Source organism: Podarcis vaucheri (genome assembly GCF_965113315.1).
Source record: "Podarcis vaucheri genome assembly, chromosome: 2".
NCBI lineage: Eukaryota > Metazoa > Chordata > Lepidosauria > Squamata > Lacertidae > Podarcis > Podarcis vaucheri.
In genome coordinates, this window is record NC_138760.1 from 8,017,129 (window position 1) to 8,161,012 (window position 143,884).

Genomic DNA, 143,884 nt, shown 5'->3' on the forward strand with positions numbered 1-143,884 from the left:
CAAATGGTATATCTTAACGAGCTTGACTGGGGTCATGTACCACCTGTATACCATTTTCATAATGTTTTCTTTCAAGGCATTACATGCCGTAAATTTCATACCGGTGGTCCATAACCTTTCCCACAAGGTCACTTTATGAAGGAGGAAAGTTTCCAGGCTGGTGTATAAGGGTGTGGGCAGAAGCTGAGTGTTGCCTGGGGCATCAGTATTCATAAGACCTCTTTCTATGCCCAAATCCAAAGCCTCCGGTCCACCTATAGTCTCATGCTGCCCTTTCCCCACAAGAAAACAACAAATGGAAAAGCAAAATGGGAACAACCACATTCTGGAGATATTCGCTCGGCACGCTGCGTATTAATTTTCTGCTTTTATCCTGGAATTAGAAAGAAAAGGGGGGGTCTGTTTCTTGAGGACTTGCACCACCTAGTGGTGATGAGAGGCCTTGCACAATGGGATCCTGATCTACAATAACAAAGGTTTTCCTTGAAAAACTGGACCTGATTATTGAAAAGCCAAGAGGGACACTTTTTGTGGCTTTGTGGAAAATGGAAAGGAAGGAAATGTTGCAGGAAATAAAGAGAGAATATAAAGGGTATACTAACTCTATTGCAAAATGTTCCCTAAAACCTCTGACTGACCAGGACACAAGGCCAGTGTGCTGACTTCAGCGAAGTAGATCACTTGCTACAGCCCTAGACAAGATAGTGCCCTGGCTGACGTGGATTCCAGATTATATCCTTGAGCTGACATGTCAAGTCTTTGCAACAGAGCCTGACAAGCCAATTTGGTTTCTGTGCCCAATCGGTAGCCAAGGAGGAAGTTCTGGAGGAGCTTAAAAGAATAACTCAAATGTCAATGTTTTGTGCCGCGGCTGAGTTGCAACACAAAAGTCAAACTCTGTTCTACTCCAGAAGGAAACGGATCTTCCGTGACTGGTCTTTAAATATTGAGAAACCATTGTGTACCTGTGCGTTTCAACAGTTGGCAAGAAAGACTTTGCCATTAGCCGTGACGTTTACATGGCCTTTGGAACCTTAGCTGCAATAAATGTATGTAGGCAAATTATGACACTGACATGGGAGAAAGTTCTCATTCCACATTACTGAAATATCCTTTGCAAACAGGCACAGGAGCCAGGCATATCCTCCTGTGCTTCTAGGATTGCCAACTTTTCCAACCAGGCACTGCAGCTATGCCGTAATAGTAGCTTACTTACCCCTGTGCCATGAGAAGCTTTACCTGCCAGTTTCTGCAGACCTGGGGAAGTGAACATTTGGCTCTCTACTGAACTACAACTCCCATCATCCCTGGTTATTGGCCATGCTTGCTGGGGCTGCTGAGAGTTGTAGATTGAGGTTGAATCCTGACAAGACAGAAGTACTGTTTTTGGGGGACAGGGGGCAGGCAGGTGTGGGGGATTCCCTGGTCCTGAATGGGGTAACTGTGCCCCTGAAGGACCAGGTGCGCAGCCTGGGAGTCACAGCTGTCCATGGAGGTGCAGGTTAATTCTGTGTCCAGGGCAGCTGTCTACCAACTCCACCTGGTACACAGGCTAAGACCCTACCTGCCTGCGGACTGTCTCACCAGAGTGGTGCATGCTCTAGTTATCTCTTGCTTGGACTACTGCAATGCGTTCTACGTGGGGCTACCTTTGAAGGTGACCCGGAAACTACAACTAATCCAGAATGCGGCAGCTAGACTGGTGACTGGGAGCAGCCGCTGAGACCATATAACACTGGTCTTGAAAGACCTGCATTGGCTCCCAGTACGTTTCTGAGCACAATTCAAAGTGTTGGTGCTGACCTTTAAAGCCCTAAACGGCCTCTGTCCTGTATACCTGCAGGAGCGTCTCCACTCCCATTGTTCAGCCCGGACACTGAGATCCAGCGCCAAGGGCCTTCTGGCGGTTCCCTCATTGCGAGAAGTGAGGTTACAGGGAACCAGACAGAGGGCCTTCTCGGTAGTGGCGCCCGCCCTGTGGAACACCCTCCCTTCAGATGTGAAGGAAATAAGCAGCTATCCTATCTTTAAAAGACATCTGAAGGCAGCCCTGTTTAGGGAAGTTTTTAATATTTAACACTGTACTGTTTTTAACACTTCATTGGGAGCCGCCCAGAGTGGCTGGGGAAACTCAGCCAGATGGGTGGGGTATAAATAATAAATTATTATTATTATTATTATAGTTCAGCAACATCTGCAGAGCCAAAAGTTCCCCACCCCTGCTGCAGACCATGAAATGCACAGCAGCACATGTAAGGAGGTGATTCATTTACCGGTAGTTGTGGGGAGGGGAGAGACCGTTCTGATTCACATCACAAACTGCAGTTCAATCCTCCACATGTCTACTCAGAAGTAATTCTCACTGGGTTTGGTGTGTGCAGAGAGGCACAGTTGCAATCACATTTGTTGTTGTTGTTTAGTCATTTAGTCGTGTCCGACTCTTTGTGACCCCCTGGACCAGAGCACGCCAGACACTCCCGTCTTCCACTCCCTCCCACAGTTTGGTCAAACTCATGCTGGTAGCTTCGAGAACACTGTCCCACCATCTCGTCCTCCGTCGTCCCCTTCCCCTTGTGCCCTCCATCTTTCCCAACATGAGGGTCTTTTCCAGGGAGTCTTCTCTTCTCATGAGGTGGCCAAAGTACTGGAGCCTCAGCTTCAGGATCTGTCCTTCCAGTGAGCACTCAGGGCTGATTTCCTTCAGAATGGAGAGGTTTGATTTTCTTGCAGTCCATGGGACTCTCAAGTGTCTCCTCCAGGACCATAATTCAAAAGCATCAATTCTTTGGCGATCAGCCTTCTTTATGGTCTAGCTCTCACTTCCATACATCACTACTGGGAAAACCATAGCTTTAACTATATGGACCTTTGCTGGCAAGGCAATGTCTCTGCTTTTTAAGATGCTGTCTAGGTTTGTCATGGCTTTTCTCCCAAGAAACAGGCGTCTTTTAATTTCATGACTGCTGTCACCATCTGCAGTCATCATGGAGCCCAAGAAAGTAAAATCTCTCACTGCCTCCATTTCTTCCCCTTCTATTTGCCAGGAGCATAGATAAACACAAAAGCAGTTTGGATTATGAATTGTGGGCAGACAGATAAAATCTTTAAAAATGTGTTGTGAAATATAGAATGTACTTCAATGAAATGAGCTATTAACCTACAGGAGAATGAAAATGTCAAGAATCAGCCACATACTGCTTTATAGGTCCTGTTTTGACAGGGCCCTTGAACACATCAGACTGAGAAGGCTTTCTCAATACTAGTGCCCAAATCATGGGATGCCCTCCCTCCTCAGGTTCAACGACTCCCAACCCTGATGAGTTTCCAGCGCCAGTTAATATTGTCCTTATTCACCCAGGCTTTAGCTTAATTGGTGGGAGGTCAACATGTCTGCCCACTCTAGACTTAACTTGTTTTTTCGTTTGCTGTTTTAAAGTTATATTGTTTTGAATTTGTATCAAGTTTGTTATGATGTACCATGCTCTGTGATTATATTTAATTAAGAGCAAGTTATAAATGTCTTAAGTAAATAAATAGGCGGCCACCAAGGCCCCTTTTCAGCTCAAAACTCTTATGATAGATATTCGCTAAAACAGAATTACGTTTCACTATAAAGTTGTAGAAAAACGAAATTCACAAAATAACACATTGCATTTTCTCCTGCCCCAAAGGCTAGGACCCAAACCAATCGATTGAAGTTACGAGAAAGGAGATTGCGACTAAACATCAGGAAGAACTTTGTGGCAGCGAGTGCTGTTAGTGGACCAGAGAGATGGTGGACTGTACTTCATTGGAGGTTTTTTGAGCAGGGATTGGATGGCCATCTATCATGTATGATCTAGTTGAGGTACCTGCATGACCCTTCCAACTCGACAACTCTTTGATTCTATTATTCCCTCATGCTGTAGTTATAAATCCCTGGGCACATCTGAAGCATTGTCATTAAATATTTTTATAACATTCTAAACCAGCCATCCCCAAACTTGGCCCTCCAGATGTTTTGGGACTACAACTCCCATCATCCCTAGCTAACAGGACCAGTGGTCAGGGATGATGGGAATTGTAGTCCCAAAACATCTGGAGGGCTGAGTTTGGGGGTGCCTGTTCTAAATTGAGCAACCATCATTACTCCCTGCTTAGGATGCAGTGGGAAACTATGGTTAGTTGAACTATGGTTTCATCGCAATTCACAGAGAAGAGAAATGGGAAGGCGATGCACACAGAGGTGAAAGGCTGATGCATATCTCAGCTTATTGAGCCAAGATGGGATCACCCAAACTGACTCATTGAGTAATCATGAGAGCACCACCTTCAGAAGGGCAACTCAGCAATTCATCAAGCCAACTAAAAATAGGATTCTGAGTCACCCTTTGTTCATGTTTGTGGCTCAGCAACCTCACACTGGCAAAGGCAATGTTTGTTGCAATTTCACATGCTAAATGGGAATGCACCTCCACCTTCCAGCATTCGTTTCCTGTATATTCCAAATTTTGAGTATAGTCCCAGCCAAGAAGACAGCTAATTAAAGAACAACTGGAACCGGGAGAGAGAGAAATAGACAAAAAAGGAGAAACCACGTTGAGCCTAGCTGCCAAATGCTTTGAGAATAAGAGCCAGAATGCCTCCTAAGAAAAGTATGTGATGATGGGACATCAATCCCAGGGTCATTCCTGGGAGAAAAGATGGTGGCTGCCTTCTCCACCACCGCCACCTGGAATGCTCCTGGTAAGAATCCATCGCCATCACGTAGTACCATTGCATGGGTCATTCTAGCTCTTGTTTTCTTTTCTATTTTTTTAAAAAGATGTTATTCACAATTTCAACATAACAAATTATCAAAACATATCATATTCATTATTTTCCGCTCCCCCCCCCTCAAACCCTCCCTCTCCCCACCCCCCAGACTTCCCTCAAGTTCTCTCTCTGATTTCTCAGCACATATTATTTTCTGCATGTTATAAAAGTATACACATCCTTACATTATCTATCTACCATATTATCAACTAATAAATTTGTGTGTGTTTATTTAAAACCTGCCAAGGAGTCCAATTCATTTTGTTGTCTTTTTAGATAAATTGTAAAAAGCTCACAGTTGTCCTTGTCCCACAATTTGTATGTCAATTTAGCCAGCTGTGCGTAGCTCATCAATTTTTCTTGCCACTGTTCTTTCGTTGGGATTTCCTCGTTCTTCCATCCTTGTGCTATCAAGACTCTTGCCGCTGTTGTAGCATACATAAATACCATGTTTTTTGCTCTATAAGACGCACTAAACCATAAGACGCACCTAGTTTTTGGAGGAGGAAAACAAGAAAAAAAATATTCTGAATCCCAGAAGCCAGAACAGCAAGAGGGATCTCTACACAGTGAAAGCAGCAATCCCTCTTGCTGTTCTGGCTTCTGGGATAGCTGCACAGCCTGTGTTCACTCCATAAGATGCACACACATTTCCTCTTACTTTTTAGGAGGGGAAAAGTGCGTCTTATAGAGCAAAAAATACGGTAAGTTCTTTGTTTTTCTTGGCAGGTCTTGTCCTACAATCCCTAACAGAAATGTTTCTGGGGGTTTTTACAAATGTCATTTTAAACATTTTTTTCAGTTCATTATATATAATTTCCCCAAAAAAATTAACTTCTCTACATTCCTACCACATACGATAAAAAATCCCTTCTTTTTCTTTACATTTCCAACATGTATTTGACCCAGTTTTGTACATTTTTGCTATCTGTACTAGCTCTTAGTCCTTAGCCTCCCCCCCCCACCCCAAAGTACTGTGATTTTTGCAAGCCAGCAAAGATTTTAGTGTCTTTGGAGTTAGTTGCCCCTCTAACCTGTAACTGTGCCATAAATTCGCCCCAGTTCCATCCAATGGCCTCTGCAAGTAGTGTTGGGAGCAGGGGCAGATTTAGGTTTGATGAGGCCCTAAGCTACTGAAGGCCATGGGGCCCTTTATATGTCCAGCTGTCCTTTTCAACAACAAATTGCCGCAGTTTTTTTGTATTGAATATATGCTATATGGTTAATTTATGGACCTAATAGGTATCGAAAGCCATTTGCACATAACAAAATATGTATTTTCTCAAAGTAATTGTTGAACTGAAATACAATTAAGAAGAAGTATATTAATAGTGAAATAATTATTAAGCACTTACTTAAAATGTAGGCACCCTATATATAAGGTAAAGGTAAAGGGGCCCCTGACCATTAGGTCCAGTCGTGACTGACTCTGGTGTTGCAGCACTGATCTCGCTTTATTGGCCGAGGGAGCCGGCGTACAGCTTCCGGGTCATGTGGCCAGCATGACTAAGCTGCTTCTGGCGAACCAGAGCAGCGCACGATAATGCCGTTTACCTTCCCGCCGGAGTGGTACCTAATTATCTACTTGCACTTTGACGTGCTTTCGAACTGCTAGGTTGGCAGGAGGAGGACCGAGCAACGGGAGCTCACCCCATCACGGGGATTCGAACCGCCGACCTTCTGATCGGCAAGCCCTAGGCTCTGTGGTTTAACCCACAGCGCCACCCACGTCCCTTACCCTATATATAGAAATGAAATGAGCAAACCAGTGATATTCTAGGGAGCAGGCTAGCAGGCAAGGCCCATTACTTACATCATAGGAGCCTACACAACACAAAACACTGTTGCTGTATGTAGGCTTTATTTTATTTGTTTTTTATCTTATATTTTGGAAATGTAGATCCAGTTTTTTTTCTTTAATTTTGTTAAGGCCCCCCAAGAGAGTGGGGCCCTAAGCTATAGCTTGTTTAGCTTATACATAAATCCAGCACTGGCTGGGACCATCTTGTGTCTGAAGCCCTGGAGAGCCACTGCTAATCGGTATCACGCAGAACCAGAAGGACCTGATGGTGTAACTGGGCGCCTTCCTGTTCTGCTGGCATAATAATAATAATAATTTATTATTTGTACCCCGCCCATCTGGCTGGATTTCCCCAGCCACTCTGGGCGGCTTCCATAGAAACCAAAAATACATTAAAATATCACAGATTAAAAACTTCCCTGAACAGGGCTGCCTTAAGATGTCTTCTGAATGTCAGGTAGTTATTTATCACTTTGACATCTGATGGGAGGGCGTTTCACAGGGCGGGCACCACTGCCGAGAAGGCCCTCTGCCTGGTTCCCTGTAGCTTTGCTTCTCGCAATGAGGGAACCGCCATAGAGTTAAAGGGATGGGGAAAGCTTCGCCAGTCTCATTTCCGATGGCAGCCCAAGCACTAGGGCAGCGCGGTGACAAAGCTCAGCATGGACACGACTGTGGGAGTTTCCACTGAGGTGCATAATGTAGCAAAGGTGCCCTTCCATTCTAAGCGCTTTGCAGAGTATTGGACACTGGTTGCTCACTTGCTGCACAGTCCACCAGGCATCCTTCAAAGCCACCACGTTCATTGCAGAGAGCCTTTTGCTCAGCGCAGCGGAGCTACTGAGAGAGCCAGTGTGGTGTAGTGGTTAAGAGCGGTGGACTCGTAATCTGGGGAACCGGGTTCGCGTCTCCGCTCCTCCACATGCAGCTGCTGGGTGACCTTGGACCAGTCACACTTCTCTGAAGTCTCTCAGCCCCACTCACCTCACAGAGTGTTTGTTGTGGGGGAGGAAGGGAAAGGAGAATGTTAGCCGCTTTGAGACTCCTTAAAGGGAGTGAAAGGCGGGATATCAAATCCAAAGAATTGGCAATGTTTCCACTTGGTTTGACTAAACATTCTGGAGTGTCTGCTTCCCTTTGTCCATGGAGATTTGCTTATTGAAAGATATCCACGCCTATCTGTGCTTAAACAGTCATTTCTATTACTCGATGAAAGGCTGTGTTGCCAATGGCATCGGCAAATTTGGCTTGCATGCCAAGTCCTCACGTTACCCAAGCCACCAGCACTAGTCCAGAAAAAAGACAGGTGAAATATACTCGGAGTTGAGTGTTGATTTCAAACAGTGAGTGAGTGCTTTCCCCCAAAACCTCTGGCTATACATGCAGTGGACACTGAGGTTGAGAACGTGATCCATGCGGGATGCATGTTCGCAGCCCGCAGCGTTCGCAACCCACAGCGGCGCGTCTGCTTGCGCGCGGGTTGGAATTCAGTGTTTCTGCACATGCGCAAAGTGCGATTTAGCGCTTCTGCACATGCGCGACCACCAAAACCTGGAAGTAACCTGTTCCGGTGCTTCTGGGATTCGGCAGTCCGTAACCCAAAAAAAAGCAACCTGAAGCGTCTGTAATCCAACGTATGACTGTACATTATTTACACAATGGGTCCCATGTGACTGGCTGATTCAACTCCCATCCTGGAGCCTGATTGGACTGTTTCTGCAGGCCAATCAGGTTGCTGATTCACTTCCTCCTGGAGCCTGATTGAGCTGCTCCTGCAGGCCAATCAGGTTGCTGATTCACTTCCTCCTGGAGTCTGATTGGACTATTCCTACAGGCCAATCAGGTTGCTGATTCACTTCCTCCTGGAGCCAGATTGGGTGGCTCCTGCAGACCAATCAGGTTGCTGCCTTCTAGGTTCCTACCTGCCTATTGTTCTAGGATCCAAATTCAGTACATAACAACAGGCACGGCTTTCTCCTTTGCAGGAATGCCTTCCTTAAAGTGGGCAGGTGTGCAACAGGTTCCTTCAACTGGCATAACTTGCATGGCCACAGCCTACCCCTGCTGCTCTGTTACTATTAAAGGGCCAGGAGTCACTTCCACTTCCCGCCCCCGGCCATCCCAGCACTACTATGTGGCAGTGTGTCAATATCAGCCCCACGGGCATCTGATGGGGGAAAGGATTAGGGAGTAGCAAGGTGTTAGAGTTATATGTCCCAGGTGCCCTGTCCAGTAGAAGAAGAAGAAGAGTTTGGATTTGATATCCCGCCTTTCACTCCCCTTCAGGAGTCTCAAAGCGGCTAACAATCTCCTTTCCCTTCCTCCCCCACAACAAACACTCTGTGAGGTGAGTGGGGCTGAGAGACTTCACAGAAGTGTGACTGGCCCAAGGTCACCCAGCAGCTGCATGTGGAGGAGCGGAGACACGAACCCGGTTTCCCAGATTACGTGACTACCGCTCTTAACCACTACACCACACTGGCTCTAAAAAGCCACCTGCTGCCCTTAAACATAGTGGATGCTGTCCATCCGCAGAGTTGAAAGACAAGTCCAGTGCCAGTTCAGTCACCTTCTGTGCATGGATTGGGGAGTGGCATAGCTTATCCTTCGTCTTAGCAAAAACTTCTCCTTCATGTCAGACAGCAAGATGGCTTGAGCTGGCCTTTGCACCTCTGCCTTTAACAGAAGCCTGAGACACAGAAAATGGTGGGTGAGCAGGGGGGGTAAGCATAAACACTGCTTGTGACTGCAGGCTGAGGGCACTTCTAGACGGCCTATTTTGCGCGGGTGAGAATCAGTCACTTACCAGCACGTTCAGGTTGCAGAACTATAATTGATTGGGAAGTCTTGTGCAACAAACCTGCTTCCCTCACAGATCAGACTTTTTGCACTAAGGAAATGGGGGGGTTGCAGTGGAAAGTGTGGAATAACACTTGCTTTGGCACAACATCATCCAACCCCCACTACAACTTGGAATATATGCTCATGAAGCAGCCATCATCACCTAATCTCCCTGAAAACCAGTCAGGATACTTTAAGAACAGGTCACCTGGAAGGGCCTGGAGCTGTTGTTAAAGGCACAACAACAGGAGACAGCACCCGTGAATAAAGGGTTCGCAACTGTAGCCAACAGTAATTAGAATTTTGCAACCTAGGAACCGCAGAAACTAAAGGAATGTAGCAGGAATGTGTTTGTTTTTTAAACTTCCTTTTAAAGAAGACTTTTGGTTTGCATATGGTTGGGTTTTTTGTATCGGTTTTAATCTGCTGATTTAGAATAATGTTTCCTCTTGCTGGTGGTTTATTTTGGGGGGGTTTGTTTGTTTGTTTGTTTGTTTGTTTGTTTGTTTGTTTTTGTTTCAATGTTTCTCTAACTAGTGCATGGGTAGGCAAACTGGGGCTGAATCCAGCCCAATTGCCTTCTCAATCCGGCCCGCGGACAGTCCGGGAATCAGCATGTTTTTACATGAGTAGAATGTGTCCTTTTATTTAAAATGCATCTCTGGGGTATTTGTGGGGCCTGCCTGGTGTTTTTACATGAGTAGAATTGTGCTTTTATTTAAAATGCATCTCTGGGGTATTTGTGGGGCATAGGAATTTATTTTTCCCAAAAAAAAATATAGTCCGGCCCCCCACAAGGTCTGAGGGACAGTGGACCGGCCCCCTGCTGAAAAAGTTTGCTGACCCCTGAACTAGTGCTTTAAAACTATTAAACTATGTTGTTTGCTGCCTTGAGGTTCTTTTTTTTTCAATAAGGAAAGGGGGGGATGTTGGTATGTGTGGCGATCACACACAGGGCCCCCGGACGTTTGACGGTCTATTGACCCTGTGCCGCCACTGCGATTGCTTTTTCCGCTGCCACCACCCCGTATCTCACGGGGACACACGGAGTCCAGTCAGTTGTTAACATAAACAAAGAATCGAGTTTATTTTTAAATGCAGGAACAAGCTTATGGTTTCAGTTAGTTTTTCTTGACACTTAATCTTAGTTCCTAACAACTTCAAACTGATTATTCCCAACTATCTGTCTGACTCCACCTCACATTTCCTCTCACTCTCTCACAATACAACTCTACCAACCCACACCTAAACCTCCCTCTTCCTTCTTCAACTCCCAAACCTCAACTCTCTACTCAACTCAACTCTCTACTCAACTCAACTTACCGTATTTTTCGCTCTATAACACGCACCAGACCATAACACGCACGTAGTTTTTAGAGGAGGAAAACAAGAAAAAAAAATTCTAAACGAAATAGTGGATATATGATTTTTGTGGTTCATGCTGTGGCCACAGACATGTGATCTGACAGTGAGTTTGGAGTAGCCCAATGCAAAAATCCTGAGGATCCATGTGGATCCATGCTTTGTAACCACGGAGGAGGGAAGGAAGGGGAACCATGGATCCTCTGCTCACGACTGCAGCAGATCCCCCCCGCCACCCGCAGGCATTCGCTCCATAACACGCACAGACTTTTCCCCTTACTTTCTAGGAGGAAAAAAGTGAGTGTTATGGTGCAAAAAATATGGTACTTTCAAAACCTCCCACTCTAATTTTTACTCCCCCCTTGCATTCTCACTGGCCAATCACATCGCACCTATTTTAACCCTTTCCTTATGACCCATCCTAGGAGGCAAACGCCACAGTCTGCAAATGCAAAGAAACACCGCTTCTTATACTAGGTTCGTGCAGAAGCTTCCTGAGATCCTAACAAACACACCGGGCATCACCCAACTCCAGTATCCCAGCTTCCCAATTGTCTTGCTCACCCCATTTAGGTTATACTTCCTTGGGAGCAGTGCTCCCATGCCAGCCACATCCTGCCTCTGAGTTTGTCCTGTTCCAGTTGCTCTGCCAAGTGAGGGGGGCGATGGGACTGGTTGGGTAGAAGGCAGAGCGGTCAACAGTAGGTGGAGCCAGAGTCAATGACAGTCTGAGCTAACTAATTCCAGCTTTCTCCTTGTCATCCTCCCTGCTGAGTTCTGCCAGGGCAACACTGACACTGAGGAGGAAGAAGCTGACAGCCGGGGCCACACCTTGGATTGATTGAATGTAAGAAAGGAGGCAGGCAGGTAGGGGCTGGCTGAGGTTGGTGGTCCATTTGCCCAAACGGATCGGTTCCCGCAGCCTGCTCCCTGGCAAAACAGCTCTGCTGGTGAAGTTTTCTGCTGGGACCTTTGTCGTGATGGTAGCATGTCTGGTGTTCCTTCTTCTTCTTCTTCTTCTTTTTGATACAATTTATTAATTTTATGATAACCAAAAACAAACAACAACAACAACAACAAAACCCTACAATCAAATGTTTAAACCATAAGTCTTAATTGACTTCCCTTCACTCCCCACCCCCTCCTGGTTCCATTATTTTATACTTGTTTATGCACGGCCATATGATCTTATACTCTTAATAATCCAATTTTAAAACCTTGTTCCTATTGTTACAAAGACTTCTAGAAGTTCGACTAATGTAGAAACCTGTACACAAAGCTTACATAATATGCATTCAACATTTCTCCTTTAAAAAATAAATAAATCCATATCCTTTTTCTTTCTTGGATTTCAAATTATTTAATATGTCCTGCATAGTTCAGTATTTTGTTTTGCCAATCTTCTTCTTCTTCTTTGCTGATGACTTCTTCGTTCTGGAGAGGTGGGCTGGTTTTGGCCTGGCATCCATTCTCAAATACAGGAGCCAAGTCTTTCACTCTATAGGGCCATCAAATCCTGTACCTCTCAATATCATAACTTCAATTTTTTTAAACAACAATCATTTTCCACATTCTCTTCAGGTCTTTATATGTCTTTTCCCAGGCCTTTTTTAATAATTTTACATTGCCACCACATATAATAACCTCTAATACTTTTTGCCCTCCCTGTTTCTTCTCTAACACAGTCAGAGCCTCCCAAATCATTTCACATGAGGTAACCTTTTTATCTGTCAAAGCCTCCCAAATCATTTCACATAAGATTCCGTTTTTGTCTTGGATCACTCTTACTTTAATTCCATCAAAGGATCATGCCTTAAATGTCTACAGCTCCCATCGAGCAGTAGATACAGTTGCAGTGTGGATTCACCGAAGGACCCAGTAAAATTAGCAAAGTTCCTTCAACAACAGGTGCCTGAAATCTGTTGCACCTGCAATCCAAAACACACTTCTTCTTCAAATAAACTGAAATGGGTCACCCATCGTCGGTGGAAGAAGATTGGAAGAAATTTAGAGACTATCTACAGAAATATTGTAAAATTAATGAATGTTAGAATGATGTTGGATAGAAATTAAGTGGTTTTCAGCTGTAATACTATAAGGGAATATGAAAAATGGATTATTAATAGGCAAAAATTTAACATTACAATATTTTAAGATTAAAGACTAGGATAAACAAAGAGGGTAAGGATTTGCTGAACCAACAAACTGAACTGGAATACAAAAAAGGGAGGCGTGAGGAGGTCTGGGAAATAAGCTAATGAAAAATAAGTAATGGAAAGAATGAGTTGTTTTTAACCATTTTTATTTTGTATTTTTGTATTTTTACTTTGTAATATTTTGAAAATCTTAATAAATATCTTATAAAAAGAAAAAAGAAATGGGTCACCCATCAGTGCTACCCCCGATCTGATGTTGATAAATAAGGAGACAGGCATGGGTAGAGCTTGGTAGACGCCCTCAGGAACCAGCTTCCCTTCTATGTGTGTAGTGCCATTTTAAAAAATGCTGAGATTTGTCTATTTTTGACTACACAAGTACCTACACACAAACACACACACCAGAGCAAGGGCCTGTTCAGTGGTATGAATGGCCTCAAGACTCTAAAAGGTCTCTCAAAATATTTATATTGCCGATCAGAAGGTCGGCAGGTCGAATCCCCATGACGGGGTGAGCTCCCGTTGCTCAGTCCCAGCTCCTGCCAACCTAGCAGTTCATCAAAGTGCAAGTAGATAAATAGGTACCGCTCCGGCAGGAAGGTAAACAACGTTTCTGTGCACTGCTCTGTTTCGCCAGAAGCGGCTTAGTCATGCTGGCCACATGACCCGGAAGCTGACTGCGGACAAACACCGGCTCCTTTGGCCTATAGAGTGAGTCGCCCGTGACTGGACTTAACGGTCCGGGTCCCTTTACCTTTACTGCTTATTTTCAAGGGGTTGCAGTTGTAGGTTTCAAATCCTTGGTTCCACGTGCTCCATTTCTGCATTAAACTAATAATAATAATAATAATAATAATAATAATAATTTATTTATATCCCGCCCTCCCCATCCAAAGCAGGGCTCAGAGCGGCTAACAACAATAAAAGTAACACAGCATTCTAAAACCAACTCATTCTAAAATTAATTCAGAAACAAATTAATGGCAACCATTGGGCTAGAGTTCTATGAGGATTACCAAAGGAGGAGGTCAGACTGTGCCTTGGCCACACCTCAAGAGGTGGGATATACGGGTAAATATTTTAGTCAGTAAACAAAAAGGATATCTTTACTGAAAACTCATGATGTGAAAACCAAAATTAAGATCGAGCCAAGCCACATAACGCAGCAGAACCCAGCCCAGAGGGAGGAAATGGGTGGAGAATCTCTCACAAACTCTGATCCTCTTCAAAGATTGTGGGCTGGGAGATTTGCCATGACAGCTGTGTCACCAGTCTAGACGGGGAACCAGTCACAAAGACGTAGAAGGAACTGGATGGTGATGGTGGAAAATGTTCTCCTTGCTTGTCTTCTCCTGCTCTGGAAGGTAGGGCTCAAACCAGTGGCTTAACACTTGGAAAAACTTTCTGACAGCAAGAGCTGTTTGGCAGTGGAATAAGAGGTGGTGGATTCTCCTTCCTTGGTTTTTTTTTATTATTATTATCTTTTATTTCCAAAACCGAAAAAAGAAAAATTACAAACATCAAATTCAACATCCATATTCATTTTCTAACTTAAAGCTATTACATAATTAACTAAATTATAATATACCTAATTAATCTAAATTTCTCTTTGCTGTATACAAATACAACACAGTTAGAAATTTTATATTAAAGCTTTTATATTATAAATAATATTTCAGATTCCCCTAAACACCCCGTTCCCCTTCACCCATGTGTGATCTTATTTTATTTTTACTTCTTCCGTCTTGTTGTGTTATTATAATTTAATCATTGTTCAGCTGATTCTTTTATTATTTCATTGCTTACCCCTGCACGTTTTACACATTATCTATTAATATTCCAGTTCCAGAACCATGTTTTTTCATATACTGTATTCCTTCACTCCCTCCCACTCTTTAATTATTCTCTGATTTGAATGGCCTCTAATAGTTGCTCTCATTTTTGCCATTTCCACAAACTCACAGAGTTTACTTTGCCATTCTAATAATGATGTATTTTCTCCTCCTTGGGGGCTTTTAAGCAGAGGTTGGATGGACATCTGTCATGGATGCTTTAGCTGAGATTCCTGCATTGCTGGCAGTTGGACTAGATGACCCTTGGGTCCCTTCCAGCTCTATGATGCTGTTACTCTAAGCTTGCAGAAGGCGCTCTATATTTTCACACTTTCCCTTCACTCCAGTAACAGCTGCTTCTTGTCTACAAACATCCACACCAGGTCCAGTACTTTTGCTGTTGTTTAGTCGTTTAGTCATGTCCGACTCTTCGTGACCCCATGGACCAGAGCACACCAGGCACTCCTGTCTTCTACTGCCTCCCGCAGTTTGGTCAAACTCATGCTGGTAGCTTCAAGAACACTATCCAACCATCTCGTCCTCTGTCGTCCCCTTCTCCTTGTGCCCTCCATCTTTCCCAACATCAGGGTCTTTTCCAGGGAGTCTTCTCTTCTCATGAGGTGGCCAAAGTATTGGAGCCTCAGCTTCAGGATCTATCCTTCCAGTGAGTACTCAGGGCTGATTTCCTTCAGAACAGATAGGTTTGACCTTCTTGCAGCCCATGGGACTCTCAAGTGTCTCCTCCAGCACCAGAATTCAAAAGCATCCATTCTTCGGCGATCAGCCTTCTTTATGGTCCAGCTCTCACTTCCATACATCTCTACTGGGAAAACCATAGCTTTTACTATACGGACCTTTGATGTCTCTACTTTTAAAGATGCTGTCCAGTACTTAAAAGGTCTCTAATGCCGTTCACATTTGCACAGAAGGGGAATCTGCCATTTCAGGGCCAGGCCCATATGACTGATATATGCAAAGCTGGTTTCCCCCAACGCTTACGATTCCATATCTGATTCACAGTCAGCCCGGCCTCTGCAGAGCTTTTTACAGCAACCCAACGAATTATTCTTAGACACTGAGAAGCAATAATGAGTGGCTAGGCAACCTTTTCTGTTTGGCTGCCACGGGGCTGGTGATCATCCATTCACCCTTTTCCAAAGCCAGTTTGAGCTGCCTAAGGATAGGTAGCAAGATACAGAGTTGGCGTTTGTTCTGTCGTTTCCTGGTCTCACCATTTAGTGGTTCAACACAGCGCCTCACAACGTTGTGTCTGCAGCTATGCAAATCTGCGCAGACACTTCTTGAAAACTCAAAATGGGTTTTTTTATAAAAAATGGTTTTGATCTGACGTTTTCAGCAGTGTACAGTTCTGAAAAGGTTGTGGTGAAGTCTAACTGGCGGCAAGCATGCTTCTCCTTTATCTCCACTGTCTCCTTTATTGGTTTTGGTTCCTTTCCCGTCTCACTGCATCACGTGGAGTGCTCACAATTTGAATCATGTGTCTGGGTAAGCTGTATTAGATCATTGCAGGAACCACAAACCCTCTTGTTGGAGTTTTGAAACAAAGCAGCTTTTTTTTGGGGGGGGGAGACTGTAAGCTTTCATGGATTAGGGCCCATTTCATCAGGTGTGTTATCTATCATTTGACCACGAGGACTATCTAGTCCAGCCCCCTGGAATGCAGGAATCTTTTGCCCAACACGGGGCTTGAACTCTGAGTCTCATGCTCTACGAGATCCCAACTAAAGAAGAATGGCAACTTAAAGAAGGTGGAATATGCACAGCTTGCAGACCTAACATACAGAACAAGAGAACAAGAAGAACATACATTTAAAGAAGACTGGAAAATGTTCATTGACTATATGGGGGTGGGAATTGTGTGCACATGAAAACGTAGGCAGCATTAAGAAAAATTCAACAGTGCAAACAAGTTTTGTAGGACGTAATAATGGAACACTGAATGGTTTCCTTTATGTAAAATATGCACAGATTTATGATATGCAAAATGAACCATGGAAAGAGAAGAAGGGAAGTCATTGACATTTTTTTAAAAAATCATTTTTATTGATTTTCCAATAAAAACAGCCAATCAACATATCCACATCATAATCCAATCAAAAACAAGAAATTAAAATTTAAAAAGACCAAATTGTAATCCAAATTGTATTTATTAATTTTTTGGGGCTCCCTATAGTCTGGACCTCTGAAGCGTATCTCCAAATCTTCTAAAGTGTGAAACAAAAAATTATATACATATACACAGTGCTTTTTCCGGGGGAACACAGGGGTACGCACACCCCTAAACATTTTGTGAATCTAAGTTTGGCCTCATTGAGGGGCAGTATTTCAATAGGAGGAGGAAAATGAGAGTGCCCCTAAATATTTTTTTATATAAAGAGTCTCATGCTCTACCGATGATGGAGCCTGCTTCTTCTCAACCTCACTCAGCAATGAAGCGGGACCGAAGTGTGCCCAATGCCTGCTGCTTCCTGCCTTGCCCGGGGTTGGACTAGATGACCCCTGCGGCTCCCTCCCAACTTGGCGCTTCCGGGCGCTAGGACCCAACGTGCGAGGCGCCCGGCTGGGGGCGCGCCGGCCCTAGGACCCAGCGGCAGCGCCGCTCCGAGATACACCTGTGCCTGGGGCGGCGGAGTTTCCCGCTGGCTCGCCCGGGGTCGGCGGCAGGTGAGAAGTCCGGCGGGCGGGACCCGCCTCCTCCGGGCTCCACCTGCGCCAGAGCGGAGGCTGCCCCGCAGTCGCGGCCAGAGAGCGCGCCGACCTCCGCGCCGAGGTGGTCCCGGGCGAGGTGAGTCTCGCAGCCTCTCCGCCTTTGTGCTTCGGACTCCGGGAATCGGGGCGCGGACCCACTTTTTCTGGGACTGGGGAGCCGCTGGGCTGGGCTCCTTCCTTGGCCAGGTGGGGGCAGGCGCGCGTCCGTCCCCCCCATCCTTGGTGGCTTTCCCGTTTGAGGAGGAAGCGCATTTGGGGACAGGGTCCCGTGGGGTGGATGCTGAAGGCGTGGGGGGCTTCCCCCTGGAGTTGGGGTGAATTCGTGGCTATCCCCCCCAAAAAAGATTAATTTTTTTGCTTCAACCTGTGATATAAATATACATTAGAAGGCTTTAATATTTTCCCTCTTTTTGCAAATCTCGTTTTAACCCCTGGCGATCCAAATACAGAGGAGGGGGCTTTATTTTTGTGTTTGTTAGTCCCGCTAAACTATTGCCTTGGGAAAGTTGGGGGGGGCGGGTCTGGTTGGGTTGCGTTGGAGGCGAGTTGAGAGATGGGACCAGGCTGCTTCAGATGTCCTCTTTCTGCGGCTTCTTCCTCCTGCCTGTCTTCTCCCTCCCATCCCTCCCTCCTCAAACTATCCTGAACAAATGGAAAGCGGGTTTTGCCACTGGGAGTAAATCACCTTACGATCCATTCACTTGTCAGTTCCTTCCAGCTCTTTCCACTGAAGGTCATGTGGGGTCGAATATTGCGCGCGGACTGACTTGAAGGAGGGGTGGCTTCTTATGGTGACACAGTCATCGCACTCGGGTCTCTGGTTCACAGGTCCGACAGGTTTTGAACCAATACCGAAACCTGCAAAACTTGCTTGATCGGGGCAGAGAGCGGGGATTGCTCCTGCGGATGTGGGTGTGAGTGTGCGCCACAGGAAGCGGCACTTTTTTCAAATCTCCTTCGACTCTGCCTAAAAGCAGACTCTGGTCTGCGTCTCTGTGATTTTGAAATGCTGCGGCTATCCTGCATTAACATCATTCACAAGTGCACCCAAATAACCCCCTGTGAGGTTCAAATGCTCATTTAGCATTGAAAATTTAGGCATGACAGCTTTTTGGAGTGTGTCAGCTTTGGGAAGGCTTGCAAGGTGCCCTTTATGTTGCAATGATGATCCCCATTCCATTGCATGCAACTTTATAGACCAGGAGTAGCCAAAGTCGTTCATTTCCACTGTTGTTGTTGTTGTTTAGTCGTGTCTGACTCTTTGTGACCCCATGGACCAGAGCATGCCAGGCACTCCTGTCTTCCACTGCCTTCCGTAGTTTGGTCAAACGCATGCTGGTAGCTTCGACAACACTGTCCAACCATCTCGTCCTCTGTCATCCCCTTCTCCTTGTGCCCTCCATCTTCCCCAACATCAGGGTCTTTTCCAGGGAGTCTTCTCTTCTCATGAGGTGGCCAGAGTCTTGGAGCCTCAGCTTCAGGATCTGTCCTTCCAGTGAGCGCTCAGGGCTGATTTCCTTCAGAATGGAGAGGTTTGATCTTCTTGCAGTCCATGGGACTCTCAAGAGTCTCCTCCAGCACCATAATTCAAAAGCATCAATTCTTCAGCGATCAGCCTTCTTTATGGTTCTTGGACTCCAACTCCCATCATCCTTGGCTATTGGCCCTGCTGGCTGCTGCAGCTGATTGGAATTGGAGATGCAGCAATGCTCTAAGCTCCACCCGCAGTTGTTGTTGTAGTTACTCCTATTACTAAAGAGAGACAGGGAAAAGCAAATCTCGGAATGGACTTTCTCCAGAGGTGGTGGACTCTCCTTCCTTGGAGGTTTTCAAGCAGAGGTTTTTAAGAACATCTGTTTTGGGTGCTTTAGTTGAGACTTCTGCATTGCAGAGAGTTGGTCTGGTTTACTCTTGTGGTCCCTTCCAATTCTGTGGTTCTAACGGTAGTGAAAAGAGTATGTTCAACAATGTATATAGTAAGGGAGGTTGTATTATCCATATTGCAAGGGGGGGTGAGAGATGTTTGTTGGAGACTACCTAGTCCATGAGTAGGCAAACTGGGGCTGGATCCGGCCCAATTGCCTTCTAAATCCAGCCCACGGACGGTCCAGGAATCAGTGTGTTTTTACATGAGTAGACTGTGTCCTTTTATTTAAAATGCATCTCTGGGTTATTTGTGGGGTCTGCCTGCTGTTTTTACATGAGTAGAATGTGTGCTTTTATTAAAATGCATCTCTGGGTTATTTGTGGGGCATAGGATTATTTTTTTTCAAAATATAGTCCAGCCCCCCACAACGTCTGAGGGACAGTGGACCGGCCCATGGCTGAAAAAGTTTGCTGACCCCTGAGAGTGGGTTGATAATGTAGGCAACAGTTTAATCAGGGACATCTGTGTCCACAGCTTAGACTTTCAGTACAGTTTAGTTGCTTTGGACAATTTAGCACAAATGTCTAGGGAACTTATTGTATCCATTTGAAAGATTGGATTGGCAGACACCACAATCCCACCACCACCAAACAACAAAAATAAAACTACAATTAGGGAAAGATTAGTTGCTGCAGTCATGCCACTGATGTTTCTCTTTTGAGATGCGACTTGCCCAGTCAACCCAAACCCCTGTCACAAGTTGGGACCATTTGCAATCCCACTCCCCCCCCCCCCCGTGAAAAGTATGCCCATGTCAAGAGAATGATTCAACATGTGCTCAGATCGTGGGTCATTTTTTGTCTGCAACACAGGGCAGCACTCACAAGATGGCAAAAGTGACAGTGATTACACTCATCTTCTGATGAGGAAAAAAATCTCGGTTGTCCAGTTTCTCTGCAGACAACTTGACATGCAAAGTCGGCACCTATGCATGTATGCACTAAGTCTGCAATCAGATTATACCACTACATTACTGACCTTCCCCAACCTAGTGCCCTTTAGATGTTCTGCACTACAACTCCCATCAGCTTCAGCCACTGTGGACCAAAGATTAAAGATGATGGGAGCTGTAGTCCCATGACCTGTGGAGGGCCACAGGCTATACTTGACTTTCTTTTTTTAAAAAAATGCAAACAAAAATTGCTTAGGGGGACAATGGCACCACAATATGTCTTCAGTAAGTAGTGCATTGCAAAGCTGCATTCGTTTTCATTTCCTCCCCCTTCCCCCTCCCCAACGTTGCCTAAAGGTAGGTGAGCTGCTGCCACTCAGCTGAGCAGTTGTCCCTTCCAGCCAGCCTCATCTCAAGCATTTTTTCTGGAAACACTGAGTATCATTACCTCCATCGCACTGTAAGAACCAATGGACTTCCATCGTTCTAGCAGATTTATTTACGTGTACGCAGATGTTGGGACACGGGTGGTGCTGTGGGTTAAGCCACAGAGCCTAGGGCTTGCCGATCAGAAGGTCGGCGGTTCGAATCCCCGCTACGGGGTGAGCTCGGTCCCTGCTCCTGCCAACCTAGCAGTTCGAAACCATGTCAAAGTGCAAGTAGATAAATAGGTACCGCTCCAGCGGGAAGGTAAACGGCGCTTTCGTGCACTGCTCTGGTTTGCCAGAAGTGGCTTAGTCATGCTGGCCACATGACCCGGAAGCTGTACGCCAGCTCCCTCGGCCAGTAAAGCGAGATGAGTGCCACAACCCCAGAGTCGGTCACGACTTTACCTTTATGCAGATGTTACAGGTGGATGAGAAGTCTGTGGGTAATATGATGTGCAGCTACCGCAAATGAAAAGCAGTAGATCAAAACTCATTGTTACACTTTTGTCTGGAGGTCAACATAAGGTTGTGGGGCAAGACTTCAGTCATCCAGAGCCCCACTCAGTAGTATGAGCAAGAGGGCTCCAAATGTTGGAGGATTATCACAATTTGAAGTAATGCACATTGCCATCTAAGGTGTTCACCCAGCCACCCATCAACACCATTCAGTCCAGAGTCTAAAATAGCAAAACTGAATAGCAAAATTGCATGTGTTACAGAGGCTTTGTGGGGGGGGGGGGTGTCAAACTTACATTTCCAGAAATGCTGCAATTCCTCAATGAGCAAATGAAACTCCAGAATTCTACACTGTACTTGGGGGAAAGATCCATTGAGTTCAATGGGACTTGCTTCTGAGTAAATGTGCATAGGATCAGGCTCCACACTGGTTTCTTTTAATGCAGCAGTGATCTTGTTGAAGGCCAGTGCACACCTTTTATACAGGTGGTGCCGTTGTTGTGAGAGTAAACCATTTTTATTTTATTTTTTTAAAGGATTACCTCGTGCTCTTTTCCCTCAGATGGAGGGAAAGTGGGGGATTTAAAGTACAATCCTGTGCCCATCTGCTCTGTGGTAAATCCTGTCAGATGGAGTTTATTCTCAGGAAAGCGCCTATAAAGATTGCATCTTTAAAGTCTAGTTCAAATGAAGGGTTAATTTCTGTGCCAGCTAGACAGCCCTGCATGGAAAGGTTAGCAGCTGCTTGAAAGATAACAGCCTTTCTTGCCACAGAGTTAACTGATGCAAGACTAAACTTGCTAGATCGCTTACCTTTTCTTAAAAAAAAAAAAAAAATTGGCTGATAGTTAGCAGTAACTCAAGGGGACAGCAGTGTGAACAGCAAGAAACATTTGAAAGCATCATCACCTGTGGGCTTTGATCAAAACCGTGGTTTTCATCTTAAATAGAAATATGTGTGATTTCAAGTGGGGACTATTAGTGGGGGGGGGGGGTTCCAGAATCCCCACGACTGGGTGAGCTCCCATTGCTTTGTCCCAGCTCCTGCCCACCTAGCAGTTTGAAAGCACATCAAGTGCAAGTAGATAAATAGGTACCACTCAAGCGGGAAGGTAAACGGCGTTTCCGTGCCCTGCTCTGGTTCGCCAGAGGCGGCTTAGTCATGCTGGCCACATGACCTGGAAGCTGTACACCGGCTCCCTCGGCCAATAAAGCGAGATGAGCGCCGCAACCCCAGAGTCATCCGTGACTGAACCTAACAGTCAGGGATCCCTTTACCTTTACTCTTTTTTAAAGCAAAGTAAAGGGGTTGAGGAGGATTAACAGCGCAGATGCACAGAAGATCCCTCTCCAGGTGCCCCTTTTATTGCACATTCCTGAAGATTTGTGCTCATGACGGTGTCAGGGCAGTTTCACCCAATCCCACCCATTTGCAATACTGTACTATTTGCACCTGCAAAAGTTTTGAGGGCAATCTTGCTGCCTCATTTCCAATCAGTGAATGTCTGGTAACTTCCTGCTCCAGCTCCGTAAACTTTTCATACCACAAGCGTTCCAGGGTGATGGTGGAAGTGCCCTGCTTTTGTGGCACTGTAGCCTCTCCGGAAAACAATAATGTACCGGCTCTGGGGAAGCATTTCAGAACAACTTATAAGCCAGAATAAAGGTAAAGGGACCCCTGACCATTAGGTCCAGTCACGAACGACTCTGGGGTTGCAGCGCTCATCTTGCTTTATTGGCCAAGGGAGCCGGCGTACAGCTTCCGGGTCATGTGGCCAGCATGACTAAGCCGCTTCCGGCGAACCAGAGCAGCGCACAGAAACGCCATTTACCTTCCCGCCAGAACGGTACCTATTTATCTACTTGCACTTTGACGTGCTTTCAAACTGCTAGGTGGGCAGGAGCAGGGACCGAGCAAAGGGAGCTTACCCCGTCGCAGGGATTTGAACTGCCGACCTTCTGATCGGCAAGCCCTAGGCTCTGTGGTTTAACCCACAGCGCCACCCGTGTCCCTTATATGGAATAAAGCAGAATAAAGCCCCATTAACACACATACCAAGAATACATTGCAGAGAATGGCAGACAAGGAAATTTCTTTATCCTCTTCCCTTGTCATAGTAACTCTGAGGGCTGAACTGAGTTGTGGGTGGTAGTATTATATTGCTGCTCCAGATGCTCTGTTTACTGAGCACTCATCCTGATTTGCTTTCGGAAAGCTTACACAGAGATTATATCTGAACTTCATTGAGCATTCACTTTCATTCATTTGCTGGGCAATTATATGGCAACGATCATTAATCTTGATTTACTTTGTATTGTGTTTACACATTGTACCCTGACAGTTCGCTCCACACTTTTAAAAATGCATTTTCCCATTGCTTTCCTAATCCCAGCCACAAAAAGTCTGTTTCTTCCCCACCCCCCAAGTGGATTAGTTGCCCTATGCTGACAGTGTGCTTTAATTCACTTTAATGGTGCAAACCTAAATTTCCCAGAATGTGCTTGAATTCCTCCCACAAAATACTGACAGTCTGGATGGAGGCGGAACCTGCCCCTCACCTCATCCCCTCCCACTGGAGTCAAATGGATGAATTGCCTCTTCTAGCATTCCATCAAAAAGGCTTCTTTGTCTGAGACACGGGCTGTTAATGTGCTCTGTCATATTTTGCAAGGCCTATTTCACAAGTAGCAAACCTAAGCCTACAATTATATCATCTGTTAATGATGGAGTGCTTTGAAGTGAAAGTAGCTTGCAGCCAAGTGTTTCGGCCCCAGGAACAATTTTCTCCTGGCATCCTGAATGCGTTTCAAAGAGGAGCGCCTGATTACTTTATAGATTTCAGATTCCTGAAAGGCATGATTCTTGTGAGCCAGTGTGATGTAACTGGCAGTGGTTATCCAGATTTCCTATGGTCAAGGAAACTTGTTTATGTCAATTTGACCGCTGTGTTGCTGCATTTTGTAGAAGATTCTGGGATGTTCTCTGTTCTGACCAGTGGTGGAGGAACCTTCTCCGGCACCTGGGGCGGGGTAGCCCATACGGACTGTGCATGTGCAGCAGCCCATATGGACTGCACATGTGTGGCAACCATACAGGATGCCGCACATGCGCACTCTGTATGGACTGCTGCTTGTGCGTGGCAGCCATATGGGCTGCCGTTTGCACGGCGTCCATACGGACTGCGCATGTGTGGCATTCCATACAGACTGTGTGCGCCCTCGGCCGCTCTACAGCTGGGGGGAGGCAGGGGCCATCTTGTTACCCTCCCCCTAGAGTGGCACCCAGGGCGGCCCGCCCCCTCCACCCCCCACTTCGTACGCCACTGATTCTGACTGTGTCTCACTGTCAACCCAAATGCAATGAGAGAGTGCCTTAGAACGTATCAGGCATGTCACTGCAGCTGGCAATGCTTGTCTACAGTTATGGATCTTATAAGTCACAGGGTTCCTATGAATGCAGTCCTATAACAATTTGTATAGGAGTAGAGGCATACCCTGCAAGTCTCCCTGGAAAAAAAGGACATCCCATTTTTTTATCATGCGAGAACAGCAGCCATTTTTGTTGCTCTGATATCGCGTGAATTCACAGCACGACCCCCCACACCCGAAAAGATCTTGCCCAGTGCCCAGCAATGCGAAATCATGCAAGATCATGGCAACCAAAATGGCTGCCATGCTCTCGCGATAAAAACAGGCGGTGTCATCCCAGATTTTGACTTCAAAGTGTTGGCAGGTCTGTGGAGAGTTTGTGCATGTTTGCTCAGAAGTAAGACCCAGTATGTTCAATGGGAATCGTTCCAGGTAAGCATGCATATTTAGGATTGCAGGTTGAGGCAAAAGTGGGAGGAAGAAAGCCTGGAACAATTGTGATATGAAAAATTACTGGATTTTACCAGGAAGCTAGAGGCCATGCGCCTATTGCATATATCTGCCCCAAAACATTTGTAGGAGCAAATGGTAGTGAAAGCAGGAACACATATAACTGCCCTGATAGTATCATGAGCACAAATCATGATGAATGCTTAATAGAAAGGGCAACTGGAGGAGGCTGTGCTTTTTTCCATCCTTTTCTCTTTCTGCCACGAGCCACAGTTTGCAGCATGCGTTCTCCTCCCAGAACCCAGTTCCCCCCGAAGAGTTGGCACATCTAGAGGGAAAGGCATCTGTAGTGCTTGCAGCCAAAGGATTACAAGTGCACCTTGATTTCTCAAAACGATACCCTGGGTGTGCTATACTTGGAGACCTTATCTCAAAGCTGCTATCTGCCGTGCCATTGCAGAAGCATAGCGGCAGCCTCAGGTCATGGCTGGCTATGCAGCAGGTGGATTTCTTGGTTTTTACACTGAGTTAAAATCCAGAATGCAATTGGACAGTGTTGGCTTCTGAAATTCTCAGATTTCATCTTTTAGGCAAATAAGCCCTTTTGCCTTCACGCTCGAAAGGAACTTGACAGATGTGGCTACAATTGTGCCTCTCTTCACTCCATATACACACATGGAAGCCAGTCCCCAGGGCCTTTATTATTATTTTTACTCCCAGTGTTTTCTTGGTGACAGAAAGATGCTCTTAAATACCAGAGAAGGCTCATTGGAGCAGTTAATAAGGGTGTAAGTAGAGGCACAGGTGATCTGTGATCAGGAGCTCCTCCCTGTTTTTTTGTGACTGATTAGGAGCGAGTTATTAACCTACCCTCCCCACAACCATTATAATATAATATAAATCTCACACCCTAACTCTAACTGTTCTTTGCCCCATGGCAGACATCCCTAAACTCGGCCCTCCAGCTGTTTTGGGACTACATCCCATCATCCCTAGCTAACAGGACCAGTGGTCCAGGACGATAGGAATTGTAGTCCCTAAACAGCTGGAGGGCCGAGTTTGGGGGTGCCTGCCCCATGGCAAGAAGGCTGATGGAAGCCAGCTGAGGAACCTTCAGTGCTCATTCCAGAGCATGTTGATGGCATTCCAGCTTTGGAAAGGGCTTCCCATCTTTCTCATTGTATGGAAATTTTGTGGACTTTCCTTCCTATCAATTGCTCATCCAGGAGATGCCAGCGGCTATGATTGCAAGATTAGGGCGGGAATAGAGGCAGCTTCTAGGCAGGATTCTAGGTACAGTAGTACCTCGGGTTACAGACGCTTCAGGTTACAGACTCCACTAACCCAGAAATAGTACCTCGGGTTAAGAACTTTGCTTCAGGATGAGAACAGAAATTGCGCGGCAGCAGTACGGCAGCAGCAGGAGGCTCTATTAGCTAAAGTGGTACCTCAGGTTAAGAACAGTTTCAGGTTAAGAACGGACCTCCAGTACGTATTAAGTTCTTAACCCGAGGTACCACTGTACCACTGTACTAAGGTGTGTGTTTTCTCTAGGACTGTTAGTGAAAGTGTGTTGAAACAGCATTGAGGTGCTAGACTATAGGAGTGCCTTTGATCCCTAATTAAGTCTCCTGCCCTCAGGCGCACTGTCTCGGGATGAGTGCTGAGGTAAGGGTCCATGGGGTCACGAAGAGTCGGATACGACTAAATGACTAAACAACAACAACAACAACCACCACTGTACAGTGGTGCCCCACAAGACGAATGCCTCGCAAGACGGAAAACTCGCTAGACGAAAGAGTTTTCCGTTTTGGAGGTGCTTCGCAAAACGAATTTCCTATGGGCTTGCTTTGCAAGACGACAATGTCTTGCGAGTTCCTGCTGGTTTTTTTTCCTCCCCCCCCCTTTTTTTCTAAGCCGCTAAGCCGCTTATCAGCTGATCCGATAAGCCGATAAGCCGCTAAAAGCCGCTAATAGCGCTAATCCGCTAATCCGCCAATGGGCTTGCTTCGCAAGACGAAAAAACCGCTAGACGAAAAGAATCACAGAACGGATTCTTTTCATCTTGCGAGGCACCACTGTATTGTAATCCAGGCCATAATCCAGATTCCTATGGTTATCTCAGGTGTGGGGGAGCTGGACTCTAACTCCTATCAGCCTCAGCAAGCATCACCAAGGGCCAGGGATGGTGCAAATTTTAGTTCAGCAACACCTGGGTTATCTCTTCGTTACTGGTGGGATATCTGAAGCCGGGTGCTATCCCTGCATACAAATTTGCTTTGGTGGTGATGTTCTTTTCCATACAACATGTTTGGCATAAAAATGCCAGCCAGACCCCCTCCCCGACTCGCTGGATTAGTCCTTTCCAGGGACAATCCGATAAATACATATTTTTTAACAAAACCTGTTGCTGATTTCCTGTCTGCAAATTAAGCCTCCTCCTGGAAGCACCTTGAGAGAGAAGCAACTTGCCTGAGATCAGATTGTGGCTGAGCGACATTTGAACTTCCTGCTTCAGTTAAAAGCAAGCAGTTTAGTGGGTTTAATCTGTTGTGTGGCTTGGTCCCAACTTGTTTAAGCAACTGCTGCTTCCACCATCTACTTCAGTAGTATATTATGAGTGGTCACATGGTGGTGTTGCCTTGAGACTCCTCAAGTCTGTGAATCACTTTCTGTTTCCTAGAGCCTTTTGGCACCTGCAGACATGGCTGGTGCTGAATGTGAGGGAGGTGGCTGCTCTTGCACATTTTTCTGTTTCTCAAGTAGCGGCTGCCATGATTTATAGGCTCCACTTTAAATTATCTGTTTGCTGTAGCAACCAGTACTGTTTTACAAGTACTACGCCTGGCTTGCTTTGTATTATTTATTTCTTTGTCACTTTAGTCATAAAAATGACTCAAAGTGACTTACAAACACAGTACAGTGGTACCTCGGGTTACATACGCTTCAGGTTACAGACTCCGCTAACCCAGAAATAGTGCTTCAGGTTAAGAACTTTGCTCCAGGATGAGAACAGAAACCGTGCAGCAGCAGCGGTGCAGCGGCAGCGGGAGGCCCCATTAGCTAAAGTGGTGCTTCAGGTTAAGAACAGTTTCAGGTTAAGTACGAACCTCCGGAACGAATTAAGTACTTAACCCGAGGTACCACTGTAAAGGGAAAGGGACCCCTGACCGTTAGGACAAGTCGCGGATGACTCTGGGGTTGCGGTGCTCTTCTCGCTTTATTGGCCGAGGGAGCCAGCGTACAGCTTCTGGGTCATGTGGCCAGCATGACTAAGCCGCTTCTGGTGAACCAGAGCAGCGCATGGAAACGCCGTTTACCTTCCCGCCAGAGCAGTACCTATTTATCTACTTGCACTTCGACATGCTTTTGAACTGCTAGGTGGGCAGGAGCAGGAACCGAGCAACGGGAGCTCACTGTGTTGCGGGGATTCGAACCACTGACCTTCTGATCAGTAAGCCCTGGGCTCTGTGGTTTTACCCACTGTGCCACCTGCGTCCCACAAACACAGTAGAAATACTAAAAACCAATATAGCAGAAATATTAAAATACTGTTTCAAATATTTCAAAATGTATTGCTCATTGATACACAGAGAGAGAGGGGGGGGAAGGATGGAGGGAGAATGAGATGCACAAATCGCCAAGACCAGAGACAGAGCATCAGAATCGATGCATACAAAGTTCGCTGTCATAACTGGCTAGTTATAAACACCCCCTCTCAAAATCTGTACACCATACATTAACATGGATTGTCTTCAGCCTATTTGACAAATTGGGCAGTCTTTTATGATGTGTAATAATCCATGCCAGCCAATAAAAATGAAGTTAGGTTTAGTTATTACTGATTCCCATCATTAGGAGCTCAAGAAATTGAGCTTCGGGGCTTATTTTATTGGATAAGAAGTGTGTGTGTACACGCAGTTGATCTTCATCTGTGATGCTGCCCCTGGCTTGCCCCTGAATGGAGAGACTGGGAGGAGGAGGAGGAGAAGTGGAGTGTAGCAATCTCTAATTTTTGCATGGCTGGAATGTAGCCAACTGCACAATGGTAAGAGTCATATCCGTTGCTGGGCACATTTCTGCCTCTGGCCATCCCATCACCAGCATGCAGCACCCAGAACATTGCCTGCCAGGGAATATAGCCCTTGGGCTGAAAACTCTTCTCCGCCCCTGGTTACAAATGCAACACCTCTCTAAACAGGTGCAGCCCTTAATGCTATCAGTGTGTATATGTGAGCCAAGGTGTTTTCCTTTTTCTCTTTGTTCACCTTTGTATGAAATAAAAGCAAACACACACGGAAAACCTGGAGTGGCTCCTTTCTGCTTATCCTCATATGACTTGCTTCCTCTGCTCCACTGCGGCCAGCTTCGCCAGCCTTTACTTGAAATGATGATTCAAGGCAATACCCTATTCTTTCTTCTCTAAAGTGTAATCCTTGGATGGTCTGATAATTGGAAATATGACCTATTACTGGAAATATGACCTGATAACTGGAAATATGGCTATTTTTGGAACCTGAACGTCCGACGAGGATTCCACGGCTTCCGATTGGCTGCAGGAACTTCCCGCAGCCAATCAGAAGCAGTGCTTTGGTTTCTGAACGTTTTGGAAGTTGAACAGACTTCCGGAATGGATTCCGTTCGACTTCCGAGGTACGCCTGTGCCTAAGAAGCACAGTTTGGGACTCTGCTTGGCTTGTTTTCTAAGTGGACATGTGGTCTTCACATGCAAGCAGGTTGAGAGTAATTAAAAGTAGTGAAGAGGGAACTCTCCCCCACTTGATTTGTGGGAAGGGTACCTGGTTTGGAAGAGGAGGGCTTGTTTTGCATGCAGAACACCCCAGGCTTAGTTCCTTGCATCTCAGGGGAACTAGGCAGTGTGAAAGACCTCTTTCTGCTTGGGATCTTGGAGAGCTGCTGCCATTCAAACCATGGACATTTCTGGATGAAACGGACAGATGGTCTGAGGGAGTACAGCCTAGCTCCCTACGCAGCGCTGTGTGTATGAGCTTTGTCAGCAAGCATCAAGATCAGCCCAAAGCATTTGGCTGCCTGAGGCACCGTGGTGAAGCTGCATGGTCCGGTACTGGGGGGGGGAGAGCAGGTGGGGGCATGGATGGCATGCATCCCGGGTGGCGTGCCATGCATCCCGGGGGCGCAGCACACCGCCTGCAGAGCCATGACGCCCAGCACAGTGGGGATTGCACAGCACGTATCCAGGGCAGTGGCCGCGATGGTACCCCCTCCCTGTGTCGGGATTCAAGCCTGCCTTCAGGAGAAACTGGCCACTCTCCAGGCACCCAGCTTGAATCACCAGTTGACCTCCCTGTCTGCATTCCCGGCAAGATCCAGGCAAGGTCGCGATCGGCGATCCTCCCCAACATGAGGAGAACACACCACTCTTTCCTGCCCCCCCCCCGGGGCAGGGGAAAGAGATAGACAGAAACGTATTTACATGCCTTTATTTCTGTCTTTGCAGCGTTACAGAGAAACACGTCTGCTCTCTTCAAACTCCAACTGCAGAGAGACAAACTCCACCTACTGTACTTCCTGTACAGCTCATATTACACTGTGAGCTAATTCCGGTGCTTTGCACTGTGAAAAGACTGTCCCTTTGTTTCCCACGGAACAGTACCCAACGTTCCCATTATGTTTTGCTTCCAAGCTAGCAGCAGCTCGCGGCCGCATTGCTTCTATATCGTAACACCCCGATGGTACTGGGGGTGGTGCGCTCTCCCTGCCCCTCCCTTCCTCCGCCAGTGCTGAGACAAAGGACAAGGAAGTGCCCCCTCCCCTGCCTCCCCTCCCCTCCCCTCCCACAGATACCTGCTAGCGAGGGACAGTATCCTCCATGTCACCTGAGGGCAGCAGGCAAGCTTAAGGGAGGTATGGCAAGATATATGGCGCACACACTCAGTTCTGCCATTAACTAACTAACTAACTAACTAACTACTTAATTATAGTGGTGCCTTGGTTCTCGAACTCAATCCGTTCTGGAAGTCCATTTGACTTCCAAAACATTCACAAGCCAAGGCTTCTGATTGACTGACTGGCCCCCGAAACAATGCCGACAGCCGAAACAGACGTTCGGCTTCCAAAAAACGTTCACAAACCGGAACACTTACTTCCGGGTTTGCGGTGTTCAAAAGCCAATTTCTTCGTCAAGTAAGCCGTTCAGGAACCAAGGTACCACTGTAATTAATTGTATATACAACTTAATACAGTGGTACCTCAGATTACAAACTTAATCCGTTACGGGGGTCCGTTCTTAACCTGAAACCGTCCTTAACCTGAGGTACCGCTTTAGCTAATGGGGCTTCCCACTGCTGCCACCGCAACATTTCTGTTCTCATCCTGAGGTAAAGTTTTTAACCCGAGGTACTACTTCCAGGTTAGCAGAGTCTATAGCCCGAAGTGTTTGTAACCTGAGGTGTTTGTAACTGTACACTGTAGTAATAAGCAGTTGTAAGTGGTTCACGTGAAAATAAAAATGTCCGTTAAAAACAGAATTACAGAAGCCACCCTGGGTTCTGATGGGATCCCAGAAAGTCCCATTTTTTGGTCCGGTGCTCTGGCACAAATCAGTGGGCTTGTGCCAGATCGTCAGGTAAAAAGACACTTGCTTTTGGTCTCATGCTCTTGTGTGAATCAGCTGGCTCACACCAGAGCACAAAAGACACTTGGTGTGGGGTTGTTTTGTTTTCTTTTTGGTTTTGTGCTCTTGCACCACTCAGCTGGCTCACTCCAGAGCTCAGGGCCAAAAAATGAGCATCCTGAATGTGATCCTTGGGATATTGGGTATGCTGCTGTAATGGGTATGAGTTACTCGTGCGTAAACTGCCGCCTCTCTAGGCTTAATTGCCTTGGTTAAACCGTCCTGACTGCACAGTCCATCTCAGCGTGGCTGCCTCAGTCGCTGGCAGAATCTGTCTGTGGGCGTTTCTTAAACCTCTTCTAGCATAGAAGCTGTCTGACTCCCAGTCGCCGCCTCCTCTCACTGCGCGGGAGTCTTCTGCACAGGGAGGGCGTGGGTAGAGGAGGACCTGTGCTCTCCTCACTGATGTCCAGAGAAGAATCCCGGAGCTCTCCCTCTGCCTCCCCCATATCCCGGGTGTTGCGCTGATTTCCTTCCCCCTCTACCGAGCTGTTTCTCCCCCTGGTGCTGGGTCCTTCGCCCGCAGAATCTGGGAGCCTTCCCTTCGCCTCTCGCTCTGATATCAGTTCCCTGACAGCTGCTCTTGTTCCTTTGTACTCCCTCCTGTTGCTTCCACTCTCCCTGGGACCCCGAGGTGCAGAGTGGGTGGCAGTGGGCTCCTACTGAATGCAGGCCTCAGCAGGTTTGTGGCGGTGATCCTCTTAAAATAAGGTTTATGTAGTGATGTAGAGCACATCTGAGATGTGATTCATCCAGGGCTTTTTCTCAGGGGAAACTCACAGGAACTCAGTTCCAGTGGCATAGCGTGGGGGGTGCTGGGGGGGCCGGCCGCACCGGGCGCAACATCTGGGGGGGCGCGCTTGCACTCGCAGCTCTCTGCCCCTACCTGGCTCACTCACTCTCTCTCACTGCAGTGCTGGCTGTGCGAATCCGATCCAAGCCGCTGGGTCGCCGCCCACTGTGGAGGGGGTGGGTGCCAGGCGTGCGGTGCGGAGAGAGAGTGGGGGACTATCTGGGGGAGGGACAGTGCAGCGGCCGCCCAGCGCAGCGCTGAGCGCGGGAGAGAACCACACCAGACCAGACCAGGCAGCAGCAAGAAGAAGCTGGCAGCAGCGGCAGGTTAGGGGTTAGGGGGCGCAAATTACTTGCCTTGCCCCGGGTGCTGACAACCCACGCTACGCCACTGCTCAGTTCCAGCACCTCTCAGGTGGGTGCCACTGCTATTCTAAGAGAACAAAGGAGATGTTCATGGTGAGTTCCGAAACCAATTTTTCTAGAAAGACATCACTGGAATCATCCATATGACATGTGCGTCCGGGCATCAAGGCATGGAAAGGGTGTGTGTGGTTTTTTTTAGAGGTTGTGCCACTGAATATACTACCTGTATGCTTAACTGGGCACTCAAGTTAGCTTAGGATAATGGACATTTAAAACTATCGCCCACAACAAAGGCCTAAATAAAAAGAGACGAGCAGCTTAAAAGCTGAAACAACTTTGAAACCACTGAGCAGATGCCTCGTAGCAGCACAGCCCTGACTTGGCTTCCTCCTGATTTCTCTGATCACCTCCTTATCTCAAAGGAGCTGTGCGGTTGTCTGCTACAGGTTCGTGTGTTCGCACTTGTCCGATTTCCATGCTAGGAGCCATGGCAGCAGGAAGACAGTCTCCAGGCCAAACCAACTTAAAAGGTGGCCCTTCCTTTTGTGAGGCTTTGGGGCTATTGTATTACAACCGCCTGCCCTGGCCACAGTGCTGCTCCTGCCAATTCATGTGGTCCAGGAGCAAGTGGAATGGAAAAATACGCCTTTGCTTGCTTCAGTGAGCCTGCCCAAGGTTGAAGAGCAGCATTGGAAGCCCTGTTCTTTTGTCTACTGGTAAGACCTGTTAGATTGCTGGATGCCAAAGGCAGGGTCTTTTTGACGTGGCCCCACATCTTTCGAATCCCATCCCTGGAGAAATACGTATGGCTCTGTCATTACTCTGAGTGTGTGTGTGTGTTTAAAAAGAACTCCAAAGACTTAAAAAAACCAAAAAATCTATGTTTTGGTTGATCTGCGTTTGGGGAGATATTTTAACCCGGAGCTTTCCAGACTTTTCATGGTGGTGACACACTTTTTAGATGGGCACCATTTCGCGGCACAGTAAATCAGTTTTTCTAGCAAACCAGAGGTTAAACTAGCCCCTTTCCATCCCCAGGAAGAGTGTGGGGAGCTTTCACATGACACACCTACACACTGCAGCCGACACACTAACCTGTCGCAACACACAGTTTGGAAAGCTCTGTTTTAACTGTTGCAGTTTGTGAATTGAGGGATGTGATGTTTTTATGATTTGTGTGTTTAAATATTTGCAAGGGCAATGTGACCTGAAAGTTGGGTTGAAATGTTTTTCAGCACATAGATGTGTAATTTGCAGGTATGGAATGTTGCTCTGTGTGAATCAGCCTGCTGTCTATTCACCATAGCACTGCCACATATGAAGAAAGCCATGCGGAATAGAGGAGGGGGAGAATTTCAATTCAGTTTGCATTTAAAGGCAAACTTACCAAATTAGAACTCTCCAAAGAAAAAGAAGAAGAAAACCCGCACATGGCTGGCCTTCAAAATTCACACTTTTCTGAATTCTTCAGTGTGGCTTTTCAGCCAAGTAAGGTGTACACAAATGCAAATAATGAGATAAAGTTTGCATAAATGTGCATTTGTTAGTGAAATGAACATTCAAAGTACATTCTATTAGGGAACATTGCATTGTAAAAATGTGTATACTTGTATATTTGATCACATAGATCCTCTGATAAGAGGACATTAGGTGGTTCCCCACACCCCAGAGGTTCAGTTGGTCTTCCCTACGGATGAAACCTTTAGTACGGCAGCCCCTTATTTGTGGAATCCCCAGCCTGTCATTGTTCAAATGTCTCTTTAAAAATGCACTTTTTAAATAGTCTTTTACAGCATGATTACTCTTCTCTTTAACCAACTAGTAATCTATTGCTCTTTTATTGATGTTTCTAATCATGTATTACAGATATTGATTGATTGATTTTGATTGATTGATGGTATCTGAAGAAGTGTGCGTGCACATGAAAGCTTATACCCAGAATAAATTTAGTTGGTCTCTAAGGTGCTACTGGACAATTTTATTTATTTATTTATTTATATTACACTTGTGTTAGTCATCACCTTGGTGTATGGAATTGCAGGTTGTAAATATGAGGCAAAACTACATACAAACATAGGAGCGTTAAAATGCTGGTGAATTTTCACGGGGACTTTTTAAAAATAATTAAAGAAAATGCAAACTGGTGTGGAGAATGGAACTGAAGATGGGGAAAAGGAGAAACAGGGAGAAACCAAAATGGATAGATGTGTTCATCCCTCGTCTTGAAAGCTCCTAAAAATCAGAGCCGTGAACACTGTCAGGCTGTCCTAACCTGGGCTGCTCTGTGTATCAAACTGCTTCTCAGACTGAGTCTCATTATTGTGCCTGCAACTTCTCTCAACAAGAGAGCAGGCTGAAAGGCAGTGTGCCATGTCAAAAGGTTCCTGCAGACAAGGGGTTGCTTGGTTAAACAAATTAGGTTGGCCCCAGCGAGAGAACTGAGCTCCGCACACATTGTACAGGCAGAAAGCCAGGGGCAGGAAAACGGACGGTGCCTTTGCTCCTTAACCTTGAACAGCTTTAATAAGGGTGGCCAGACTTCTTGGGGCACAATATAGCCATTCTTCTGCACAAGCCCCACCAAATTGAATGGGAACATCGTTCTTTCTGGTGCCTTTGTCCTTGCAATTCCGTGTGCATGGGAATTTGCAGGAACGTTTTCCAGCCTTCACACATGTGGACGAACAGCACAGAAAAACCCTTGTCATGCCAAGAGGTTTTTCTGTTCCCCTCTCCCATTAGGGCAGGCACCCCCCCAACTCAGCCCTCCAGATGTTTTGGGACTACAACTCCCATCATCCCTAGCTAAAAGGACCAGTGGTCAGGGATGATGGGAGTTGTAGTCCCAAAACATCTGGAGGGCCGAGTTTGGGGATGCCTGCATTAGAGTCATTTGCCCACCAGGCCTATGGGGGAATTCCATTCTCCTCCTCAGCTGTGCCCTGAAGGTGTACCAAAAGATTAAATATGTGCTGGAACCTGCCTTGGGCTAACCAGGTCCACAAAGACCACAGTCCTGGGTCATCTTTAACATGCATTCTGCATGTGCCCACATCCCCTTCTGCACAGAAGCAGGACCAGGGTCTGTTGTTTGCTGAACGGAAACAGAGAATGTCCTTCATTCTTGAAAGTCCTTGGCAGAAAGAAAGAAAGAAAGAAAGAAAGAAAGAAAGAAAGAAATCACTTGAGTCCCAGACACACCTTGAGACTGCGGGGGTTAAGTAACCAGTCATCTTGTGGCTGAGTGCTCTTTTACCTTCATCAAACAGGAAATATTTCGCTCTCTCTTTCCTACGCAGGACAATGGAGAGGGCCCAGGCAGGCCCAAGATATTTCGCTGCCTGAAGGGGAACGGCAAATGTCATCCCTTCCCAATTTGAGAAGCACAGTATCCAAGGTTGGCCAAGTTATTTTGGCCTCTCAGACACAGAGGGAAGTGCCCCTCAATATAATAGTAAATTAATAGCTATAATAGTAAACTTAGACTGTAGGGTTTACTGTGCTTTCACAACATCCAGAACTCAGCTGGCTTGCTCCACCTGAGGGGTTGCCAACCTTTTTAGGACCCCTGGAACTTTTGCAAATCAGAGAAAGCGTCTCAACTGATTCTCTCTGCTACAAAAGAACTTGACCTTGAGAGATCTACAAAAAGAAAATTATTTGTGGTGGGACACCTTCGTAAGTGGGGAAATTAGTTTATGATGCTGCTTTTTAAATTATAGGAAACTGGTCCAGACAGCCGGTCAACCAGAGGGTTGTTCTCTGTAAAACAGGACACGTCGTCACTTTACCAAAATATGCAAAGTGCTGTAATTTTTGCACAACTGTGCAAATATGCTTGTAGGGAGGGAAAGACTTCCTGGCCACAATGCAGAAGCGGTATTTGCTTTTTGTCGGTGGTGTTCCTGATTCTGCTGAAAATAAAAGTAAACTTGCAGGGTGAACACGGTGGTGATTGCTGCCTCCCAGAGTCTTAGCCAATAGTTTCAAGTACAGTGGTACCTCAGGTTACATACGCTTTGGGTTACATACGCTTCAGGTTACACTCTGCTAACCCAGAAATAGTGCTTCAGGTTAAGAACTTTACCTCAGGATGAGAACAGAAATCGTGCTCTGGCGGCACAGCAGCAGCAGGAGTCCCCATTAGCTAAAGTGGTGCTTCAGGTTAAGGACAGTTTCAGGTTAAGTACGGACCTCCAGAACGAATTAAGTACTTAACCCGAGGTACCACTGTACTGGTGGCATTTGAAGGGTGAAGACAGAGCCCTTTGTCACCCGAGTAAATTTTCTTAATTTAGAAGAACCACATGCTTGCCTGAAATATCATGCCTTTGTAATAATTTCCCAGGCTTCTGGATTTAAGAATGCTCTGGCGACATGGGTCAGTATCAGATGTTACATTTATATATTGCACACAGACACACATATGCTGGTACAACGCTATTTATTTCAAAGGGTTTAGGAAGTGCTGAACAAGGAAATGGCACGAATCAATTCCAGGCTGTAAAATCTGCCTCCTCTTACCCAGTGGCGTAGCGTGGGTTGTCAGCACCCGGGGCAAGGCAAGTAATTTGCACACCCTAACCCGTGGATTTGCGCCCCCTAACCCTAACCCCCAGATGTTGCGCCCGGTGCGGCCGCCCCCCCTGCACCCCCCACGCTACGCCACTGCTCTTACCTCTTTGCCTTCAGGATGAAATCAATGACTCGAGTCTGAAAAGTGTAAGTGATGTAATTCTGTTTCAATCGGGATGGGAAAAGTCGGCAGCCCTCTCCACAGCAGGGGCTTTTATTTTTAAAATGCAACTTACAAACCCGTGCGAGGATCATTCTTTACAGTGTCTTTCCTACCCGCCCCCCACCCCAAACCAAGAAGAGAAAAGGACATCCTGTTTGCAGTAGGTGTGGTAGGTAATTCCAGCTTAACCCAATGTTAATGCTTGGATAAAGAGAGATTTGGTGTTGCTTAGATAAAGAGAGTTGTGTGCCAAGGAAAAAGGAAGACGGATTCCGGGTCCTCTCCCCTCTTCCCCATTTTTTGTACCTTGCTGCAACATGCAGATTCTGGGATGTAGTCCTCCATTGTGCTCATTCAACAGCAAACAATGTTATCTGGTCTGGGAAGCATTTCCCTATAATTCTTCTGGGCTTCTCTTAACGCTCCATCCTCCACAACAACAAAGGGATCGGTGGTGGAGGGGAATGTTCCAGATCTCATATCGCATACCCTCCAACATGGCACAGAGCAGGGTTGCCATACGTCCAGGAAAACCTGGACATGTCCTCTTTTGGGGGGTAACAGAATCATCCTGGCGGATTTTTACACTTTAAATAAAATGTCTGGGTTTTGTGGAGCTCAGGCTGCTTTGCATGCCATTGCCGCTGCCAGCCTGAGTTGGGGAAAGAGGGGCATGGGCGTGGTGGCAGTGGCCCTGCATGCTCGGGCTGGCAGCGGCTCGGGCTGTCCTCTTTTTTGCTCTTCAAGATATGGCAACCCTAGCAGAGGAGGCAACTTCCAGGGGCTCGCCCGGCAAAATATTTGAGGGGGCTGGGCCTCCCCAAAGTTGGTGGGCATTGCCATTCTAATGGTGAGCATGCACTGTGTCTTGTGATTGATTATCTGGGGCTGGGGTTACCTGGCCTCCCCTAATATTTTATTCAAGTTGGCACCCCTGGCACAGAGGATAATTGGTACTAGCTTCTTCATTTCTGATCCTTTACATCCTTTCTTCTAATTTAACTCTGTACAGATAATCAGGAACCAAACAAACCAAAAGTTTACACAGGAGTGGGAATGTTACAGAGGGTATTAAAAAAAACGCCGTTCCCAACTAAAATCTTTAGTATGCCTGGATTAATTTTCGCTAAGTACTTGATGGATAATTAAGGTATTGAATATAGTATAGATGGTGGTTAAGGCAATAAAGGACACAGGAAAAAGGAAAAAGAGAGAAAGGAAAAAGGAAAAAGGAAAGGGAGAACCGCAGTGAGGTAGACGGAAAATCCTGAAGACATATGGTATTGAAACTTTATGGGTTTATTCATGATCTCTTTTTTTCACGTCTTTTGTGTATCTTGTGTTGTTTGGAAGATGAATAGAATACTTGTAATTAATGGGGGGGGGGAGACTCTGTACACATCCGAGTGGGAAACTTTCTCCTTTTCTTGTCTTTCTAAATTCCTGAAAGAGGAGATTCTCAAAATCCAAGCATTTCCTAGGGAATCATGCAAATCTGTTTCAAAGGTCTCACCTCTGTGATGCCAGTCCTGTTGTTGGCTTTCTTGCCTGAGGGTTTCGCCTCTTTGATTCCAGAAAGGATTCATAGTTCTAGCATAACAATCAGGGGTTAGAAACTCATTTTTCTTAGAACTGTGCCTTTCTTTTTTTATATAAAAAAATATATTCACCACCCACCCATCTGGCACTGCTATGGTTTGCTGAATGTTTAAAGAATATCATGAGACTTCCTTATTTACTGTAGCTTTGTGAGTTTGTTCTTCTTGTCTATAATCTGCACGTTGGTGGATAGGGGCTAGTTCAGACCTAGTTCTGAACTTGCAGGGCTCAGTGCTAGAACAGGCTGCAACTCCCATCACCCCTGACGTTTGGCTATGTTGGAGGGCACACATCGGCTGTCCTGAGCTTAAGCAGTGAAGCTGGTGCCTCTGAGCATGTTGAGAGGGCATTGAGAATGCTTGGGTTCTTGGCAAGCTTGAATCCCGCCACCTCTCTTGAAAAACTAAGCAGTTGATCCTGGGCTAAGGGGCTGCATTAGAATCATAGAATCATAGAGTTGGAAGAGACCACAAAGGCCATCGAGTCCAACCCCAGCGACTCACACTTCCATGGGTAGGAACATTTTTTGGGGAAACTGCACATTCCCCATCTGAATTCAGTATGAATGGCCTTCAAACCCAGTTTCTGAGAGTGACAAGGGCCCCAGTATCCCCAGAGGACCCACTGGAGTGCCATAGCATGGGGGGCACAGAGGCAGTTGCCTGGGGCACAAAATTTCAACACCCTCAATACAGCTGTGTGCTTCCATCATGCTTCCTGTGAACCAGGAAGTGACTTCTCCAGACAACAGAATGCCTCTTCTTTTCTTACCTCTGTGACTGCAATCTCCTGAGTGATGTGGACATAATTAGCCAGTTGAATGTGCATACGTATCCCATCCGTTTCCTTCCCACCCTGCCCTCCACACAGCCCCGGGCACTGGAAACCCATGCTACACCACTGGCCCACCATCTACATATCTGCCACTATCACTGAGAATTCTCACTCTGCATGTCCTGTCTCAGTGCCTTGCCCAGTGGGGTACTCCCTCCCCAAATCTTAGATCCAACAGCAATGCTTGTTGAAACTAAATACAGTCATACCTCGGGTTGAAGTAGCTTCGGGTTGAGCGTTTTTGGGTTGCGCTCCGCAGCAACCCAGAAGTAACAGAATGTGTTACTTCCGGGTTTCGCTGCTCACGCATGCGCAGATGCTCAAAATGATGTCACCCCCCATGCGCAGAAGCAGTGAATCATGACCCGCGCATGCACAGACGCTGGTTGCGTTCGCTTCAGGATGCGAATGGGGCTCCGGAACGGATCCCATTTGCATCCAGAGGTACCACTGTAATGTGCTTTGTACAGAGGTCGCCCGCTAGTCTGTAGGGCCTGTTGGCTGGTGGCGGCTTTTCCCAGCCCTCCAACCCAAGCTCTTTTCCATGAGAGGTTCAGGGGTCAAACCTGGAGCTGTGCAGAGCATGTACCCCATCACTGAGCTGCAGACTTGGAAGTGGGCATGTGTAGGCTGGTTAAGTTCCCAGGTGCCATATGCCCTGTTTTAAGTGGCTCTGAGATTTAGAAAGAAATAATGGGATATCATTCAAGCTCTACTGGCTTGGTGCAAAGTAAGTGCAGGCCTGGTGTCACCATGTGATAGTTATTTCTTAGTAAACCTTGGTTACTGGTAACTATGATGTTGATCCTCTCCGGCTCTGGTGGGCATCCTAGGTGGTGGAACATGAAAGGCTGAACTCCTGTAAATTAAACACCAGCATTTCCAGCAGGCTGCTCCATCAGCCCTTCATCATCTGCATGTAAATGAAAAACAGTGAATTCTGAGCTTGGAGGGAAGCATGTTCTGGTTGCCTCTCCTCTGCCTCTTTTCACCCAGATCTATCCTCCTCCTGCAGCCTAATCCTGTGTCCGTGTTTACGCAGGAGGAGGCCTACTAGATGGAACAGGACTTTGCCCCCAATAAAGTGTGTGCAGGACTGCAGAATCAGGAAATGAAAGTTGTAAGTGGAAACCCCAGGAGCGGTGAAGTCTGCCAGATACAGTGTTGTGATGCCGAAAAGTCACACCTATAGAAACACACTGTTGCTATACAGCTACGTAGAAATCCTAGATTCTTTCAGGGACATTTAAAAGTCACAAGCACAAAGACAGTGTTTCCATGGCTTTGCTACAAGAAATAGGCACATTGATTTATCTGTCTGCAGGTTAACTGTCTGAAGGCATCAGTAATAGGGCTCCCTCCCCCTACGTTTTTGTTTTCGAAACGAAAACGTGTCAGGAGCCAAAACGTTTGACTCCCAAGGCATTCAGGAGCACAGGTATGACTGTAGACAGTAATCAAAAAAGTTTCTATTAGAGGAAAATGGAAAGGGATGCTATGAACAAAATACTGTAAATTTGTTGGTGATCAGTAAATGCAAAAGCTATGATGTTTAGGTAGCTTTCCACAGGAGTTCCAAACTAGAGCTAAGCTCCCATAAATGTCCCCGGCTTGCAAGCAATATCAACATATTCTACGACTCTGGGGCAACACTAGGTTTTACCTGCAATAGAGTGTGCTTGTGTGTACAGATAGAGCACTGTCACACAGGGGCTGGTGATACTGTTCCTGAACGCTAGTGCTTTCATCTACTTAAGTACCAGGCACAGGAATGGTTTGCCATGCATGTTCATCCCTGACTTTGGCCCAAAGCTCTGGATGATCTTTCCAGCTTCTTGGGACTTGGCTACATTAATAAAAAAAAAGCACTTTGAACGTGTTATAAACATGCAACACTAGATGGTTCTGGAGAGCAAAAAAAAATTATCTGTGATTTTACATAGCAAATTTTCCCCTTTTGTTATAACTGTTCAATTTATGACTCATTTATAGCGTTTTTTTCCAGTGTGTAGATCCGCCCCTGATCTGCAGCCTCCTCTCCCCTGCTGTGGGTTATGTCTTTGTCAATGCAAGTCTTCTGCTAGTATTAGGTGCTTGTGGGTCTGGCTCATCTTGACCCCAGGAGCCTGCTGGGTAGATAGTGGCCTTCCGCCCTCCAGCCTTTCCCCTTCCCTCTTCCCTTTTTCTTTTATTTGATTTACTATTTTGAACTGTGTGGGTCAGTGGCTGTGCATGGCACAGTGAAGAGGCTGATGCCAGGGAACAATGTGGTGCAAAATATATAATGAAACTTCTCATGGGTTGCCAACATGGTGCCTGCGGGCACACATACGCCCCCCCAGGACCTTCCCTTGTGCCCAGAGGGTCCCCTTTCTCCTTCCTCTGCTGAAAGAAGCCTTACTTAACCATTAGCAGACTTTTTCTAGCCTAATTCCATGAGGGGGGTGATTACCAAGGGTGGGTAGTGGGAAGTTGCAGTGCACATCTGGTGCCCCCAACAGTTTCTCTGGTTTGCACATGTGTCCACAAATCCAACACATGTGGTGCCCCCTGCAATATCTCCTCTTCTTTTTCTCCCCTTTGTTTAGGTGGGGTCTGGGGGGTGGGACACAGAGCCATTGGCCCGAGGTTGATGGGCATCCTTGTGTGTTTCTCAGGTTTGCAAGAAGATGGTGAGACTCCACAGGTCAGCCAGAGCCTGGGAGAGCTTGTGCCTTTGACGGAGGAGAGACCGCTCTCTGCGCCATGGCCCACCTGACGCGGCTGCTCCGGCGGCACTACGGCCCACTGAAGCTGGCTTTGGTGGGCGCCGTCTTTGTCATCTTCCTCTTCATCATGCAGAGAGATGTGAGCAGCGGGGATCAAAGGGAGGAGCCCTGGCTGAAGAACATTGTGGACAGGAAGGATCAGATGATTGACATCATGATGGGGGCGGTCAACAATATCCGGGACTCCATGCCCAAGCTGCAGATCCGGGCTCCGGTTCAGCAGGAGGCCCTTGAGCAAGACAGCAAGTCCTGCCTGCCCGGCTACTACACGCCCGCAGAGCTGAAGCCCTTCATGGAGCGCCCTCCGCAGGACCCCAACAGCCCGGGGGCCGATGGCAAAGCTTTCAAGAAGGACCAGTGGACGCAAGAAGAGACGAAGGAGAAAGAGCGGGGCTACGAGAAGCACTGCTTCAACGCCTACGCCAGTGACCGGATTTCTCTCCAGAGGGCTCTGGGACCAGACACTAGGCCTCCTGAGTAAGAACTTCATCTTTGTCCACTCAGTATAGAACTGGCATAGGCAAACTCTGGCCCTCCAGATGTTTTGGGACTACAATTCCCATCATCCCTAACCACTAGTCCTGTTAGCTAGGGATGATGGGAATTGTAGTTCCAAAAACATCTGGAGGGCCAGAGTTTGCCTATGCCTGATATAGAATAATAATAGTAATAATTTATTATTTATACCCCATCCGTCTGGCTGGGTTTCCCCAGCCACTTTGGGCGGCTCCCAACAGAATATTAAAAACACGATAAAACATCAAATATTAAAATTTCCCTAAACAGGGCTGCCTTCAGATGTCTTCTAAAAGTCAGATAGTTGCTTATTTCCTTGACATCTGAAGGGAGGGCGTTCCACAAGGCGGGCTCCACTACCGAGAAGGCCCTCTGCCTGGTTCCCTGTAACTTGGCTTCTCGCAGTGAGGGAACGGCCAGAAGGCCCTCGGCGCTGGACCTCAGTGTCCAGGCTGAACGATGGGGGTGGAGACGCTCCTTCAAGTATATGGGACCGAGGCCATTTAGAGCTTTAAAGGTCAGCACCAACACTTTGAATTGCGCTCAGAAAAGTACTGGGAGCCAATGTAGGCCTTTCAAAACCAGTGTTATATGGTCTCGGCGGCCACTCCCAGTCACCAGTCTAGCTGCCACATTCTGGATTAGTTGTAGTTTCTGGGTCACCTTCAAAGGTAGCCTCACGTAGAGCACATTGCTGTAGTCCAAGCGGAAGATAACTAGGGCATGCACCACTCTGGTGAGACAGTCTGTGGGCAGGTAGGGTTGAGTGGATACCGGCAACCCTTAACTAAGTGGGTAACTGAGCATTATGGACATACAGTCTCATGGAGAGCCAGCCGTATTCAGTGGGGGAGGGAAGCCTTTGTCAGCCTCAGGGCCACTTTCCCTTCTATGCAACCTTCCGAGGGCCACATGCCAAGGAAGAGCAAAAGTGGGAGGAGCAATGTTTTACCTGTGTGCAATAGGCTAGTTCCTACACAAACTCTCTACTCTCCATCCAGGCAAGTAAGAGGAATTATTAGTGTTCGCAATCCGGTCAGGCAAAAACACTTGAGGCTGCAAAGCGAGCCCAGTGCAGTGTGTAGCTTGGGGAGAGTTAAAAGTCCAGCAGACTTTGCATCTCTGGAAGTTGCTTGGGCTGAACGATGTTGTCTTGAAGTTGCCTGGAATTATTTGGGGACTCAAATATTAGTCCCCTGTGTCCAAATTTATCCTCTGGCCTCTTGCAGGCCATCCAACTTGGCATAGTCTTGATAAATGTCATCTAACAGAAGTTGTCTCATCCTCATAAATGTGTACCCTGCTACAGAATTTACCCTGGCAGAACCTGAAGAGTGTTAAATTGGTCTTGGGGCAATTGTGAGGAGTGTTAGGAAATCATTTCAAGATTTGATATAACAGTTGTTACAAGACTTCATTTCTGAGCTGGCATGCAGCGGCATCTAGCATGTGATTGTGATGGCATAATTGATAAGCAGTGGTACATTTTAAAAAAAATAATAAGGTATTTATAGGCTATCTTTTAGGGCAAGGACTCCAACAAGGCCAATAAAATGCAGTAGGAAGAATCAAAATGGCAAACGCCATAAACACATAACATCAATATATCTTTAAAACAATAAAATATATAGCCACTAGCATGACCATGGCAGCAAAGATGACATTTGTTGTTTAGTCGTGTCCGACTCTTCATGACCCCATGTACCAGAGCACGCCAGGCATTCCTGTCTTCCACTGCCTCCCGCAGTTTGGTCAAACTCATGCTGGTAGCTTCGAGAACACTGTCCAGCCATCTTGTCCTCTGTCGTCCCCTTATCCTTGTACCCTCCATCTTTCCCAACATCAGGGTCTTTTCCAGGGAGTCTTCTCTTCTCATGAGGTGGCCAAAGTCTTGGAGCCTCAGCTTCAGGATCTGCCCTTCCAGTGAGCACTCAGGGCTGATTTCCTTCAGAATGGAGAGGTTGGATCTTCTTGCAGTCCATGGGACTCTCAAGAGTCTCCTCCAGCACCATAATTCAAAAGCATCAATTCTTCAGCGATCAGCCTTCTTTATGGTCCAGCTCTCACTTCCATAAGCCAAAAGATGACATTAGACGCAGGTGGCGCTGTGGGTAAAAGCCTCAGCGCCTAGGGCTTGCCGATCGAAAGGTCGGCGGTTCGAATCCCCGCGGCGGGGTGCGCTCCCGCTGCTCGGTCCCAGCGCCTGCCAACCTAGCAGTTCGAAAGCACCCCCGGGTGCAAGTAGATAAATAGGTACCGCTTACCAGCGGGAAGGTAAACGGCGTTCCGTGTGCGGCTCTGGCTCGCCAGAGCAGCGTTGTCACGCTGGCCACGTGACCTGGAAGTGTCTGCGGACAGCGCTGGCCCCCGGCCTATAGATGTGAGATGGGCGCACAAACCCCAGAGTCTGTCAAGACTGGCCCGTTCGGGCAGGGGTACCTTTACCTTTACCTTTAATACCATTAAAACCAGCTGGACATGTAGCTTACTTACTTCAGGGAGCACTTTCCACATTGTCTTCTTTGCCAAAGAATTCTTACGTGCACCCTATGCAACCTTTGCAAATTTGCCGTGTATGCATACCATGTTGTTTTGGTTTATCTCCACCCACTGTGAGCGTATAATGTGCTCTGTAACACACCCAATGTTGCCCTTTATCTATATGTCGCAGAGAAAGATCCATTGTGATAGGGAAAGTATATTCCAGGAAGATTGTCTCCTGTTGATGATCTTTCCATTGAGAAACTCCAAGGATCCAGGGTTCCTGAGCACAGCCTTTGACAGCCAGGTGCCCTCTGCCTGTCGTGGACTACAACTCCCATCATCCTTGACCATTGGCCATGCTGGCTGAGGATGATGGGAGCTGAAGTCTAAAGTGCGTATCAGGTTGGCAAAGGTTGCCTTGAAGATCGTTCATTAGCATATTTTGAAGACAGTGGGGAGAATTCAACGCCAAGCTATTATGATAATTTCTGCTTGCCTGACAGGGTGGTCTTCCCTCTGCTCTCTCTGTGTGCTGTTCTGGGGTTCCTCCTGACACCCCCCTCCCCAAACCTATTAGGAAGGGAGGAGAGCGTAGAAACCCCCATTGCACTAGATGGAGTCCTTGCGCTGGCTCCCACTAGCACAACCATTTTGTGGAATTTGGATCAATATGTAATTAATTAGTATAAAAGCATCAGTACAGTAGAATGGCTAGAACAATGAACATCTACCAGTGGTAGATGTGGTTTTAAACCCCCACTCAGCCATAAAGTTCGCTGGGTGACCTTGAGCCAGTCACACACTTTCTTAGGGTGGAAGGGGCTACAACTAAGAACATTGCTTCCAGCTCCTTGGAATACAAGTTGTTTGCATTATTATTATTATTATTATTATTATTATTATTATTATGGTTTCGTATTTGTAGCATATCAAAACAACTAAGAGATTCCAACATGTCTGAAGCTTTCCAGTTGTGAGGATATTATTTTTTAACATCTCATTGAAATTGTGAATGTGGAGTTCAAAATTCTCATTTAGGAGTTGCTTGGTTGGTGTTTGGGTTTCGTTTTTGTTTGTTTGTGCTGAGCTTTAAGTATTTTGCAAATGTTCATTTTGGCTCTAATTGAAAGACCATTCAAAATTTGTGAACTGGTGACCACCTGCCAATACTGACTGAACTGTTCTGGTGAAAATAACTCCATAGCTGCTACTTTGGGCCAATTGGAGGTCTGTGATGGGGGGGTTGCTATCAAGAAGGTCTCCCCATATCCAGCTGCCTGCACAGATTCCTGGGCACTGTCTACTGAAGAAGTGGCAATCGGCAGGGAGCTGGGGGCAGGAGGTGCATTTCCTTCTGCCAAAATCCCCTCTGCTAAGAGCTGAAATCTCGCTGGTTCTCATCCGTGGTGAAGAGAAAGGCCCGAGGTGCGTTTCTCCCTTTTTAATTATCCACGGCTACCCCTTCTTCCCCTGCTTTCCCCTACCTTCTACGCCCCACTAGCGTCCCATTTATCAAGCAGCAAGCGTTTACAATTGCAACCCTCTCTTCTCCCCCCCCCCATCAACCCAAGTTCAAAAACTTTTTTATTCCATCTGTTGCCCGCCCTTGGTTTTGTTCCGTTCCTTCCCACTTCTAACAGTTTCGGCGCCCCTTTCCATTTCTCCTTCTTCACTTTGCTTGCCAAGTGGAACAGACACGGCTTACAGTACAGCAGGGGGGCGAGGAAGGAGTCAAACGTGACCCCTTCTTCCCCCGCCTCCCCTGTGGTCTGAGGCCACTGCTGCTTCTCATAGAGGGGAGATAAGTCAGTCAAGGCCTTGCAGTGGGTGGGAAGAAGTGAGCTAACAAAGGCAACCCGAATAATGGCTCCAAAAAAAAACAAACCCCTAGGCTGAAGGGGGAGCGATTGCAGACAGTCTCTCTTCTCTCCTCTCCTTACCTCCCGCCCTCCCAGCGACCGATTATTTCTGCCTAGCAGGTGTAGATGTCACAATGGCAGAATACCCTCTTCTAGGCAGGGAGTTGCAAGAATGTTATTCAGTCAACCAAAGAGGCATAAACCAATTTAAATTAAAGTGCAAAGCCCTCCCAGAACCAAAACCATAAATCGGGAGAGCTGGGGAAATTGGCTCAGATGGAGGGAGCCCATGAATGAAACTTTTATTGTTGAGCACTTTGGGGGGGGGGGCAGGGGGAGAGGCAGAAGAAAAACCTGATCTACCATGTGGAACGTATTCCCCCTTTTGATGTGGACCAGAGGTATGCGGCATGCAAGGGACTCGTCTGCCTTCCTGCTGGAAAATTCAGAGAGAAGGGTATGGGCATTGAAATCAAAAGAGATTGATGGGAAGGGGAGCAAGTTGTAGAAATTGTTTAAAGCCTTGGACTCTCTTTTCCCACCCACCCCCCTCGTGTTTTCACCAAGAAATGCTTCATGTTGCATGTCCTGGAAATGTTACATATAGAATCAGAGAATCGTAGAATTGGGAGGTACTCCAAGGGTCATCTAGTCGAATCCCCTGCAATGCAAGAATATCAACTAAACCATCCATGATCTATGGCCATCCAACTTCTGCTTAGAAACCTCCAAGGAAGCAGAGTCCTCAACCTCCCTTGGGAGACTGTTCTACTGTCTCTCTTCAAATATCTCAAGAGCTGTCACATGGAAGCGGAGACAAGCTTTTCTCCTCCTGCTCCGGTTTCAAGTTACAGTGGTACCTCAGGTTACATACGCTTCAGGTTACAGACTCCGCTAACCCAGAAATAGTGCTTCAAGTTAAGAACTTTGCTTCAGGATGAGAACAGAAATCAGGCTCTGGTGGCACGGCAGCAGCAGGAGGCCCCATTAGCTAAAGTGGTGCTTCAGGTTAAGAACAGTTTCAGGTTAAGTACGGACCTCCGGAACGAATTAAGTACTTAACCTGAGGTACCACTGTACAAGGAAGAAGATTCCAACGAAACATCAGAAAACACCTTCTGACAGTAAGAGTTGATAGACAGTAGAATGGTCTCCCTCAGGTGGTTGTGGGCTTTCCTTTCCTTGGAGGTTTTTTATGATTCTGTGATCAAAAGTTCTACCTGATTAAAACTCCCATAAATAGTTATGGTCATGGCAGGGTTGGCCCAAGACATTTTGCTGCCTGAGGCAAAAGACAAGATGTGTCTCCCCAACACCATCACGTCATGTGCAGAAGCTGAGAAGACTGCCAACTGAATCCTCCTTCAAGACTGGCAGTGAGATAGCAGCATTCACACATACAGTGGTACCTCTGGTTATGTACTTAATTTGTTCCGGAGGTCCATTCTTAACCTGAAACTGTTCTTAACCTGAATCACCACATTAGTTAATGGGGCCTCCTGCTGCTGCTGCCGCCATGAGATTTCTGTTCTCATCCTGAAGCAAAGTTCTTAACCCGAGGTTCTATTTCTGGGTTAGCAGAGTCTGTAACCTGAAGCGTATGTAACCTGAAGTATATGTAACCCTAGGTACCACTGTATAAGCAGAGCTCAGGGTCATGGCAGGGTTGGCCCAAGACATTTTGCTGCCTGAGGCAAAAGACAAGATGTGTCTCCCCAACACCATCACGTCATGTGCAGAAGCTGAGAAGACTGCCAACTGAATCCTCCTTCAAGACTGGCAGTGAGGTAGCAGCATTCACACATACAGTGGTACCTCTGGTTATGTACTTAATTTGTTCCGGAGGTCCATTCTTAACCTGAAACTGTTCTTAACTTGAATCACCATGTTAGTTAATGGGGCCTCCCACTGCTGCTGCCGCCGCACGATTTCTGTTCTCATCCTGAAGCAAAGTTCTTAACCCGAGGTTCTATTTCTGGGTTAGCAGAGTCTGTAACCTGAAGCGTATGTAACCTGAAGCGTATGTAACCCGAGGTACCACTGTATAAGCCAAGCTCAGGGTGATCCCTCTAGCATTTGGGAGGGTGATACTCAGTGGCAGTACACATTACTCTGGTCTATTCTGTGGGGGAGGGGGTGTAGCCGAATGGTTGGTTGCTGATGCCCCCCTCCCAATATCTGCTACCTGAGGCCATTGCTTCACTCTGCCTCATGGTAGAGCCGACCCTGGTTTTTAGCAGCATAGAGACCAATCTCTATCTGCTTTAAAGAGAAGCTTTTAAGATTCACTATAGGAATGGGGAAGATGTAGCTCTTTGAGTGATTCCCAAACAATCATTCTTGACTGTTGGACCTACTGGCTGAGGCTGATGGGAGTTGTAGTCCAGCCATAACTGGAGGGCCACATGTTGCCTCATCTCTGCTCTAGTAACTAGAGGGGGAACAGAACAAGCCTTCCTTCATCTCATGCACACCACGGATGTTCCTTTTGTAGGTGCATCGACCAAAAGTTCAAACGCTGCCCGCCCCTCCCGACCACCTCCGTTGTCATCGTCTTCCATAACGAGGCCTGGTCAACCTTGCTTCGCACTGTGTTCAGCGTCCTGTACTCCTCCCCAGCTATATTGCTAAAGGAAATCATTCTTGTGGATGATGCCAGTACAGATGGTAAGTACGGTCTCTTGGGAGCTGGAGGCAGGTGGCCTTCATCCTGAAAGGCAGAACACACCTCTTACTTTTGCATAAGGGCTCTAGGGATGAGGGAGACATTTGATTTGATTTGATTTGATTTGATTTGATTTGATTTGATTTGAAGGTGAACCTACCTAAGTCACACTTTCTGGAACAATATGCAAACTGAAACACAGCCCTCCTCCAAAATTCACGCTTCCCTGAATTTTGCAATGCAGTCATCCCACCAAGTAACACCCACAAAAATGCATTCTATTAGGGCAAAGTATGCATATATAGGGACGCGGGTGGCGCTGTGGGTAAAACCACAGAGCCCAGGACTTGCTGATCAGAAGGTTGGCGGTTCGAATCCCTGCAACGGGGTGAGCTCCTGTTGCTCGGTCCCTGCTCCTGTCAACCTAGCAGTTCGAAAGCACGTCAAAGTGCACGTAGATAAATAGGTACCGCTCCAGCGGGAAGGTAAACGGCATTTCCCTGCGCTGCTCTGGTTTGCCAGAAGCGGCTTAGTCGTGCTGGCCACATGACCCAGAAGCTGTACGCCGGCTCCCTCGGCCAATAAAGCGAGATGAGCGCCGCAACCCCAGAGTCATCCGTGACTGGACCTAATGGTCAGGGGTCCCTTTACCTTTATGCATATATAAATGCATATATTAATGAAAATAACATGCAAACGTACAGTATGGGGAAATTGCTTTGCAAAAAGGTATGAGGAGAAATTCCGAATAAAATGCTGACAAATTTTCATTAGGGCTTTTTGGGTTTTAAAAAAAATCGCAAATGGCTGTGGGAATGTGGAGAGCTGAATATTTACCCAATTGTTCTTTATTTTGAAATATTTATCCATTGCGACTATTGGTGCTGTTTCTATTCTTCTTTAAGGAAACCCCCTTCCAGTTTTGTGCCAGCAGAGGTGAGATTCAGAGCTCAACCTAACTAGTAGTCCTGAAAGAGAACTTGCCAGAGAGGAAATATACAAGTAAATCTGGTAGTGGTCAGATCCTGGTGTAGTTGGGTTTCCCCAGGAAGTGAATAACTTTTAGGCTCTGCCTTTTGTAGCTATCCCTTCCTGGTGCATTCCTGTTAGAATGCACCCTTCAACTTGATTCACATTGTGGCAGGTCGTTGATGGTTTTGCTTTTGTTCTGTTTATATTGGGGGGGGGTTAATCCTGCTACAGTCGTACCTTGGATCTCAAACACCTTGGTTCCCGAACAAATCGGCTCCTGCACGATCGAAACCTAGAAGTGAGTGTTCCGGTTTTTGAACAATTTTCAGAAACCGAACGTCCGGCTTGGCTTCCGAGGCTTCCAATTGGCTGCTGGAGTTTCCTGCAGCCAATCAGAAGCCGGGCTTTGGTTTCCAAATGTTTTGGAAGTCGAACGGACTTCTGGAATGGGTTCCATTCAACTTTCAAAGTACGACTGTACTATTTATGCCATTTGACTGGAGACACATTTCCCCATGATCTGTAGATGTGACAGGCCATATTTAGCTCCCTTCTGGGAATAAATTGCTCACTTGGGCAACTTTAGTAACCACAAGCTGCCATTTAGTAATCTAAATTGGTTGTGCCCGAGGTTAGGATAATGACACAGTTCAACATCAGGACTTCCCAGGGGTGGAGCAGGGAGATGAAAAGTATCTGCCTCTCCTGAATCTCAGCTACTCAGGTTCTCAGAAGGTTGTTGAATTCATCAAGGAGGGTTTGTGATTTCTTTTTAACATATCAGCTAGTCTAATGTAGATAGTTATTTAATCCCTACTCACTCTAAGCTCTTCCAGACAACTTGTTTGTTAAGCATTCACCCTGTTTTGCTTGCACAAAGCTTACACGGGGGTTAGATTCTTTCCAAACTTTATTGAACATTTGTTCTGATTTGTTTGCAGAGCAGTCATACATCAAGTAATATTTGTTTTGTGTTCACACTGATTTGCTTGTGGGGTGTTTGATATGTTTTACCATTCATCTGTTCATCCCACACTTCTCCATGCATTCCCCATTACTTTCCTAACTGCAAAAGTCCCCTTTTGTACTGGATTTGTTGCACTGGGGTAATGACAGAGCCCTTTAATCCACTTTAGCTGCTCAAATCTAAAGTACTAGGTTGTGCTTGAGTCCCTCCTGCAAAATAATGACAGCCTGAAGGCAGCAAATCTTTAATCTCTGTCCATCTCTTATGCTTGGAATTCTCCTCCGCTAATACCTGCTTAGCCCTTCCTTCCTTCCTTCCTTCCTTCCTTCCTTCCTTCCTTCCTTCCTTCCTTTAGAAAATGCCATCACTTCTGTTTGGGCCTTTGAGCAGGTATACAGTGTGTTCACCATCTCCAAAGCAAAAGCTCTGCTGGGAGTGTTGCTTAATTTCCATCTGAGCATGGCTTCTAGGAAGGCTTAAGAATGCATGCAAGTATTGGCCAGCATGGTATGCCTGGGCACAGAAATGATAGGTGTTCGGCCCTAAATCTCTGTGGTCAGTGGGAAGAACTGGGGAGAAAAACTAAAGGCCTGTTCAGCATGTCATACTGTTGTTGGTGCAAGACTTCTGTTGCCTTCTGAATCTTGTGCTACAATAAATTAGGTGACCCAGAGTATCAGAACTGTATGGTTAACACTTGCACACATCAAATAGAAACCCACTTCCTTGTGGGTTTTGTTCTGTTCTGTTCTGTTCTGTTTTGGGGTTTTGTCGGTTCTTCCATCCAAAACATTTGGATGCTACATCTAGTCCAGGGGTAACCAAAATTGCCCCCTCCAGATATTGTAGACTACAACTTTCATCTTCCCTGAAAATTGACTATGCTGGCTGAGGCTGATGAAAGTTGTTTATTAAGTATCACCAAGTGCTTGGTGCACTTCCAGACTGTCGCTCTTTTCAGGTGAGACTCAACCGCATAACTGGCCAATTCAGGTTGTGCAACTATAATTGACTTGTAGGTCTTGCACAACAAACCTGCTCCTCAAAGGGTCAGCCTTTTTGTGCTCAGAAAAGTGATGGGGAAATGCAGTGGAAAACAGGTTGGGACACTTACTTTGATATAATGTCATCTAGCCTCCCTGCAAACGAAGCAAAATGAATGTTCAATAAATAGGTCATTGGAAGCACCTTTAGCTGTTGTCTGGAGGGAGGGGAGGTGTGTGTGTGTGTGTGAGAGAGAGAGAGAGAGAGAGAGAGAATGAGAGAGAGAGAGAGAGAGAGAGAGAGAGAGAGAGAGAGAGAGAGAGAGAGTGTTACTGTAGCAGGCTAGCACAGCTACCTTTTATATGGCGGTTGCCTCCATTTCACAGCCGTTGTTTTTCTTGGTACTGCGCTGCCTGTTCCTGCGGATGCTGTTTCAAGCAGTCTCTTCCGTGCAGCTGCTTTTCAAGTTTGTCTCAAAACCCAATGTGGCAGAAGAGCCAAAGCAGGCCGTGTCTCACCACAGTGGCTTGAATCGCTTCCTGCCATGCGCCACACCTGGCAGTGAGCTGGGTGCCCAAAGAAGGACCTAAGGCATGCCTTCTAAACAGCCCTCTCAAGGTTTACACCAGGGATAGTTAGAAACACAAAAAACTGCAAATACGTTGGAAACAAGACTTAAAACCATAGCCCTCCCCTAACACTCCATACACCCCTGTACAAAGGGCCTGCAAGACAGGGCTATTCCGCCTGGCCTTTGGTTTGGACTTGGTCTGACCCTTATGTTTCCCTCCTCTTATGGTCTTGATTTATCAGCTATTTTAAAATGAGGCTGCATTTTAAATTGCATTTTAACCTGTATTTTAAATTGGGGTCCCCCCCTCTCTTCCCCCCATTATGTTTTTACTGTGATTTTATTGGTGTTAGGCACCCTGAGCCTGGCTTTGGCCAGGGAGGGTGGGGTATAAATATAATTTATTTATTTTAGAGCCAGTGTGGTGTAGTGGTTAAGAGTCACGTAATCTGGGGAACCGGATTCGCCTCCCTGCTCCTCCACATGCAGCTGCTGGGTGACCTTGGGCTAGTCACACTTCTCTGAAGTCTCTCAGCCCCACTCACCTCACAGAGTGTTTGTTGTGGGGGAGGAAGGGAAAGGAGAATGTTAGCCGCTTTGAGACTCCTTAGGGTAGTGATAAAGCGGGATATCAAATCCAAACTCCTATTAGAATTGACATCCATTGCTCCAGATGCTTTTGCCCTTGGTGCCCTGCCCCCAGAAGGAAATGTGCCCCCCAACTGCAAAAGCTTCTCCCCTCCTGCCCTCCCCATCCCCTTCTCCATCCCCTCCTTCTCTTCTCTTTGCCCTGCTTATTGCAGTCCGAATCCATGACCACTTATTAGTTTTTAATATGTTGTGAAAGTGGGGAAAGAGGATATGTTAAGCAGCTTTTTTACAAAAAGGTTTTAAAATTGTGCTCGGAACGAATCTCACCTTTTGCATCATTCCTTTTCCACGCAGTTGCCAGGCTTCTGAGCCCTGCGCCCCTCTAACACTTGATACACTCTGTTCCAGACTACTTGAAAGACGAGTTGGACAGCTATGTGAAGCAACTGCAGATAGTGAAGGTCGTCCGGCAACTGGAAAGGAAGGGTTTGATCACTGCCCGCTTGCTGGGTGCCAGCGTTGCCACGGGAGACGTGCTCACTTTCCTAGATGCTCACTGTAAGTCGCAACTCTCTCCGTCGGTGAGCTCAGTTCTCGATGTGGGGCTTCTAGAGGCAAAATATTGCCAAGGCTGGCAACTCTGTCTTGCTTCGCAAAGCCAGCACACACAGAGTGCTGTGCACCTGGTTGGATTGCTGTACCGTTGAGGCTAGTTTGCAAACTTCCGCTAACGGCAGCATCCAATCATGAGCTGCGGCAGATCAAACATCACAGATATGAGTCTGGCCATTGCCTCGGGTGCTGTGCTTCTCAACCTGAGCTGCTTCACAAGGTCAGTTGCCGGTGATCAAGTGCAGAAGAACAACGTGGTTTCTCTGTACGTGTGCATCGACGTGGTTGGCAGCTGGAAGTGTGGGCAGACTCGGCTCTGCAGGGCTGTGCGTTAGGAGATGATGTGAGGCTCAAAGGGCTCACTCACACATACATGGCATCAACTGGCTGATCCAAAGGTAGAGAAATCAAGAGACTTACGTGCATGTGTGAATGTCCTCTTTTATTGGGGGTGAAAGTGAGGAATCCTGATTTGGTAACGTTCTGCTCATGGGAGGCACAATAGGCACAGCCCCGTGTGTATGAAAATGGCATGCATGTTTGGGTTCTCTCTTTCTTTCTATTCACACAAAGTGTGGCTTTCTTTGGGACGCAATTCATTTGTGCCTGCCCTGGCTATTGCATCAATAGCAGAATAATGTATTTTTGAAGGAGGCTAAAAAGTAAAGCCAAAAGGAAGGAGGATTATTCTTCCCACAGTGCATAGCAGCAGAACTATGGTGGAACAAATGGGGCCACCCAGTGTGGGGCCTGTCATAGTTCCAGAGCCTTTCTGGCTGGGCTGAATTTTGTTGAAGGAACTCAAGGAGGCCTCCATGCAGATACAGCAAGATGGCCTCATGGTGTTATGCTCCCACAATGGACTACAACTCCCATCATCCCTAGCCATTTTCTGCGTTGGCTGGGGCTGGTGGGAATTGGAGTTGAACAACCTCTGGAGGGTCACATGTTTAACCCAAACATGTATTTGGGGACCCATTTCTTTTTCTTTCTTTCTTTTACTATAGATTTAATGGTGATAATGCTCCTGTTGAGACCCAACTTGGATCAGGGTGAAACTCAACCCGCTAGTAGAAAACTAATGCTTTAGTGTATTGCATTAGGATGTTTTCTCGATGTTACAACCAAAGGCCAGTGTGCATTTTCAAGGTGGCTCTGGGCAATATTTTTGTTTTTTTTTATCAGAATTTGATTAAGTTTTAACAATAAAAAAGTTCAGAAAAATACAAAGACAGAGAAAATACAAAATACTAAATACAAAAATACACACTTAAAACACGAAAAAAGAAAAAAAGAAAAAACACATATAGAAAAAGAAAAAGAAAGCAAAAATTCCCTCTTTCTTTATTTCATCTTTAGTTAACTTATTTTCCTGACTTCCTCACATCTCCCATTCTTGTATCCCTTTTAATAATTAATTCAGCAAATTCGTGTCCTATTAGTTTATCTATTGTTAATCCAATCTTACATTTTACCTTGTTGCTAGAGCCCCTGCAATTCATTTCAATGTCATCAGCATTCAAAAAATATTTTTGGACCCTGAAATGGTTATTCCAGAATGTAAATCAGTTCCAGGCTATAAAATTACAAGTATGAAGAGTCAGGGAGAGGCCTTATTATTTGGAGTTATTTGGAGTTTTCCAGTTCTGAGCATCTATAATAGTGTGGTAGACTGCTAGGCAGCGGACATTTTAATAAAAATTGTTTCTGTGTACATCTGCATGGTAAGGTGATCAGAAGCTGCCATTTTCTCCTTGGGGGACAAGGAGAAGGTGGAAGAGAGAAGAAGTGGCTGTTACAATGTCAAGAAGATGAGGTCAAGGGACAGGAATTGCGAAAGGATTGGCAAGGCTGAAATGACCCGGGAAAATCAAAGCTTGCTTAGAGACATCAGATGATGCCATCAATTTCTCCTCCTCTCTTCTTAGGTGAATGTTTCCATGGCTGGTTGGAGCCTCTCTTATCGCGCATTGCTGAGGAACCCACCGCTGTGGTCAGTCCAGATATCACCACCATTGACTTGAACACTTTTGAGTTTTCCAAGCCAATTCAGTATGGGAAGCAGCACAGCCGGGGGAACTTCGACTGGAGCCTGACTTTTGGATGGGAGTCCATCCCTCAGCATGAGAAGCAGAGAAGGAAAGATGAGACTTATCCCATCAAGTAGGTCCATGATGAAAGCTCCTTTTCGATAGACCTTTTGATGCCACTCACTGTGAAGTAAACCTCTGTGTGGATCACAGCGTAATCTGCACCAAAACCCACACACTCACCACATAGACCTGATAAAATTTAGTAATGTTTGTTTGGCTTCATTTGTTGGATCAATTAAAAGGTTTCTTTAAATTTATCCAAATGCCTCAATGAGACAGGAATGCAACTGATGTTGTGGTGCTTTAAGGTAAAGGTAAAGGGACCCCTGACCATTAGGTCCAGTTGTGACCAACTCTGGGGTTGCGGCGCTCATCTCGCTTTACTGACCAAGGGAGCCGGTGTACAGCTTCCGGGTCATGTGGCCAGCATGACTAAGCCGCTTCTGGCGAACCAGAGCAGCACACGGAAATGCCGTTTATCTTCCCACTGGAAGGTATCTACTTGCACTGGTGTGCTTTCGAACTGCTAGGTTGGCAGGAGCAGGGACTGAGCAATGGGAGCTCACCCTGTCATGGGGATTCGAACCGCCGACCTTTTGATCGGCAAGTCCTAGGCTCTGTGCTTTAACCCACAGTGCCACCTGCGTCCCCCAGCCACCCAGGAGGTGTCTTCTTAGAAGAGTCATGAAGTGGAAAGAGAGAGGAAAGCCTCTCCTAAAACGGTGTCTTTGCGCTTTTTGTGATGATGGGTAGACTAAGGTAGCAGCATCCTTCTTGCTTCATTTTAGTTGTGTGAGAGCTAGCAACAGAGTTTTCCAGGCACCTCCTGTTTGGTGCTGTAATCCCACCAACACTCCCCCCCCTCTCTCTCTCTCTCTTTCTCTCTCTCTCTCTCTCTCTTTCTGTCTTTCTTTCTTTCTCTTTCCACTGACCTTTTGGCTGTCCTGTAGGGCAGTGTTCCCCAACCTTGGGCCTCCAGCTGTTTTTGGACTACAACTCCCATCATCCCTCGCTAGCAAGACCAGTGGTCAAGGATGATGGGAATTGTAGTCCAAAAACAGCTGGAGGCCCAAGGTTGGGGAACACTGCTGTAGGGGATAGGGAGAGCATGGTCTGAGAACTGCGCTAGTTGTAGTGGGTTGGTTGGACCTATTCTCCCACAAAACCCCAACTACAAAATACAGTGGTGCCTCACAAGACGGAAAACTCGCTAGACGAAAGAGCTTTCTGTTTTGGAGGTGCTTCACAAAACGAATTTCCTATGGGCTTGCTTCGCAAGACGACAATGTCTTGCGAGTTCCTGCTGTGTTTTTTTCCTTCCCCCCCCCCTTTTCTAAGCCGCTAAGAGGCTTATCAGCTGATCAGATCAGCAGATAAGCCGCTAAAAGCCACTAATAGCGCTAATCCGCTAATCCGTCAATGGGCTTGCTTCGCAAGACAAAAAAACCGCTAGACGAAGAGAATCACAGAACGGATTCTTTTCATCTTGCGAGGCACCACTGTAACAGCTAAATGAAACAACACTGTAGCACTGTGAGGTTTGAGGTAATAACCGAATGTCAGAATTCAAAAGTGTGTTTTTTCTTTCCTTCGGAACTAATTTTATTCGCAGGCGTTTTATTTTTCAAACAATGGTTTGATGGTGATTTGGAAAAGCCACTTTTTTTCAGTTGGTTTTTCAATAAGCCAGCTACCGTGGGATAAAAAAGTTTAGGGCAATCGGCGGTGGAATTGAGCCAAAAGAAAACCAGCAATCACAGGCAGAATCAGGAGCTTCTCAGTCCTTCCTGTCCCTCCATGTATTCCAACCTATAAGTGACCTTGCAAACAAAATAGCAAAGGAATTCTGGTATGCAGCAGTAGAGTGGCTTTGAGAACAATTCGGAACATGATAAATGGGTGTGTAAGTGAAAGGCTGGCTGAAGGAAATGTGGGGGAAACCTCTTGCACAGATACGCAGGTTTGTACCCAGTAATTCTTCTAGTGGCTGAGGCAACCTTTGGTGTAAATGACCCCTGAGATCTGGGTCAGCCATGTTTGCACATCACTCTTGATTTTTCCAAGCACCTTATGGTGAAACCTTTGTCCGGCTTGGATGCCTGCAGTTTAGTGTGGGAATAGACGCCACTGAAAATAATAATATTAATAATAAATTTTATTTTTATTTTATTTTAAATAAATAATAAATTTTATTTATATCCCGCCCTCCCCAGCCGAAGCCAGGCTCAGGGCGGCTAACAACAATAAAACAGTACAAAAGTACAGCAATGTAGAATCATAGAATCATAGAATCATAGAGTTGGAAGAGACCACAAGGGCCATCGAGTCCAACCCCCTGCCAAGCAGGAAACACCATCAGAGCACTCCTGACATATGGTTGTCAAGCCTCTGCTTAAAGACCTCCAAAGTAGGAGACTCCACCACACTCCTTGGCAGCAAATTCCACTGTCAAACAGCTCTTACTGTCAGGAAGTTCTTCCTAATGTTTAGGTGGAATCTTCTGTCTTGTAGTTTGGATCCATTGCTCCGTGTCCGCTTCTCTGGAGCAGCAGAAAACAACCTTTCTCCCTCCTCCATGTGTTTGAGGGTATAAAGATGAAACCAGTTCTTTCTGTGCAGTGGGCCCATTCATACACACAAGTCATCTTTTGGTACTGCAGTCATCTAGAGATGGCTTTGCATGTGGGTGCCAGGCCTGAGATGCTGGATGAGGAACCCATGGACTTCATCTCCCATCATCCCTGACTATTGGCCAAGCCAGCTGGAGCTGCTGGGAGATGGAGTCCAACGATATAACTTTGTGTTGCAGATCCCCACTTAGCGTACCACCACCCCCGCTAGAAAAATATAAATCAATGTGATCTACCTCCTGGCGCTTCCTTGGGATATAAGGATTATAAACCACTTGGTATACTCGGAAGTTCTTTATGAGACACAATGCCAGGACTCCCCCTCTCCTTCCCCCCTTTTGGCGGTACAAAAGCCAGGATAATGAAGGCCGTGACATGAAAGAGCCAAGGTTTATTCCTTTCTCTTTTCAAAGCCTGCCAGCCTCTGGTCTGTTTTGGCAGTGGGCAGCTGCAGAGTCATTAAGGTAACCAGTATCCCAACCTCTTAAAGCTCGAAATGACCTTGAATTCATCAAGTGGAAGACATTTAATACCGGCCCTCCGGCCCTCGCCATTGCACCAGCGAGACAAAACCCCTGTTCCTTTTGGCCTCAAGTACAGCTCCTCTTTGTGCAGAGGTCAGACGGGAGGCTGTTGTGCCCCCAATGAAAGGGGCTCAGGGACTCCTTTTTGTTGCTGCTGCATATTCTGAGAGGGAGAGAGTCTGGCAGCTTGGCTTGTCAGCAGCTCTTAATCTGCGCTGCTGCTTGCCTTGGTAAGAACAGAGCTGTGTTTCAGGAGCTGAGGGGACCTTGGTGAAGCAAGTTTTCAACTACGATCTCCGTTTCTCTCTTTTTTGAAAAGAAAGAAAGAGATGCCTCTTGCGAAAGGAGCAGGGCGGATTGAAAAGCTTCGTCCCCAAGTGCTCTCAAATTTGGCTTGGCAATATGCATTTATCGTAATGATACCTGAGGCTGAATGAAGGGCTTGTCTGCCTCCAAAAGGCTCTGCCTTAAAGTTCCTAATGACTGAGCGCCATCCTAAGCACTGGGGCTGATCCTGCTGCTTCTGATGTGATCAGCCAAGACCTGCCTCACGTTCTCCTCCTTAGCTCTCCCTCTCCTTCAACACATCTGGGCTTGCTTGCTGGTGGTTTTCTCAAGACTAAAAAGGTAAAGGGACCCATTACCATAAGGTCCAGTTGTGACTGACTCTGGGGTTGCGGCGCTCATCTCGCTTTATTGGCCAAGGGAGCCGGCATACAGCTTCCGGGTCATGTGGCCAGCATGACTAAGCCACTTCTGGCGAACCAGAGCAGCGCACGGAAACGCCGCTTACCTTCCCGCCGGAGTGGTACCTATTTATCTACTTGCACTTTGATGTGCTTTCGAACTGCTAAGTTGGCAGGAGCAGGGACCGAGCAATGGGAGCTCTCCCCGTCGCAGGGATTCGAACTGCCGACCTTCTGATTGGCAAGTCCTAGGATCTGTGGTTTAACCCACAGTGCCACCCGCGTCCATTTCTCAAGAGTAGACTTATTGAAATGAAGGGACCTAAGCCAGCCATGTCCATTAATTGCGGTGGGTCTGCTCTGAGCATGGCTGAAATTGGATACAACGCCATGTCTTGGGTTCTATGCACTTTTGGAAGCAAAATAAGCATATGAAAGTTTATGCTGTTCATAGTTTCAGTTTGAATGAAGAGTTTGGAATTTCTGGGGGGGGGGTGCATATGTGCGGCACACCGGTCAGCTTCTACTGTTTAAAACATTTAAATCCTCACATCTTATTTTTTAATTATTTGCATTTTCAAAAATGGGAACAGAGAGCATATTTAACCCGCTCCCCCCTCCCCCTTCCCCCTGTCCCACTTACAGCTTCATACCAAATACAGTGTGCATACACATGGAAGCTCATATCAATAACTAACTTAGTTGGTCTCTAAGGTGCTACTGGAAGGATTTTTATTTATTTATTTTTTACTTATTTTTTTGTTTCAGCATATATACATATACCATATGACTTCCCTTCCACAGTTTTCCTGGTTCCTTTGCTTTTCCAGTACTCTGTGTAATCCACATCTTTTTACTCATCCAATTTGTTCTCTATTAAATACAGTGGTGCCCCACAAGACGAATGCCTCGCAAGACGGAAAACTCGCTAGACGAAAGAGTTGTCCGTTTTGGAGGTGCTTCGCAAAATGAATCTCCTATGGGCTTGCTTCGCAAGACGAAAATGTCTTGCGAGTTCCTGCGGGTTTTTTTTCCTTCCCCCCTTTTTTCTAAGCCGCTAAGCCGCTTATCAGCTGATCCGATAAGCCGCTAAAAGCCGTTAATAGCGCTAATCCGCTAATCCATCAATGGGCTTGCTTCGCAAGACGAAAAAACCACCAGACGAAGAGAATCACAGAACGGATTCTTTTCGTCTTGCGAGGCACCACTGTACCCTATCTATTTCAACTCTGCTAGATTTACTTGAGACCTGCCAAGCTATGTATCTGTTTATACTGGTTCTTAAAATATTCAATCAACTTGCCCATTCCTCACAACTATTTGACAGCAGGACGCCAAGTAAAATAGCACATGACAAAATAGCATACAACAAAAATATATTATTTTTAAAAGTTTGGAAGGTAGTGGTAACTGGAAAAGTTGCACAAAAAGTGCAGGGTTTTTAAATGATTCTGCAAGGACCATGTTGGAAAATAACCCTACACACTTTGCATGCTCTCCAGCCATGATTTTGTACCCAGTAATTCCTGAAGAATATCTTGGGCATCTGGATAGCCTGCAGTTCCTTGAGATTTGCAGCAGCAGCTGTGATGAAAGCAATGGATGGGCAATGGTGTCAACTGTCCCTTCTTCTAGGCCTTTGATGTTCTCTTAGTCCTACTGACTCTTGTTCTCGCACGTTCTTCTTGTTCTGTTTTATTTATTTAATACATGTTTATTTATTTAATACATGTTTATTCTTCCTGTTACATAGCTTAAAACCTGGTTTTAATACTTTTGAAATACAGTTCCAAGGATCAGATCAGCGGTCTGTAAGAGCATCGGTTGTGGGAGTAGTTAGATTTTGGGATGGCAGACTACTGGGACCTTGATATAAGCAATCATAAGCAAATGCGCCTCTCAAACACATTCAAAATTCATATGCATAAATTTCTTTTTTAAAAACCTAATTTAAAAACAGAACAGCAAAAAGAAGCACCAACAGGTCACTCCTCAGAAAGCTAGCCTAAATGGAAGTCCCTTGCAGAGCTGCCTGAATCTTCTCTCAGAGCCTCAGGGGTATTGCAAGAAAAGCCTTGGCTCCTCGCCAGAGATCTGATCTCCTGTAATGACGGTATTCTGGGGTGGGCAGAAACTGCTTGACTGAAATTGATGCATGCAGCTCCCAGACGGTGTAAGGGACAAGTCGTAGGTCTATACACCCTAAAGATCAAACTAGGAATTTCAGAGAGGATCTTGAGCACTGATTGATGCTGCAGTTTCCCTTTCACTAAGTATCTTTCTTGCTGGAATTTGAATAACATACTCACAATTCTCCCTTTTCGCAGGACTCCCACATTTGCTGGTGGACTCTTTGCCATTTCCAAGTCCTATTTTGAGCACATCGGCTCTTACGATGATCAGATGGAAATCTGGGGTGGGGAAAACGTGGAGATGTCCTTTCGGGTAAGAAGGAAAGGTACAATATCCTAATTGCAGTACAGCTATGGCTGGCCCGGCGTATTTTCCAACTATACCAAATTTGCAGCACAGGGAAGCATTCATTCATTCATCAATCAATCAATCAATCAATCAATCGCCAGCTCTCCAACAAGGCAATCCCAGGGAGAGGATGAGAAACAACATTCCATCGTTTGCTTTGTAATGTATTGCTATTAGGGTTAGTTTGTCTTGCTGCTTTAAAGGGAAAAAAAATCAAAATTAAAGGATTGTGACATGAGCAAGCCTAGTCTCTCCCTGGGCTCACTTCCCTCGCCTGAGGTGTCTTTTTTCAGGTTTCAATTAACCATAATTTAACATTGCGCCCAAACCCTAACCTATGATCAGTGGCGTAGCGTGGGGGTGCAGGGGGGGCTGGCCGCACCAGGCACAACATCTGGGGGTTAGGGGGTGCAAATCCACGGGTTAGGGGGCGCAGATTACTTGCCTTGCCCCGGGTGCTGACAACCCACGCTACGCCACTGCCTATGGTTGATGATATCTGTGATTTGTTGAAACAAGCCAGCTTCATAAACCACAGTTTCAAAGTTGGCTTGTTTCAAATAAACCATAGTTAAGATTAATCGTCGTTTGTCAGACTTGGATGGCACAGGGAAGGTGTAGTTAACCAAAACTGGAAGCAAAATCTTCCAAACTCTTCCCCCATGGAGAAAAAGGGGTGGGGAAGAGAGGGTCGTTCCTGTTGCGATAGAACATGCATCCTGCATAAGTAGCAGTTCTAACCATGTATATACCTTCAATTTCTATTGATAAAGGATGTGTGCAAGCAGCAATGTGGTTCTGAATTTGCTCACAGCAAGTGTGACAACTACACATTACTGAAAGAGTTATGCTTCCTTAGAATTACTAGGAAAGTGTAAGAAAACCTGGGATACTGCAAACTTGGTAAAATTTACAGATTAGATATGGGTATATAAAGCAAAGGAAATAACTGAAATCCTTTTTAAGGAGGGGAAGTGTGTTTTCTTTCATTATTGCAATGAAAAGCTTGAGTGGATCACGTGGGTGCTCTTTATGGTGGTTTTACGAGCATAGATGTTAATTTTCAAAAGTCTGAAAAGCAGCTTTCGAAGGCTAAAGGCTGCTTGGAGTGCCACCCTGTGGCTGCAAGGAAAATCAGGGGTGGGTATAGAAGTTTCTTAGAGAGCCAGGGATCTCCTATCCAGGACTGCCAATGCACACCCACAGAAATGCCCGGTCGTGCCTTCAGTGGTATACTCAGGTCTATAATGTGCCCACAGCCAACTAGCAGAAGGGAGCAAGTAGCTGCAACATGTTTTGTTGCAGAGACATTAAGCATGGTTGCAGCGGCTTGTATCACCCTAGTGATGTTCACCCACCCCGTTTGCTAGCTAGACAAATCTCAAAGTGGCAAAGTCCAGATTACCTCTAAGTAGGTCCCAAGGTAGGGCCTAGTTTCATCCGTACCAGAGTGGAATGCGTGCTTTGGGGTATAAGGAATCCTTGGGTTGGTGAAGAGGCCCTTTAACTCCTCACTGGTAACATTGGGGTCACCAGCTCTGGGTGTGGGGCCTGGGCTCCTTTGAAGGGGCTGGTGGGGAAGAGGATGATCTCAGGATTTCTGCTCCTCAGACTCTGGTGCTGTTGGAGCTCTCTGACTCTTGCTGACAGGACCATTCTGTACCTGAATCGCTGCATTCATGGTCATGACACAAGCGACATGTGAAACGCATAATTTGTGTTTCAGTTTGCTAATTTGTTTTTTGTATAATTTTTATTACGTTTTTCTATTTTGCATTTTAGAATATACATTTGAACAACCTTAAAATATCAGTGACTTACCTTTTTCTCCTTCCATTGTTCAATTTGCATGCCATAGATCCCTGCATATTTTACATAAACTAAACCATTCAGTACAGTGGTGCCCCGCAAGACGAATACCTCGCAAGACGGAAAACTCGCTAGACGAAAGAGTTTTCCGTTTTGGAGGTGCTTCGCAAGACGACAATGTCTTGCGAGTTCCTGCTGGTTTTTTTCCTCCCCCCCCCCTTTTTCTAAGCCTCTAAGCTGCTTATCAGCTGATCCAATCAGCAGATAAACCGCTAAAAGCCGCTAATAGCGCTAATCCGCTAATCCGTCAATGGGCTTGCTTCACAAGACGAAAAAACCGCTAGACGAAGAGAATCACAGAACGGGTTCTTTTCGTCTTGCGAGGCACCACTGTATCCCATTATTACATCCATCAAAACTTATTTACACTGTTGAATGTATCTTAATGCTGCCAGCATTTTCAAATGTACACAACTTTCACTCATATATTCAGTAAACTCATATATTCAGTAAAAATTTTCCAATCTTCTTTAAATGTATATTCTTCTTGTGCTCTTATTCTGTAAGTTAAGTCTGCCAGCTGCGTGTATTCCATCAGTTTAAGTTGCTGTTCTTCTTTAGTTGGAACCTCACTCGTTTTCCAATTTAGGGCCAACAAAACATGGGCCACAGTAGTGGCACACATAAATAGTCTTTTTTGACACCTGTGAATTTCCATCTGAATTATCTCCAACAAAAAGGACTCTAGTTTTTTTTTTGGGGGGGGTACTTTAAAACGTGTTTTTTTTCAATCCATTACAAATTATTTCCCAATACTCTTTTACCCTTTTACAAGTCCACCACATACGATAGAACATATGATAGTTTGCTTTTTAAAGTTGTGGTGAGGAACCTGTGGACCTCCAGATATTTAACTCTGGTTCCCATCACTCCTGACCATTTGGGACTCACGCAAGAGTTGGTGGACTCACCTTCTTTAGAGGATTTTAAGCAGAGGTTGGATAGCCATCTGTCATGTTGGGATTCCTTCAATGCAGGGGGTTGGGCTAGATGACCCCGAGGTCTCGTCCAACTCCACAATTCAATGATTTGATGACTAGCGGGAGCTGACCAGTGTCTGGAAGGCTACTGGTTCCCCATTACAACAGCAGCTTGGGTGTCTGGACTTTCAAGCATGGTGCAGAGCGAGAGAGGCAGTGTCAAACATTTTATCCATACCACTGTTCCAAAGACAAAGCTGCTATTTCCCCACATGCACCCAAGAAAGAAGAACTGGTGCCCATGTCAGCTTCTCTCCTGTGTGTGAGTTGGAGAGGGGTGATCTTTGATAAGGGGGAAAGCATTTTTGGGGAAGATTCATAGCTCAGTGGTAGAGCATTTGCCCGGGTTCAATCAATGGGATCTCCAGGTAGGACTGGGGAGATTTCTAATCTGAAAGCCTGGGGAGCAGCTGCCAGTCAGTGTAGACAATACTAAAGTAGATGGACCAGTGCCATATAAGGCAGCTTCCTAATGATTGTGATGTTGATTTTCTGCCTTAAAGAAGAGAAAGGCATAAAAGATGGCCACACATTTCACACCTTGGTCGAGGCAGGCTCAAATTCTTTACTTAAGGTTTTCTGTTGGCATGGGGGGCATATCTTTTCTGCAGGTTTGGCAGTGTGGGGGCCAGCTGGAGATCATCCCCTGCTCCGTGGTTGGCCACGTGTTCCGTTCCAAGAGTCCCCACACCTTCCCCAAAGGAACTCAAGTCATCTCCAGGAACCAGGTGCGTTTGGCGGAAGTCTGGATGGACGACTACAAGGAAATCTTCTACAGAAGGAACCAGCAGGCCTCCCAGATGGCTAGAGAGGTATGTAAGCCAACTTCCCCTGGAAGTTGCTCTGAAGGATCAGGAGTGCCCGTCCCTTGTTTTCAAGCATGTATTTAGAGCAGCCTTCCTCAGTTTTTGGACTACAAGCTCCATCAGCCCCAGCTAGCAGAGTCTATGATCAGGGTTGATGGGAGTTGCAGTCCAAACATCTTGAGGACAACATTTTGGGGAGGTCTGATTCAGAGTTGTCGCATAGCGTCTTCTCATTTCTGTTTGTAGATTCAGCTGTAGTGAAGAGGGTTCTCAGACATAGTTGCAGGGAGCCTCACCAAGGCACGAAAAAGCCCTGCACAGTGGACGCTCGGGTCGCGAACGTGATCCGTGCAGGAAGCACATTCGCAACCCGCAGCACCGCATCTGCACACATGCGGGTTGCGATTCAGCACTTCTGCACATGTGCAAAGTGCGATTTAGCACATGTGCAAGCGCTGAAACCCAGAAGTAACCCGTTCTGGTACTTCCGGGTTCGGCGTGGTGCGCAACCCGAAATCGTGAAACCTGAAGCGTCTGTAACCCGAGGTATGACTGTATGGGCATTTCATAGAAGCATAGAATTGTAGAGGTGGAAGGGACCCCAGGGGTCATCTAGCCCAGCCCCCCTGCAATACAGGAACCTCAGCTAAAGCATCCATGACAGACGGCCATCCAACCTCTGCTTTAAAAACCTGCAAGGAAGGAGAGTCCAACCTCCCAAGGAATTCTGTTCCTCTGTTTCAGCGGTTGGGTGGCTGAGAGTTGCCCCTCACCGACCCCTGAAGTGCCCAGCCATAGGCTGGGGAGCAGGAAGAGATCTGCTGGGGCCTTGCCAGGGGGGGGCAGTTGGGGCAACTTACCCTCAAGAATCTCCAGAAGTCTAGAAAGGAGAGCAGTGTGGAGCCTTTCTAAGCCTCTGCAGACTCCTCATGCCTGGATGCAACTCCCAGGGCTGAGGCCTGCCTTGGATTTAAGCTCACATCCAGGGCCGTCTTACCCATAGGTGCTAGGGGTGCAGGGCACCTGGGCGCCGGGCTCTCAGGGGCACCAGGCCGAGAGTCCAGGGGCCGAGAGTTGAGTCCAGGGAAGAGCCTGCCCATTGGTCAGAGCGCCCTCTTCTGGGCTATTTGTGGGGCATAGGAATTCGTTCATTTCCCCCCAAAAAATATAGTCCGGCCCCCCACAAGGTCCGAAGGACAGTGGACCGGCCCCCTGCTGAAAAAGTTTGCTGACCGCTGTCTTAAGCAAATAAAAAAATAAAGTAAGGAATTGTTTGTTTTCAGAATTCATTTAGAGATTTGGTGGGTTCTGCTGTGGGTTAAACCACAGAGCCCAGGACTTGCTGATCAGAAGGTCGGCGGTTCGAATCCCCGCAACGGGGTGAGCTCCCGTTGCTGGGTCCCTGCTCCTGCCAACCTAGCAGTTTGAAAGCACATCAAAGTGCAAGTAGATAAATAGGTACCACTTCAGCGGGAAGGTAAACGGCATTTCTGTGTGCTGCTCTGGTTCGCCAGAAGCGGCTTAGTCATGCTGGCCACATGACCCGGAAGCTGTACGCCGGCTCCCTCAGCCAATAAAGCGAGATGAGAGTTGCAACCCCAGAGTCGGTCACAACTGGACCTAATGGTCAAGGGTCCCTTTACCTTATACAGGAAGGAGGGTGGGCAGTGATAGTGTCTCCTTTTTATGAACTGATACTTTAAAAACAAACCAACCATGCTGTGCCTTGTCAGAAAACGTATGGAGACCTCGCTGAGAGGCTTGAGCTGAAGGAGCGGTTACACTGCAAGAACTTCACCTGGTACCTACAAACCATTTATCCCGAGATCTTCATCCCAGACCTTACGCCGGCGTTTTATGGAGCTGTAAGTGTGGGTTTGGCGTGTTCATTGCCTGAGAGAGTTCTTTCTGGGCCACAGCAAAGGAGCATCTAGCCTTGCCTTCTATATCCAGCCGTGTTCCCCCAGATGCCTCAGAAACACCCCAAATTTTCCACTTGGCCCTTTCTTGGTTCATAATATATATTCTGCTGTTGAGGACATGACTCAGAATGCCAGTATCTGGTCCAGATGGTAGGCCTGTAAAACCTACATGTATAAACATTTAAAATTGCTTGTGTACTTCCAATCTTCCATCCCACTCCAATGCGACTAAGAGAGAAACTCTGGGAATAGGTTTGATTCTCCACCAAGTGAAAATGGTGCACGTCTTCACACATTGACTCATATCTTTTGTCCTGTGCTTTCCAAGCACAACACCATGCTTTAAAGCTGAAGCACAACAAAGGGCACTTTCCCCCAGACTGCCATTCAGCAGGTTTTGGGGGGTAAGCGCCAAGGCAGGAGGGGGGACCACTTGGACACAGAGCTTTAAAGCAGGGACCTATGCAGCAGAAAGGGAAATCTGGATGCGTCTTATTCGCTGCCCTTTGGCTTTGCTACATAAAGCAAACCCTTCATTAACCAGCCTTCAAAAGCTTTAATTTTTGCTTTGTCAATCTGTACTTCTCAGCTTAAGGGACACAGGTGGCGCTGTGGGTTAAACCACAGAGCCTAGGACTTGCCAGTCAAAAGGTCAGCGGTTTTAATCCCCGCGACGGGGTGAGCTCCCGTTGCTCGGTCCCTGCTCCTGCTGACCTAGCAGTTTGAAAGCCCGTCAAAGTGCAAATAGATAAATAGGTACCACTCCAGCAGAAAGGTAAACGGCATTTCCGTGCGCTGCTCTGGTTCACCAGAAGCGGCTTAGTCATGCTGGCCACATGACCCAGAAGCTGTACACCGACTCCCTCGGCCAATAAAGTGAGATGAGCACCGCAACCCCAGAGTCAGCCACGACTGGACTTAATGGTCAGGGGTCCCTTTACCTTTACCTTTACTTTTCAGCTTATGAACTCTTGACTCCTTCCTTCCCTCCAGTAGCGGAGCATATGCCTGCGCTGCCCAGAGCAGGCGTGCTCCCGAGGGGTGTGTGGTGCAGTGTGTGCCCTCCCAGGCACAGAATAGCCGTTCAGGGGCCCTGCAGCTGGGGATGGAGTGAGCCGCCCATGGCGAACATTCGGCACGCCACCTGCCTGCAACTCCCAAGCCTCCCCCAAGCTGTCAAAATGAAGGGGGAAGGGGGGAATGGCGCCGGCAAAGCGGCGCAGCTCCCCCTCTTACCTCGATGGCTCGGGGTAAGCTTGGGAGTCACGGGCAGGTGGCGTGCCGAATGTCACCCCCCTCAGTGAGGGCACCCGGGCGGTCCGCCCCCACTGCCTCCCTTCCTAAGCCCCTGCTTTTCTCCCTCCCTCCCTCCCTCCGTCATTTCTACTAAGGAACCAGTCTAATGGCCTTCACTGTCTCCAGAACGTAGAATATTCTGATTTGAAACCTAGTGGGAAGGTTTTTGAAAAAGGGTGTACATGTTGCAAGGGAGTGGTACAGTTTTTGTTTCTTGAGCAGGAACTAGGTATGCTAGTAGCTAGAAATGGAAGATAGATATAGTTGCTTTGAGAGAGGTGGGAGGTTAGTTGGGATGAAGGGGGGAAATTCAGGACTGCACACTGCTTACAGAAGTAGTGGGGAGTCTATGGGGCTGTGTCTCTGAGTATTTAGGCAAATTCGCACCTAGGTACTGCTTCTGGCTGTAGATGGACCCCTGACAGTGTTGGGTTGTTTTCAGATTAGAAATGAGGGCGCCAAACGCTGCCTGGATGTTGGAGAGAACAACCATGGAGGGAAGCCGCTCATCATGTACCCCTGCCATGGGATGGGAGGCAATCAGGTATGGAATTCATGAGAAAAGTCCGGTCTTAGGGTGGAATCCAGCAAAACACTCCCATTAGTGCAAGGGTTTCTGTTTGTGCAATGAAACTTGCCCTCCTTCTCCTCTCTTCTCATGCCCTTTCCCACACCCTTCTAGAGGATTGGAGAAAACCCCAGAACAGATATAGGCGGTGCACAGAGAAAGATGTTCCACTGCACAGCCAAAAGTCCTTGTGCAAACGGAACTGCTTCGTTGGACCCCACTCCATGTCTCTTCTCATGGCTGAGCACACACCACAGGGCTATGCTTTCAGGCGCTGCAGTCTGGAAGTTTTGTGCTGCCCCGTGATTTCAGGCAAACAGGTGCTTCTGTAGAAATTATTCTGCACTGTCTGAACTACTTGCAACTTTCCTAGGATAAGAGCATACCCACATTTTCCCCCTAGGTTTCCATTTTAAAACAGGAAAAAAAGAACACTGCATTAATCAAAATACACCTTCTACAGTCATACCTTGGATCTCAAACGGCTGAGTAGCTGAACAAATCGGCTCCCGAACGCCGCAAACCCAGAAGCAGGTGTTCCGGTTTGCAAACATTTTTCGGAAGCCAAATTTCCAACGCAGCTCCCATGGCTTTCAATTGAGTTCAGGAAGCTCCTGCAGCCAATCAGAAGTCACGCCTTTGTTTTCGAATGGTTCTAGGAGTCAAATGGACTCCCGGAATGGATTAAATTTGACAACCAATAATAATAATAATAATAATAATTTATTATTTATACCCCGCCCATCTGGCTGAGTTTCCCCAGCCACTCTGGGCGGCTTCCAATCAAGTGTTAAAAACAGTACAGCAGTAAATATTAAAAACTTCCCTGAACAGGGCTGCCTTCAGATGTCTTTTAAAGATAGGATAGCTGCTTATTTCCTTCACATCTGAAGGGAGGGTGTTCCACAGGGTGGGCGCCACTACCGAGAAGGCCCTCTGTCTGGTTCCCTGTAACCTCACTTCTCGCAATGAGGGAACTGCCAGAAGGCCCTCGGCGCTGGATCTCAGTGTCCGAGCAGAACGATGGGGGTGGAGACGCTCCTTCAGGTATACAGAACCGAGGCCATTTAGGGCTTTAAAGGTCAGCACCAACACTTTGAATTGTGCTCGGAAATGTACTGGAAGCCAATGCAGATCTCTCAGGACCGGTGTTATGTGGTCCCGGCAGCCACTCCCAGTCACCAGTCTAGCTGCCGTATTCTGGATTAATTGCAGTTTCCAGGTCACCTTCAAAGGTAGCCCCACGTAGAGCCTGTTGCAGTAGTCCAAGTGGGAGATAACTAGAGCATGCACCACTCTGGCAAGGCAGTCTGCGGGCAGGTAGGGTCCTAGCCTACCAGCTCAGGTGGAGCTGGTAGACAGCTACCCTGAACACAGAATTAACCTGCGCCTCCATGGACAGCTGTGAGTCCAAAATGACTCCCAGGCTGCGCACCTGGTCCTTCAGGGGCACAGTTACCCCATTCAGGACCAGGGAGTCCTCCACACCTGCCCGTCCCCTGTCCCCCAAAAACAGTACTTCTGTCTTGTCAGGATTCAACCTCAATCTGTTAGCCGCCATCCAAGGTACAACTGTATAGGTACAACCAAGGTACAACTGTATAGACTTGTTCCCCAAAACAGCTGAGAACAGTTTTACAAAACTGGAAAGGGATTGCCTACCACTTTGTTTTGCATCCACGTTTTCTTGACGTGTAAAAATAAACCGCTCTACCCCAGAACAAAGCAAAAGCCTGACTCCTCTCAATTGCTTTCTGATGAGGAAGGCCTCTTAGCAACTCCCCAGTGGCTGTTCTTTTGTGTTTTGTCGTTCTCAGTACTTTGAATACACATCCCAGCGAGACCTGCGGCACAACATCGGCAAGCAGCTCTGCCTCCGTTCCAAGATGGGACCCGTGGAATTGGGGGACTGTCACTATACAGGGAAGCACTCCCGGGTGCCGGAAAATGAAGAATGGGAACTGACTAATGTGAGTGCTTTAAGTTATAGACATAGGTAGATTTCAGAGCGGCGGGCTTTTCTCTTGCTCTCGGAACCCCCGTTTTTGCCCCCCCCCAATCAGTCATCCACTGCTTGCCAGACATACATTCCTTGCTGCTATGGCTACAGCCTGGCCTGGCCAGGCCAAAGCACATAATGGGCAGTTCTATTCTGCCATTTTTTCTGGAGAGCAGGGAGTTCCTTCAGAGAGCAGCCACTGAGTGTGTGCTGTAATGAGAAGTTGCAGCAGCCACCACAAAGGAGGCTCTGACAATCTCTCTTGGCATTGTGGGAGCCGCTCGCCCCCACTACTTTGAAGGGGAAATGGGGAAGAGAGAGAACTCCATTTTCACAATGCTGTTTGTTTGCTGGGTTGTTCCATGTTTCTCTAGCACAGGCATAGGCAAACCTGACCCTCCAGTTGTTTTGGGACTACAATTCCCATCATCCCTGACCACTGGTCCTGTTAACTAGGGATGATGGGAGTCCCAAAACATCTGGAGGGCCGAGTTTGCCTATGCCTGCTCTAGCACCTGTGTTGTGATGGTCTCAAAAAAAAAAAAGTCATTCTAAAAATTCATGGAGGGGCGAGTCTCTCAATGACTAACTAGTGTTTATTAATTTATTCCATTAATATCTTGTCCTTCCTCCCCAGGGAGCCCACTAGAGCCAAATGAGCTTAGCTAAATAAGCATGGATGCTTAATAACTTGTCTGGAAATGGTTGATGCCAACGACAGGGTTTTAATCTCTCTTTAAACAATAGGGCTGTGATGAAAAACACTGGAATTAAAATGTTTCTGGCTCTTGTTTTTTGGAGGGGGCAAGTGAGACTGCAGGACTCCAGGATGATTTTATTTGTGGTGTGGCCATATTCACAGTATTTTGGCAATGGCAAGTTATGCTAAGGATAAGGAGAGACTTTTCAAAAAATAAAAAATAAATTTCCAGAATTGGGGGAAATGCCAAATGAGCCACAATTCTTCCCCACGAACATGCTTCTGGCATATTCTGGTCTTCAGGGGAGTGCAGGAAGCTGTAGCCACTCTCTGACTACCCCAAAGAACTCCTGTCTTGTCCCTTGGCTGCTGCTGTCCATGGTAGCAGCAACAAGAGTTAACATATTCCTTGTTAATGGTCGTTTGCCACAAACAACAACAAAAACCTGACTTGAGTGGCGGATATTTTCCCCACATTCAGTCAAGAGGGAAGAGGATGCTTTTGCAATGGTAAGTGTACCCCCCTTACTTCAGAAACACTGCAAATATTTCCCCTCCACCACCCCCAAAACCAACGAACTTTGTCCCCAGCAAATACCAGGCAAATTTCAAGAGGGGCTGCCCCAAAGAATTGCATATTCCTAGAGTGCTGGACTTCCTTGGAAGCCTTGTGAGCTATAGGTAAAAAAGTAAAGGGACCTCTAACCATTAGGTCCAGTCGTGACCGACTCTGGGGTTGCGGTACTCATCTCGCCTTATTGGCCGAGGGAGCCGGCATACAGCTTCCAGGTCATGTGGCCAGCATGACTAAGCCGCTTCTGGCAAACCAGAGCAGCGCACGGAAATGCCGTTTACCTTTCCGCTGGAGTGGTACCTATTTATCTACTTGCACTGCATGCTTTCGAACTGCTAGGTTGGCAGGAGCTGGGACTGAACAACAGGAGCTCACCCCGTCGTGGGGATTCGAACCGCCGACCTTCTGATTGGCAAGCCCTAGGCTCTGTGGTTTAACCCACAGCGCCACCCTCATCCTTGAGCTATAGGTACAGAGGTATAATATCCATATATCCCACTCTGTGAGGATACAGGGGAAATCTATCAGCTTTGTGTTCTCCTTTTCTAATTGCTCATAGGAATCTCTCCTACTTCTCTTAGGGATAGAATACTGGGCTTGGATGGACTTTGGAGTGATCTAAGGCAATGCTCTTCAATTTCTTCTTTTTTTAGGATCACCTCCTTAAAAATGTGGCATCTAACAAATGTCTGTCTGCAAGGGGAGAGCATCCGTCCATGGCTTCCTGCAACTCTGCAGACCCCCATCAGCTTTGGTACTTCAGCTAAGCAATCCTGGCCAAGACCATGTAGCCTGTTGCCAAGGTCCTCTTGTAAAAGTTTCTGTTCTCTTAACTCCGCTACCAAGAAGACAGAGGACAAGTTCAGAGAAAGGAGGGAACCCAGTCAAATATGCTGCATAATCACACTTGACTTACAAAACACTTTGTGCCTTTGTGGGATGGGATGGTCAAAGAGGACACAGCAAACTGTTGGTGTATCTTTAGTACTTCTTAATTAAGTAAAATTCCAAGCTGGTGAGTTTGCCCTTTAGAGTACCATAAGTATTGTTAATCAAAGCTCCATATTGTGAGACGGACAACAACGGTGGTTTTATTTTGCAGTAGATTTAGGGGGGGGCATTGATAGGATGTAAAATATTTTTTTCCTCTTAACTTTTGTATGCTGTGAGCAGCGTAGGAAGTAGCAGCTTGCGGAGCTGCAGAGCCGTTCCTAAGAAATAGTTTACCTGTGGGATAGTTTAGAAAATAACTGATGCCAAAGATAAGAATGACTTTAAACTCTGTTACATAGGAAAAGCATCTTCTGACCACACAGAGACTGTGGAAGGAGAAACTGCATTGTAAAGACTTTGGGGGGACATTTCTAATAGTTTATCATCTGTGTTCCCCCCCCCCCAAAAAAAAAGATCTTGCACACAGATGCAGTGCAGAAACTGTTGTCCCCCCAAGTTTCAGTAGGTCAGGACTGCATTTTACAATAGTGTAACACTGGAGTGTGGTATTGTTTTGTGGCTGAAATCTTCACCTCTTTGCACAGCCCGTTGCCAGTGCCTTACCTCGTCAGGCCTCTCACCATCGTGCTGCAAATAAGTCCCTTTCTCTCTTTTTTAAAGCATCCTCAAGGCAGCTTAATCCCTTTACCAAAGAGGGGAGATGTACTCCCTGGACCTCAAACAAAGGAATGATGGAAGAGTAGCATTTTTGCTAAGCCCTTCCTTACGACTCCCTGTGTCAGGGACCTGGCGTGCCTTTCTGATCGCTGCAATCCAGACCTCCAGAGGCCTTTGACATGAACTTGACCCCCTCCCCACCTGTTTGTGTAGTCTGCACGGTTTGACAACTTCCTGATCCTCTCATTACCTTGATTGTACACTGCGATGCCTTAGAGCGAGGAAAGCTGCTAATGTGCCTATATTTTTTAAGACCAGATGGAGAAGCTGCTTGCTTTGAGGGAAGGGATGCTGCAGAAACCTGCAGAATCACCTTCATGGATGGGATTGTTGAGACTACCCAACAGGGAATGAGTGTGTGCGTGCCTGTCTTCACAAAAACACCTGCTGAAATAAATTAGTCCATGATATACTGCTAGTTGCAGTTGCCTGATGGAGCAAATCCCATGTTCCTCATTTGTTTTGTATGCTGTTAAGAAAAATAGCTTATTTGTTTTGGGGATGTCATTGGAGGTGGGGATTTTTTTTTTTTTTTCAAATGCAAGCCCAAGTTGCTGTTCAGCCACAAAGCAGCAGCTTCGTCGTGACTTCACAATGAGCCTCTTCTTACCCATAGCTTGATTAGCTATTGCACTGTCCATTTAATGCAAAGTGTAGAGATGAATTTGAAGGAAAATGTACCTCCAGAACATCCTAAGAATTGGGTGTTTTTGAGCACACTACACTTTAAAAGCCGTTTGTTTGTGGGGTTTTTTGAAGAAAGACCAAAGGTGCTGACTGTTTCCCTAGATTTTGAATGCAGAAGGTGACATTGGTTTTCCCGTTGGCTTTCCAGGAAGGCTTTAGCTGAAAGGCAAAGACCTGCCTTGGTAAATTACAACTGGAAATAATAAAACTTAAAATTCTATTTTACAAGAGAATCTTGTGTAACGTTGCTTCCTTTCAAATTGCTCTTGAACAGTGTGTGTGTGTGTGTGTGTGTGTGTGAGAGAGAGAGAGAGAGAGAGAGAGAGAGAGAGAGAGAGAGAGAGTTAAATAGCAGGCTAATGTTGGAAGCTGCTTTTGAGAAAAATATTAGCTTCAAGTCTTCCCTTTGATCAGTCCTCATGTTTTAAGTGTATTCTGTATAAATATGTTGGACTCCAAAAAATTTTTTAAAAAAGAATTTTATTTTGGCTGGGTATATCAGACCCCATGGAAGTTGGGTGTTGCTCCCTTACTGCCACACAACAAACTTCTTAATTGCTTCTGAGTATTTCATATCTTGAGTCAAACATTGGAGGATATTTATACCTAAGCCATTGGGGTCTGTGGAGAGATTCCAAACTGGCAACCATTTTCCTGCCCTTTTATCTCCAGAACCATTAATTTTCATGCGGTTGTCAGTGACCACAACATTTATCAGCAAAAGGGCACAGGACAATATATGTGTGGGACGTATTTTCATACATCCAAATAAGAACAGCAGCAATGATGCTGCAGAGGAAGTGTTGTTCTGGAAATATTGCCCAGTCACATAATTTTGCACCACTAAGCAAGAGAGTTCACACAATGTCTGAGATCCAAAAAGCTGGTTTAGGCACACCCAAGAGTTTGGGCAGGCCCTGGAGTTTTCAAATTTGTTTTTTTATTTATTGGAACAGCAATCTGCAATGCTTCTGAAAGATCTGCTTTCTGAAAGGTCCCTCGTTTCCAAAACCAATTAGCCATATGGTGTGTCTTTCTGAACTGCCCATGGGGGATTGGGTAGCAAGTAGGATCAGATTAGTGATGTATGGAAGTGAGAGCTGGACCATAAAGAATCGCCAAAGAATTGATGCTTTTGAATTATGGTGCTGGAGGAGACTCTTGAGAGTCCCATGGACTGCAAGAAGATCAAACCTCTCCATTCTTAAGGAAATCAGCCCTGACTGCTCACTGGAAGGACATACAGTGGTACCTCGGGTTAAGTACTTAATTCATTCCGGAGGTCTGTTCTTAACCTGAAACAGTTCTTAACCTGAAGCACCACTTTAGCTAATGGGGCCTCCTGCTGCCGCTGCGCCACCGGAGCATGATTTCTGTTCTTATCCTGAAGCAAAGTTCTTAACCTGAAGCACTATTTCTGGGTTAGCGGAGTCTGTAACCTGAAGCATATGTAACCTGAAGCGTATGTAACCCGAGGTACCACTGTATCGTGAACCTGAGGCTCCAATACTTTGGCCACCTCATGAGAAGAGAAGACTCCCTGGAAAAGACTCTGATGTTGGGAGGGCACAAGGAGAAGGGGACAACAGAGGACGAGATGGTTGGACAGTGTTCTCGAAACTACTAACATGAGTTTGACCAAACTGCAGGAGTGCCTGGCGTGCTCTGGGGTCACGAAGAGTCAGACACGACTAAACGACTAAACAAAAACAAGGATCAGTTTGCATAGGTCTAGGTAGACATATTGCTCAGACAACAGCCCCATGCAGAACATTAGAAGAACCTTCTAGAGCAGTCTAGGGGGCCCATTCAGTCCAGCATCCTGTTTTCCCAGTGACCAACAAGATGCCTAAGCAGAATCTATCTGCAGTTTCCAGAACTGGCATTCAGCAGCATTACTGCCTCTGACTAGTAGCCATTGATAGTTCTCTCCATGAATTTTTCATCGGGGGGGGGGGGACCTCAGATTGGGGAATGACTGCAGTGGGCACTAGCAGATGACGCATAAGGAAAGAGACATGGGACAGTCACGAGCAGTCCACCACATCTCAATACAGTCGTACCTTGGAAGTCAAATGGAATCCAGAAGTCCATTCGACTTCCAAAACATTCGGAAACCAAAGCGCAGCTTCTGATTGGAGCAGGAGCTTCCTGCAATTGGACGCCCCATCAGACGTTTGGCTTCCAAAAATAGTTCACAAACTGGAACAACCACTTCTGGGTTTGCAGCGTTCAGGAGCCAAAATGTTTGAGAACTAAGCTGTTCAAAAACCAAGGTACGACTGTACTAGTTTTTAGTATGGTCTTTGCTCCAATCTGATACGTGTTTTGGACAGTAGGTTGTCCATTTGGACACCTCTCAAGGTATCATGACCAATTCTTTTCATGGTGGTTCCTGAGATAAAGGAGCAGGTTTTTGTCTACGTTTACATACAATTAGGTGCCATTTTGAATCAAGATGGCAGATTGAGCCTTTCAAAACTGCACTGATTTCTCCCTCCCCTCCAATTCCCAAGCTATATCAGCTAAGTGGCTTTGTAAAAATATGTACAGAGGGTTATGAAGTCCAAGAGAACCTGGGGAAAAAACCTGTGCACATCTCCTGCAGATAACAGCAAAAAAATGCTTTTCTTTACTTAGTTTCTGGTTACATGGGTATGGCTTTTGATCATGTTAGGAATTATGGTTACTTACCTCTGTTCCCTCTGAAGCAGCATGAAGTATAGTTAAAAATAAATGGGTCGTTCCTCTTTTCTGCACTGTCTTAGAAGAAAGCTCTGTTGTCCCTTCTTTTCTCAGTTCTCCACCTGGTGTCACCGCCCCTTGGCAGCTGTGACATTGGCACTGCTTCATCTCTCTCAAAGTGCAAGGGCAGATCTACACACAGGGGGGCAGGAAACACTATAATAAGCCAGAAATTAAATTGTTGTACCAAAAGAAAAAAGCGCTATGTAAAATAGCAAATAATTTTTTTGCTCTCCAGTGCCATCTGGTGTTGCATGTTTATAATGCATTCAAAGCGCTGTCGTGTGTTTTTTTACTAATGTAGCTGAGTCCATCTGGTCAGATCCTGCCCAACAATAATCCCTGTTACATCTCTGGCAGGGGGAGGACCCAGAGTTAGAGGTGCTTCTACTATAGCTCCTACAACCTGATACCCAGCTCTACCTCTCTTTCAAATCAGAACCAGTGAAGGCAGTGAAGGTCCTGTGTGAGTGCCTGGAGGCGGTTGGAGGTTGGATGGCGGCTAACAGATTGAGGTTGAATCCTGACAAGACAGAAGTACTGTTTTGGGGGGACAGGAGGCGGGCAGGTGTGGAGGATTCCCTGGTCCTGAATGGGGTAACTGTGCCCCTGAAGGACCAGGTGCGCAGCCTGGGAGTCATTTTGGACTCACAGCTGTCCATGGAGGCGCAGGCCAATTCTGTGACCAGGACAGCTGTTTACCAGCTCCATCTGGTACGCAGGCTGAGACCCTATCTGCCTGCAGACTGCCTCGCCAGAGTGGTGCATGCTCTGGTTATCTCCTGCTTGGATTACTGCAATGCGCTCTACGTGGGGCTACCTTTGAAGGTGACCCAGAAACTACAACTAATCCAGAACGCGGCAGCTAGACTGGTGACTGGGAGCGGCCACAGAGACCACATAACACCAGTCTTGAAAGACCTACATTGGCTCCCAGTACGTTTCCGAGCACAATTCAGTGTTGGCACTGACCTTTAAAGCCCTAAATGGCCTTGGTCCAGTATATCTGAAGGAGCGTCTCCACCCCCATCGTTCTACTCGGACACTGAGGTCCAGCACCGAGGGCCTTCTGGCAGTTCCCTCGCTGTGAGAAGCCAAGTTACAGGGAACCAGGCAGAGGGCCTTCTCGGTAGTGGCGCCTTCCCTGTGGAACACCCTCCCACCAGATGTCAAAGAGAACAACTGCCAGGCTTTTAGAAGACATCTGAAGGCAGCCCTGTTTAGGGAAGCTTTTAATGTTTGATATATTACAGTATTTTAATATTCTTTTGGAAGCCGCCCAGAGTGGCTGGGGAAGCCCAGCCAGATGGGCGGGGTATAAATTATAAATTATAAATTATTATTATTATTATTATTATTATTATTACAACGTACTAGGGCCTGGTTTCGAGACTGCGCCTCTGGCCAATCTTAGCTCACACTTTAGAATGTGCTCACTAGTCCCCCTAATGCCCCAGCTAAGGTGGTTGCTGTTGTACAATAAATCCAAAGTCACAACAATTGGCTATGAATGAAGGCGGGCTGAAACTGGTGGATTCTAACCTACCCACAAGCTTGCCTGAAGAAAGCTACAAGAGGAAGGACTTGTAAGGCTGGGGGCAAGAGATGTGAGGACTCCTAGAGCCCAAGTGCCTCCTTCCCAAAGCTGCTGCCCCCCACCCAGGAGCCCCTGTCCACTGGCTGGGAGAAACTGGGGGGGGCTCCAGGATCACATCAGAAGCTTGCTGTTTCATTTTGCTTTGTCACGAAGAGCCTCTGCACTACAAACTTTGCTAAGTTTAACTGCCATGGTTTACCACCCCCAAGTAACTGTTATGACTTGTCTTTTTTATTTTAAAAATATATATATTCAGTTTTACAATATACATTAGAATTTAAACAATAATCATTAACATATAGGATTCCCCCCTCCATGGTTTGCATTGTCAAATGTTTCTACTGTATTTTATAATTGCTCCATTTTTCTTAAAAATCCTTTTTTAACCTGAGTTTTTCATAGATTACAAGTGTTGCTATGATCCTGCCAAAGTTTTTAGTTGTTTTCAGCGTTCTCTTAGATAACTTATACATTTTTTTCCATTTCTTGTTAAAGTTTCTATCTTCTTAGTTTCTGATTTCCCTGGTCATTTTCACCATTTTAGCTTAGTCCATCATCATCATCATCATCATGATTTGTCATATATATATATATATATATATATATATATATGTTTTCGTAGATTTTCACGGGTACAGGAATGCAGGTTTTGGTGTCTTCGGGTGTCTTCCCGTGTAAGAGTCGGGGTGTCTGTGCGACGTTTCGACGAGGTCTCACTCGTCATCTTCAGGCTGGTGCTTTCGGCTTCTTGTTACTGGAACAGAGCAGAATCTGGTGTTTGAGTTCCCATAAATACTGTTGAGGGGTGTGGTGTATAGCCTCCAACGTTCTGGGCAGAGAGGAAGTTCCTAGATTAGTGTGCCTTTTCTTCTTTTGTTCCTTAATTACTTGAGGGATATCTTGAGTGATTTCATGAGTGATATTCTGAATACCACTGGGTGGGTCATTAAGTGTAGATTAGTTGCTAAAGCTTTTGTGTCTTGACCTCTTGAGCTTGTGAAGAGTTTTTCTGAGAAGATGGCTGTGCTGCATTTAGTTGTGCTCTGGCTTGGCTTCGTGTATAGGGGCGAGCTGTGGTTTTGTGCCTTGTGCCAGCCAGATCTGTGTAGGGATTGCAGGAGGGTGCAGCATCCGGAGGTGCCACTATAGTTTGGCTACTGGATGGAGTCTGTAATATGTCTGTGGAGAGGGTCTGGGTTTGGGTCTGGTGTGGTTGATTGGTGACGGCGTTCTGTGTGCCTCTGGTTCTGGTGTCGGTTTTTGTGGGGAGGGCTAATTTCCACATGTCTGGCAGGCGGGACGTGTCGTCACGCTTGTTCATGTTGTGAGGGTGTTTCTCTATCTCTATATATATATATGTTTTGGTGTCTTCGGGTGTCTTCCCGTGTAAGAGTCGGGGTGTCTGTGCGACGTTTCGACGAGGTCTCACTCGTCATCTTCAGGCTGTTGCTTTCGGCTTCTTGTTACTGGAACAGAGCAGAGTCTGGTGTTTGAGTTCCTATAAATACTGTTGAGGGGTGTGGTGTATAGCCTCCAACGTTCTGGGCAGAGAGGAAGTTCCTAGATTAGTGTGCCTTTTCTTCTTTTGTTCCTTAATTACTTGAGGGATATCTTGGGTGATTTCATGAGTGATATTCTGAATATCACTGGGTGGGTCATTAAGTGTAGATTAGTTGCTAAAGCTTTCGTGTCTTGACCTCTTGAGCTTGTGAAGAGTTTTTCTGAGAAGATGGCTGTGCTGCATTTAGTTGTGCTCTGGCTTGGCTTCGTGTATAGGGGCGAGCTATGGTTTTGTGCCTTGTGCCAGCCAGATCTGTGTAGGGATTGCAGGGGGGCTCAGATATGTTGACGACACCTTTGTAATTTGGCCACACGGGAAAGAAAAACTAGATAGCTTCCTCACACATCTCAACAGCCTACACCCCAAAATACAATTCACTATGGAAATAGAAGACAACAACCAACTCCCCTTTCTTGACGTCCTAATCTACAAAAAACCTGATGGCTCCCTAGGACACACTATCTACCGGAAAAAAACACACACCAACCGCTACCACCCTGCACAAATAAACTCCGTAGCCAAGACTCTCATCTCCAGAACCAAACGCCTGGCTGACAAAGACCACTTGACAACTGAGTTACAGAATCTCTCAAATGTGTTAATCGCCAATGGATACCAGAAAAACAGGGTTACGAAGCTAATCCAAAAAGAAACACCCCCCAAAAACCAAGACACAGAAGAAAACAATGGCATGGCCCTCCTTCCTTATATCAAGGGCACTACAGACAAAATCAGCAAAATCCTCCATAAACACAATATCAAAACAGCCTTCTGCACCAACCAAAAAATAGCCAATATCCTCAGAAACCCAAAAGACAAAATCCAGCTGGAAAACCAAGGGGTCTATGAAATACCCTGCAAAGTCTGCCCAGCCACGTACATTGGACAAACAAACAGACGAATAAATGCACGTATCGCAGAACACAAGAATGCCGTCAAAAAAGAAGAAAAAACTTCCTCTCTTTTCCAACACATGAAAGAAACAGGACACGAAATTAATTTTGCAGATTCCAAATTGCTCTTTAACATGGAACATCACCACAAGAGAATAATCATGGAAGCCATCGAGATAGAGAAACACCCTCACAACATGAACAAGCGTGACGACACGTCCCGCCTGCCAGACATCTGGAAATTAGCCCTCCCCACAAAAACCGACACCAGAACCAGAGGCACACAGAACGCCGTCACCAATCAACCACACCAGACCCAAACCCAGACCCTCTCCACAGACATATTACAGACTCCATCCAGTAGCCAAACTATAGTGGCACCTCCGGATGCTGCACCCCCCTGCAATCCCTACACAGATCTGGCTGGCACAAGGCACAAAACCACAGCTCGCCCCTATACACGAAGCCAAGCCAGAGCACAACTAAATGCAGCACAGCCATCTTCTCAGAAAAACTCTTCACAAGCTCAAGAGGTCAAGAGGAACTCAAACACCAGATTCTGCTCTGTTCCAGTAACAAGAAGCCGAAAGCACCAGCCTGAAGATGACGAGTGAGACCTCGTCGAAACGTCGCACAGACACCCCGACTCTTACACGGGAAGACACCCGAAGACACCAAAACCTGCATTCCTGTACCCGTGAAAATCTACGAAAGCAAATATCTCACCTCTACGGGGAGGAAACCTTCCAGCTGACAAGAACCTACGAGAAACTAGAAATCCGAAGAGCCACCATCTTATGTGATCTCCTGTTCCTACGCAACTGCCGAGACAACAACTTAACTCCCACATGCTTCCAACTTAAATTCCACTCTAAAACCCCAGCTACCGAAAGGATCCTGAAACGAACTGAACTATCCCTAATCAGAAACGAAATACATAAGAAAAGATACCTACTAAACCAAACCAACAAAGATCTGCTCACTCTTCACCTCAAACTATGTAACAAAATCCACCCTGCACTCTGGGACAAATGCAAACAACTAGCCGTCTGGAGAGCTGAAACTGAGACCTCACATAAGACAGACAGACACACCAACAAACTCTACAAACTAGAGAAACGCCAGAAACCCAGCCACCCTCCACAACAACCCATGAAACAAACAGTACATAACATATCAGACAGGATCCTCACCCCAACTGAAACCAAAGTACTCTCCAAAGGTTTCAACTTTGCAGTCGCCCCGAGACGCATCCCCACGGAAAACATCATATGCGGAGTCGAAGCTAGCCTGACCAAAATCGACCCAGATGAAGCCAATAAAATCAGACTTGAAGTCACCAACATCCTCTGCTCCAGCAAACCACCCAGAAGCAATTTACACAAAGAAGAACAGAAAGCACTCACCAACCTGAGGAAAGACAACAACATAATCATTCTCCCAGCAGACAAAGGCAACGCCACTGTTGTGATGAACACATCGGACTACCAAGCAAAACTATCAAATCTACTCCAAGACCCTACCTACCAACCTATAAAAACAGATCCCACCACCTATCTGGAAAAAACCACCAAATCCAAAATAAAAGCCTCTCCTATCAGTGAAGAAATCCAGCTAAGAATCATCCCCAGAGAAAAATCTTCCAGATGCCCCAAACTCTACGGTCTCCCCAAGATACACAAAGAAGGAACACCACTCAGACCTATAGTCAGCTCCATAGGCTCACCTCTACAAAATCTCGCTAAATTTCTCGCTAAGCAACTTCAGCCCTATGCAGAATCCATCGCTTCACACGTTACTAACTCCTTCCAGTTCATAGAAACAATAAAGAAGCAATACCTACATCCCGATGACCTACTTGTGAGCTTCGATGTTGTATCTCTCTTCACTCAAGTGCCCATTAATGAAGCCTTGACAGCCATTCAAAACAAATACAACCCCCCCAAATACATCCTGGACCTGACCAACCACTGCCTAACCAACACGTACTTCATCCACAATGGACAAAGATACAAACAGATAGAAGGAGCACCTATGGGATCACCCCTCTCACCGGTCATCGCAAATTTGTACATGGAACACTTTGAAACCAATGCTTTAGACAAGTCAGAACACAAACCCAAACTTTGGCTCAGATATGTTGACGACACCTTTGTAATTTGGCCACACGGGAAAGAAAAACTAGATAGCTTCCTCACATATCTCAACAGCCTACACCCCAAAATACAATTCACTATGGAAATAGAAGACAACAACCAACTCCCCTTTCTTGACGTCCTAATCTACAAAAAACCTGATGGCTCCCTAGGACACACTATCTACCGGAAAAAAACACACACCAACCGCTACCACCCTGCACAAATAAACTCCGTAGCCAAGACTCTCATCTCCAGAACCAAACGCCTGGCTGACAAAGACCACTTGACAACTGAGTTACAGAATCTCTCAAATGTGTTAATCGCCAATGGATACCAGAAAAACAGGGTTACGAAGCTAATCCAAAAAGAAACACCCCCCAAAAACCAAGACACAGAAGAAAACAATGGCATGGCCCTCCTTCCTTATATCAAGGGCACTACAGACAAAATCAGCAAAATCCTCCATAAACACAATATCAAAACAGCCTTCTGCACCAACCAAAAAATAGCCAATATCCTCAGAAACCCAAAAGACAAAATCCAGCTGGAAAACCAAGGGGTCTATGAAATACCCTGCAAAGTCTGCCCAGCCACGTACATTGGACAAACAAACAGACGAATAAATGCACGTATCGCAGAACACAAGAATGCCGTCAAAAAAGAAGAAAAAACTTCCTCTCTTTTCCAACACATGAAAGAAACAGGACACGAAATTAATTTTGCAGATTCCAAATTGCTCTTTAACATGGAACATCACCACAAGAGAATAATCATGGAAGCCATCGAGATAGAGAAACACCCTCACAACATGAACAAGCGTGACGACACGTCCCGCCTGCCAGACATCTGGAAATTAGCCCTCCCCACAAAAACCGACACCAGAACCAGAGGCACACAGAACGCCGTCACCAATCAACCACACCAGACCCAAACCCAGACCCTCTCCACAGACATATTACAAACTCCATCCAGTAACCAAACTATAGTGGCACCTCCGGATGCTGCACCCCCCTGCAATCCCTACACAGATCTGGCTGGCACAAGGCACAAAACCATAGCTCGCCCCTATACACGAAGCCAAGCCAGAGCACAACTAAATGCAGCACAGCCATCTTCTCAGAAAAACTCTTCACAAGCTCAAGAGGTCAAGACACGAAAGCTTTAGCAACTAATCTACACTTAATGACCCACCCAGTGATATTCAGAATATCACTCATGAAATCACCCAAGATATCCCTCAAGTAATTAAGGAACAAAAGAAGAAAAGGCACACTAATCTAGGAACTTCCTCTCTGCCCAGAACGTTGGAGGCTATACACCACACCCCTCAACAGTATTTATAGGAACTCAAACACCAGACTCTGCTCTGTTCCAGTAACAAGAAGCCGAAAGCACCAGCCTGAAGATGACGAGTGAGACCTCGTCGAAACGTCGCACAGACACCCCGACTCTTACACGGGAAGACACCCGAAGACACCAAAACCTGCATTCCTGTACCCGTGAAAATCTACGAAAGCAAATATCTCACCTCTACGGGGAGGAAACCTTCCAGCTGACAAGAACCTACGAGAAACTAGAAATCCGAAGAGCCACCATCTTATGTGATCTCCTGTTCCTACGCAACTGCCGAGACAACAACTTAACTCCCACATGCTTCCAACTTAAATTCCACTCTAAAACCCCAGCTACCGAAAGGATCCTGAAACGAACTGAACTATCCCTAATCAGAAACGAAATACATAAGAAAAGATACCTACTAAACCAAACCAACAAAGATCTGCTCACTCTTCACCTCAAACTATGTAACAAAATCCACCCTGCACTCTGGGACAAATGCAAACAACTAGCCGTCTGGAGAGCTGAAACTGAGACCTCACATAAGACAGACAGACACACCAACAAACTCTACAAACTAGAGAAACGCCAGAAGCCCAGCCACCCTCCACAACAACCCATGAAACAAACAGTACATAACATATCAAACAGGATCCTCACCCCAACTGAAACCAAAGTACTCTCCAAAGGTTTCAACTTTGCAGTCGCCCCGAGACGCATCCCCACGGAAAACATCATATGCGGAGTCGAAGCTAGCCTGACCAAAATCGACCCAGATGAAGCCAATAAAATCAGACTTGAAGTCACCAACATCCTCTGCTCCAGCAAACCACCCAGAAGCAATTTACACAAAGAAGAACAGAAAGCACTCACCAACCTGAGGAAAGACAACAACATAATCATTCTCCCAGCAGACAAAGGCAACGCCACTGTTGTGATGAACACATCGGACTACCAAGCAAAACTATCAAATCTACTCCAAGACCCTACCTACCAACCTATAAAAACAGATCCCACCACCTATCTGGAAAAAACCACCAAATCCAAAATAAAAGCCTCTCCTATCAGTGAAGAAATCCAGCTAAGAATCATCCCCAGAGAAAAATCTTCCAGATGCCCCAAACTCTACGGTCTCCCCAAGATACACAAAGAAGGAACACCACTCAGACCTATAGTCAGCTCCATAGGCTCACCTCTACAAAATCTCGCTAAATTTCTCGCTAAGCAACTTCAGCCCTATGCAGAATCCATCGCTTCACACGTTACTAACTCCTTCCAGTTCATAGAAACAATAAAGAAGCAATACCTACATCCCGATGACCTACTTGTGAGCTTCGATGTTGTATCTCTCTTCACTCAAGTGCCCATTAATGAAGCCTTGACAGCCATTCAAAACAAATACAACCCCCCCAAATACATCCTGGACCTGACCAACCACTGCCTAACCAACACGTACTTCATCCACAATGGACAAAGATACAAACAGATAGAAGGAGCACCTATGGGATCACCCCTCTCACCGGTCATCGCAAATTTGTACATGGAACACTTTGAAACCAATGCTTTAGACAAGTCAGAACACAAACCCAAACTTTGGCTCAGATATGTTGACGACACCTTTGTAATTTGGCCACACGGGAAAGAAAAACTAGATAGCTTCCTCACACATCTCAACAGCCTACACCCCAAAATACAATTCACTATGGAAATAGAAGACAACAACCAACTCCCCTTTCTTGACGTCCTAATCTACAAAAAACCTGATGGCTCCCTAGGACACACTATCTACCGGAAAAAAACACACACCAACCGCTACTTACATGCACAATCACACCACCACCCTGCACAAATAAACTCCGTAGCCAAGACTCTCATCTCCAGAACCAAACGCCTGGCTGACAAAGACCACTTGACAACTGAGTTACAGAATCTCTCAAATGTGTTAATCGCCAATGGATACCAGAAAAACAGGGTTACGAAGCTAATCCAAAAAGAAACACCCCCCAAAAACCAAGACACAGAAGAAAACAATGGCATGGCCCTCCTTCCTTATATCAAGGGTACTACAGACAAAATCAGCAAAATCCTCCATAAACACAATATCAAAACAGCCTTCTGCACCAACCACTGCCTAACCAACACGTACTTCATCCACAATGGCCACACGGGAAAGAAAAACTAGATAGCTTCCTCACACATCTCAACAGCCTACACCCCAAAATACAATTCACTATGGAAATAGAAGACAACAACCAACTCCCCTTTCTTGACGTCCTAATCTACAAAAAACCTGATGGCTCCCTAGGACACACTATCTACCGGAAAAAAACACACACCAACCGCTACTTACATGCACAATCACACCACCACCCTGCACAAATAAACTCCGTAGCCAAGACTCTCATCTCCAGAACCAAACGCCTGGCTGACAAAGACCACTTGACAACTGAGTTACAGAATCTCTCAAATGTGTTAATCGCCAATGGATACCAGAAAAACAGGGTTACGAAGCTAATCCAAAAAGAAACACCCCCCAAAAACCAAGACACAGAAGAAAACAATGGCATGGCCCTCCTTCCTTATATCAAGGGCACTACAGACAAAATCAGCAAAATCCTCCATAAACACAATATCAAAACAGCCTTCTGCACCAACCAAAAAATAGCCAATATCCTCAGAAACCCAAAAGACAAAATCCAGCTGGAAAACCACAAGGGGTCTATGAAATACCCTGCAAAGTCTGCCCAGCCACGTACATTGGACAAACAAACAGACGAATAAATGCACGTATCACAGAACACAAGAATGCCGTCAAAAAAGAAGAAAAAACTTCCTCTCTTTTCCAACACATGAAAGAAACAGGACACGAAATTAATTTTGCAGATTCCAAATTGCTCTTTAACATGGAACATCACCACAAGAGAATAATCATGGAAGCCATCGAGATAGAGAAACACCCTCACAACATGAACAAGCGTGACGACACGTCCCGCCTGCCAGACATCTGGAAATTAGCCCTCCCCACAAAAACCGACACCAGAACCAGAGGCACACAGAACGCCGTCACCAATCAACCACACCAGACCCAAACCCAGACCCTCTCCACAGACATATTACAGACTCCATCCAGTAGCCAAACTATAGTGGCACCTCCGGATGCTGCACCCCCCTGCAATCCCTACACAGATCTGGCTGGCACAAGGCACAAAACCACAGCTCGCCCCTATACACGAAGCCAAGCCAGAGCACAACTAAATGCAGCACAGCCATCTTCTCAGAAAAACTCTTCACAAGCTCAAGAGGTCAAGAGGAACTCAAACACCAGATTCTGCTCTGTTCCAGTAACAAGAAGCCGAAAGCACCAGCCTGAAGATGACGAGTGAGACCTCGTCGAAACGTCGCACAGACACCCCGACTCTTACACGGGAAGACACCCGAAGACACCAAAACCTGCATTCCTGTACCCGTGAAAATCTACGAAAGCATATACTATATATATATATATATATATATATATATATATATATATATATAGGTGCCCAGCATTCTTCACAAAATGCAGATATTCTAGTGGCAATCTATCAATTTATGTGAGGAGGAGGTAAGGATCTTGAGCCCCTGAATACAACCCACAGGTCAAGGTGTGGACTACCATAAAACACAAAGACTCTCCTCCCTGGAAGAGAGGGGAGTGGTTGTGGGCGGGAGCCCGAGCACCGCCCCTAGCAGGGGGCATTAGCCCCCTGCCTCCTCCTCTCACCTGGCTGGTGCCCACGCCCCCTCGGCAGGCATCCAACCAGGTGCCTTCGAGGGGGCGTGTTCAGCAGCCTTTTGCGGCAGGTGCCAGCCTCTCCTCGGCCTCATTCTTCTCCGTCCTCATCGCGATGCCTGCTTGGCGGGAGGCCATGGCACGACCCCCGGTGACATCAGGGGAGAGCCTATAGTTGGATTAGCATCAACAGGCTCCACCTACTGGTGAATAAACCCCCTTGTTTTAGACATACAATGCCTAAGCCAATGCCTTTTCACTGCTGTAATGAATACAGTGGTACCCCGCAAGACGAACGCCTCGCAAGACGGAAAACCCGCTAGACGAAAGGGTTTTCCGTTTTGGAGGCGCTTCGCAAAACGAATTTCCCTATGGGCTTGCTTCGCAAGACGACAGCCCATAGGGAAATCTCAGGGACAGCGGGGAAGCGCAGCGCGTCTTCCCCACTGTCCTCGGACCTCCTCCGAAGCCGGGCGGCGGGGCGGGAACACCTCCCGCCGCCGCACGGCTTCGGAACCGTGCTCCGAAGCCGGGCAGGGGGGAGGGAACACCTTCTGAAGGCGGGCGGGGGGCGAAAGTCTTTGCTCCCCCCTGCCTGCCTGTCCTGGAGGGCTTTTGAAGGCAGGCGGGGGGAGCAAAGACTTTCGCCCCCCCGCCCGCCTTCAGAAGAGGTCCAGGACCTCTTCTGAAGGCTGGCGGGGGGCAAAAGTCTTTGTCCCCCCTGCCTGCCTTCCCAGGCGATTTTAAAATGCCGCCAGCCAGCATTTTAAGATCGCCCGGACAGCAGAGAAGTCCTCTGCTGTCCTGGGGTTTTTTAAAATGCTGGGGGTGGAAAGAAAAGCCCTTGTCCCCCCCCCCCAGCCTTCAGAAGAGGTCCGGGGACAGACTGTCCCCGGACCTGGTCTGGAGGCGGTTTCCCTAGGAACGCATTAATTGATTTTCAATGCATTCCTATGGGAAACCGTGCATCGCAAGACGAAAAACTCGCAAGACGAAGAGACTTGCGGAACGAATTAATTTCGTCTTGCGATGCACCACTGTAAAGTTGTGGCCTTTTCTTGCCCATTAACCTTATATCATGTGTCCTTGTGTATTTATTTCACATCGCGGGGGTCGGGTCTTCGAACCACAACTTTCATCTGCAGAGATGCTCAACTTGTTTGCTGCTGTACAGCTCAAGCCTTTGTCTGCTCCCACAACTACAGTTCCCTTTACCTCAACCCTGGATGTTGGTGGGTTGTTGGTCTTTGGCAGCTGCTGCTGCTTCTTCTTCTTCTTCTTCTTCTTCTTCTTCTTCTTCTTCTTCTTCTTTTAATAGTGTTTGACTTCATAAGAATTTCCCCCCCATGTAAGTTCTTCTTTCAGGTAACTTCCTCAAACCGAACAAGACTAAATTTGTACCGGAGGTTAATGCCATTTCCCAGCAAGTTCCGATGGTGGAAAACTGCAGCCCCAAGGAAAAACAAAACTGTATATTGGACTACTTTGTTCCTTCTTTATTTTGTAGAACAGTGGTACCTCGGGTAAAGAACTTCGTTCGTTCTGGAGGTCTGTTCTTAACCTGAAACTGTTCTTAACCTGAAGCACCACTTTCGCTAATGGGGCCTCCCGCTGCCGCCATGCTGCCACCATGCGATTTCTGTTCTCACCCTGAAGCAAAGTGCTTAACCCAAGGTACTATTTCTGGGTTAGCGGAGTCTGTAACCTGAAGCGTTTGTAACCTGAGGTACCACTGTAGTTGATTCTATACAGCAGTTGATTGTACATAGACTCTAAAATCAAAATATCAATAATATAGGGAAATTGCAAAATGGCCATATCTGAACAAGTCATCTGTTTTGGGGGTGGTACCTAGAGCTGTCTATGGATGAGTGGAACAGACTTCTGCTTGCACAGTGGGACTTCACCTTCCTTTCCCTGCAGCACCCCCAAACCAGCAAAATCTTTTCCAAAGAGTTAGGAGGGACCCTCCTCTAGAGTACATTTGGGGGGCAAGGCAGGGGGGAGGGGGAAAAGGTGAAGTCCCATTGCATCGCAGAAGCCTCCTTGTGAAATGTTGGGTTCTACCCAATATGGTTTGTCTTGCAATTCCCCCTCCCTACCTACTGGAAGTTTCTGAGCAACCTTATTATCAGTAATCTCTTTCATTACAATACACACAAAGCAAAAAGCACACAAAATATGCAAAGCTATTTCCCAACCCAAATTCATAAAGGCGTCAAAATTCTATTGATGCATATGTGTGTATTATATGCATTAATATAATTTTGACGCCTTTATGAATTTTGACTGATTTTTAAAAATACTATAAAATTCCAAGAACAATTTTGGTGGGTTTGCTTAACATCTTTATTCCATTCCTCCTTCAAAGGGCTCCCCTAATTTATCCTCACAATAACCCTGTGAGAAAGGTTTGGGCCTTGGGTAGGCAATCTAAGGCCCAGGGGCTGGATCCGGCCCAATCGCCTTCTAAATCCGGCCCATGGATGGTCCGGGAATCAGCATGTTTTTACATGAGTAGAATGTGTCCTTTTATTTAAAATGCATCTCTGGGTTATTTGTGGGGCATAGGAATTTGTTCATTTTTTTTCTTCAAAATATAGTCTGGCCCACCACATGGTCTGAGGGACAGTGGACTGGCCCCCTGCTGAAATTGTTTGCTGAGCAACCTTATTATCAGTGCTGTGAGGTTGTGATTGACCTCAGGTTACACAGTGAGCTTCCTGGCTGAGTGAGAATTTGAACACGAGTCTCACCATTCCTACTCCAACGCATTCTAACCACTAATTTACCCTGGCTCTATTGTTCAAATATTCAACATTCTGACTCTCTTCTCCCTACATTTTAGAAATGAGTTTATTAAAATAACTATATGGCCAGTGTCTTCCCAAAATTGAGCAATTAAGATTCTATTGGCTATTAACAACTCACTCTGCTGCTTTGTGCCAAGAAAGGTGAAATAATTCCTGTTTCTGCTGCTCCTAATATTTGACTCCAAACATCCAGGTTGAACGTAAACAAGTACACAAACGATATCTGATTTCTGTCAACATCAGTACAGCTGCTACTAAAAACTTTCCTTTTTAAGAGAGCTTTTCCCCTGAAGGGTGAGTTGCCCATTTTCTACTGTACACTACATGGAATTTAGGTTCCTTCTGATAATCTATTTATTGAGCATTTATCCGGATTTGCATGCACAAATCTTATACAGGCATTAGGTTATAGATGCTCTTTACTAAACTTTTGTTCTGACCTGTTACATGAAAAGGAGCTGTTATGTACTGAGTTGAATAGGATCCAAAATGTAGCAGTCTGATTGGTCCTAGAACAATGCAGCAGAATGATCGGTCTGCAGGAGCCACCCAATCCGGCTCCAGATGAAAGTGAATCCACAACCTGATTGGCCTATTCCGGAATTAGCCAATCACGTGCAGCCCATTGTGTAAATAATGTATATAAAGCAGATACTTTGAGGGGACTTTCATTCCTCCTCACCACTATGAGCTGAATAAAGAGCATGAAATCCACTCTCGACTCTGAGTATACCGTATCTTTCGCCCTATAAGACACACCGGCCCATAAGACGCACTTAATTTTTTTTGGGGGGGGGGAATAAAGGGGAAAAATTATTTCCCCCCCCCCGAGCCCCAAAGAGCAAAGAAGCCAAGACAGCAAGCGGGATGGATCCCGCTCGCTGTCCTGGCTTTGTTTTTAGCCTCGGGGCTGGGGGTCCGAGAGCGATGGCGAAGTTGTGTGCAGCTTGGCCATCGCTCCCGGAGCTTGCAGGGCTGGGGAAGCCCAAGCTTCCCCCGACCCCAGCCCCCAGAATGGGTCCAGGAGCGATGGTGAGGTTGTGCAACCTCGCCTTCGCTCCCGGAGCTTGCTTGTGGGGCTGGGAGCTGGGGAAGCCCGAGCTTCCCCCGACCCCAGCCCCCAGAACAGGCTGTTGCCCGCAAGCCTTGCGTGCCCGGGGGGAACTCCCCCCGAGCGAGCAAGGCTTGCGGACACCTGCGCGAAGCACGCGGCATCCTCCAGAGGGCGCCCCGTGCTTCGGGCTGCAGGTTGCCGCCCGCAAGCCTTGCGAGCCTGCGGGAACTCCCGCCGGGCTCGCAAGGCTTGCGGATAGCTTCCTGAAGCCTGGAGAGCGAGAGGGGTCGGTGCGCACCGACCCCCCTCGCTCTCCAGGCTTCAGCGAAAGCCTGCATTCGCTTCATAGGACGCACACACATTTCCCCTTCATTTTTGGAGGGGAAAAAGTGCATCCTATAGAGCGAAAAATACGGTATTTCAGGAGCCTTCATCCTATATTCCTCCAGATCTGCTTGCTTGGTGTTTTATACATCTTCCCAATAATCGTTTGTTCATTCCACACTTTCCAGTGTCCTGAGCCCATTAATCCACTTTAATTGTGCAAATTTAAATTTCCCAGGATGCGCTTGGATCTCTTCCACAGAATGCTGACAATCTAGAGGCACCCTTGATATAATTTGATGTTGTTTAGAACATTATTTTTTTTAGATAGTTGTGTATACATTCTTGCTACTATGAACATAAAAAAAATTGTGTGTGTGTGTGTGTGTGTGTGTGTGTGAGAGAGAGAGAGAGAGAGAGAGAGAGAGAGAGAGAGAGAGAGAGAGATCTGTCCTATACCACTTTTGAAACATTTTTGGAAATAAATAAATAAAGCAAGCAAGCACTGAGAGACATTTCTAGACACAAAGCCCTATCCAGAATTTGACCTTTTTGGCCTAATCTAGCAAGTCATTTCTCTTCCACCTTATTTTCCAGCATTTAAACCCAGGGTCTTCACTGCAAGGCCACAAGGCAGATTGCAACATATCGCACAATAATAAAACGTGTTTCAATCAGCACTTCATCCATTTCAAAATACCTCACATATCCGAGAGTAAAACAGCCATTAGAACACTTGCGTTGCAGAAGAAGAGGATGTAAGTGTACCTCACGGTCTCAGAATTGCAAAATAACTTTGAAACGGATGAAATGCCGATTTTAACAAGTTGCTGCTGTTCTGTTCCTGTGAAGAAAGCCTCGCTTACCCAGCATTCAGCTGAGGAGACACACACGCCCCAAAACTGATGGTTAAACGGATGCCAAGGCTGGTGACAGCTGACACCCCTTTCTTAAACTTCCTTCCACGGAAGTTAAAAAAAAAGAAGAAGAAGAAAGAATTAAACCACAACTGGATGCTGAAAAAAGAAACTGCACAACTAGACGCAGCCATGGCAGAGGGCAAGACTGGAGGCGCTGGGTTGTTTGCGAAGCGGGTCCAAAAGCAATTCAGCCGAGCCCAAGAGAAGGTACCGTGACAGAGAGGTTTCTTTTACTTTAGTAACGCTTTGGGAGGGGCGCATAGATGGCCTGCTCTTTCACTTCTCCAAAAATGTATCTCAGAAATCAGAGATTAGACAAAATTGGGAGGAGGGGAAGGGGGGTTCCTTGCCTCTTGTCCAGATTGTTTCAGTCCAGTTTTGAATGTCATACATCAGGGTGGGGTACCTGTGTGGCCATTCAGATGTTGCCAGACTCCAACTCCCATCATTCCAGATCACTGGCCAAGCTGGCTGTGAGTTTGTTTCAGACATTGTTGGGCTCCCTACAGTGTTCTCTACCCCTGCCTTATATGTTGGTCTGTGTTGCAATAACGTACGCAAAACTGTTTTAATGTAAATTAGGTGTCTTCACACACACATATACAGTGGTACCTCAGGTTACATACGCTTCAGGTTACAAACACTTCAGGTTACAGACTCCGCTAACCCAGAAATAGTGCTTCACATTAAGAACTTTGCTTCAGGATGAGAACAGAAATCATGCAGCGGCAGCGGGAGGCCCCATTAGCTCAAGTGGTGCTTCAGGTTAAGAACAGTTTCAGGTTAAGTACGGACCTCCGGAACGAATTAAGTACTTAACCTGAGGTACCACTGTACTTTAACTCAGGGGTCAGCAAGGTTTACCTCACCTGAGCCTGTTCACTCCAGTGGAGTTCCCTCTGTGGGCCAGATCACGCGCCTCTGAGATTTCCTGCGTCTGTGCAGACACGATTTCCAGCGCCGTGGAAGCGAGTCTCCATGCTGCGCTGCGCCAGTTTAGCGCAGCACGCAGGGACTCGCCGAGCAGGCGGCTTGGTTCAGGGGTGGCTCGAGGGCCGGTTAAACAACCCCATGGGCCACTGTCGTCTTAGGTTGCCAACCCCTGCTTTAACCAGTCTTTTGTCCCCTCTGTCGAAAGGATATAAACAGTGCTTTTTCTTAAAAAAATGTTTTGGGATACTCTCATTTCCCTACTCATATGGAAATACTGCCCTTCAATGAGACCAAACTTCAATTCACAAAATGTTTAGGGGTATGCGTACCCCCTGCGTCCCCCCAGAAAAAAAGCACTGGATATAAATATCTGATAAAGATGGGTTTTTCCTCCAGTCATTCATTGTACGAATAACTGTATGAAATGGTGAGTCCAATGTAATGGTTTGTCATTTTGCTTGAACCACCATTCCTATGTTATATAGTCGCCGTTACAAACATTAGACTCTTTCGTATAATTATAGCTGAGCAGCTGTTGCCTCAATTCTGTGAGAAGGGACCGAATTCTGTCGTGTGTTGGCTTGCCATAAGTCAGGATAATTCCTAACATGTCCTGGTGTTCGGGTGTAAAAATGGTGTCACGGGGGAATTTTGCTGAATGTCCCAGATGCATGGCAACGCGATGGAGAAAGCAGGGGAAACAGCTGCGTTTTGCATTTCCTAAATAAATAAACAGCTCAACTATTTTGGGGGTTTTTACTTTTTGAAACATGGCAACCCTAGTTGTGTGCCCAAGAACTTTAGGTATGAGGCAGGTCAAGTGTTTGCTCATTGGCACAAACATTGGACAGGAAGAAATCTTAGGGGAGGAGTGTTGAGTCGCTTACAGAAAGTCATATTTTCAAAGAAAGAACCTTTGTGTTAAGCGTGGCTCTCTTCCTTTACAAAGGCCTCAAAACATGTAACACATAATGTTGGGGTTCCCCTCCTATACACCCCAGGTTCGATTTTATCTGACACCTGCCAGCCATGCCAAATTTCATCAAGCACAGTAAAGTGTTCTACTCAGAAGGACATTTCTTACGTAGGACATTTTCTACATAGCTTTCTCCTTTGTCTGCTTTCTCACCTAACTTGCCTTCTGCCGCTGGTGTCTAAGAGGCGGTGGCTGAGGAGTCAGAACAGCCATTATTTGGTTTAAATGACCTGGTCATGTCATTACTAAGGTTTAACCTGAATGCAAGAGACATGAGATTACACGAAAGATTAAATTTAGATCCTGAATCTCTAATACCAAACTGAACCTAAAAACTCATCCCCCAAGTGTAGATCCTTATTAGGGATGGGGTAGAAAAATCGGTTTGGTTTGGATTTTAGTGTGAGTGTACCTAATTCTCACTTTCCAGAACAATTTGCAGACAGAAACACAGCTGCTCTTCAAAGTTCGCAGTTCTCCAGCATTTGTAATGCAGTTCTTCAACCAAATAATGCATATTACCAAAATGTGTGCATATAGAATGCATTATATTAGGGGACGTTGCTTTCAAAAATGTGTCTATCAGGCTAAAATGCACATATGGGGGATTTCACTAACTGCACAAACTAATGCAGAAATGCAGAGAATTCAATTTGAGACTGGAACAAGAAAAGCGGAGAGGAACCAAAATACACAGATTTTCTCATAATGTAGGCAAGGCAGCACCATCTCTGCACAGGAGAGAGGCGGCTGCAGGCTCAGGTTTGCAGAAGTACAAATGTTCTGGGAAAACCCTCTAGGGCAGTGTTTCCCAACCTTTTTTGGGCAAAGGCACACTTGTTTCATGAAAAAAATCTCGAGGCACACCACCATTACAGCCCCGTGACGTCAGCGCGCAGCGTCACGCCGGGAGGGACATGAATTGCTAGCAAATTACATAATCACCTCCTTGAGGGCTGGCTCATCTTCTCCGAAGGCAGAACCCCATTAATTAACAGCACAGACTCACACCATAGCCAAGACGAGGGGGGAAAACCTCAGTCATGCACAGTCATGCACATGTGGGGGCTAAATGAGGACGAAGACCGGGCAGAGAGCAGGGTTCAAATCACCCCACCTGGCCAGGACAATCCCTGGGTGCTCCCTTGGGCCACTCGCCTGACCCACCTCGCAGGGCTGTTGTTGCGAGGATAACAAGGGGAGAACCACGTGCGCCCCCGGGAGCTCCTTGGAGGAGAAAGCGGGCGATGAATGCAATGCACGAAATATATGAGAGGCGACCAGGTTTTGCAGGTGAGGGCCCCCCGCCAGCCTCCGCTTCCAACACCTGGCGCAACGACGCCGAAGTTTCCCCCCCGGGCTCGGCTCGGGGAGCAGCGCTGCTCCCCCCTGGCTCCCCTTCACCCTCCCGGCTCTCTCTGCCGCTCACTGGGGACCCCCCTCACCTGCCAAGTCCGGAGCGCCGGTGGAAGTTGCATGCATGCATGCAGGGCGCCGCGTTGCCATTGCATTGTACTGCACTCCATGCAACGCCTGCACACATGCATTGCCTTGCACGCCCGCCAAGGGTTCTCCCCGCGGTCCGATGTGTCCCCTCCGGCGCGGATGCAGCATTGCAAAAATAAAAAACCCCCGACGCAGCCCTACCTGGGGGGCAGCCTCCGCCTCCGCCTCCGTGGGGATCCCCGGGCTCCATCCTGCCGCCCGATCTCCGCAGGGGCGCAGGCAGGCTGCGCAGGGTCTGCGCGGAAGAGCCCCTGCCCGCCCGGCCGCCGCCGCGCTCATTCCATGGCCGGGAGAAGAGCGCTTCAAACAAAACGCCCGGCCCACCAGGCCACGCTGGGAAACGTAGTTTGCGCACCCTGCGCGGGCGCGGAGCCCAAGGGCGAGGGGACTACGGATCCCGGCAGCCCCCGCGCCGGGGACGGAGGGGGAGAGGCCGGGTGCAGGGATGGAGGGACGGGTGGGCGAGCGAGTGAGTGAGTGGCAGCCGCCAAGCCTTGGCCGAGAGCCAGGAAGGGCCTCCCTGGAGGAGGAGGAGGGAGGCGCAGAGCGGGAGGGAACCCCAGGGGTCATCTAGTGACGGCGCCCCAATCGAAAATTTGACTTAAAAAAAAATCTTTCGGATTTTTTAATTTTTCCCGCGGCACACCAGGCAACATCTCGCGGCACACTACTGTGCCGCGGAACAGTGGTTGGGAAACACTGCTCTAGGGGAGGGGCGAACCCTCAAAACAGCCCAATGAAAACTGAGTATGTTGAGTAAGCACAGAATGCTGGCTGACTGTTGAGAAGGAGCAATCAGAAACTGGCTGGGTTTGGAAGGGAGTTATCTGGGAAAGGGACATGGCTGGCCCAAGCTCAGGACAGGAGCACTCTCTGCACTGCAGCATTTTGTTGCAGGTCTCCCTTGCAGGATGCACTAAGGGTGAACTTGTGTAATACGGAACAGGGTTCACAATTATCAAATCAAATCAATCTTTATTACGGTTCAGAGACCCAAAAAATTGTTATAAAGCAATGCACAATTCATACAGCCTACCTCCAGATTAAACAAGCATTTTGTTCAAAAGATAGGGATCACTGGCTCTTGCAACCACCGATAAAAACTTTGCCACTGCTAATGTTCTAGCGTTTGTCCGGTCTTCCAATAGGAACCTGACGTAGTGAGCCTCTGATTTTCCCGGGAAAGGTACCAGCAAGGATAATATCAGTTCAGCCCTGGCTTGCTCGTATTTTGCACAGTGCAGCAAAATATGTTTTATGGAATCGATGTCTTGAGCACACGAGCAAAGTCTGTCCTGGTAGGGAACTCCTCTCAACCTGCCATCCAACACTGCAGAAGGAAAGATGTTTAGTCTGGCTTTGGTGAAAAGCCTTTGATAGTTTGGTACTGTCAGGTTTTTAATGTAAGATGTTAACTTAAAGACATACCCATATTGAACTCCTACTGCCAGCAGACTACAGACTGCGTGTGATCGAGATCGCAAGTCTCTGTGCGCATTATCCCATAATCGTTGCTTTAACGTCTTTAGGGCGCCTTCATAACCCAGGTAATAAAGTTGGGGGGGGGTGACAGAACAATAGAGGTGGCTTTTCTAGCCATGGTTGTCTGCCATTTGCTGACAAACTCCTCATTGGTCAGGTGTTGGTACAGACCCTTCCCTAGATCAAACACTGAAATCCTGAGCCAATGTTTTAGGGCGGCCCACCACACTTTAGTTGAAATTGGGCATTCACCAGCTTCTAACAGAAGTATGGAGTTGGGGACACAGTTGGGTATTCACAATTAATTCTCAGGCTGTGTTCCAGACTTGGAAATTTAAGTGACAGGCATGCACATCGTAGCTGGCTTAGCTGCACCTTGCCCTCCCCCTGGGAGGCTTCACACTGACTGACTGCCTTTTAAATATTATTTTTAGAAGTGCAGCATTGAACATTTGTGTTTTTCTCCATGTATTAGTCATGTGCCAGACCAGTGGAGATCCCTAGAGCCCTGTCCTCTCGTCTGTTTACTTACTGCCACTTAATGGATCCAAGAGGAAATGCTGTGCTAGGGTTCAACCAGAAATAGAACCTCCAAAATCTGCCTTCCGAGTTGTAGAGTGGTTAGCTGGGTCTGCCCTTAAATCTAGCCTTGCCTCCCCGTCGTCCCCATCGTTGCACTATTTTAAAAAGGGAGGTTCCTTTCAAAAATGAACAAGATGATTAATACATTTGGCCATTTGGCATTGGATCGTAATGCCCTGCCATCCTGCGAGAAGACAAGTTATGGCTAAATTATGGGGGAAATGGTCTTTACCCCTCCCCGGGTCACCCTGGGAAGCTCCACAAGGGGAGCTAAGAACAAAATTACAGTCAGAAGAGATCTTAGAGGTCATCCAGCCCAGCCCCCTGCTCAGTGCAGAATATGCAATGCATTATGCAACTACTATGCCACATCCCTGATAGATGGCCACCCAATCTTAGCATAATCATCTCCAGCAAAGAGTGGAGGGCCCGCCACTTCCAGTGGCAATCTGTTCCACTGTCAAATGGCTCATATCATTAGGAAGTTTCTCCTCAAGTTTCTCTCCCTTGTACCTACGGGACTGCCTCTCCCACGGAGAGCCTCAAGGTCCATATATAGCAACACCCTAATGGTCCCGGGCCCTAAGGAAGTTCGATTAGCTTCAACCAGAGCCAGGGCCTTTTCAACACTGGCCCCGGCCTGGTGGAACGCTCTGCCTCATGAGACCAGGGCCCTGCAGGATCTGATTTCTTTCCGCGGGGCCTGTAAGACAGCGTTGTTCCGCCTGGCCTTTGGCTTGGAGCCAATTTGATTCCCTCCCTCCCCCTTTTTCTTTTTTATTTCTCCTCCTGCGATGAGGCTGCATTTTAATATTTTAATGTTTCTATATTTTAATGTTGTATTTTACTCTTGTTTTTAAGTTGTATTCATTCAACTTGTTTTTCTTATTGCTTATTAGCCGCCCGCCCAGAGCCCAGCCTTGGCTGGGGAAGGCGGGGTATAAATAAAAATTATTATTATTATTATTATTATTATTATTATTATTATTATTATTATTTTAAAGCCTCACCAAAGCTACTGTAGAATCCTTTGCAGGAAGCCACAAAGAGTCAAGTGTCCAAACGGCGTAGCCTGCAAGTGCAACAAAGTTTGCTACTTGGACTGGGAAACAAATAACCGTGGATCTCATAACCGTTGGCAGACATTTCATTGGCTGCCTGTGGGATTTGTTGCTTTCTCAGCCAGTGTGATTCTAGCATTGTTCTACACCTACAGAGTTGTGGGAAACAGCAGATAAGCTACATGTTTTGTTCTCAGCCACAAAACCAGGTGACAGTTCTGTTAGTGTGCTAAAAAGTATTGGCTGCCCTACTGAGCATTCGCAGATTAGGTTTGTCAGGTTGCAACCCGGAGACCCACGCTGTCATTGTAATTTCCGCTAAAGCATATGCAGCAGCTTCTCTGAATTCTATCCCTGGTACTTCTGAGCATGCCTTACTTCTGCTATTATGAGACATACCTGGAACTCCACTTGGGACGGCTGGTAGGAAAGAGGCAGGCCAAAGGATGGCGGAGCCAACTTAGCCGGCAAACTGTGGGTGCCCTGCATGCGCACTCCATGCCACACCATCATGACATCACATCATGATGTGTGTATCAGCAATGGGTGTGTATGTTCCCTGCTGCTGTGCCACCAAGGCCTGCACCTCTGCCACCAGGCCTCTGTTGGGGCCTGCTGTGGCCACAGACACAACAGGAAACCTCATGCCTTGTGAGCAGGCAGAAACACATGTCCGGCCACTGCTGGAAACAGAATTCTATACCTGTTGTGTTGTTGTTTAGTTGTTTAGTCGTGTCCAACTCTTCATGACCCCATGGACCAGAGCATGCCAGGCACTCCTGTCTTCCACTGCCTCCCGCAATTTGGTCAAACTCATGTTGGTAGTTTCCACAACACTGTCCAACCATCTCGTCCTCTGTCGTCCCCTTCTCCTTGTGCCCTCCATCTTTCCCGACATACCTAATGGGACCTTTTTTCAGCTCCAGAAAGTCAGTTCCTGTGTTCTTTTGTGGCTAACCTGCTATATCTATATACCTGCCAAGTCCAAAGAGAGCCATAGTGAACTGACCTAGACCCTGTGATCATTATCTGAGACCCTTCCTCACGTACCCTCTCCACCAGAGAACCGGAAGGTGGCAACAAGAGAATGGGCCGTTTCAGTGGTGGCTCCTCATTAGTGGAATCTTCTCCCCAGGGAGGCTTGCCTGGTACCATTGTTACATATCTTCAGGAGCCAGGCAAAAACATTCCTTTTTAACCAGGTGTCAGGGAACTGACATCGGAGCGAGAGGCGAAGGGGAGGCTCCCAGATGATGCTGGCGAAGGACCCAGCAGCAGGGGGAGAAACAGCTCAGTAGAGGGGGAAGCCAATCAGCGCAACACCAGGAATAAAGGGGGGCAGACGGGGGAATTGGAGAGAGGGCTCCAGGACTCTTCACTGGACAGCAGTGAGGAGAGGCAAGGCCCTCCGCTACCCACGCCTTCCCTGCGCAGAAGACTCCCGCGCAGTGAGAGGAGGAGGAGACTGGGTGTCAAACAACTTTTATGTTGGAAGAGGTTCAAGAAACGCCCACTGACGGATTCTGCCAGTGACTGAGGCAGCCACCATGAGAAGGGGCTGTGCAGTCAGAAAGGTTTAACAAGGCAAATTAACCGAGAAAGGCACCAGCTTATGCACGAGTAACTCATACCCATTACACCAGGCATTTGGCTTTTAATTATGGCCTTTTAGAGTGGGTAGGGAGTTTTAAGGTGTCCCCCCCCCCATTTTTAGTAAGTCGTTTTGAGTTGCCATGGCAAAATTTTTAAAAATACATTTTGTGTGGGTGGGGCTAAACCGGTTGGTTTCCTTTGACCCTCCCAGTAACCAGTCTGTTGGTCCTGATAAATGCTGAAGGAAATCCTCATAGGAAGATGAGTGCATGTGTGTGTTTTTGTTTGGTTTCTGTGTAATCATAATTAAAAATACCAGATGGAAGCAGGGAGGGGAAGGAAACCACAAAAAAAGGGATGTTTCTGAAGGCAGGGGGGGTCACATTCTAGCCCTGGGTGCCTGGAGAGGCTGTTGTTGACATGGTGGGAGAAAGCACGTTCCTTCTTTGATATAGTAACTTTAACTGATGACAGTGTCAGGCCCACCCCACCCCCCACCCCCAGCAACATTCACTCCTGCAAAAAGGAAGTGCTAGCTAAGCCAGCAAATGCATTGTGGGGTTGTTACGGCTTGCACAATTATTTTAAGCTGGGAGATTCGTAGGAACATCATCTCAGTACTGTCAGGGGAGTGGAACTGGGTGTGCAAAAATTAGCTTCCTTTCCTCACACACATACACTTCACAATAGCTGCAGGAATGGGGACAGTCTGCTTGTTCCCTGGTCTCCGAACACAGCTTGTCTCTGGAAATGCACAGCGGCTCTACAGCTATACAATCTATTCTGTTACACCAACTGCAGACCCAAGAGCAGAAGATGAGCTTGATGGATCAAGCCAGTCCGGCATCCTGTTCTCACTGTGACTGACCAGATGCCTTTGAAAAACCCAGAAGCAGAACCCGAGTACAATAGCACTGCCCATACCTCTGTCTTCAGAAACACACTGCCTCTGACTGCAACCGTAGCATGACTCTGGCTAATAACCACTGACAGCCTTCTGAAAATCCACGCACTCTCCCAGGCGATCTCTCTCTGAGGTTTCCTGCAGGCATAGGAGACACAATTGAACCCTGCAGGACCCCATAGACCATGGGTCGGCAATCAGGCCCAATTGCCTTCTCAATCTGGCCCGTGGATGATCCGGGAATTGCTGCGTGGATCTCCAGCGTGTGGATCACCAGCATGCACATTCTCTTCTTTTTTATATATAAAATGTTTATTGAGATTTTACACAAAAGAAAAACAGCGTAATAAAAAAAACAAAAAAACCCCAGACATTTAAAAAAGTAGAAAAAGAAGGGGGGAAAGGAAAAGAAAAAAATATCTTAAAAAAGAAATAATCCATTTTTCAATATCTTTAGGTTCATTTGCTTATTTCCTTGTCCTCCTCACACTTCCCCTTTTTGTATTCCCATTTACAAAGTCCTTTCAGCAAATCCTTACCCTCTTTCATTTATCTTTACTCTATATTCTTAACCTATTATAACTATAAATTTTCATCCATATAACTATATTTACATATTATTATTTAGCCTTAATACCAAAACCACTTATTTTCAGTCCAACATCATTTTAACATTCATTAACTTTACAGTATTTCTGCAGATAGTCTTTAAATTTCTTCCAGTCTTCTTCCACCATTTCTTCTCCCTGGTCTCGGATTCTGCCAGTCATTTCTGCCAATTCCATATAATCCATCATCTTCATTTGCCATTCTTCCAGAGTGGGTAAATCTTGTGTCTTCCAACGCCAGCATGCACATTCTCTCCCTCTCCCTCACATGGTGGCAGTGGTGCCTCCTCTCTCCCTCCCTTCTCCTGTCTTCTCCCCGCCCTGCCTAGAGGAGGAAGGGGTCTGGGCTTTGTTGGTGCCAGCCCCTTTCTGGATCCCTTTCGCACACCACTCATCGTCCCTCCTCCGCCTCCACCAGCAGCCCCTGTCGCTTGCAAGACACAGGAGCCACAGTTGGCTGAGCATCCCTCTCAAGCAGCCACTATTTAAAGCAGCCCTTTTGCTCATCGTCCCTCGTTCATCTTTTCCCTTCAAAATATAGCCCAGCCCCCCCAAGGTCTGAGGGACAGTGGTCCGGCCCCCTGCTGAAGAAGTTTGAGGACCCCTGCCATAGACCAAAGGGATGAGCACAAGCGCTACCTTCTGAGGCCTCACTGCAACTTGAAAACTTGAGCCACTGCAAAACAACCCCCACCCTAGCATGGACGCCCAGAAGGATACTACACTAGTGGCCAAAATTGTGGAAACCTTTTGGGGAAAGTGTACTTCTGAGGTTGGATGGCTCATAACACCTGATTGGCTCTCTAAACACTCATGCTCATTGGCTACATTCAAATGAAGACAAGCTCGGCATATCAACCTTAGCAAGTTGCGCTTCCTTTTTCTGGTTATTTGGCTACAACTTTTGATAGAATACAGATAATAGAACAAACTTAGTTGCATTAAATTCTTCATTAAATAATATTTCATAGATAGATTTTTTTTTGTATTACTCCAAATAAAGGTGGTGTTATGAGCCATCAAACCTCAGAAATACACTTTTTCCAAAAGGTTTCCACAATTTTGACCACTAGTGTATGGCCGAGGGTATTAAAAGTCGCTGAGAAAGTGAAGGCCTGCTTCCAGGCCGCAGCTTCGCCAAAGAACATTTGTCCTGCAGTGCTTTAAGAAGAAGAAGAAGAGTTTGGATTTGATATCCCGCCTTTCACTCCCCTTCAGGAGTCTCAAAGCGGCTAACATTCTCCTTTCCCTTCCTCCCCCACAACAAACACTCTGTGAGGTGAGTGGGGCTGAGAGACTTCAGAGAAGTGTGACTGGCCCAAGGTCACCCAGCAGCTGCATGTGGAGGAGCGGGGAAGCGAACCCGGTTCCCCAGATTACAAGTCTACCACTCTTAACCACTACACCACACTGGCTCTTTGTGCTTGATAAGGTCCCTCAAGAAAGTGGTATGGAGGAAAATGGGTTGCTGATGGGCACATTTGCAAAATAGTCATGGCCACCACACACATGACCTGCGGCCTATTCTATTGGTTACAGTGGTGTTTTTTTCAGATTTAATTACAGCAGTGGGAGGGACTGACCCTCCAGGTGCTGGGGACAGCCTCTGGGGATACAGGTGAGCTCACAGGTACCATGTCTGCAAGGTTTCAGGAAGGGGGGCGTCTTCCTCTACCTGAAACTGCCAGTGTTTGAATCTGGGACCGTCTGTGTAGAAAGCACGTGCCCCCCCCGAAAGGTTTTGCACAGGTGTCTTTGTTTTGCATGATGTCACCAACACGGATGGTCCCAGCAGTTGACGGCCTACCATTTGGAACAAGCAAATATTAGCACAGCTCCCCCCCCCCCTCGCTGAAAATAAAGTGGTACCTCGGGTTACATACGCTTCAGGTTACAGACTCCGCAAACCCAGAAATATTACCTCAGGTTAAGAACTTTGCTTCAGGGTGAGAACAGAAATCGTGCAGCAGCAGCACAGCAGCAGCAGGAGGCCCCATGAGCTAAAGTGGTGCTTCAGGTTAAGAACAGTTTCAGGTTAAGAACAGACCTCTGGAACAAATTAAGTACTTAACCCGAGGTACCACTGTAGTTTCTTTTCATTTTACCCAGACAGAAGCCTTACTGAGCAACACTCCTTGATATAACCCACAGGCTATTCATTTTATTAAGCATATTTTAAAATCTTGCCTCTTTATTTTGCTTTATGAGATCCTAACCATTGGGAGAGATGACTGACTGAAGATCACCACCGTGGGAAACAGAACGTCCATGGAGCATTTATTTAAAAATCACTCTTGCGCCTTAACTGCTCAAGTAAAGTTACATGCTTTGCTCTGTAATGCTGTACAATCTTTCTTTATTTCCCTGTCACTGTAGGTTTTGCAGAAACTGGGGAAAACGGTGGAAACAAAAGATGAACAGTTTGAACAGGGCGCATACAATTTCCAACAGCAACAGGTTGTATTGCACACAAGAGAGTGAGCTGTTCCCTGCTTTCTGGAAACTTTGGGGGTAGTGGGGAATGTAATATTTTTAGGATTGTTCCACGTTCTCGCAGTGTTTCTCAACCCTGGGTCTCCAGTGCTGTTGGACTACAACTCCCATCATCCCTGGCCACTGGTCCTGCTATCTAGGGATGATGGGAGTTGTAGTTCAACACAAGCTGGAGACTCAAGGTTGAGAAACACTGTAAGACCAAGCATCTCTACTGCGCCCTCTGGTTATAGGCCCTCTGGTTAGGCAAACCATGAAAGATTCTGGCAAGCCTCAGTCTTGTTTGGCCCTAAATTTGCTGTAATAAAGCATACTCTGCTTAGGCCACTTCTCCGCATTCCCGTGGGTTCCTGGGTGGAAACAGAGAATAAGGAAAAAGAATGGATTACAGTGGTGCCTTGGTTCTGAAACGGCTTGGTTCTCAAACAACTTGGAGCCCAAACACTGCAAACCCGGAAGTAAATGTTCCGGTTTGCGAACTTTTTCAGAAGCCAAACGTGCTCCATTTTGAGTGTTACACTTCCTATTTGATTGTTATGCTGAGGTCTGTCTGTTTTCGCTATTTATCTTTCATTTTTGTTTTTGTGGCTCTTTTTTGTTTTGTTTTTGTGACTGTGTGGAACCCAGTTCAGCTACTGACTGATTGATTGTGTGACTGCAGTACATTGTTTATTGCTTTCATTTTATGCATCAGAATTTTAGATAGTAAAATTCATGTTAAATGGCTGTTTTAGGGGGTGTTTTTAAAAGTCTGGAACGGATTAATTCATTTTGCATTACTTTCAATGGGAAAGTGTGCCTTGGTTTCAGAATGCTTTGGTTTTGGAACAGACTTCCAGAACGGATTAAGTTTGAGAATCAAGGTACCACTGTACTGAAATATATAGGGCACAGTCTCCTGAAGATTGGTGTCTATAGATGGAGGATAAAGCTAGTTATGAAGTTTTGGGTTTCTTAAAAGATACTCAAGAAGGGGAATTAAGCGTTATATTGAAAAAGAATGATTGTGAGGAGACACAGACACACAGTCAATCTTTCCCCAACTGTAGGTGTGATGTTTATGAAGACCGTGAAGGCGATGGAGCGCTTTGGTAATTTTGGACAGTGGACTTACTAGGGTTACAGCATTCCACTGTTTAGATGGCAATATGTGTTACTACTGGTGCAACTGGGTGGTTTTCAGACTCTGGGCGTAACACTGTTATGGCGGTGGTGGTTGGCTGTCTTTCGATGGTGTTCCTTCGCTTACTTAAAAATGTGATAAAGTAATCCTGCTGCCTTTGGAGACCCTTCTGTCCATTTTGGTGAATGGGGGCTCTGGACTCAGGCCCTGAAGTCCTGCCTTTATGGTAACACTCCCATAAATCCACAGGCTTCTGCCTTTAGTTACCGTATTTTTTGTTCTATAAGACTCACTTTTTCCCTCCTAAAAAGTAAGGGGAAATGTGTGTGCGTCTTATGGAGCGAATGCAGGCTGCGCAGCTATCCCAGAAGCCCGAACAGCAAGAGGGATTGCTGCTTTCACTGCACAGCGATCCCTCTTGCTGTTCTGGCTTCTGAGATTCAGAATATTTTTTTCCTTGTTTTCCTCCTCCAAAAACTAGGTGCGTCTTGTGGTCTGGTGCGCCTTATAGAGCGAAAAATATGGTGTGTTTTTCTCCCCCTCCTTGTGTCTTGTTGTTGTTTAACCGTTTAGTCGTGTCTGACTCTTCAATGAACTAATAGGAGCAGCATGCAGAAATGTACAGATAAAACATCTGACGCAGTGACTTCTTCCCTTTTCACTTTGTTTTTGTGCCCCCAGGCTGAAGGTCACAAACTCTACAAGGACCTTAAGGTTTTCCTCAGTGCTGTGCAAGGTACAGAAAGCCAAGTCTTAATACCTGCAACGTTTTCAGCCCTCGGCAGCCACCCCTTAAGGCAGTTCCTTCGTGGTGCAACTGCATCCCAGGAAGTTGCCTCTCTGATGAAAGGTCATCAGTTTTGCTATCTTGAGAGAGCGAGATTGTCTGACAAGATACTTTTTTTCAAGCAGATGCTCCACTTACTGTTGGCTCCTTTCCAAAACTGGAAAATTATCCCACCCTTCCGTCAAGTGGCTCCTGGCAACATCTCTTGGGCCTTTATCCTTGCACAACAGCCCTGAGAAGTAGATTAGACTGGGAGGTTATGACTGGTAATGCCTAAAACCCTGAAGAGATGTTAGTCAGTGTCTACAGCAGTGGTTTCCAGCCAGTGTGCCGTGGCACCCTGGGGTGCCTTGAATGATGGTCAACGCTGGCCTCTGTCCCTTTCCCCTTCCCTCCCTTCTCTGATGCCCTCTTGTGTCTCTGCCTCCCAAAGGCTTTCACGGCTGTTTGTTGCAGCAGCCCTGGCTACAAGCTCCCCAGGCAAATGGTGCCTCTGGGGCTGGCCGGGGGGGGGTGCTGGTTGCCAGGAGCTGAGGTGGCCTTGGAGTAAGCAGACAAGCGGGCGAGGGAGCCCAGCCAGCCAGTCCACCAGTCCTTGCTGTTGGGAATGATGGACAGACAACTCCCAGGTGCCTGTGGGGTGGTGTGAGGAGGCACCTCTCTTTGGGGCAGAGGGGGCAGCTCAGAGACCGGGCCGGCGGCAGCGGCTGCCCAGAGGACTCCCAAGGAGAGGGGAGAGGAGGCTGAGGGAACACTCCACAAGGGAGGGTGTTCAAAAAAGGGTGAGAGGCTGCCAGCTCTGCAGGCAAGGGGGGACCTAACTGGGCTCCTGAACCCCCCAGGGGTGCCACAGAAAGAATGTAGGAGGGAGCCATAGACTCAAAAAGGTTGAAACCTCTACAGTATTAAACTAGATACATCAATGCTCTGACTCATGATAAGACTACAGTGGTGCCCCGCAAGACGAACGCCTCGCGAGACGAAAAACTCGCAAGACGAAAGGTTTTTTAATTTTCGAGTTGCTTCGCAAGACGAATTTCCCTATGGGCTTGCTTCGCAAAACGAAGCTTGCCCCCGCACCCCGGACCTCTTTTGAAGCAAGGGGCGGCGGGGAGAAGATCGCTTCTCCCCGTTGCCAGCCCCGCAATCTCCGGGGACAGAGGGGAAGGCGCGCGCGCGCCTTCCCCTCTGTCCCCGGACCCCTTTTGAACCAAGGGGTGGCAACGGGGAGAAGCGATCGTCTCCCCGCTGCCCCTTCCCTTGCTTTAAAACAGGTCCCCTCTGTCCCCAGACGGTCTCCATAGGAACGCATTGATTGATTTTCAATGCATTCCTATGGGAAACCGTGCTTTGCAAGACGAAAAACTCGCAAGAAGAAAAAACTTGAGGAATGAATTAATTTTGTCTTGCGAGGCACCACTGTACTTCCTATGACCATTCTACTACAGATCTGGTCATCTCCTTTTTTAAAAAGTTTTTTTATTAACAATTTCAACATAACTAAATGGGGGTTTGGGGGGGGTGCGCCGAGCCCTGGCAATCACCCCCAAGACTCTATTGCCTGGACGACACAGAGCTCACCATCATTAATCTCTGCAGTGAACCGGAAGTACCTGGTCATCTGATAGAGTTCCTCTCCCACAATTTATGCTCATCTTTGCCAGATTATTTTTTTAAAAGCTGTGAGGTTTTAACCTATGAGGTTGAGAAACACCACCATGCCTTTGTGAAGCCCTTGTCATTCCCTCTCTTTATCACAGCTGGCGGATATTATTTCCACTGTACAAAGCTGTCTGAAAGGAGAGAGGGGTTAGGTGGGTTGATTTTAAAACAACCACATGGGGGCCCGGAAGAACTGAGCACACAAACAATGTGTGCCGTTGAAGAGCTGTCATGCTTGAAGACTGAATGTTTTAAGTAATTCCCGTCAGCAGTGGGGATGTTGACTTGGCCAGGGGTTGATAATGACGACTGAGAGGTAGTCATCAATCTTGCTGTTTGCCCTTTGCAGTGATGCACGAAAGCTCTAAGAAAGTGTCTGAAACTCTGCAGGAAATTTACAGTGAGGAGTGGGATGGGTATGAAAAACTGCAAGCCATTGTGCAGGTGAGTGCGGCACATTTGTTAGTCCCAGTCATCTAGTCCAACCCCCTGCAATGAAGAATCTTTTGCCCCACATGGAACTCAAACCCATGACCCTGAGATTAAGAAGCTCATGCTCTGCCTTCCATGTCCAGATGATTGCTGAGACAACAGCAACTCCTCCAAGGTCACCTAGTGAGCTCATAGCTCATAGCATAGTTTGAGCCAGGGCTTTCTCCAGCTCACAGCCTACAAGACACCAGACTCGAGCCTGATCTTCTTAAAATGTCCACCTTTATTGCAAATGGCAAAGATTGCAGGTATAGCTTCAGATTTTAACTAGTTTATCAATCATTCTCTCTTCCCTGGGAACCATAGTTCCGTAAAGCAGAGTTAGGTAGGGATTCTAAGAGAGGAATATCTGACTATAGTTCCTGATATTCTTTGTGGGAGACTAACTAAGAGTGGTTTAGCCCAATATAAGGGCCAAAACAGATGTGATAATCCCACAATTGTTGCTTTGCCTAGGCAGGAAGTAGAGGTGAGAATCAGTGCTGTATCCTTTTCACTAGGGCTAGACCATGGGTAGGCAAACTAAGGCCAAATCGCCTTCTAAATCCGGCCTGCGGATGGTCCAGGAATCAGCATGTTTTTACATGAGTAGAATGTGTGCTTTTATTTAAAATGCACCTCTGGGTTATTTGTGGGGCATAGGAATTCGTTCATTATTTTTTTCAAAATATAGTCTGGCCCACCACATGGTCTGAGGGACGGTGGACCGGCCCCCTGGGCTGGACAGATCTCAGCTTCTTTTTTGTGGATCCAGGAGAAACTTTAGAAATATCTGCTGGTCTAGTCTTGGGTCTGTACATGACACTATTGCTTAGGAAAGAAACAGTTGGCAAGCAAGATCTTAAAAAGAGGTTATTTGCTCTTGTGTGAGAGAGGCAGAGGGAGTGCTTGTTGTCACAGGATATAACAGCAGAGAGTATGCTCTTTTAAAAAAGAGAGTGTTTTTATCTCATGTTTTTATCTCATTTTATCTCATATCTGCAGATATCTGCAGACTTAATCACTAATTGACTAACATACAGTCAATCAACTAATTATACAAATAGAGAGGACCTCTTCAAACTTCTGGCAGTCCTACTTTAAAGGAACAATTTTGACACAGATCTTCAACATGATGCCTGGCGCCTCTCACTGTTATCATGCCTTCTTCTGAATTTAACTGTTTCACACATGCAACTCACCCTTTGATTTCACAGTCACTGAGTAACGAAGCATATATATGTAGAGACAAAGCTTTGGTTTCCCTCTCCTGAAATAAGTAAAAGAAAGGCAACAGCCTTACTTTTTATAACAGTCCTGGAGGTTTTGCTGAACATGATTAGAGGGGACCAATTGGTTAAAGGCGTTCAGCTCGGAGCAAAAGACTACAAATTAAGGGCGTTTGCAGATGATTTGGTACTGACGTTGCAACAGCCAGAGACTAGTACTAAAAGGGTCTTAGAACTAATTGAGAATTTTGGTCAAGTAGCAGGATTTAAACTGAATATGCAAAAAACTAAAGTGTTAGAGAAAAATCTAACAATGGCAGAAAAAGACAAGTTTCAGAAGGAAACAGGTTTAACAATAACAAAAAAGGTGAAATATCTGGGTGTGTGAACTTGACTTCTAAAAATGTAAACCTATTTAAAGACAATTATGATAAATGTTGGACAGAGGTGAAGAAAGATCTAGAAATATGGTCAAGATTGAAACTTTCCTTGTTAGGCCGAATTGCTGTCATTAAGATGAATGTATTGCCTAGGATGTTGTTTTTATTCCAGACACTCCAGATCTTGGATAAGATGGACTGTTTCAAGAGGTGGCAAAAAGACATATCAAAATTTGTCTGGCAGGGCAAAAAGCCCAGAATAAACTTTAAGATTTTAACTGATGCAAAAGATAGAGGGGGTTTTGCCCTGCCGGACTTGAGACTTTATTATGAATCGGCAGCTTTTTGCTGGCTGAAACAATGGCTACTTCTTGAGAATACAGACATTTTGGATCTGGAAGGGTATGATAATAGATTTGGCTGGCATGCATACATATGGTATGACAAGGTAAAATTGCATAAAGGCTTTAAAAACCATATTGTGAGGAAAGCACTGTACAATGTTTGGATAAGATACAAAGATTTGCTGGAAAGTAAAACCCCTAGGTGGTTATCACCAATGGAGGCTAAAGAGGTAAAAAAACTAAATATGGAGTCCAACTGGCCAAAATATTCTGAAATTTTAGAACAAGATGGTGAAAGAGTTAAATTGCAGAGTTTTGACAAATTAAAGTCTAAGGTGCGAAATTGGTTGCATTACCGTCAGATAAATGAGGTATTTAAACAGGACAGGAAAATAGGTTTCCAGAGGGAGAGGTCGAAATTAGAAACAGAACTGTTAGAACCCAATACTAAGAACCTGTCGAGAATGTACAATTTGCTGCTGAAGTGGAATACACAAGATCAAGTAGTAAAACCAGCCATGATTAAATGGGCACAAGACATAGGTCATGACATAATGATTGATGACTGGGAACAGTTATGGAATACAGGTATTAAGTTTACAGCTTGTAATGTATTAAGAGAGAATATAATGAAAATGATCTATAGGTGGTACATGACCCCAGTCAAACTTGCAAAAATTTACCATCTGCCCAGTAATAAATGTTGGAAATGTAATGAGGCGGAAGGTACCTTCTATCACCTTTGGTGGACCTGCCCGAAGGTAAAGGCCTACTGGGAAATGATCTATAATGAAATAAAAAAGGTCCTTAAATGGACATTTTTGAAAAAGCCAGAGGCCTTTCTTCTGGGTATGGTAGGCCAATTGGTGCCAAGGAAGGACAAAACATTTTTTATGTATGCTACCACAGCGGCAAGAATTCTTCTGGCAAAGTATTGGAAGATGCAGCAGCTACCTACTCTGGAAGAATGGCAAGCGAAGGTGATCGAATATATGGGAATGGCAGAAATGACCGGCAGAGTCCGCGACCAGGGGAGAGAGACGGTGGAAGAAGACTGGAAGAAATTTAAAAAATATCTTAAAGACTGTTGTAAAATTGATGATGCTTGAGATGTTATGGTTATAAGAAATAGAGAATTGCAGCTGTAAACCATAATCTTAAAGAATGTACAAAGAAAATGAGCGAATTAACTGAACGAAGGGTTGCTGAGAAAGGGTTAATATAAGGATGCAGAAAAAGGGAGGTATGGGGAAGTCCGGGAAAGAAGGTTTTGAAAATAAGTTTAAGAAATTATACATGTTTATTTGTTTGTATGTCTTGTAGGGTTTGTTTTGTTATTTGTTTTATTATATGTTTGGAAAATTAATAAAAATTATTATAAAAAAAAAGAAAGGCAACAGCGGACCAGCAAACAGATTCACCTAATCCATATAGTCACCTTTTATTTAGAATTTCCCATAATTCCTGCTCACACCAGTAAGGCAAGTTTACGTCAAACCTACTTATCCAATAACAGAAAGCATAAACTGCATTTGAAGAAACAAGAAGAGCAATACAGAGAAATCCACCAGCAGTTGTTTATCTCCAGCCTCTAAAGAAGGGATGGCACACCTTGAGAATAAGCCCTTAAAACTTGAGAAAGAAGTTGCTTCAGAGAGGCAGGGGTTGCACAGAACATTCCACCCAGCACCATTTTTTTAATGTCTGTTTATCCATTTACCTGCAGAGCAATGACCTTCTGTGGGAAGATTATGAGAAGAAACTGGCAGATCAGGCAGTCAGGACTATGGAGAATTACTTGACGCAGTTCAGTGAAATTAAGGTGTGTATTTCAGGGCTGATTTTGCAGTATCCAGTACCCAGAACTGAAAGTTCAACTTTCCATTTTTAGATTTTTATAGTCCTCAAGGAAACATAATGCTACTGGGAGGAAATTTTCTTCCTCCTGATCATCATATAAAATATGTTCACAAGTCAATCTTTTTACACGTGTGTGTGTGTGTGTGTGTGTGTGTGTGTTGGCCTTTCCCAGGCACCCCCAACCTGCAGCCCTCCATATGTTTTGGCCTACAACTCCCATGATCCCTAGCTAACAGGACCAGTGGTCAGTGATGATGGGAATTGTAGTCCCAAAACATCTGGAGGGCCAAAGGTTGGGGGGTGCCTGGCCTTTCCTATCATTCTTTTAAGCTAGGCATGGACAAACATGGCCCTCCAGATGTTTTGGGACTACAATTCCCATCATCCCTGACAACTGGTCCTCTTAGCTAGGGATCATGGGAGTTGTAGGCCAAAACATCTGGAGGACCGCAGGTTGGGGATGCCTGCACTAAGCCATAGTATTTGTGGAAGATGCCACAGTATATGATGAGTATTTGGGGTGTGCGGTCAGAAGGAGGTCTTCCAGGGAGATTTGAATCTTGATCTTTGCGGTCCAAAACTCGAACTGCCCTTATCACCAGTAAAAAAAAAATTATAAAAATGCCTAAAATAGGCTAGGAACTCTACACAACTGAACATACGTTGGTCCCTGCCTGAAGATTTACAGTACTAAATACTTTGCAAAAAAAAAAAATACAGGCTATAAATTATGATTACTAGCATTCCTGAGAGTAAAAACACAGTGTGAAGATTAATAAGCTCAAAACTGTTGCCCACTCTGTAGGCAGGAAATTTTGCAGCCTTCTGTTGGAAGTGTATTCCATAACACAGAGGCCAGAACCAAAAAGGCCCTGCTTCATTCTTTACCTCACAAGTAGAAGGAATCTTCAGCAAGGACTGTTCAGCTGATCTTCAGCTGGAAGCTATGCAAGGAAGCTATCTTAAGCTATGCAAACGGGTCCTCACCTCGCTCCCCTACTGAATTCTGAATACTGTCCTTGATGGTTTATCAGCCTCCAGATCAGAGAGGCAGATTTGGTTGAAATGTTCTTGTTATGGCAATAGAAAAAGAAAGTGAGCATTGACTCTAAAAATGATTTTTCATTTCAAAGGAGCGAATTGCTAAGCGGGGAAGAAAACTAGTGGATTATGACAGCAGCAGGCATCACTTGGAAGCCCTGCAGAATGCCAAGAAGAAAGATGAAGCTAAAATTGCAAAGGTATAAGGCTGTCTTGAGAGCCCATCCAAACACTGACCAAGAAGGAGTTTCTTACAACCAGGAATGTCATTCCCATTGTGTCTCTGATTCTTGAATTCTTGCTTTTTGGCAAATCATGCTTTCCTCTACAATACAGGCTGTTGGATCCTTTTCATATCCCATTCAGTCTGCTTACAGCACTCTCGTCTTTCTACCCCTCTCACAATGAACAGAACACACCATTTAGTAAGTTTAAATGCTTTGCTTACCAACTCCAAAGATTGTATCCATGGTTGTTCCATGCAGCAGCAAGAACACAGGTAGAAAATTCTTGGGTTACAAGAAATACAGAAAAATACTTCCGAGTATGCAGTCTGGGCTTGAAGTGATCAAGCCCAGATGTGCTGCCTAATCGGCTTCACACCTGGAAGAAAACTTAACCTTCCTTCCAGGTGAGGGGTGTTACCTAGCTGAGTCTAGGAATACAATTCTGTGTTCTTAACCCCTTCATGCATTAACTTCATGCTTGCTAGTTATTGTTGTAGTTGTTTAGTCATTTAGTCATGTCTGAATCTTCGTAACCCCGAGACCACTGTCCAACCATCTCGTCCTCTGTCGTCCCCTTCTCCTTGTGCCCTCAATCGTTCCCAACATCAGGGTCTTTTCCAGGGAGTCTTCTCTTCTCATGAGGTGGCCAAAGTATTGGAGCCTCTGATTTCCTTCAGAATGGATAGGTTTGATCTTCTTGCAGTCCATGGGACTCTCAAGAGTCTCCTCCAGCACCATAAATCAAAAGCATCAATTCTTCAGCGATCAGCCTTCTTTATGGTCCATCTCTCACTTCCATATATCACTACTGGGAAAACCATAACTTTAACTATACGGACCTTTGTTGGCAAGGTGATGTCTCTGCTTTTTAAGATGCTGTCTAGGTTTGCCATTGCCTTTCTCCCAAGGAGCAGGCGTCTTTTAATTTCGTGGCTGCAGTCACCATCTGCAGTGATCATGGAGCCCCAGAAAGTAAAATCTCTCACTGCCTCCATTTCCCCCCTTCTATTTGCCAGGAGGTGGTGGGACCAGTGGCCATGATCTTCATTTTTTTGATGTTGAGCTTCAGACCATATTTTGCACTCTCCTTTTTCACCTTCATTAAAAGGTTCTTTACTTCCTCCTCACTTTCTGCCATCAAGGTTGTGTCATCTGCATATCTGAGGTTGTTGATATTTCTTCCGGCTATCTTAATTCCGGCTAGGGATTCATCCAGCCCAGCCTTTCGCATGATGAATTCTGCATATAAGTTAAATAAATAGGGAGACAATATACAGCCTTGTCGTACTCCTTTCCCAATTTTGAACCAATCAGTTGTTCCATATCCAGTTCTAACTGTAGCCTCTTGTCCCACATAAATATTTCTCAGGAGACAGATGAGGTGATCAGGCACTCCCATTTCTTTAAGAACTTGCCATAGTTTGCTGTGGTCGACACAGTCAAAGGCTTTTGCATAGTCAATGAAGCAGAAGTAGATGTCTTTCTGGAACTGTCTAGCTTTCTCCATAATCCAGTGCATGTTTGCAATTTGGTCTCTGGTTCCTCTGCCTCTTCGAAATCCAGCTTGCACTTCTGGGAGTTCTCGGTCCACATACTGCTTGAGCCTTCCTTGTAGAATTTTAAGCATAACCTTGCTAGCATGTGAAATGAGTGCAATTGTGCGGTAGTTGAAGCATTCTTTGGCACTGCCCTTCTTTGGGATTGGGATGTAGACTGATCTTCTCCAATCCTCTGGCCACTGCTGAGTTTTCCAAACTTGCTGGCATATTGAGTGTAGCACCTTAACAGTATCATCTTTTATAATTTTAAATAGTTCAGCTGGAATATCATCACTTCCACTGGCCTTGTTATTAGCAGTGCTTTCTAAGGCCCATTTGACTTCACTCTCCAGGATGTCTGGCTCAAGGTCAGCAACCACACTACCTGGGGTATACGAGGCATCCATATCTTTCTGGTATAGTTCCTCTGTGTGTTCTTGCCACCTCTTCTTGATGTCTTCTGCTTTTGTTAGGTCCTTACCACTTTTGTCCTTTATTATGGTAATCTCTGTATGAAATGTTCCTTTCATAACTCCAATTTTCTTGAACAGATCTCTGGTTTTCCCCATTCTATTGTTTTCCTCTATTTCTTTGCTTTGCACGTTTAAGAAGGCCTTCTTCTCTCTCCTTGCTATTTTTTGGAAATCTGCATTCAATTTCCTGTATCTTTCGCTATCTCCCTCGCATTTTGCTTGCCTTCTCTCCCCCGCTATTTGTAAGGCCTCGTTGGACAGCCACTTTGCTTTCTTGCATTTTCTTTTCATTGGGATGGTTTTCGTTGCTGCCTCCTGTATAATGTTACGAACCCCCATCCATAGTTCTTCAGGCACTCTGTCCACCAAATCTAATCCTTAAACCTGCTCCTCACTTCCACTGTGTATTCATAAGGGATTTGATTTAGATTGTATCTTACTGGTCCAGTGGTTTTTCCTACTTTCTTCAATTACCCACACGTTGCTCAGTAGTTAGAGGAGGAGTGCATAACTTACCAGAAGTACATAATATATAGGGAGCAAAGATCCTAACCCCTGTTCCTCTGCTTCCTATATACCTATCACACTTTATTTCTTCCTCCCAACCACTGTGATGTCTGTGAAAAGTAGCCACATGTAAGCCATGATCTGCCTATGAGAAAACTAGAATGCTGTTCTTGGGGACAAGCAGAAAAGAAGTGGAGGGGACTGTGGAACTGCCAGATAATTTTCTCCATCCATTGTCCATCTATGATTGTCTTATCTCTTCTTTAGAGGCTGTTTTCCCATGTGTGATGGGTGGTGCTGATGCTGGGACAATTAGTTGCTCAATGGTAGATGAGCACAGATGAATGACAGGTGGGGAAAGAGGTTCTACAATCCCTCCCTTTTCTCTCTCCTTGTCTTCAGGATCCTTGGTAGTCAGAGCCTGGTTTACATGTGGCTAACATTTCACATGGGGGGAGGGTTGTAAGCGGGATGTGAGTCTGCAGTCCACTGGCATGTCTACACTGTTAATGCTCTCAATTTCCTGTGTCTCTAATAAACTCTTGGGTCCTGCAGGCCGAAGAAGAGTTCTACAAAGCCCAAGCTGTGTTTGAAGAGCTCAACAAGGAACTAAGAGAAGAGCTGCCGGACCTTTACAACAGGTTAGGCATGGGAACAAAGATCAGGGTGCAAATGGCAGAGAATCTCAAAGCAGAATGTTGAATCTAAGAAGTGTGGTTGTGCTGGTGACTAGGAAATACAGGTAGAGTTGATGCTTCTTTCATTGCTGAACTCTGGGACTAAGCTTGCTGGCGATGAACCCAGGCTGGAAGGTAAAAATGGGGTGAAAGGATATATTAACACCGGGCATAAAATGCAACTTATAAATTGTTTCCACGCAAGTCCAAGGTAAGTTAGAATCATAGAACTGTAGAGTTGGAAGGGACCTTGAGGGTCATGTACTCAAACCCCCTGTAATGCAGGGATCTCAGCTGAAACATCCATGGGAGATGGCCCTCCAATTTCTGCTCAAAACCTCCAGCAAAGAAGAGTCCACAACCTCCCCAGGGAAAACAGTCTTAATAGCTCTTACACTCAGAAAGGCCTTCCTGGTGTTTAGTTGGAAACTCCTTTCTTCTACCTTGAATCCACTGGACGTTCTGGGTGGGTCTTGACTATCAACGGGCAAATATCAAACAATTGCTTCCCCACAGTTCAGCAGATACCAAGGTATTGGGAATTACTGTGTTCACATGGGTGTTTGCACAATAAAGCTGTCTTCAGGTGCTATAGGGGTAAAACAAACACGGGGAAGGGGCAGTGGGGACAAATGATGATGATGATGATGATGATGATGATGATGATGATGATAAATTTATTATTTATACCTTGCCCATCTGGCAGGGCCTCCCCAGCCACTCTGGGTGGCTCCCAACAGAATATTAAAAACATGATAAAACATCAAATATTAAAAACTTCCGTAAACAGGGCTGCCTTCAGATGTCTTCTAAAAGTCTGATAGTTGTTTATTTCCTTGACATCTGATGGGAGGGCGTTCCACAGGGCGGGCACCACTACCAAGAAGGCCTTCAGTGAGGGAACTACCAGAAGGCCCTCGGAGCTGGACCTCAGTGTCCGGGCAGAACGATGGAGGTGGAAATGCTCCTTCAGGTACACTGGGCTGAGGACGTTTAGGGCTTTGAAGGTCAACACCAACACTTTTTCTTCCTTCGTTGCTGTTTCAATGGCATTACAAGTAGCGGAAGTCAAAGGTCTAATGTGGGAGAGCTTTCTGTGCTTCTGGAGATTCCAGACCCTGTGCATTCTAGAACCCTGGGAAATCAAGGTTCCGAACAATGCAGGGAGTCTCCATCCATGAGGACAGGAGACTCCTTGCTTCAGACTCTCCTCTTCCACAAGTTGAAGGGTGATAGAAGGGGAGTAGAGCCAGCACATTTCTTCCTACTGCCCCCACCCATGTGTGTATTTTCAGCTAATAGGTTTATGTGTTGTGTGCTTTCTGCAGTCAGGGATAGGAACTAGTTCTAGCAGTGTGTCTCTTTGGGGAAAATGTGGAGTATCACTTTCATCGAGCTGTTGATTTAGAAAACCTGCTGATCTTGTTGGTACATCTCCTTTGACTGAGCAACTGTTTCTCAGACGACTTGCTGCTTGGAGTTCTTAGTCCGTGCATCCAAACTCTTCCCTCGTCTCTGGCTGCAGTGCCTTACCCCTACGGCCTTTTGACAACACATCACATAAAGTGCAGTCCGAATACCAAGAGGACAAAGACAAAGGATTAGCCACCTGAAATATCTTGTGGGCTAGCGATGAGCTGAGCTGCTTCTCAATCAGAATTCAGAAAAGTTTGGTGACCACAGGATGGCAGCAAAATCCACACAACTGAATTATAGCTTTTGTGAAAAAATGATTGTTTAGGATAGGACTAGATGTGTCACCATTAGACCACAGGTTTGTTGCCAAAAATGACAACCCTTCACCCAGTTTCCCCCTCTTGTCCCTGAAACATTGAGATCCTGAAAGGAATGGTATCCTCTTACTGTGTGCTTTGGTGGCACTTCCCAGTAGAAACCTACATAATGGCTTGTCTGTCTAACGTCTCACATTCTTTTTTTTTAAATATATATTTTATTAAGGATTTTCTTGTTTTACAGAAGTGTAGTGCCTCGTATTTTTTTTTTCATGTAACATTTTTACAAATCCGTTTCATTTGTTGAGGCATTAGGGGGAGAAGAAAAGAAAAAAGAAAGGGGGGTGGAGAGAGGGAAGATGGATGGGGTGGGGTCGGGTGGCGGTGTTTCTATTATGTTTAATGTATGTAGAGTTTGGTGTCAGCGTTGCTTGTGTTGTTCACTTGTGTTCCTTTGGTGGTGAGAGAGGTTGGGGTTGGCCTAGGGTGTGATTGTTTGCTTGTGATTGGCTGTGGTGATCTTTGTTTTCGTGTGTGGGTGAGGTGGGTGTTTTGGATCAGGTTAGCCATATTGATTTGTATGCTATTGGTGGATTATTGACAACAATGCCCATTTACACCACAAAGAACTCATAACCCACCTGCTCTCAGCAGCCAGAAACACCATAACCAGACACTGGAGAGACCTGTCAGGAGTAAGCATGGACCAATGGTACCAAATAGTATGGGAAACAGCCCTACTAGAAAAATTAACTAATAAACTGAAACTGACACGGGGACAAACAGAAGAAGACGCCTTCACCCCGATATGGCTCCGCTTTATCACATACACAGCCCAACAGGACAACGTCTCACATTCTGAGAGGACAGTGTGGTGTAGTATTTTAAGCATCAGGCATAAATCAGGGAGATAAAGGTTCAAATCTCCACTTAGCCACAAAGCTAGCTAGGTGACTATGGACCCAGTCATGAACATTTCGCCTAGTCAATCCCCATGGGGTTGTTAATGGAGGTGTGACTTTACAGATAGAGTGAGAGCAGAGAAACACATGGTAATAGAATGGCCCATCAAGACATTCACTGGCTAAACACTACAAGATGAAGAGAGGGTAGAGACACAATGGCATTTCAGCATTTGGTGTCATCTCTAAGTCTGCTAAGGGACGTGGGTGGCGCTGTGGGTTAAACCACAGAGCCTAGGGCTTGCCAATCAGAAGGTCGGCGGTTCGAATCCCTGCAACGGGGTGAGCTCCTGTGCTCAATCCCAGCTCCTGCCAACCTAGCAGTTCGAAAGCACGTCAAAGTGCAAGTAGATAAATAGGTACCTCTCCAGCAGGAAGGTAAACGGCGTTTCCGTGTGCTGCTCTGGTTCGCCAGAAGCGGCTTAGTCATGCTGGCCACATGACCCGGAAGCTATACGCTGGCTCCCTCGGCCAATAAAGCGAGATGAGCGCAGCAACCCCAGAGTCGGTCACGACTGGACCTAATGGTCAGGGGTCCCTTTACCTTTACCTAAGTGTGCTGTTAGGCTGTATCTACACCAGTTTTCTTGTCACATTTCATTATATTTCACTTTGTTTCATTTTCCTGTGCTGCCCTGGAAGTAATTTTTAAAAAACAAAATTTTTAATTCGCAAAAAATAAATGCAACCAAAAAAATAACAAATGAATTACAATTACTGTATATTAAAGACTTGGGAGTGATTTTCAAGCATTTCCTCTGCATGCCACTGTGTAGACAAACCAAAATTGTGCACAACAGTCTTAGAGAAAGAGGTGAGGTCCTCCTGTGGATCAGGATCTGGATAAGAAACAGGAAGCATAGGGAAGAGTCGGTGGAAGAAGACTGGAAAAAAGTTTAAAGACTATTTACAGAAATACTGTAAAATTAATGAACGTTAGAAAAATGTTGGAATGAAGTTATATGGCTTTAGTAGAAATGCTATAAGGATTTAAGTATAAATAGATTAATAGAGCTTTAAAGGGAAAAATGTGGTTAGAATGTGTTAAGACAATTATAGGATAGAAAACAGAGGAAGATGGAAAGGAATTGCTGAAACAATTAACAGAAGTGGAATACAAAAAGGGAAGTGTGAGGAGGTCGAGGAAATAAGGGAAAGAAAGATAAGATGTTGAAATTGGATTGTGTTTTAAATGGTTTTTGTTTTGTTTTGTTTTGTTTGTTTATTTTATTTTGTATTGTATTGCATTGTATGTTTTTTCTTTTTTGGTTTTTTGTAGTGTTGTGTTTAATTTGTTGGAAATCTAATAAATATTATTTTTTAAAAAAAGAAAAGAAACAGGAAGCATAGGAATAAATAGGCCATTCTGTCAATGGAGAGATGTAGAAATGGAGCCCTCCCCCCAAGCACCCATAAGGGGACCTGTGCTTTTTAACTTGTTCATTTTGCTGTCTAACTTTCTTTATAGATGTCCAATCGGCTTGCCTTTTTAATGGAAGGCCTACTGCTGGGAGTGAGGGGAAGAAGATGAACTAGAAATCGCTCAGAGTTCTATCCCAAAATGAATTTAATTCACATTTAGTTCACCCAACACTTATGGGAATTACTTTCAGGTGTGCAGAGATTTTTGAACTAGTTCAGTGAACCACACATGGCTGAACTACTTCATTCTGCTCTTCCCGGGTCCCAGAAAACTCAGCACTTGCCATAATACTCTTCTTTATTGTGTGGCCCCAACCCAGTTAACATTTGGGCTTAGTTTTTTTATCTTTTTGCTTCTCCAGCCGAATTGGGTGCTATGTGACAATATTCCAGAATATTTCCAACTTGCGAGATGTCTTCTACAAGGAAATGAGCAAGGTAAATGAGCAACCGTGTCATACATGTGGGCCATTTGGACAAATGGGCGCGCTGCATCATTGGCTTCTATCCGCCCTCAGCCAGCCTGTTTTTGTACCAATCCTGGGAGTGGCCCCTAGTCTCAGCGTTGCCCTTGTAGGATGGTGCCAAAACTGCCTTCTACCCCAGCAGTCCCAATGGAAACCAACCAACAACGCACAGAAGTCAGGATTTGAAAGTGGTGCACATAATTCCTACTTCATTGTAATAGCCAGCTGAGTTGCATTCTCTCTCGCTCGCTCTCCCACACAAACACACACACGCACACAACTTGTGTGCATTCAGCTTTACTAACTTGGCAAAAAAAAATGGAAGGGGACAGAAAAGACTTTGACAAACCCACCCGCCATTGCATCCAATGTGTTTTGACTATACACAGTTTTGTCTTTAGGAGCAATCCCTGAAATGTGATCCCTGCTTAAGTTGAGGCTTACATTATTATTATTATTATTATTATTATTATTATTATTATTATTATTATTACCACTACTACTACTACTACTATTTATTAAATTTGTATACTACCCTTTATCCATAGATCTCAAAGCAGTTCACAACATAAAATACAGTGGTACCTCGGGTTAAGTACTTAATTCGTTCCGGAGGTCCGTTCTTAACCTGAAACTGTTCTTAACCTAAAGCACCACTTTAGCTAATGAGCCTCCCGCCCCCGCCGCCACATGATTTCTGTTCTCATCCTGAAGCAAAGTTCTTAACCCGAGGTACTATTTCTGGGTTAGCGGAGTCTGTAACCTGAAGTGTATGTAACCTGAAGCGTATGTAACCCGAGCTACCACTGTACAAGATAAAAAAAGACAAAATACATAATAATAACAAGAATAACTCCCCCCACACACACACACATTTTATTATTACTATTTACCCATCCGATACGTATTTTGGTATTATCCAGGAATCAATTCAGTCCGAGTAAGTCTACAGAACGGGACTGGAGTACCAGGACTATTGGTATTAGAAAGGAAGAATGATGATTGGAACAGACATCATTCTTCCTTTCTAATATTGTTAAAGTGCCTCTAGGGCAGGGAACTGCTGTTTATTTTTAAATCTCAAAAATATATGAAAGGGCAGCTGTCAGCTGATGTACCCCGAGGAAAGTTCCAAGAGGAAGGGGATATAAAGCAGGCAGTGACAACATTAAGTCCTACACAGCTTGGGGCCAGGATACCTAAGAGAATGACTCCTCCTGTATAGATTTGTCTGGTTGTTGAAATCTGGCAAGGGGGCTCTCCTGTGTCTGCCACTTCTATCAGAAGCTCCAGAGCCTTCTTGGTGGTGGCATCCCAGCGGTCCATTTCCCTCCCCTCTGAGATATGGCTGGGGACTACCTGTCTGCGTTTCCAGCTGAAAAAGTGTGTCTCCACCCAGGCCTTTGCTGGATATTCATGTCATTTTATTTTATTTTATTTTATTTGCCATATATCTGCCATGTTTTATGAGTGGCTGTAATAGGAGATGGATTTCTGTTTTAATTACAGCCCGCTCTGGAACTGCATTGCAGTGAAAAGTGTCTGAGAAACATTTTAAATAAACCAATAAGCTTGAAACACTCATTGACTTGAAGCAGTCAGTCAGGATTAATTATTTTACGTGAATAAGTGAATAGCAGTAATTTCTTAATTACTGGGTAATGATATTTGCTTTTCTTGTTGCTGCTGCTTGTAGCTAAACCATGACCTGTATGATGTGATGAGCACATTGGAAAAGCAGCACTCCAATAAAGTCTTCATTATTAAAGGGGTGTCAAGGTAAGTGATTTCCTCGTTCCTGTGGGCATGGAGGAGTCTGGGAAGGAGCAGCCATGTGAGCAACTAGTAACTCCTCTCCACTTTGGATCCCAGGAGATCTGGTTTGTTTGTCAGTCAGTTAATTAAAAGATTTATAACCCATCTTTTAATAACAGGGCTTCTCAAGGCAGGGAGCTGTTTTAGAACAAAATACCGTATTTTTCGCTCTATAGGATGCACCCGACCATAGGACGCACCTTGTTTTAGAGAGGGAGAACAAGGGGGGGAAATTATCCCCCTCTCTGCACAGCGCCCCTCCAGCGAAGCAGCAGGAGAAATGGAAGCTGTACGTTCAGGGTGCGTTTTGTGCGTTCAAGGTGCATTCACCCGAAGCCTCCGAGGCTTCAGGCTGCTACCTTGGAAGCCTGGAGAGCGGAAGGGGTCGCTGCGCACTGACCCCTCTCACTCTCCAGGCTTCAGTGAAGGCAACCCAAAGCCTCAGGAGCACGGCGGGAGTTCCCACTGGGCTCTGGAGGCTTCGGGTTCCTTTCGACCTGCTCTTTGGGGCTGGCGGGTGGAAGCCTTCCCGCTGCCCCCTGACCTTGTGGGGCTGGCGGTGGGGGGGAGCGCTGCTTTCCCCCACTGCCAGCCTCAAAGATCCCTGAAGCCTTCGGAGAGCAGCGCGAGTTCCCGCTGCACTCCAAAGGCTTCAGGTTCCTTTTGCTGAACCCGAAGCCTGCAGAGCACAGCGGGAACTCGCGCTGCGCTCCGAAGGCTTCAGGCGGCAATCCCTGAAGCCTGGAGAGCGAGAGGGGTCAGTGCGCACCGACCCCTCTCACTCTCCAGGCTTCAGCGAAAGCAACACGAAGCCTCCAGAGCGCAGAGGAAGTGCTCCCTTTGCGCTTCGGAGGCTCCGCGTTGCTATCGCTGAAGACAAGGAGCCTGCATTCGCTCCATAGGATGCACACACATTTCCCCTTCATTTTTGGAGGGGAAAAGGTGCGTCCTATAGAGCAAAAAATATGGCACATGTGGAAACTGTGAAAGGGGAAATGTGAACAGCCACTAAACAGCAGTCAGAGTAGAAACAAAAAACCTTTCCAGAGGAGCATGTTAGCAGCCACATTGATTACAGTTCATTTAAATGGGCCAAGATTACAACACTGAATCTCAGCAGCCACCTGATTCCATAGCTTTGGGACTGCCACAGAAAAGCGCCATCTTGACCAATGGAGGGTAGAATAACCAGTGGGTTTTATATACTGAATCTTAAGAGCAGAGAGGCACTTATAGGAAAAGATGCTCTCTCAGTTCAATCCATGACAGTCTCTGATTTGTAATCATTTGTCAAGTCTTGGCTAAGGTCAGAGACGGATTGCAGTTGGGGGGTCATAAGCAGATCAAGGTCTAAAGCATGGGTAGGCAAACTAAGGCCTGGGGGCCGGATGTGGCCCAACTGCCTTCTACATCCAGCCTGCAGACGGTCCGGGAATCAGCGTGTTTTTACATGAGTAGAATGTGTCCTTTTATTTAAAATGCATCTCTGGGTTATTTCTGGGGCATAGGAATTCATTCATTATGATTTTTTTCAAAATATAGTCTGGCCCCCCACAAGGTCTGAGGGATAGTGGACCGGCCCCCTGCTGAAAAAGGTTGCTGACCCCTGAAAGGGCCTAAGGCAGATTGCATGCTCCAAGATGGGCCAGTGGTCAGTTTCTGGAGCAAGCAGACAAGGGGAGGTGGTGCTACGGGGAAGCCATGGGAGTCTTGTGCCTTAAGATTGGGTTTTCTGTGAAATCTGGAAGTTGCTGAGCATTTTTGGGCAATGCCAGAAGTGTAGATTTTGGAGAAATTCCTTTAAAATACAGTGGTACCTTGGGTTAAGTACTTAATTCGTTTTGGAGGTCCGTTCTTAACCTGAAACTGTTCTTAACCTGAAGCACCACTTTAGCTAATGGGGCCTCCTTCTGCCACCACGCCACCGGAGCACGATTTCTGTTCTCATCCTGAAGCAAAGTTCTTAACCCAAGGTACTATTTCTGGGTTAGCGGAGTCTGTAACCTGAAGCATATGTAACCCGAGGTACCACTGTAGCTCAAATACATGGAGAGGTCTACTTTCACTATAGAGGATGAATAAAGCTGCATGTTCAAACCTTGTAACACAACTTATGTTTCTCGTTATGCAGTAACAGAGCATCGTTGGTCATCTCGTCTCCAGTAAGTCCAACCAGCCCCTCTGCCATACCTACAAGGAACAGCATAAGTGAGATGCCCACGTCTCCTCCTGCCATTTCCTCAAATCACGAAAGAGAATCTGCTTCGGCAACCAAAGCAGCATCTGCGCCTGGTGGGGCCAGCAAGGCAGAGGAAGAGACACCTGCATCTTTGGCTACAGATGCGGACAAGCCAGGCTCTTCAACTGCTAGTGAACCCAAAGAGGACAGCCAAACAGTAGAGACAACCCCCAGCATTCCCATAGGCACCACCCAGGGAGTTGAGGAGGCTGCAAATGATATAGCAGCAAGAATTTTATCAGAGGCAGTGCTGGAGGCTGCTGGCAAAAGCCGAAATGTTCCCAAAGACTCTGGAGAGACCTCCAAGCCTCCTTTGAGGAGTGACTTTGAAGCCAGTGATACTTGTGAGAAAGATGAGGGTTCCTCGTTGCAGCCAACGGTTGAGGTCTTGTCTCTACCTCCCCAAAACCCTCAGGATGAAGCTCAGACTGGGGGGACAGACCATCAGGAGAACAACGTGCCACTCAGGGAGAGTTCAGTTCGTCCTGAAGACAATCCTCAAGATCCTTCATCTGAAGCTGAAGAAGCCCAAGAAGGTGAACCAAGTACCACCAGCGACTGCCTTTCCCCTGCTTTACCAAAAGCAGGGGCCGCTCAACAGCAGCCAGAGGAACTCGGGGATGCTGAAGATGACGTCAACAGTGAAGGAAGCATTGAAGAAATAGATGTTTCCCCAAAGGCCACCAATGCTCAGGTAAAAGGCATGAGAGGGTTCTGCTCAACCAAACCCACTAGATAACTGCACACTGTGTAGATAGCATTAAGGGAGCTTTAGTCTGACTTGCCGATCAGAAGGACTTGCCGATCAGAAGGTCGGCAGTTCGAATCCTCGCGACAGGGTGAGCTCCCGTTACTCGGTCCCTGCTCCTGCCAACCTAGCAGTTCAAAAGCACGTCAAAGTGCAAGTAGATAAATAGGTACCGCTCCGGCAGAAAGGTAAACGGCGTTTCCGTGCGCTGCTCTGGTTCGCCAGAAGCGGCTTAGTCCTGCTGGCCACATGACCCAGAAGCTGTACGCCGGCTCCCTCAGCCAATAAAGCGAGATGAGCGCACAACCCCAGAGTCGGTCACGACTGGACCTAATGGTCAGGGGTCCCTTTACCTTTACCTTTTGCTTCTCATTAAGGAGCAAAATGATGGGCAAGTGCCTCTTTTGTGGATCTGTATGTTAGCATGAAAAATTCAGTGAGTGGGAAGGCATGTTGAGATGGACACAGAGGAAATGGAGGGAAACTCAGCTCAGTAGGAAGCCTGGGTTGTTGTGGTTGTTGATGGCATCTGTCTGTCTTGGGAGACAATGAAGGAGTACACCTTTGGGGTTGAGGTCAAGCTGTTGGAAGGTTGCAGCGCCTGCTGTGGCAGTAGAGACCGATGCAGGAGAGGCATGTTTTGTTACAGCTGGGGCAGATGAAGGCGTCCAGTTGTGCTACTGCAGATGCATCATGGCATTTTTTCTCTCTGTGCTCCTCCCAGTGGTCATTCCTCCTCTGGTCACTGCTGTGGATACATGACTTGACTGCCTGTCACCAGGCACTGTGTTGTGATTATTTTAGAAGTAGCTTTTGTCATTATTATTCATTGTTATTTAGCACAAATTTGGAGAGAAATAAATAAAAGCAAAAGGATCCTGCAATCAGAATTACCGTGTTTTTCGCTCTATAGGACACACTTTTTCCCCTTCAAAAATGAAGGGGAAATGTGTGTGCGTCCTATGGAGCGAAGACGCCATAGCCCCGCGACCCTCTCCCGGCTGGAGAGGTGATGCGCGGCTATGGCAGGAACCTCTACAGCCCCGTGTCACCTCTCCAGCCGGGAGAGCGCACGCGCGGGGCTAAAGCAGCCCCCCGCGACCCTCTCCCAGCTGGAGAGGTGACGCGCGGCTATAGAGGCTCCTGCCATAGCCACGTGTCACCTCTCCAGCCAGGAGAGCACGCGCGGGGCTAAAGCAGCCCCCCGCGACCCTCTCCCGGCTGGAGAGGTGACACGCGGCTATGGCAGGAGCCTCTCCCCTGCGCCTTTCCGCTGCTCCCTGACCTGCTCTTTGGGGCTGGTGGTGGGCTTTCCCCCCCCCCGCCAGCCCCAAAGAGCAGGTCGAAAGGAACCTGAAGCCTGGAGAGGGGTCAGTGCAAACCGACCCCTCTCGCTCTCCAGGCTTCCAAGGTAGCCGCCTGAACGCACCTTAAACGGCACCTTGTTTTAGAGCGGGAAAACAAGAGGGGGAAAGTTCTCCCCCTCTCTGTGCAGCGCCTCCTGCCACTTCACTGAAGGGGCGCTGGGCAGAGAGGGGGAGATTTTTTGTTGTTGTTGTTCTCCCCCCCTCTAAAACAAAGTGCGTCCTATTGTCCGGTGCGTCCTATGGTGCAAAAAATACGGTACCTTGTGTTATTTCTCAGAATGAGAACATTGAGAGATGAGAACTCCTACACTTTCCAGGCTACAAAAGAATGAGATGGGGAGGTGGGAGAATTGCTCCAAGCTGTACCTTCCAAGATAGCTTTGCATAGTCCAAATCTACCTTATGCATCATTCTCTGTGAGCTAACAATGTGAGGAATAGCTTGTTATAATATGATTATGTGTCTACCTGGTGGCTCTTATAATATGTCTTCCTAATTGGTGGTAGAGGCATACAGTATGAAATCAATACTGAAACCAACAAGAGAGGTGTGCAATTTAGCAACTGAAACAGTGGGGAGGAAGACAGTGATTGTATGCAGGACAATATAACAACGGTACTGTTAGATCAATCTCAAGGCCAACAGACAATCCAGACGTTTCTGGGATCTTATTATGAGCAGGCAATAAAGGAAACAGCCCAGCCCTCTAACAGAGATTTGCCTTTCCCACTTATTTGCTTATTTCTCCCTTAGAGCAAGGCCCTTCTTCCAGTGCAAAATTGCCTCAGCAGCTACAAAAGCTACTCAGCTGCAAAAGTTTCCCCCAAAAAACAGAGCCTCTCACTTGGGAGATTTAATTGGAGAGGCATCACACATGCCAGACATGAAGAGTACCAATCCTGTCTGACAGGAAAAACCAGTGCAGACTCCAAAAACCAGCACCATTTTAGGGCTGCTAATTCACTGTTTGGAAACCTCTGTGTGAGGTGTTCCCAGAGACTGTTGACTGAAGGCAGATTTGTGCCTGATTTGTCCTGTGACAAAGTAGCAGCAACAACAAGAAGAAGAAGAAGAAGAAGAAGAAGAAGAAGAAGAAGAAGAAGAAGAAGAAGAGGAGGAGGAGGAGTAGTAGTTTGGATTTGATATCCCATTTTATCACTACCCTAAGGAGTCTCAAAGTGGTTCACAATCTCCTTTCCCTTCTTCCCCCACAACAAACACTCTGTGAGGTGAGTGGGGCCGAGAGACTTCAGAGAAGTGTGACTGGCCCAAGGTCACCCAGCAGCTGCATGTGGAGGAGCGGGGAAGCGAACCCAGTTCACCAGATTACGAGTCCACCGCTCTTAACCACTACACCACACTGGCTCTCTACAGTTCTACAGTGTTCCCCACCCCCTGCCAATGTTCAAAAATGCTTTACGTATGTTAGTAACCCTCAGGACACAGACCTGTGGGCTAAGTCAGTCTCTTCCTCCCATCTTGCAGATGGAGAGATGGGGACTGAGAGTACCGTGACTTTGCTTCATGCAGCTTTGGTGACTGGGCATAAGTGGCAGCATATTGCAGAAACTGCCCTGGGACAATGCAGTTTCCTTTAAGGAGGACATGTGCATATTGGTAATCCCTGCAAATCCATCGCTGAAGGAAACGATGCTCCGAAAGGGCTCTTAATTGGCTTCTAACATGCCTGAAAACTCCCCAAGGGACTCTCAAGCAAGGCATTGATGAATGAATTTAAGATTTAAAACATTAATATCCTGCACTCAGGGCAGGTGACAAATAAGTAAAGCAACTGCAATAAAACTGTGGGGTGTGAAACACAGAGCAGTCAAATACAACATTCCTAGAGTGGACATGTTTAGACATGAAGAGGGATGTTTGTCCAGCCAGTAGATAAACTTCCTGTTTCCTCTACATGTGACCAGAGGTGGGTGTGACCTCACCTGTGCAGGTAAGAAAAGCACAGGGCTGGCCGCCACATCTCTCTCTTCTCCATTTTGCTTTCGTCGAAGAAGGAATAGAATAGATGCTGATGGTTGAATCTGTAGGCCCTGCTGCGTAGCTTGTGTGGCTGGTGCGCAGGGTGGGCAGGTGAGCACACTCTGGGGTGGCGCATGTTCCCAGGTGGTGGGGCCGCACTACACCCCTGCCCACCCTCGGCGGGCACAACACTCCCAAAGAACACACTCACGCTGCCCTGCCAGCCTTGTGCTGCTTTGCAATGCAGCAGGGCTGTGTACAGAGGACGCAACAGCGTGTGGGGTTGGCAGGGTTGAGGAGCAAAATGCACCCCCCAAAAAAACAAAAAATGCCACTCTGGGCCTCCCCATGCGATGCCACTGTGTAGGCCACCATATGTGTATGTTTTAATGATTTGGCCTCAGGGCCAACAAAAGTTGTCTGGAATAAAAAATATAATACTGAAAAGTACTTGTACTTCAGGGAGTGGCCATAAGAAAGGAATTCCATACTGTGTGTATTCAAACACACTTGCAGCATCCTCCAGACACCTGTGGTCAAATTTCAAATCTGGTGTTGTGATTCCGTTCAATAAGTGAAAGCCCCTTTTTTGTTCCAGATCATCTCCAGCTTCTTCTCAGATGATAAGAAAGAGAACTATGGCAAGTTGCCCTTGGGCTTCCTTTTCAAGGTAAGGCAAAAGCATTCGCTTACCTGATTTACAGGGACGCGGGTGGCGCTGTGGGTTAAACAACAGAGCCTAGGACTTGCCGATCAGAAGGTTGGCGGTTCGAATCCCCGCGACGGGGTGAGCTCCCGTTGCTCGGTCCCTGCTCCTGCCAACCTAGCAGTTCGAAAGCACGTCAAAGTGCAAGTAGATAAATAGGTCCCGCTCCGGCGGGAAGGTAAACGGCGTTTCTGTGCGCTGCTCTGGTTCGCCAGAAGCGGCTTAGTCCTGCTGGCCATATGACCCGGAAGCTGTACGCCGGCTCCCTCGGCCAATAAAGCGAGATGAGCGCTGCAACCCCAGAGTCGGCCACGACTGGACCTAACGGTCAGGGGTCCCTTTACCCTTTAACTGATCTACAGGCAGAACCTTTGGCTCTTGTGTAAATGAGTCACAAAAAGTAGGCCTGAGTTAAGGGGGAATAGCATGACTCTTGAGGCTTATAGACACACACACACACACACGTGTATGTGTGTGTGTGACCTGCAAGTTGCCCAGTCTAGAAATGCATTGCTTCATTGGTATCATGTTTCCTTTTCCAGGCTCAGGCAGTCCAAGCTCACGCTTCCAAGGATGAGAGGCACCTTCAGTTTGGAGAAGGGGAAATCATGCTAGTGCTGTCAGATAAAGAGGCTGAGGTAAAATCAGGGCACTTATTTGGCACTGTTGTTCGAAATGCTAATGGATGACGATACTTGGCACTGATGTGATACAGGGTGCCCTAGGAACCAGAGAGGGCCAACTGTGGCCCCAAAGCTTACACGTGCAAAGCCCATGCTCTTCTCGTGAAGCTCCTCAATAGGAGAGGAGAGGATTAAGCAGACCTCAGGCTTGTAGGATCTGCTTCTCCTTCTTTTACTAAAACCCTGAGATCAACAAATCGGAACCTGGAGCAAGAGATACAGAATTAAAGAATGCTGAGCTCAAGCTGTTTCTCAGGCATCCCCAACCTTTGGCCCTCCAGATGTTTTGGCCTACAACTCCCATGATCCCTAGCTAACAGGACCAGTGGTCAGGAATGATGGGAATTGCGGTCCAAAACATCTGGAGGGCCAAAGGTTGGGGGTGCCTGCTCTTGTTTTTGAGCAGCAGAATGGAGTGGAAGTCGCAAAAATCCACTCCTTGTTAACTCCTTCCCCCACCCAATTAAGAAAATCCTTCATTTCAGTACAATCTTCTTGGGGGGTGGGAGTATTATTTTCTTGTTGTCATTGTTCAACCATTGGGAGTCTTGAACCATTACCGATTTCCATCAAATTTAGCTACCAGTAGATCCTGATCTACTTTCTGCCCAGTAGTCCATTAAATAATGGCACTATCCATTTTTTAAGTTGTCATGTCTGGAAAAGGCAACCCATTTATTTTTGAGAGAGAGCACCCTTATAGATGCTCCCCCACCCATGTGCCCACGGGATTCCCTAGGGCCTTGCCCATTACCAACCACATCCTGCCTGGGCTTCCCCCCACTGACTTGCCAAGTACTTCCAGGGTGCAGACTCTGACCCTCCAGTTTGGGACAACTTCCATGTCTAGTCCGTGGACCTGCACCTTAGGTCCATGAAGGAAGCCAGGATTTTTTAAATCAAAGGTTGGCAACCAATTATTATTGTTGTTGTTGTTGTTGTTGTTTAGTTGTTTAGTCGTGTCCGACTCTTCGTGACCCCATGGACCAGAGCACACCAGGCACTCCTGTCTTCCACTGCCTCCCGCAGTTTGCTCAAACTCATGTTTGTAGCTTCGAGAACACTGTCCAACCATCTCATCCTCTGTCGACCCCTTCTCCTTGTGCCCTCAATCTTTCCCAAAATCAGGGTCTTTTCCAGGGAGTTTTCTCTTCTCATGAGGTGGCCAAAGTATTGGAGCCTCAGCTTCACGATCTGTCCTTCCAGTGAGCACTCAGGGCTGATTTCCTTCAGAATGGAGAGGTTTGATCTTCTTGCAGTCCATGGGACTCTCAAGAGTCTCCTCCAGCACCATAATTCAAAAGCATCAATTCTTCGGCGATCAGCCTTCTTTATGGTCCAGCTCTCACTTCCATACATCACTACTGGGAAAACCATGGCTTTAACTATACGGACCTTTGTTGGTAAGGTGCTGCTTTTTAAGATGCTGTCTAGGTTTGCCATTGCCTTTCTCCCAAGGAGCAGGCGTCTTTTAATTTCATGACTGCTGTCACCATCTGCAGTGATCATGGAGCCCAAGAAAGTAAAATCTCTCACTGCCTCCATTTCCCCCCTTCTATTTGCCAGGAGGTGATGGGACCAGTGGCCATGATCTTTGTTTTTTTGATGTTGAGCTTCAGACCATATTTTGCGCTCTCCTCTTTCACCCTCATTAAAAGGTTCTTTAATTCCTCCTCACTTTCTGCCATCAAGGTTGTGTCATCTGCATATCTGAGGTTGTTGATATTTCTTCCGGCTATCTTAATTCCGGCTAGGGATTCATCCAGCCCAGCCTTTCACATGATGAATTCTGCATATAAGTTAAATAAGCAGGGAGACAATATACAGCCTTGCCGTACTCCTTTCCCAATTTTGAACCAATCAGTTGTTCTATATCCAGTTCTAACTGTAGCTTCTTGTCCCACATAAAGATTTCTCAGGAGACAGATGAGGTGATCAGGCACTCCTATTTCTTTAAGAACTTGCCATAGTTTGCTGTGGTCGACACAGTCAAAGGCTTTTGCATAGTCAATGAAGCAGAAGTAGATGTCTTTCTGGAACTCTCTAGCTTTCTCCATAATCCAGCGCATGTTTGCAATTTGGTCTCTGGTTCCCCTGCCTCTTCTAAATCCAGCTTGCACTTCAGGGAGTTCTCGGTCCACATACTACTTAAGCCTGCGTTGTTGTTGTTGTTGTTGTTGTTGTTGTTGTTGTTATTTACCACTTATACCCCACCCATCTGGCTGGGCCTCTCCAGCCACTCTGGGCGGCTACCAACAGAATATTAAAATACAATAACCTATTAAACATTAAAAGCTTCCTTAAACAGGGCTGCCTTCAGATGTCTTCTCAAAGTCTGGTAGTTGTTTTTCTCTTTGACATCTGGTGGGAGGGCGTTCCACAGGGCGGGTGCCATTACCGAGAAGGCCCTCTGCTTGGTTCCCTGTAATTTGGTTTCTCGTAGCGAGGGAACCGCCAGAAGGCCCTCGGTGCTGGACCTCAGTGTCCGGGCAGAACGATGGGGGTGGAGACGCTCCTTCAGGTATACTGGACCGAGGCCATTCCGTTTCACTGCCTGTTTCTCCCCCGCCCTGCAACCTTGCTTAAAGGGGTCGTGCCATGGCAACTTCTAGTGAGATCTCTCTGGAAGCAGCCGCTGCAGCCACACAAGCCCAGCGATGGCAGGGGCAGGTGGGCACTTGTGGGCCCTGCAGAATTCCATCACCCAAGGGATGACCTTGTCTATAATTTATCAAAAGTAGTAGCTCAACACAGTGTCTAGGAAGCAACTGGATCATTGTCTCCCAGGAGCAAAGAAAGAGGTGTTGTGGGGTCAGACACACCTTAGTGTGGAACTAAGGAACTGTGGCTCTTTGTCCCATGCAAGGCTTTGCACATTTGGGGGCGGGGGGATGGAGGAAAGATACCAGCCATGCAGACTCTGCATCAGAATACACATGTGCACACTCCGTGTTCATAATTTACATAGTTTATAATGGGCTCCATAACCCAGTTTTCCGTGGTGCAGAATTTGGGTTCCATTGGCATAGAAATGTTGGCGCTGATTACAGTGGTGCCCCGCAAGACGAATGCCTCGTGAAACGGAAAACTCGCTAGACGAAAGAGTTTTCCGTTTTGGAGGTGCTTCGCAAAACGAATCTCCTATGGGCTTACTTCGCAAGACGACAATGTCTTGTGAGTTCCTGCGGGGGGGTTTTCCATTCCCCCCCCCTTTTTCTAAGCCGCTAAGCCGCTTATCAGCTGATCCGATAAACCGATAAGCCGCTAAAAGCGCTAATCCGCTAATTCGTTAATGGGCTTGCTTCGCAAGACGAGAAAACCGCTAGACGAAGAGAATCACAGAACGGATTCTTTTCGTCTTGCGAGGCACCACTGTATTTTTTTAGTGCCAGTCATGATGAGTGGAGCATATTTTAGATTTTTGTGTGTGTGTAAACAATAGAACCTCGTTGGGTTTCTGATAGCTATGGGGCATGACCCCGTTGTTTCATAGAAAGCACAGTCTGACCTTGTTGCATTCTCTGCTCTCTGCGTGGAACAGGAACTGCACACAGAGCTGCTGCTGCCACTGCTGCTGCCGTGTGTTAAGTCTATTTACATGTGTGTTCCCATACCCACTGTCTTCTATCAATTATTAACTCTCCTTCACACCCTTCTCTCCACACTCTCATTTGCTTCCTACAAAGGCAGAACATTTAAAGGCAAATCGGCATGCTATGCATTGCAACTTTAACCGTTTGAAAATCCTTTTATACTGAAGCCATTGAACGTGTACAGTGGTACCTCGGGTTACATACGCTTCAGGTTACAGACTCCCCTAACCCAGAAATATTACCTCGGGTTAAGAACTTTGCTTCAGGATGAGAACAGAAATCGTGCTCCGGCAGCGCGACAGCAGCAGGAGGCCCCATTAGCTAAAGTGGGGCTTCAGGTTAAGAACAGTTTCAGGTTAAGAACGGACCTCTGGAATGAATTAAGTACTTAACCCAAGGTACCACTGTATTTATTTCCTTTTTCTGCTAGTGTAATATAGCAGCTAAAGGGGCAGCTATGAATCAGGAAGTACAGCATTCAAATCTGGCATCAACCCCATAGGTGGCCTTAGGCAAGCCACCAGCTCTTAGTCTTATCTCAGCTAGCAGTTCGAAAGCACATCAAAGTACAAATAGATAAATAGGTACCGCTCTGGCGGGAAGGTAAACGGCGTTTCTGTGCACTGCTCTGGTTCGCCATGCTGGCCACATGACCCGGAAGCTGTACGCCAGCTCCCTTGGCCAGTAAAGCGAGATGAGCGTGCAACCCCAGAGTTGTCCACGACTGGACCTAATGGTCAGGGGTCCCTTTACCTTTACCTTACAGTATGATCAAGTTCAGTGGTAAAATCGCAAACCATCACAACAGAATAAAGGAAATGCCAACCATAGACAAAGGATTGTATTCAATATTCAGAGCAAACCCACTGAAATTACCTAAGGTAGCCTATTAATTTCAGTGGGTTTACTCTGAGTAGGGCAACACTGGATTTACCGTAGTTAATATCATCTGCTACCCGACCCTTTCTAACTGAAGATGCCAGAGATTGACTCTGGACCTTTCTGCCTAAAAAGCACGTACTCTATCCCTGAGCTATATTGAAGCTGTAAATAAATAAAGCTGTGGTCCCTCCCTTTTGTTCTTGATTGTGTACATCTCTACTGGTGTTTTAACTACTGTCAGGAATAAATTTTTCCGATATCATAAAATGTAGTGGGGGTGGGGGGGTGACAACCTTTTCACTTCAGTTTTAAACCTGCTCTCAAAAGTGTGTTTAATATCTGAAATTTAGGCTCCTAGACAACTCAAACTGTCACTTCACATTTTCCCTAAATCAAAGCCAATCAAGAACTTAATCTTGCATTTGATGCAAAACATTTCCATCTGCAAGGTGCTTTCACACAGCTCTGTGGGGTTTTTTCGTGGAGATGAAATGGAAATTTGCTTCTATATGCTGCCTGTTCAAAATACAAAACTGTGGTTTTAAAATGCTTAAAATTTAAGAATATGGTGGTTTTGAGTTTCACAAGCCATTTTGGGGGGAAGCAAAAAATGAAGTTCGGTCAACCAACTTCTGAGATATTGTGTGTTTGTGTGCAAATTTATGCATCCTAGGGGCTGATGCCCCTGTTTGCTTTAATCACCAACTCCACAACCATTTCTCAAAGCTCTCTCTTTCCCCTTGTTACGCCTCACCAAAGCCCCTTTGCTCTTCTCTTTGCTGAAGCCCCTTTCTCCTAAGCCCATTCCCTTATTCTTCACCCAATCTCTTCCGTTTGCCTGCACCAGGCTCCCCGACTTCCTCAGTCCACTCACTGCTTCAAGGCAAATTCACTCACCTGCTTCAACCCCCACCAAAGCCCAGTTGGCTTGCTTGCCTGCCTGCTACTTGCTTTCCCTGCCGCCACAAGCCCAGTTCACTCATCTCTGCCCCACGCACTTGCCCTACTGCCTGCCTCTCTCAAATGCTTCCCTCGTCCTGGAGCTTGCACAACCGGTCACCAACAAGGCAACCAATAGTTGTCAAAGCAATAAACAACTATTTTACTTTTAAAAGGCATCTGAAGGCAGCCCTCTTTAGGGAAGTTTTTAATGTTTAATGCTGTATTGTGTTTTTAATATTCAGTTGGAAGCCGCCCAGAGTGGCTGGGGAAACCCAGCCAGATGGGCGGGGTATAAATAATAATAAATTATTATTATTATTATTATTATTATTATTATTATTATTATTATTATTATTATTATTACAGACTAGTGCAAATATAGTGTGTGTTTGTGTAGAGAGAGATGTAATACGCTTCAAAACAAATCTATGCATTCAGAAATATTAGATTTTGAAATCCAAATTTGGAGTTTTTATGTGAAGTTCTGAGGCTGGGGGGGGGGAAGTATGCTACTTTTTGCTGTTGTGAATTATCAACATCATCATCATTAAGATGGTGAGCCTTGAATTCTGCTCTGAAAACTATATTGTGTGATTTGCTGAATGATTTGTAGCCATGCAATATGATGAGCACATCTGCACACAGTGTCTTCCCTGCAGGAGCAATTTAATAAACTTACTGGCTTTTAAGCACATTGCCTATGCTGAGAAGACTCTCTGGGCTGTAGTGATGGGAAAGGTCTTGTTAACCTGACTTAAGAGTGGGGGATTTTTCTTTCTTTTTTCTAGAAAAAAGGATTCCTGATGGGTATAAAGGAGAAAGACTGGAAGGAGAACCAGAATATGCTACTGAAAGGAATTTTCCCACAACATCTCGTTAAATCTATCCCTTTGGAATAAACTCAGGTCTGGAGCAGAAACAGGGTGAAGAGAGAACTCAATGAAGAGAAAGCCCTTCTGTCCAAATGCTGATTTGCCAAAACTCCATGTTAATTGTTCTTTCACCCATGTAGCACCTTGTCAATGTGATAAAAATGTAGATTGCATTATTTCTTGAATCTGTCCTCTTCCCCATGCAGCCAAACCCATCCCTCTGAGGGCCACTCTTTGGCCCTTCCAGTCCTTTTCAGAAGTGAAAGAGTGAGTTGGAGTTGTGATAACAGTGATGGCTGACGGGCCATTTTGAGGGGTGGGAACTGAGAGTCTTTGCCTCTGACCCCATATAGCCTTCTCAAAGGAGTCCCCTCCCAAAGCTACATGATGAAATGTGAATGTTGCCAGATAATGCATTGGCACTGGCATTCAGCTCAAGAGCTTATTACGAATTATTATAATGGGCCCACAACAAATGGGTTGATTCTGCTTGGTAGTAGACACAGAATAGGTATTTACCACATGTCCACTGGATAAATTGACACACAACGTCTGTGTACATTCATGTATTTGCTTTGTGCGTACACATGGTAGGAAGTTGTGACTGGCCGTACCTGCTTGGTGTATAACTGTGCACTTGCTCATATGTACAACAAAATATAACTGTGTATGTGATTTCACATATGGCCTTCTGTTTACAGGCTCCATGTTAATTCCTTCACCGAAGCATTTTCTGTGCAGGGGTTTTGTAGCATAGGAATCAGCCTCACAGCTTGTTTCAAAGCTTCCTGGAAGTAACTCTCTGGAATGTAATGCTGACCCAAACTAGCTAACTCTCAGAGGACCATATAAATTATATTTGCTTGCTTTGACCCTCTCCCTTCTTTTTAATTTGTAAAACCAACATATTTCAATAAACCGTGTTTTGATTAACCTGGTGGCCCTGTGTGATCTGCCTGTGAGCACAAGGGACACGGCTGTGGGTCTTGTGTGCTTGCCAGCCTCTCATCAGCATCACAAAGAGTTAATGGGGAGTGAGCATTCTGATGACTCTGCCCTTTATTATCAATGTAGTGAAACTGGAAAGGTGAGATGGGAAGGGAAACGCCTTAGCCTAGTCACCAGAAAGCCAGCCAGCCAGCTAAGGGAGGGAGCTGGAGCTGAGAGAGGTACCCACACTAGCTGGACCGCGGAGAGATACTTAACCAACAACAAGGCCAATTATTCTTTGCCCCCATGTCGTCTTGTCAGGTAAGAAGAACGGGGATGGGGAGCCAGTTTCTAACGCTGGAGTTAATGGAGATCTGTCCCTGTTGTCTTGTTGTGTGTGATGCCTATATCTGGGTTAGAGCCTAACAGCTCTGATGGGAGCAGTGGCTGTGCCTATGCAATATTTCCGGGCATGCCTACACTAGATCGGCTCAGATGTATTCCATTGCACAACCAATCCCTGTATTCAGCACCATGCCCTATGTCTAAAAGACATTGGCAGAGACGTTTCTCAAAGGTTCGTAAGGGTTTCTGATGTACTGATAGGCAAGCAGAACATTTTAAAAGCTGGAAAGATGTGTGGTGGTGGTGTTGAAATGCAAGTTATTTCTTCCCCTTTTGAAGTTGCTTCTCTACGTTATGCCATGAAGGGGATTCTTAAAAATAAAAATAAAAAGCACAGCCCTTTACCCCTCTGTCTCCCTGGTTCAAATCTGTCACTTGTAAATGCAAGCTGCAAGTCCTCAGTTAATACTTTGAGAATGAAAGAGAAACATAAAGCATATAGAATATGGAAAGAGGAAGCTGAGAGTGCATTAAGAATAACACCTTGCATGGCTTTGTTCTGCAAGAGAACTCTTTCACTGAGGATAGCAAAACTGGGGGGGGGGGGGAGAGATGGCGGAAAGCACTTTGTGCATGCCCATTTTGCCTTGGGTACTGTAGGCAATTTTCTCCAGCCCATTCTAAACTGCAAAGAAGCACAGATTCGATTTTCACAGAGCACAAATGCTGTGTGGGCTGGCTGCAGAACTGATACTGATACTCAGCTGGGAGACTTATATACTTCTTAGCTGAGTACAGTGGTACCTCAGGTTAAGTACTTAATTCGTTCCGGAGGTCCGTTCTTAACCTAAAACTGTTCTTAACCTGAAGCACCACTTTAGCTAATGGGGCCTCCTGCTGCCGCCGCGCCACCGGAGCACGATTTCGGTTCTCATCCTGAAGCAAAGTTCTTAACCTGAAGCACTATTTCTGGGTTAGCAGAGTCTGTAACCTGAAGCGTATGTAACCTGAAGCGTATGTAACCTGAGGTACCACTGTATCTGCTTAGGGACAAGATGCAGGAAACCACTTCTATTATACTGTTGCACGCCACTAGGGTTGCCAAATTCTACACTTCCAACATGGGCTGCCATACATCTGGATTTCCCCAGACATTAAAATGATTTCCACCCAGACACTGTTTCTGACCGCTGAATCCCAGCAATGTCCTGGAAATTCCTGACTTATGGCAACCCTACACTCCACCCCAGTCTTGTAGCAGTGCAAGGTTCCAGGGGTTCCAGACACCTGTGCAGGGTTCATGCTTCCTTTTGGGATGAGGCACAGTGGAGGCCTTGGAGTCCTTATGATATATGGTTTATTTACCCATATATACAGCCTGGGCCTATGATGGAGAGCCATTCCCACCCCAAAATACTCTTGTTTCTCCCCTAGCTGCAGCCTTGGATTCAAAAAGACGTGAAGCATTGCTCTCTGAAACTCTCTCCAGCTTGTTGCTTTACTTCTAGGTCACATCGCAGACCCAAATCTCTACTTTAAACTCTGGCTTTATCTAGAATCTCTTGCTACCACTTGGCAGAGTGGCTTGTAACCATATTATATATTTGCATTTAACAACACACACTGAGATTTGTGGTTACGGATGTCTGTTTCCAGAGATTTCTGAGCTAGCCCTGTGAAATAGCCTTATTTACATGCTGTTTGAATTACTGTAACATGCTCACCTTTGGTGAAGCCAGGAGAGAGGGCCTTTCTGGTGGCTGCTCCAAGACTGTGGAACTCCTTTCCACATGAGGCTAGGCTGTCTCCCTCTCTGCTTTCTTCTCGCTGGAAGGCAAAAGCATTATTTGTTCAGACAGGCCCTTAGCCCTCAGCTGACTGTTGTGGCAAGGCGAGTGTTGTACATTAAAATTCTTTAATTTGTTGTGCTTTTAATTGGGTTTAAACGTTTCCAGTGCTGCTTTGCTAGGGTTACTTATTTGTTTTTTGTCTTTAATAGTTATATAGATTGTGTGTGTTTTGCCTGTATCTGTTTTCATTTATGCTGTGAGCTGCCTTGGTTCTTGTATTGAGAGAAAGGTAGTATGTAAATTAA

The 143,884-nt window shown here is 46.3% G+C and overlaps 3 protein-coding genes across 5 annotated transcripts in view; all 3 read left to right on the top strand.

Annotated features, from left to right (window-relative positions):
* The first annotated feature begins 14,211 nt into the window (after window positions 1-14,211).
* Window positions 14,212-76,730, top strand: GALNT6 (polypeptide N-acetylgalactosaminyltransferase 6). 3 transcript variants are annotated; one of them, XM_082205678.1, is made up of 11 exons: window positions 14,212-14,318; window positions 42,680-43,267; window positions 50,144-50,316; window positions 54,808-54,957; window positions 56,940-57,174; window positions 63,272-63,389; window positions 66,886-67,086; window positions 68,814-68,945; window positions 70,741-70,842; window positions 72,684-72,836; window positions 74,793-76,730. In XM_082205678.1, exons 2-11 carry the CDS (start codon window positions 42,768-42,770, stop codon window positions 74,904-74,906), a joined length of 1,878 nt encoding a protein of 625 aa, XP_082061804.1. In that variant the 5' UTR covers window positions 14,212-14,318; window positions 42,680-42,767; the 3' UTR covers window positions 74,907-76,730. The 3 variants fall into 3 exon arrangements, with proteins under 3 accessions (XP_082061804.1, XP_082061803.1, XP_082061805.1); XM_082205677.1 differs by lacking the exon at window positions 14,212-14,318 and adding an exon at window positions 17,456-17,592; XM_082205679.1 differs by lacking the exon at window positions 14,212-14,318 and adding an exon at window positions 17,472-17,577.
* An 18,895-nt stretch (window positions 76,731-95,625) lies between these two features.
* Window positions 95,626-141,447, top strand: BIN2 (bridging integrator 2). The gene is made up of 13 exons (XM_082205634.1): window positions 95,626-95,853; window positions 107,668-107,748; window positions 109,589-109,643; window positions 111,706-111,800; window positions 115,507-115,602; window positions 116,774-116,881; window positions 119,982-120,067; window positions 124,583-124,658; window positions 126,384-126,466; window positions 128,634-129,435; window positions 133,435-133,506; window positions 134,085-134,180; window positions 140,431-141,447. The coding sequence occupies exons 1-13, from the start codon at window positions 95,632-95,634 to the stop codon at window positions 140,539-140,541; spliced, it is 1,983 nt and encodes a 660-aa protein (XP_082061760.1). The 5' UTR covers window positions 95,626-95,631; the 3' UTR covers window positions 140,542-141,447.
* Window positions 141,448-141,595: 148 nt separating this feature from the next.
* Window positions 141,596-143,884, top strand: part of SMAGP (small cell adhesion glycoprotein) — a 13,807-nt gene continuing 11,518 nt past the window's right edge. The window contains exon 1 of the mRNA XM_082206625.1: window positions 141,596-141,765. The gene's annotated coding sequence lies outside the window, so the exon portion shown is untranslated. The remainder of the gene's footprint in view (window positions 141,766-143,884) is intronic.

Excerpts from the sequence above, each read along its gene's own strand:
- GALNT6 (XM_082205678.1), top strand. The coding sequence starts at position 42,768 with ATGGCCCACCTGACGCGGCTGCTCCGGCGGCACTACGGCCCACTGAAG. Across the intron at positions 43,268-50,143 it reads CCAGACACTAGGCCTCCTGA|GTGCATCGACCAAAAGTTCA; the intron begins GTAAGAACTTCA and ends TTCCTTTTGTAG. Across the intron at positions 67,087-68,813 it reads CCTCCCAGATGGCTAGAGAG|AAAACGTATGGAGACCTCGC; the intron begins GTATGTAAGCCA and ends GTGCCTTGTCAG.
- BIN2 (XM_082205634.1), top strand. The coding sequence starts at position 95,632 with ATGGTTAAACGGATGCCAAGGCTGGTGACAGCTGACACCCCTTTCTTA. Across the intron at positions 95,854-107,667 it reads TCAGCCGAGCCCAAGAGAAG|GTTTTGCAGAAACTGGGGAA; the intron begins GTACCGTGACAG and ends CTGTCACTGTAG. Across the intron at positions 129,436-133,434 it reads CAAAGGCCACCAATGCTCAG|ATCATCTCCAGCTTCTTCTC; the intron begins GTAAAAGGCATG and ends TTTTTGTTCCAG.